This window comes from Sminthopsis crassicaudata, chromosome 3 (assembly GCF_048593235.1).
Source record: "Sminthopsis crassicaudata isolate SCR6 chromosome 3, ASM4859323v1, whole genome shotgun sequence".
Classification (NCBI taxonomy): domain Eukaryota; kingdom Metazoa; phylum Chordata; class Mammalia; order Dasyuromorphia; family Dasyuridae; genus Sminthopsis; species Sminthopsis crassicaudata.
In genome coordinates this window covers 529362682-529506860 of record NC_133619.1, presented here as the reverse complement: position 1 = coordinate 529506860, position 144179 = coordinate 529362682, and the positions used below count along the sequence as shown (strand labels likewise).

At 35.1% G+C, this 144179-nt stretch overlaps 2 protein-coding genes across 4 annotated transcripts; one reads left to right on the top strand and one right to left on the bottom strand.

Moving 5' to 3' along the window:
* Positions 1-33716: 33716 nt before the first annotated feature.
* SLC35F2 (solute carrier family 35 member F2) lies at positions 33717-117038 on the bottom strand. Of its 3 annotated transcripts, none has more exons than XM_074304340.1 (8): positions 116921-117038; positions 67264-67439; positions 66107-66234; positions 51266-51425; positions 49639-49795; positions 48075-48127; positions 44071-44225; positions 33717-35490 (listed from the first exon to the last, which is right to left on the bottom strand). In XM_074304340.1, exons 1-8 carry the CDS (start codon positions 116953-116955, stop codon positions 35305-35307), a joined length of 1050 nt encoding a protein of 349 aa, XP_074160441.1. In that variant the 5' UTR covers positions 116956-117038; the 3' UTR covers positions 33717-35304. The 3 variants fall into 3 exon arrangements, with proteins under 3 accessions (XP_074160441.1, XP_074160439.1, XP_074160440.1); XM_074304338.1 differs by lacking the exon at positions 116921-117038 and adding an exon at positions 97155-97426; XM_074304339.1 differs by lacking the exon at positions 116921-117038 and adding an exon at positions 97235-97425.
* Positions 117039-117301: 263 nt separating this feature from the next.
* RAB39A (RAB39A, member RAS oncogene family) lies at positions 117302-137456 on the top strand. Its single transcript, XM_074304341.1, has 2 exons — positions 117302-117934; positions 134134-137456. Exons 1-2 carry the CDS (start codon positions 117708-117710, stop codon positions 134558-134560), a joined length of 654 nt encoding a protein of 217 aa, XP_074160442.1. The 5' UTR covers positions 117302-117707; the 3' UTR covers positions 134561-137456.
* The last annotated feature ends 6723 nt before the right edge of the window (positions 137457-144179 follow it).

Below are 144179 nucleotides of genomic sequence, written 5' to 3'. Positions count from 1 at the left end.
TTGTGAATCTTGATGCAGCATATAAAAGAAGTTATTTATTTGTATTATGGGAAAGGCTTTACAGAATAAGTCCCATTTCAGGTGGGCTTTGAAAAGGATAGGAAGTTCTCTGCCATTCTGAAAAGCCAAGGTATAGACTATATGTAGAGGAATAATGGAAGGCAAATCTTAGAAAGAAGATTAGATTCTAGAACCCCACTGTTGATCTTGGTGATATTAACCATAAATTGATGTAGCAAGGGGTACATATATGCCAATTGGCAACCACCCATTTCTCCACCCTTCTCCCCAAATCACTGCCTAGCTGACTTGTTGGGTAGAAGGGAGGGACAGTAGGGATGGGGTGATGCTCTTGTTCCTTAGGGATGGCTCTAGCCACAGACTTTTTCCCCGGAGGTAAACTCAGCTGGCCATCCCACAGTGGAGCCTATTAGTCAAGAGATTTAGAATGGCTAAACTCAATTATTCCATTACCACGCCTGGAAAAGTGCTGAGGCTCCACTTCTACCAAAGGTGGAATGTCTCTGACAAAATGATCCATCATCATATGAGCCGGGAGCAGGGTTGTCACAGTTGTTGTGGAAACCTGACCTTTGGATTTCCTGATTACATGCAGCTAAATTCTTCACCATATTCCCCCACAGGCATGGTGGCAGGGTGCTAGCATTCTTCCCTGCTTCATGTTAATCTTTTATTTAGCCCTGATCATCTCCTCTCCTTTCACTGTGAGTTATATGTCAAGGGAAAAGACATAGCAGGTATTATGAGGGACAGGATAGTCCAGAACTACTGGGAGAGAATCTAGATTGTAGGCAGAAGTTGAAAATTTAACAGCCTTCACCTCAATTAATTAATAATTAGTCAGCGGCATACTACAGTGAACAGAAAATCCCCAATTTGTCCAGTCTTCAAATGTGAGGACCAACATAGACAATGAAAAGAACATGAAGACTTGGATTTCATTTAATCTCACATTTGCTTCTTTTTAGTTGTGTGACCTTGAGCTAGTCTAGAATGAATCAATGAATCTGATAGACTAGTGACCTCACTTCTCACTTGTAGAATGAGAAGGTATAGGCAAATGATTCTCTAACACTGATTTCATTACTCAGAAACTACCCTTATAATCACCATAAACCAAAATAACTACATAGTACATTTTGGGGAGCAATAGTAGGAAAAGAGGGATATGCCTGTTTTTGTCTTGAAACTGATCAGCAATTTGTCTGTCATGTGAGACTTTGAGAGATCCAGGAGTACCATATACATACAGATGAAATCAGAGATCTGGACTAGTCTCCTCCCACCCTCCAAAAAGGACAGAGTTATCTAGAGAAACTTACATTTAATTTGTGTCAAGAAAACTTGAACTCATATCTTCTTGACACCAAGGATCCTTTGGAATATTATAACATCCTCATCCATATGCTTCCTACAGCAATGAATTGTAGGTCCAGGCCTTAGTTATATAATAACAGGATGTTAAAGATACTTAAGCAACATGAATTACATGTGCTCCTGACAAAGCAGAATATGACATGTAATTCATGTTAAGTATCTTTATTACAAGAGATATCATAAATTATGTCAGTGGAAGATCTTAAAAAGTCTTTTAGTTCAGGGGCAGCTAGGTGGCACAGTGGATAGAGCACCAGCCTTGAATTCAGGAGGACCAGAGTTCACTTAACACTTCCTAGCTGTGTGACCCTGGGCAAGTCACTTAACCCCAGCCTCAGAAAAAAAAAAAAAAAAAAAAGTCTTTGAGTTCCAGCCTACAGGAGAGACCATCACACCAAACAGATCAGCAAATGAAGAGAGAGATTTAGCAACTCTTGACTCTTGATGTAGATTTTGAGTAAGTACTCAAAATAAGAGAAATTCCACATTCCAATTCCACACCCTCAAAGTGGAGAAAAGAGAGCCCAACATTCCCAATGAGAAGAAACTTCTTCATTCTCTGGACTAGTTTTGGATTTTGCTTTTTCCCCCCCCTCCATCAATATTCCTACCATTAGGGGTTCATAAATTTAGACTTGGAAGGGACATTGGAGGTCATCAAAAAGAGGAGTCTGCTTTACCAAAGTAGAAGGCATACATTAAATGAATACATTTAATGATAACCCAATTCAGGCAATCCCTGGACTATCATTACAGGCTTTTAAATTACATTGATCTCTGAAGTCATGAACAATTTGAGATAACACATTTATTTACCAAAGTAAAAAGTAACCCAGTGAAAATGATAGAACATACCTTGTCAAAGAAATCCACAGGTTTTTTTTTTTTTGGGGGGGGGAGGGTTGTTTAAAAAAATGACAATATTCTGATAGCAATAACAATAATAACTAACATGTAGTACTTTGCAGTTTGTAAAGTGTTTTATTTTTATTGTCTCCTCACAACAGCCCCATTGGATATATGCTATTATTACCCCCATTTTACAGAACTGGAAATAGGGTCTAAGAGAGATTAAGTGTCTTGCTCAGAGTCATAGTCAATAAGGATCTGGGATAAAGGATGAACCCAGTTTTATGTAATTTCAACATTCTAATTTACTATACCAACCTACCTCCCTAGAAACTAGTTTTATGATTTATTTGCAACCAAGCCTCCCTAAGAGAAAAAACTAACATGTTTATTTCCTGTACCTGTAGGATTGCTTTGGGCAAACAGACCTTGGTTTCAGAAATTGTTGGCTTTAATATCAACATCATGTTCTTGTGCTTTGAACATCCATCATGCTTACTTCTCCAACAAACTGAGTGGTTTCTAATGATCCATTTTCTTCCCCTTTGGTCTCTTCAGACTTAACAGAAACTTGTCCCTATGAACTTAAGCCAAGGACATTTCTGAAAGAAGAAAGAAGAAAGAGATTCAGAAATAAGGTATCTTTCAAGATAAGTGGTAGGAAATGAATGTAGGGTCAGAGCAATACAAGAACAAGCAAAAATAATAGACTGCAGAAGTTACTGATGTGGCAGTCAATGGTAGTTTTGTAAAAGCAAGGAAAAGATTCAGAGGAACTATAGGCAGAAGAAGAAAGAAAGAAGAGGAAGAAGAAGAGCAGGAGAAGGAGCAGAAGAAGAAAGAGAAGGAGGAGGAGGAAGAGGAGGAAGAGGAAGAGGAGGAAGAGAAGAAGGAGGAGAAGTAAAAGGGGAAGGGAGGGAGGAGGAAGAGATGACAACTTCAGAAGAAGGTACCAAAAATTCAGGGTGCCCAAAAGTCAGCTTGTTAACTTGCAAACTTAAAACTGCACTAAAGCTTTTGAGATAAATTGTATATCTATTCAAACAAGTATGATTAGTCATTCAGTAGGCAAAAAACTTTTTTTTTACATTAGTTAATATTTGTTATGTTTATTGAACATCTGCTTATAATAACAGTGTAAATAATAGGAGATAATGATGTGTAAGTTGTGGTTGTTCATTTCATTTGTGGCTAACTCTTCATGACCCTATTGCGGCTTTCTTGACAAAGACACTGGTTTGCTATTTCCTTCTTCAGTCCACTTTACAGGTGAGAAAACTGAGGGAAATAGGATAAATAACTTGCCCAGAGTCACACAGCTAGTAAGTGTCTGAGGCTAGATTTGGACTCACAAAAAAGAATCTTTCTGACACTAGGCCTGGAACTTTGTCTACTATGGCACCTAGCTGTCCAATGAGACATAATATTCTTTGTTAATTGATGGGTACTACAGAAAGCAGAAGGCAAAAAATACTGGCATTGTCAAGTAGTCAAGTCAACAAGCTTATGTTAAGTATCTATTGTGTGCCAGATACTGTGCTAAGCATTAACAACACACACACACACACACACAGAGAGAGGATCATCCTTGTTCTCAAGGAGTTCCCAATTAATGGAGGAGACAGCATGTAAACAACTCTGTACAGAGAGGCTATGGACAAGATAAGCCAGAGATAATTAACAGAGGGCAAGCACTAGAATTAAGAGGGATTGGGCAAGACTTCCTAGAGAAGGTGAGACTTTGGCTGGAACTTGAAACAAAACCAGAAATCCAGGAGCAAAAGTATGAAGGGAAACAAAAATGATCAGGAAAAGCATTCTGAAAATGGGGAAGAACAATATTTAATTCTGGAAACAAGAGGGACCCACTGGACTTTATTGAGTAGAGAAATAATATAGTAAGATCTTCCCTTTAGAAAAACTAGTTTGAAAGCTGAGTGGAAGATGGACTGAAATAGAAAGAAATTTATATCAAGGAGATTAACCTCAGGCTATATAGTTCAGACATAAGTGGCTAAGGGACTAAACAAGAGTGGTAGCCATGTCAGAAGAAAGAAAGAGGGTAAGAGAAGTACTGCAAAAAGATACTGCAATATTACAATGAGAATCTAGGATGACAGATTGAGAGCCTAGTTGACTTGAGAGTAATGGTACTCACAACTGTAGGAGAGAAGCTTAGAAGCAGGGAAGGCTTGGGGGGAAAGGTAATTAATTCAGTTTGCAACATGTTTATTTTACTATACCTGTATGATATCCTATTGAAATGTTTAATAGGAAATTGGAAAAGCAAGACTAGAAACCAATAGAAATGTTATGACTAGATTGCAGAATCAATACAGAGATGATCACACATGGGAGATGATGAGATCAGTAAGTGAAACAATATAGAAGAAAAGAAGAAGGTTTAGAATAGACACCTAGAGGACATAGTTGAAGATAAGCAGAGAAGACTGAGAAGGAGAGATCAGGTGAGCCAGGAAAGGGAAGTAACACCAAAAAAACTAAAGAGAAGAGAGTATCAAAAAGATTGACTGTGCTGGAGATAATTTACATTTTCCAAAAAGTGTTTTGGACAAATGAAATCTTGCCCTAGGAATTCTTAGCAATCTGAAAGTTCATCATGTCTACTTTTTCTTCCTTTCTTGTTCCCCTCTTTCATTGACTTCTCTCTTACAAAAGGTTAACAACTCTCATAAACCAGATTTTTGATCTCCATATGCTTTGTTTGAATAAATGAAACAGCATTATTGTTCTTTGTCTATTATTTCAGTTATGTCCAACTCCTTGTGACTCCATTTTGAATTTTCTTAATAAAGATACTGAAGTGGTTTGTTTGTCATTTTCTTCACCAGTTTATTCTATAAATGAGGAAACTGAGGCAAACATGATTAAGTCACTTGTCCAGAGTCACATAGCTAGTAAGTTTCTGATGCCAGATTTAGATTCAGGAACAGCCTTCCTGACTCCAGGCCCAGCACTCTTTCCACTGTGCCACATAGCTTCCTGAAAAAGCATTCATCAAGTATTTATTATATACCAGACAATGAAAAAAAAAATCATATAATTTCTGCCCTCAAGGAATTTACCTGCTAATAAGAAGAAACATTATACTTAGGGTAATGATGGCCAGGCAAGAGATTTTTGATCTGGTGAGTCACAAGGATGCAGAATTGATCACGAGGGCCATTTACTGGCATTCCCATTCTAGATCTGGTACTAGCAACAAAAAGTGAAATTTAAGGAAGTTTTGTGTTCACTCACCAAAAAAGCAAATACAGGGAATTGAGGAGAATTTCAAAGCTGAGTAGATTAACTTCACCAAGGATTTCCCCAAAATTACAGATAATAAATGCTCTGAAATAAAGGTAGTTCTCTTGGGAGGGAGACATAATAAGTTTCTGATGGCTCTTGGACCAATGAAGATTTTTTTTTCACTTGTAAGCATCTAAAAAGTCACTAGGGATCATTAGGTTTAAAGGGGTCCCTTTGTAAATGATTTATATTAACATGGGTGATGTAGAAAAGAGACCACACAACCATAATAATGTTGTGGCTATGACCTATTCAGTGGTAAATTTGGTGACACTGCTTCAAAAGAAACAATGCATCATACCACAAGAAGTCTGTCCAATTATGTACCACTAGGGGCCAGAAAAATCACTCTAGGCAAAGGACTATCAAGGAATAAGTCCTATGACCCTTGATGATAGCAAAAATCTCCTAATTCCCAATCCAATATGCTTTAACCAGGAAGCTGTAAATGATAAATAAACTGGGTCCAAAAAATTCTACAGGAAAATTGCATAATCAAAGCAATCTCCAGCTAGTGTCACAATTGGCTGATTTTCAAACCTCTAAGTCCTTGGAGGTTTGCAATTGATTAGTAGAGCTTAAATAAAAACCACAGCTCCAGTCATTTGGCTATTTCTTAAGCTAGTGTAATACTTTGCAAGCAAACATTCATTTTTTTCTGGAGATATGGACAATAGGTTGTGATTCATTTCTTTATTCAGAAGGAGCAATAGGGAAATGACAGAACCAGTAGAAAATACACACTGACTACAATAATGTTAATGAAAAACGATGATAAAATAAAAACAATCCCAGTCCTCTAAGCAGAAGGTCAGGGAACTATGAATATGTTGTAGTGGGTGTTGTTCTACTTTTCCTTTCTAACAAAGGAGATTTCTATGAGGTTGATGGAGATGTGGAAATATCATGAAGCAGAAAACAAAAACAAAATGTCAATAAGCAATTCAAAAAAGTCTGGTTTTGCCTTTCTTTGTATCACCAGCACTTGGTACAGAGCCTAGAAAATGTAAGGGTTTAACAAATAATGACTTAACTTTTTGAATGACAGCATTTTTCACAAAGTGGGTACTTTAATGACTGTTAACTTAAATTGAACTAACTTTTCTGACTTCTTCCTATTACCTGTAAATTTCCCTTATCTTAAAAATAATAATAATAATAACCCTACTACCTCTTCTAGATATCAACATAAATCTCTTCTCTTCTCACTGTTAAACTCATTAGCACATGGAACAATAAGAATTTCATAAATTCTTATCTACCTGAAATGAATGTGAAAGAGGGAGGGAACTCAATGGCATTAGCCAACAATTCATAATTAGGACCCTAAAAGAAAATTTTCTTATAATTATATTATTATATATTACATTACTTTGTAATCCTATATGTTTTATTTTACATGTTTAAATAGCAATATACTAGACTATCAAAGGAATCCATGATCCAAAAAAAGGTTATGAACCCTTATATTAACAGTCCCTATCTTTAAGGAACTCAGTCTAATGGGAGAGAAAGCACAGGAATAACAGTGCAAAACTGGAGATAATTTATAGGGAGAAAAATTAGTCCTGCCTTAGGCACTTACAAGCTGAATCAGAATTAAGGGGAATCAGGAAAGGCTTTTTGGAGAAAAATGGATTTTAAGTGACTAGAAAGAAGTCAGGGAAGCCAGGAAGCAAAACAGGCATAGTGATAGCTGAAAGTACTTTGCAAATTATAAAGTACTTGGACTGAAAGATAAGTGATGAGATACAAGTTATAATAAAGTACAAGTCATAAAGATAGAAAATCAATTGTCCAGAATGAATTCACAGGTTTAAACTATCTCCAGGTCAAGAGGCAAAGCTTTATTATAGCACCATAAGGCAAAACAAAGTTTCTAATGAGCTCATAATTAACAGAGAGTAGTAAGACTTTTTATGAGAAAGGACCCAAAACAAAGTGTGCTAACTATGTTAATTTCGTGCATCAGTAAGTCAACTGGTGACCTTAGTTGTCATGTTTATACTAGATAACCCCTGGAGTTGACATCTATAGATTAATCTCCAGATTGTATGAGGTAACAGTGTGTGTCAGTACAGGATAACTCTGTCTGTACAAGATAACTACAGGGTCAGCTTGCTCTTCACTGGAGCCCCCGTTATAATTAGGGACATAGTATTTTGCTGGAGTTTAATCACTGCATCAGTGGGGCACAGTGAAAAGGTTTAAACTCAGAGGCTCTAGGTTCAAAACCAGTCATTATTCAAGTATTAAGACAGTCATTTCACCTATCTTAGGTCTCAGCATCCCAAACTATAAGATAAAGGAGTTGGAATAGGTGACCTTTTAGGTACTTTCAGTTCTAAATTTATGATTTTTTTTTATCTTGTAAAATATTAAAGAACAATCTAAGCTACTCTAAGATCAAGTCTGGTATTTAAGAATAGAAATATGGCAAGAAAAAAAAAAGATGTTTTAAAATACAAAAGTTTCTCTTAACAAGTTCCTGCCTCTAAGGCAACTAGCTGGCAGAATGGATAGGGCACTGCCTGGAGTCAGAAAAATCTGAATTCTAATGTGACCCTATGCTTAGTCACTTCACCTGTTTGCCTCAGTTTCCTCATGTATAAAATGAGCTAGACAAGGAAATGGCAAACCTTTCCAGTATCTTAAAAAGTGGGACAAGACAAATCAACAATACAAGGAATCCAAGTCCAGTCTCAGACTTACTAGTTATATGACCTTGAACAACTCATATAATCTGTCTGCCCTCAGTTTCCTCCTCTGTAATAAAAATAGTACTATTTTAGAGGATTATGATAAGAATTAAATGAAATATTTGAGAAGTGCTTTGCAAACTTCATAGCAACATATAAATGCAAACCATTATTTTTATATTTTTATTTATATTATATTTATTTATATACATTTATATTATATTACCCTTAACAAGGAAACACCTTCCCTTTAATCTCTTTTAGGTCTAATGCTTTCTTCCTGGAAATTTACAAAGGACTAGAGTGAATACAATGTAACCTCTCTCTCCCATGATTGTAGAGTGTTAATGATTTGTGTTCCAAAATATGAAACTAGTTATCTAGACATAAAAGAAACAATAAAGATTGTTCAAAATTTCACTCCTCTACTACCCCAGGCTAGACCCCACCCAGCTCTGCAGTACATTTCTGAAAGAAAAAAAGCATTCCTCAAAGCAGCATCAGTGTGCCAAATGCAGAAACCAATTTTGTCCTTACTGATTTATGCTTCTTGGAAACAACCCATAGCTGAGCATCATATGTGGGGAGTGTGACCGCCATCTACTGTACATTTTCTGGCACTGGGAAAAAAAAAAAAAAAAGGAAACACCTGATGGAAGAACTATCTTTCCAGACTCACTCTATAGTCTCCTAAATTGGCTAAAAGGAGAAGTGAGCTAACTACATAACTGCCTTGACTAATCAATTCCATGTCAGCATTCACCTAGTTTGGAAGCACACATATGGCAATGCAGATGCCACGTAGTTTTAATAAAGATAAGATTGTGGGCCAGAAGAAGGGTGAAAGAAAATAACCTCCTCCTTCTGGAATAGCTGTTATTCCTGCCTGGTTTCATTTGCATGCCATAGGGGATCTTGGGCTTCAGCCTAGCTTCTGTAAGTTTCTGTCTTTATTAGATCTACCAGGAGCTACAGGGATAGCAACTAAAATACCCTGACTGTCGTATCAGGGTACTGATCAAGGCAAAAACCTGATTCCTCCCTACAGAGACATGATTATGCCAATAAAAATTATAAATCTACAGATCTTATTCCTATGGGCATGTGTGTGTAAATACAGAGGGACTACCCAATCTGGTAAGTCATGGAAGTCAATAGGAATGAGACACTAGAACCATACATAGATAGCTTTTCTATGGTGACACAACTAGAAAAGAAGAGGTATTTAGGACCCTTCCAATATCATAGTTATTAATACATTCATAACCTTCAGTCATTTGGGATAGACTCTTCCTTGACTATCCTTCTCCACGCCCCCCCAAATTCCAGTCAGAACAAAAACAGATAATAATTGAATTGCTGTCTGTGGTTAACTTTGGAGAGCCCTCTTTATTTAAAACTACCCTGTCCCTCAGACAGGAGTAGTACTTTAACTTTTCATAAAAATGGCAACCATGAGACCAGAAACTGGGTTCAGACTGTGAAAGTTATGTCAATAGAGGAAGGGGACTAGAAGAGTATAAAATTTCCATTAAGAATGAATGTCACAAATGGTCAATGACTATCACAATCTGCTGTTTGACAAACCCAAAGACCCCAGCTTTTGGGATAAGAATTCCCTATTTGACAAAAATTGCTGGGAAAATTGGAAACTAGTATGTCAGAAATGAGGCACTGACCCACATCTAACACCGTATACCAAGATAAAGTCAGAATGGGTTCATGAGCTAGACATAAAGAATGATATTATAAACAAATTAGAGGAACATAAAATAGTTTACCTCTTAGATTTGTGGAGGAGGCAGGAATTTGTGACCAAAGAAGAACTGGAGATAACTATTGATCACGAAATAGATACTTTTTGATTATATTAAGTTAAAAAGGTTTTGTACAGACAAAATTAGAAGGGAAACAACAAACTGAGAAAACATTATTACATTCAAAGTTTCTGATAAAGGCCTCATTTTCAAAATATATAGAGAACTGACTTAAATTTATAAGAATTCAAGCTATTCTCCAATTGATAAATAGTAAAAGGATATTAACAATTTTCAGATGAAGAAATTGAAACTATTTCTAGTCATATGAAAAAGTGCTCCAAATCACTATTGATGAGAGAAATACAAATTAAGACGACTCTGAGACACCACTACACACCTGTCAGATTGGCTAAGATGACAGGAACAAATAATGATGAGTGTTGGAGGGGATGTGGGAAAACTGGGACATTAATGCATTATTGGTGGAGTTGTGAAAGAATCCGGCCATTCTGGAGAACTACGCTCAAAAAGTTATCAAACTGTGCATACCCTTTGGCTCAGACATATTACAACTGGGCTTATATCCCAAAGAGATCTTAAAGGAGGGAAAGGGACCCACATGTGCAAAAATATTTGTGGCAGCCCTTTTTGTAGTGGTCAGAAACTGGAAATTGCCTATCAATTGGAGAATGGCTAAATAAATATGAATGTCATGGAATATTATTGAATTTTAATAATTCTTGGGAACTGGGAAAATTTGATTTTTTATTCCTAAAAATTACCTAATAATATTATTGTGTAAGAAATTCCCAACAGAATGATTTCAGAAAGGCCTAGAGAGACTTGAATTGATGCTAAGAGAAATGAGCAGAACCAGGAGATCATTATAAATGGAAACAACAAGACTATATGATAATCAATTCTGATGGACATGGCTCTCTTCAACAATGAGATGATTCAAACCAATTCCAATTGTTCAGTAATGAAGAGAGCCATCTACACCCAGAGAGAGGACTGTGAGAACTAAGTATGGAACACAACATAGCATTTCCACTCTTCCTGTCATTGTTTGCTTGCATTTTGTTTTCCTCTTCCAGTTGTTTTTCTTTCTAGATCCAGTTTTTCTTGTGCAGCAAGGTAACTGTATAAAATAGGTATACATATATTGGATTTAACATATATTTTTAACATGTTTATAATGTATTAGACTACTTGCCATCTAGGTGAAGGGATGGGGGAAAGGAGGGGAAAATAAGGAACAAAAGGTTTTGCAAGGGTCAATGTTGAAAAATTATCCATGCATATGTTTTGTAAATAAAAAGCTATAATAAAATAAAAAAAAAAAAAGAATGAATGTCACAGGGGCAGCTAGATGAAGCACCAGCCCTGGAATGAGAAAGACTTGAGTCAAATTTGATCTCAGACATTTAACACTTTCTGGCTCTGTGACCCTGGGCAAGTCACTTAACCCTGAATTGCCTCACACACACACACACACACACACACACACACACGAAGATAAAAAGCTATTAAATGAGTAAAGCAAAGGAGTCATTCATTTAAAAAAAAAAAAGAAGAAAGAAAGAAAAGAACAAATGTTGCTTTTGTTAGACTTTCTTAAAGGCCCCTGGAATTCACTGGAGAACCAGTTATGAAGAACAAATTTATTTGTTTGTTTGGGGTTTGTTTTTTTTTTGGGGGGGAGGGAGGATTTGAGAACCAATTGGAATTTTTTTCCTCCTTTTCTTTCTTTTTTATTTTTTATTTATTTTTTTTGTCAGGGGGAGAGAGTTTGGGGTAGGAGGAGGGGAAGGCAATCAAGGTTAACTGACTTGCTCAGGATCACACAACTAATAAGTGTGAAGCATCTGAGGGCACATTTGAACTAAAGTCCTCCTGACTCCAGTGCCAGGGCACCACCTAGCTGTCTTTTTACGCCTTACTCCCCTCTCAAAAATTTTGTGATATAGTTACAGTAACTGACTAACTGTCTTGTTCCCCAAACACAATACTCCATTTTCTGAATCCAAGCATTTTCATTGCCTCTTTCCACTCTTGGGATTCTCCCCCTCCCATCTTTACTTCCTAGATTTCCTGACTTCCTTCAATCCTCAACTAAATAACTAGCTTTTGCAAGAACCCTTTCTAATCCTCCTTATCTTTTGTGCTTTCTCTCTAAGACTATTCTCAATTTATACTGTATATATCTTATTTGCACATTGATGTTTGTATGTTATCTACCCCACTAGATTGTGAGCTCATTGAGAATAGAGGCTCTTTTTTAACCTTTCCTTATGTCTCTTGTACTTATTGCAGTACCTGGAATATTATGATGCTTAACAAATGCTAGGTGAGATGCAATACCATTGTGATATAAGATATGATGAGTAGGATGCTCTCAGAAAAACTGGATTTACACAAACTGATGCAAAATAAAATGAGTAGAACAAAGAAAATATTGTATACAGTAACAGCTATGTAGAAAGGAGATCAACTGTGAATGAAAACTATTCTCAGGAGTCCAATGATCCAAGAAAACTGAAGAATTTATGATGGAAGATGCTGTCCGTCCCCAGAGAAAATATTGATGGAGTCAGAAAAAATTATGATGGAGAGAAAATACAGATGGAAGCATACTTTTTTTTTAAACTTTCCTTATTTTTCTTGCATTTTTTGTCTTTTTTTTTTACAACATGACTAATATGGAAGTATGTTTTACATGACTATACATGTATAACTTATATCAGATTGTTTGCCTTCCCATTGAGGGGGACAGGGAGAGAAGAAAGAATTTGGAACTGAAAATTTAAAAAAACAAATGCTAAAAATTGCTGTTATTGGGGGAAAGTAAAATACTACATTTTTTAAAAATCTAGTTTAGGCCAAAACTAAATAGATAGATGGATAGAGAGGTAGACAGATAGATGCTACTTGACTGAGTGACTAATCATCACACTACCTCAGTCAAACCAAGCTGTTTACCCAGAGAAAGGCAAAGTTGGGGAGTCATAAAAATCAGGGTGGCAAAGGTGGAACCAGTTGCCACCTCATGGGAAGGAAGGAAGGAAGGAAGGAAGGAAGGAAGGAAGGAAGGAAGGAAGGAAGGAAGGAAGGAAGGAAGGAAGGAAGGAAGGAAGGAAGGAAGGAAGGAAGGAAGGAAGGAAGGAAGGAAGGAAGGAAGGAAGGAAGGAAGGAAGGAAGGAAGGGAGGGAGGGAGGGAGGGAGGGAGGAAGAGAGGGAGGAAAGAAGGAAGGGAGGGAGGGAGGGAGAGAGGGAGGGAGGGAGGGAGGGAAGAAAGTGGTGAGAGTGGTGGTAAATCTGGATCATTTATTTATTTCATCAACATAAATAGAGTAACTTCTGGTAAGAAAATTCCATTCACCAATGCAATTAGGCAATTCACCTGTTATTTCTAGTCTTAGAGTTACTTGGGACACTGAGAGGCTGATTTGTCCAGGATCCTGAAGATTATATATATATATATATATATATATATATATATATATATATATATATATATATATATATATATATATATATATATATATATTTGAACCCAGGTCTTCCTGACTACAAAGTTGGCCCTCTATCCATTATAGCATGATACTTTTTGCCTTTCACATTGTATGTACCTGATAAAGGCTTATTGTGTCATATTGGTTTGACTTGTAGAATCTCATAGGGACTGCTGTCTCTCATTCAACACACACAAGATTCTACTTGGAAAGCAGGGATCTGCAATATTTGTTGCTTGTCTTTTCTTTTAATAAAGCCTTATTAAGGCACTTTGTGGATTGTATTTGTACAATCAAGATTTTCCCAAGTTTATGGGTAGGACAAGTCCTACTTGGTTACTTCAGTTTCCTCATCTGTAAAATGGTTATGATGATAATAACATCTTCCCCTCAGGTTTGTTGTAAGGATGAATTAATTTAATGGTTATAAAGCACTTAGCATGGTGCCTGACACATAGTAGGCTTTATTATTGTTATTATTAGGGGCTTTAGCCAATAGAAGCCAAAAGTAGGACCCTTAAAAGTAAGACTAATAACTGATATTTATATACTATTTTATGGTTGACTGAGCACTAGACTATCTAATCTTATTTGCTGTCTCAATAATGCTGTTAAATGGGAACTATAACTATTGTTATCACTATTTTATTTCTTATTATAAAGAAAATGAGCCTCAAAGAAAATAATTGTTTTGATCTTATCGCATAGAAAATAAGTGTCAGAGGCAGTATTAGAGCCAGATATCCCCTAGTGCTTCCCAGTTCAGGATTCTGCCATGCCAGTATGTGCCCTGGGTATCTTTGACATAAAGCTAAAGGAACATATTTGAGAACTGATCATTTTTTTTCATCCTCCTCTCCTCCAGTAATTCAATTTAATGAGTTAATGTTTTGGTGTTCTGAATAATGTTACCTGAGTCCACTGAAAGGCAGGGTTTAAGAGGATCTCACCAATCAGCAGTGTCAAGAAGTTGAGTTCAGATCTGGCCTCCAGCACATACTAGCTGTGTGACTGAGAAAGTCACTTAACACTTTAGAACTCGTAGGCTATTCAAGACTGATTTTGGGGGTTGGGATTAAGCAATCATCATGATTTGGACATGAGTAGAAGCTGACCTAATTTATGCCAGAAACTTAAAGGGCATTTTATTATTTTTCCAAGCACTTATACAGGACAATGATACTATTTATGAAATAAGGAGATCAAGTAAAATCATCATTTTACAAGTGAGGAAACTGAGTCTATCTTGTGATCACAGGGACATCAGAAAACTTTGATGTGGCCTGATTTCTTCTGCAGTACTATGAGTGTCACAAGAAATAGGCATTAGTCCAGGGTCTTTGGGGAAAAGAATTATAACTTCAGATCTGGAACACCGAGTATGTAGAGGGTACAGGAGCAGATAAAAATCTAGGGGGAAAAGGTTACTAAGAGCAAGATGGGAAAATGTAGACGCTTGGGGGGATAAAAGGACAAGTTTCCACTCCTGCCAAGTTTCAGTAGAAGAGAGAGATAGCTCCAAATTTTAAATGCCACAAATGATTTCAACTCCTTCCCAGATTCCCATTTGAACAGAATAACTGCTATGTTCCACGCTGTCTAATGTTCCCAGAGCCCCTCAAAGCAATACATTCCTAGTCAGAGGAACAGTGCTTCACTGATCATTAATTTCCCAAGTCATCAGTCACTATATACCATAGAGTGAATTCCCAGAAGTCCCTTCTCGAATCTTCATTTGCATATTTACTTTATTTGGCTCAGATCCCAAGAGTGCTATCCAAGGCTAAGGTCACTGATAATAGCAGTCCCTCAGAGTGCTCAGATACTCTGAAAAACAGAAGGCTGACACTCTCTGTAATGATGCATTTTCCTCCTGGGCTAGGCTGGAGCCTTGTACCTACAACTATTCAAAAGCAGAATGGGCTGTCTGGGGAGTTAGTAGGTTCCCACTCCCTAAAGGTTTTTAAGCAAAACTTGGCCATTTATTTCTCAGGTATTTTGTAGAGAATATTCTTTTTCTGGAAAGGACAAGGTGAAATGGTTGACAAACATCCTTTCCGATCCTGAAATTATACAATGCTGCAATGTATTTATAGGGGAAAAAAGAAAGAGGCTCCTTCTGTTGTGTGAAATCCCTCATCAAGGTTCAGAATCCCATTATAGAATCCCACTCTATCAATCAGTCAAGTCATTCAACAAGCATTTATTAATCATTTACTACGAGCCAGGAACTGTACTTAACAATGAGCACACAAAGATGAAAAATACCATTTCTGCTCTAAAAGAATTATATATTAATGGGGCCTCATAGGTGCAACAGCTTCATTTTGCAGACAAGGAAACAGAATCAGGGAAATTAATTGACTTGTGCGAGGTCCTAGGATTTGGCGACATTAATTAAAATTATAGACTCACATCTTCCACTGTGAACCTTTTTAAAGAACTTTCTCTAGTCTACCTTCCCAAAAACATGTGTTCCTAGGAGGTCAATCCCCTCATTTTACATGCATTCATTCTAAGGCAAGTGAGGTTTAGAAGTAAGTGCAGGATACCATCAATTACCCAATAACCAAAACAAAAGCTCATCTTCAGATGTTATCTGGAAGATAAGCCAATGTCAAAAATCCCTAACTAGTTTAAAATCTGGTTACAAGTATAAAACAGGCAAATTCTACTCCAAAGTGAGAATTCATCCCATCGAAACTATTTTCTGAAAGGCATTTTGGAGGCCTTTAACTTTTCTTCCACATTACTCAGAACCCTTTCTAAAATACCTAAAATTAAATTACAAGATATTATGTACCTTCTCTAGATAGTCCTACGATGAAAAAAATGTTGGCTTCTAAGCTTAGCAATCCTTCAAAAAGCAATGAGTCAGCCCAAACAGATTCTGGCCTTCTCTGGCTTTTCTTGGATTTGTCTTCAGAACAGAAAAACAAACAAATTGCTAATAGATGCAACTACAAATTCATCTTGTACTTTGTGATATGAAAATTTTCCGTAAGGTTTCAGGGCCAAAAACAACAACAACAAAAAATGAAAGAACTCTAAACCTCGATTACACAAAGCATCCTAAAGCTTTATGGCAGCTTTCTGTGCAATCTGCCTTTGTGTTTTGTGCCCCTCAATGTCTGCTAGTGGAATTAGTGGGATTATAGGTGGCCTCTGGGTGGCATAACTGAAACTGCAAGATGAGGTTGTGGAAGCCTCAGTGTTGAAGATGAAGGTGAAGAATGGAAGAGGGGAGAGAGGCTGAGGGGAAGAGATGAGGTCTGCCCTCCTGAAACTTCATATGGCACAGTAGGAGGACAGGGGAAAGAGGGTTAAATTTGAAAGGAGAGAATCTGAATGCTCTACTCTCCTCTATACATTCCACCTGATAATCCAATCCCACTTCTCACCTTGTACCCCTATTCTCCTGATTAATGAAAGTTCAGCATATCACAACATTCTACCCTATTTCTGAGTCCCTTTTATCTTTCCACTTCTTTCTCTAGGAACAAATCAAGACTAACATTTCTATAAAGGTAAGGGCAACTGGGTGGTACCTGAAGTCAGGAAGCTCTGAATTCCAATCCAATCTCATATACTTATAAACTGGGTGACTCTGGGCAAGCCACTTAACTGTCTGCCTCAGTTTTCTCATCTATAAGATGAGCTGGAGAAGGAAATGCCAAACCGCTCCAGTATCTTTACCAAAAAAAACCCAAATGGAGTCACAAAGAGTCTGAAATGATTGAACAAAAGATGCATCAACTAATTGTTTGCCTCCATTCATTATCTGTATGACTACCCAGATTAAAACATCCTTCCATGACTCTCATTTCCCCAATATACATCAGCTTCCCCTTTCAGAATATAAACTCTCCAAGGTAGGATTGGTCTTGCTTTTTAATTTGTATGCCAATTTAGCCCAGTTCAGCCCAATGCCTGGCACAAAACAAGTACTTAGTAAAGGTAAGAGAAATGGGGGAAGGAAAGAATTAATTCATTTATTTAAGCAGCTTAATCTCTCTGGGCATCATTTTTTTTCCTGTAATAGCATTTTATTTTTCCAAATACATAGTTTTCAACATTTGCCTTTGGAAAATCTTGTTTCAAACTTTCCCTCTCTTCTTCTTTCCCCTCCCCTAGAAAGCAAGCAATCCAATACATGTTAAATATGTGCAATTCTTCTAACATATTTCCATATTTGTGATATTGCACAAGAAAAATCAGATCAAAGGGGGAAAAACACAACAAAGAAAAAAAAAGCAAACAATAACAACAAAAAAGGTGAAAATACTATGCTTTGATCTACATTCAGTCTCCATATCCAGTCTCTGGATGTAAATGTCTCTGCTTCATAAGTCTATTGGAATTGCCTTGAATCACCTCATTCTTGAGCTAAGTCCAACACATCACAATCTTGTTACGATGCACAATGTTCTCTTGGTTCTGTTCACTTCATTTAGCATCAGTTCATGTAGGTCTCTCCATGCTTTTCTGAAATCAACCTGCTCGTCATTTCTTAAAGAATAAAAATATTCCATTACAATCATATACCATAACTTATTCTACCATTCCCCAGCTGATGGACAACCACTCAATTTCCAGTTCCTTGAGACTACAAAAAAAGCTGCTGCAAACATTTTAAGCATCAATTTCTACATCTTCAAATCAAATTATTTTCCTAGATGACTTCTAAAGTCTCTTCTATTGCTGCAGTTATGATCCCAAATATACATTTCCCTCAAAGATATGAAGTCATAAAGCCTGTCTGTTCCTAATGCAAGAATTTGGAATGGAGTGAGGTGGAGAGATAAGCATTTATATAGCATCCACCATGTGACAAGCACTGTGCTATAAGCACTTCACAAATATTATCTCATTTGATGTTAACAACCCTGAGAGGCTAGTGTTATTATTATCCCCATTTTACAAATAAGGAAACTGAAACAGAGGTTAATTGACTTATCCAGGGTAACACAGCTAAGTATCTGAAATCATATTTTAACTCAGGTCTTCCTGAATCCAGCCTCCGCTCTCTATTCACACTGCATTACCTACATGTCTTCAAATAGGCAAGATTTGATAAGATTTCAAAATCTTGTTTGGATCTAGTATCGTTTAAGGTAAATTAAGAATAGTGAAGAGAAGGAATATTATTAAACCTTTCAATCAGTCTTCATCCCCCTCCTCTTTTTGAAATTTTTTCCTCTTTTGGCTATGTCATTTAACTGTCTGTATTTCCTCTCATATCTGCAATTGCTGCTTTCTCTTCTTTGTAGGTCTTTTTAATTCCTACCACCTCCTTGAGGTCAGCATTTCCCAAAGCTCTATCCTCAATTTGATTAATATAGAGAAGCCTTGGAAAGACAGATCAATTGATGGAAAAATGAAATAAATAGAGCCAAGAAAACATACACAATGACTATGACAATGCAAATAAGGAAACCAACAATCACAAAACAATTAGAACTGAATGCTAAAAAAATTTATAAATAACAAATATGACCCCAAAGAATATTAAATGACACCTTCCTTGCCTTCAAGGGGGTTAAGAGGTGAGAAACATTATATATAATATATATGTAATTAATTAAACATTGTATATAATTTATAATATAAACATTTATATGTGATATATAAACATTGTATATTATAAATATTAAAGATAATGAAAGATTATTTTTCAATGTGTTAGCTGGTTTTGCTGAATTTTTTCTTTTTTGTCTCTAAAAAATTCTTCTCTATGAGGGATGAGGATATGAAGGAAATGTGGGTGATATAAATAGAAAATATGTTAATTAGAAAAAAACTATTAAAAAAATAAAAACATTTAACCTCCCTCTTCTTTCTCTATATACTACTCTCCCCTTTAACAATTTCATCCATTCTCAAAGTTTTAACCATTCTTCTTAGATGATTCTCAAATATATATTTCCACTTGGATTTCTCTCCCAAATTCCAGACACACCTCTTTAAACATTCATATTTCAGACATTTCCATGTAAAGGATCCAATCCTGGGACTTAGGTCTTGCTTAGGTAACTTCCTTGGATTTCAATTCTTTCTTGGAAGCCTCGGGCAGAAATGTCAAACACTCAGGGCATTATGCCCCAATAATCTCAATGAAAAGGTAGCAGATTAAATTATAATTGGTTGTTCTATTTTTAATCTTTCCTTTCTCTAATCTATCAGACACACCACTGGCAAGTTAATTTTCCTAAATAAATCTGGGTCATATCATTCTCTTACCTTAAAATTCCAATAACTCCCTACTGAACAACAATTAAACCCCTTTAAAAAAAAAGCATTTAAAACTCTATATAATCTTTCTTTTCAGACTAATCTGCCCTAATATCATTTTTAGTGCATCTCTTCCTCCATCCAGACCTGATAACTCATAGTACAACATTCATTTTTCACCATCTCTTTAATCATTAGTTTTCCATGATACCTTCCCATCTCCATTTGTCAAAATAGGATCCTTCAAGGCCTGTTCAACTCTTCCATGAAGCTAATCCTAATCACCTCCAACCCAAACTCAGATGATGTCTTGCTTATGTCTTTCTTTATGTCACTTAAAATTAAATGCTATATCCTAGTGATTTTCCCTGATAGCTTTTAACATAGAGACATACCATGTCCTCTATGTATTCCCCATAATTCATGGCATAGTCTTTTACACTCAAAAGAAATAGCATAATGTTTGAAAGGATTGTATGTGATTAACTTTTATCAGCTTGCTTGCTATCTTGGGAAAAGGAGAGGTAGGACTTGGAGGGAGAATGATTTGAAGCATAAAATCTTACAAAAATGAATGTTGAAAACTATCATTATATATAGTTGGAAAAAACCAAAATACTATTGAGAAAAAAGAAGATAAATTCAATAATTGTTTGAATAGATGAATGAGCAAATGAATAAAATTTTAAATAAATGAATAAATAAATGAAGATATCTTGCATTTTTTCCTTAAATCTTATAGATGGAAGAATCAGTTAAAGTATTGAATGACTTACAATTCACAATGAAATGAGATGAGCTTGTTCAATGAATTTAAATTAACATTGATTTTTAAATTTAAATTGTTTTCTTTTTATCTTTGCATCTAACAAAATAAGTTGAAATCTAAATCTTTGTGATAGCTAATTAAAGTTTAATCATATTTATGTTCAAGTCAGCTTTGGATTTTTTTGGTTTGGTTTTTGGTTTAGTTTGGTTTTTTTGTGCAGAGCTTTAGTTCTGAACTCTCCATTATACTTTCCCCAAAATTCCTCTTCTGAATGTCCCCATTTTTGTTGAGAACACAATCATCCTTCTAGTCATCCATGTTTGCAACTCCACAGTCTTTGATACCTCACAACCACTTGTATGTATAAATTATTATTGTCTATTATTGCCAGAAAAAAAATGTGATCTTCTTTGGAATAAAGACCATATTTTTGCTTTTCTTTGTATCCCTATTTTTAGCAAAGTACCTGGAACATAGTAAGCACTTAATAAGTGCTTGTTGATTGACTGACTTACTTCATAGATTCAATCGGTTGCCACATCTTGTCATTTCAAAATGTCTCTCGCATCTGCCCCCTTTTTTCCTTTAAGCTCTCATCATCTCTTAGCTAGACTATTACAAGAGCATTTCAAATGATCTAGAACTAACTGATCTCCCTCCCTCCCTCCCCACTCAATCTAACTTTTATATAACTGCCAAAATGATTTTCCTTAAGCAGAGATTGAACTATATTCTTTGCCTGCTCAATAAACTTCAGTGACTTTCTATTGCCTCAAGGATCAAATATAAATACCACTTTTATCTCTTCTACCTCTCTCACCTACTTTCCCAGCCTAAGAGTAAATACAAATAGCAATTTGGTTTGGTTTTGACCAGAAGTCCTGAGAATCTTCCCTGTCCAGATTGATTTTTTTAAACTAGGTAAAACAGGCCATTTTTTTGCCTCATCTCTTACCAGGCTTAATCACTGAATGGGAGTTACCTCAAACTGAGACCTGAGAAAAATCTTAGCTTAAAAAGCCAAGGTCTCCCACTGCATCTGGGATATCTCCAGTTGTCCTGACGTCTTCTGCCACTGGATCCAGATGGCTCTAGAGGAGAGAGTGAGGCTTTTAACTTTGCACAGCCTTCCCTCATCTAAATTCTATTCACTCGCAAGTCATATCACCTTCCTTATGTCATGTCTTCTTAGAGGACAAAGGACAAACAATGAATATACTCCTCTCTTCCAGATACATTATGGTTCAGCCAAATTGGCTTTCTATCATTTCTCACACTCCTCCTTCCATTTCCTATCTCCATGTCTTAGTATTGGTTGTGACTCATACCTGAAAGTGCTCCCTCAATTCTGTCTCTTCAAGGGGCAATTCAAATGCTGCCTTCTACATGAAGCTTTTCCTGATTCTCCCAAATACTAACTCCTTGGTCATGGTCACACAACTAATATGTATGACAGGCAGAACTTAAAGTACTGTATCTTAAATTTAGTCATCAAGTCATTACATCCTGCAGCCTCTCAATGCTCAAAAAGCAAAAATGTTACTGGCAGCACCCCAGTTCTACAAGCAGTGCTGTAATGTTCACACACTCTCTTAATACCTCTGGCTATATCTATAGCACTCCAGTTTGTTAACACTTGGACAGAAGAAAGAGTTGAGAGATGACATTATTACTTTAATCTGTTAAAATACACAATCATTGACAGCTGTTGGAGTCCACAGAGGCTTTCTAAACTTTAAAAGTATTTAAAAGCACATATCCTAGGTTCCTGGTATATTCATATGAGTTTTTTGATAACTTTAGCAAATAATACACACTTACAATCTTAATTCACCTTCTCTGATAATAGATTCTAAATCTAAACTGTAAATACTCACTGTTACAACAGTGTGCCTGGTATCTCAAACAGCTGGGTTCCCACCAATGATAAACACCTGCTTTAAAATTAGCAAATCCTATTGTCACATCTCCAAGCTGAGAGTGTCTGGGGATAGCAGTTGATCAGAGGGCTTAGAAAGAAGCAGCTGCTGACTGAGGAATGCTGTCATAGATTAGGATTAAAATTACAATATGGCATTAACTATAATCACGAACCCACAGTCTTTATTTTGGATTAACTTGTTTTGATGAAGAAAAGGGCAAAGAAATATGAGAACCATCATTTCAGAGCTAGAGAGACCTTAGTGGTCATCCAGTCTTTCTTTATCTGATATGTAAAATTATATTTAGAAAGTTAAAAAAAAAAAAGACTCCTATCTTGTAATTCTGGATACTATAGCAAATTAATCTATTTTACTGTCATTTCCCTCTATTACAATATTCCTGAGGGCAATAACTTTGTATATTCCCCAATAACCTACCATATTCCTCTCTGTAGATGTTGAGTGATTAATAAATTAATTAATTACAGAATTTGAAAATTGAAAAAGGAATTCAGCAATCATTTAGTCTAATTCATGCCTAAAATGGAATTCTTCCTCAACATGATAATCATGCAGGCTGTTTGAAGACTTCCAGGAAAGATCATCTCTTTTCCTCTTCTGTTTAGCTATAACTGTTGTTTAGGGGTGTTTTGGCAGTGTCAACCTGGTAGTGGTGAAGAGTTTAAAACTAAATCCCTTCATCTCAATCAGGATACAAGTGCAGGAGCTACTCATGGACCTGATCCTACCACTGATCAGGATAAGAGCTTTGAATTTCTCCATTTTCTCCTGGACCAGCTCTCCATTCCCTAGGAAACTTCTCCCAGAAGCTTGGCACACTGATGTTGTACTTAATGCATGGGTATAGCACAGTGACATTCAGAACTTCTGCATTCAAGAGATCTGCCAACCTCAGCCTCTCCAGCAGCAGGGATCACAAGTACTAGTCTCTACTCTTAGTACAGCTGTAATTGATGAGAAGTGTTTCCTGACATCAACTCCCGATTAGTCCCTTTGCAATGTCTTTCTATTAGTCCTGATTCTGTCTCTTTGGGCCAAACAGAATCAATCTAATCGCTATTCTACATGGCAGCCCTTCAAAAACTTGAACATGGTGGTTCATACTATACCCCCTGAGTCTTCTCTTCTCCAAATTAAACATCCCCAGTTTTTACAACTTATCCTTAGGCCATGTCACGGATTGTAGTCCCCTGATCATCCTGATGCCATCTGAGTTTTTTTCTAGCTGATCAATGTTCTTTCTAAAATGTCACATTTAGGCAATATTCCAGATGTGGCCTGTCCAGGGCAGAGCACAGCAGGAATGGCTATCATACCCTTGTCACAATAGCATCTACTGCTGCCATAGTCAGGCCTTATTTCCATTAGAAGAGATGGCCTGTCAGGTCCAATCAGCTCCAATACATTTATGAACTCTAGTTCACCCATGTTAAAAAAAAAAAAAAAAAACTTTTATTGAAAGAAATGGATCACTCATAAGGCTTAACAGAGAACTCCTTTAGTTATACTTGATGGCCTATTTATTCATGTTCTGAATGGTAGAATGTCAGTTTGAACAATGGCCAGAACTTGACACTAAGAACCTAAATCATAGACAAAATATTATCTCACCATAATTGGACTGCTGAAGAGGTATAGCTAAACATAAACTTCTTTAAAAATGTACCAGGAGCCCAAACCAAAGTTTGCAACTTCCCTGGTGCCTAATTCAATTTAATTTAATTCAACTATCATTCAATAAGCCCCTTGTATGGTCTACAAGGCATTGTGATAAGCACCAGAAATTAAAAAAAAAAAAGAACAACTTCTATGCTTTCAAAAAGCTTATAATCAATTTTTTCCCTGAGGGAAAGGGGCAATCAATTGGGAAGGAATGTGTACACCAAAGCTGCAAAAGAAAATGTAATAAGGGCAAAAAAGAGCTATCCACACAAAATCCTCTAAAAAATTCAAAATGAGAACAGATTTTCTCTGAAGTATGTGAATTTTAAGGATGACAAAGGATTTTTTTAAAGCAAACTTTCAATAAAACATTTTTCATTTTTCTTATTTTCTTCTTGTGACCAGGATTTAAAATAGGTAGAGTAGATAATATTCCCATTTTATAGAAATAGCAATTTGAAGGATGACTGTCAAAAATCAATTAACTTATTAGTGGCAGAACCAAATCTCCTGACTTCAACATAAAATTAACCTTTTCTTAGGTTTATGCAGACTCCTACCCAGGCCTATTATACTCTTCCCTCTTACTATAGAGGGCAACTCCATCTTCCCAGTCTCAAGTTCACAACCTAGAAGCCAACTTGGATTCCTCACTATCTCTTTGTCCCCCTTTCTCCTATAATCAAGTTTTTTTTCCAATGACTATAAATTTCATTTTTACAACATCTCACCAGTAAATTCCCTTCTCTCCTCTGACATTGCCATCACTCTGGTGCAGACCCTTATCACCTCCTGCTTGGATTATTGCAATAGCCTATTGGTAAATTGACCTGCCTCAATTTGCTTCTAAAGTGATTATCCTAAAGTATAGGTCCAATCAAATTGTCTCCTTACTCAATGAATTCCAGTGGTTCACATTATCACCAGAAACAAATAGAAAATGTTCTGTTTGGCATTCAAATTCCTTCATAATTTAGCCCCCTCCTACCTTTCCAGTTTTCTTACACCTTGCTTACCACTGTGTATTCTTTAATGATTCTAAAAACAAAACAAAACAAAAAAATCTCTCAGCTCCAGTCATGTATTCTAGCTGTCTCCTATGCCTGGAATGTTTTCTCTCTACTCTGACTACTGACCTTTCTGGCTTTCTTTAAATCCCAACTAAAATTTCAACTTCTCCAGGAACCTTTCTCCAACTCCTCTTGCCTCTACTACCTTTCCTTTGTTAATTAGTTCCCATTTATCCTGTATATAGCTCGTTCCATATATTCTTGTTTACATGCTGTCTCCCCCATTAAATTGTAAGCTCCTTGAGAGCTTTTTATCTTCTTTTGTATCCCTTGTATTTAGTTCAATGCCTTATATATAGTAGATCCTTAATAAAAGTTTATTTGATGAAATAGCTCTTCCACTATAGTATAGTACATGATGCTGACATTTTTTACTTCACTACCTTGTGCTTCTTTTTATTTCTCATATCATTGTTCATATCGAAAAACAAATCAGAAGGCGTTTTTGTGAAGCACTGACTTTCTAAAATGCATAGATGATATTTTAGTCTAATGGAGCATGAATTTACTAGATTAGGTAAATAAGATATAATAGGGAGTTAGCTAAGGAATCTAGCCCTTATAAACATGAACAGAATGCTCAACTGATTTCATCCCCACATAGATTTTAGAGCAGAAACAGACAGTCTATAACTGGTTCTAGGTTGCTAAGTATGCAGTAAATAGGAACCTTTAGGTTGACTGTGTAACAGAAACTGGGGAACCTTATTCTTCTGTTGATTTGTCATTCTTCCTATCACATAATGTTCCAGTGAGAGAAAAAAAGATGAGGGGAAGAGCTTTGGACCCTAAGGCTGCCTGCCATATAACCTAGGAATACAGTCCTTAATTCTTTCCCTCAGAATTTGTTCTTTTATTTTAGATGAAGGAGATTAGAAACTATGACTTTGGCAGTTTTAAGGGATTAAGAGAAAAAACCACCAAGAAGACTGAGAATAGAGTCTATACCAGGTTCTGTGGCCAACCACCTTGATGTTCTGAGGTACAAGGAGGAATCATGAGATTTGGCCCAGTTGAAGCTGAGATAAGAGCTATGTATGAATGCTGCCTTTGTATTTGATAGGACCAATACCTTGTAAAAATGTCCGTAAGTCTAGGTCCTTCATTAAGTCTAGGTCTCTCAGAGACTTAGGCTGTATAAAGTGTGCCCATGAGGCATTTGGAGGAAATGTTTGGATTTCTATTCTTGGTATATTTATAAAGTAACATCCTTGTGTAAAAGCTAATTCCTGTTAGATCTAGGGAACTAGTAAAGAAAGGAGAAGGGGAGAGGAAACCATACCAAGTGAGGGTTTAATAGAATTAAATCCCCAAGGGTACCCTAAGAATCCTAGGAAATTTAGCTGGTCTAGCCCTGGGATATGAGGTCAGAATAATCATTACCCATATATATATCACATCACAGTTTAATTCAGTTGGTTATCTTTTAATACTAGTTTAATCCTTCCTGAACTATTTAGTTTTACTATAATAAAATGCAGTCTTACCTAGCTTAACCTACATCTAACCTTGGCCAGTTGTCATATAAACCCATATTATTGGTAACAAAACAAATTAGAACAAAGGCTTGGGCTGAAGAAGCACAAAATAGAGGATTGTAGATCTAGAAATAGAAAGGATCATTAAGGCCAATGAGGTTAAGAGACGACTTGATCACATGGGAAATAAATAATGGGAATAATCATTTGAATTAAGATTTTAATTTAGGTCTTCTGACTCCTTTGCTCTTTTCAGTGTACCATCACTTGCTTCTATCATGCTGACTGGAAAAATATCTCAAAGCATCTCATGCCCTTCTAATGATATGTTCATCCAACCATCTGTTTACACAAAGGATGCCACATTTAGGGATGCTAGAAATGTTCCCCTTTCTCTGAAAGTGCCTTGCGTTTACTGGTACCATTTTGTCTTGCCAGATTTCCCATATTACTTTTTTCCCTTCTGTCTATGTTATTCTCCAATAAAATTGGACTATTCTTTGCTCCCTGAACATATTCCTGCAAATCCCCTTGCTTTGGTATAGGTTGTGCCTGTGTATTCACTCTCCCTATTCACCTGCTGACTAATTACCTATCCTTCTATAGTAACTTAAATTTTCCTCCAGGAAACTTTCCCTAATTCCATTAATCCATATGAATAAATTGATTTTTAAAAAGAAAAAAAATTAGCATTTACTATGTGCCAGGCACCATCCTATACTTCTGCTTATGATGGGGCCTGCAAGATAACAGCAAATGAGAAAGACAAAGGTAAAAAAGGTCCTACCTCTGAGGGTATTCTTTATTTATTTTAAGACTACTTCAAGGAGTTGCTATGTCCTCCCATTAAATTCAATTCAAATTAAAAATTATTAAGCACCTGCAATGTATATGACACTATCCTGGATATGACAGAAGGAACATAGTCACTGACCCCAGAGAATTTAACAATATACTAGGGAGAGACAAGAAATGTACAAGGTAGAATGCAATGAAGTAAAAGAAAATGGAGAATACAAGGAAGCATTGAATTTGGAGTCAAAAAAACCTGAATTGGAATTACATCAGGTCCAGGTTGGAGAACAGAAGACTTAGGAGGATATAATTAGCTGGATTCCATTATTTCCATTCTATTATGTAGGGCTACCATGTAGAAAAAGAGCTTAGGTTTGTTCTACTAGGCATCAAAGGGCAAAACTAGGTACAAAGGTTAGAAATTGCAAAAAAGCAAAATTAGGCTGGATTTCAGGAAAAACTTCCTAACATTTAGAGCTGTGCAAAAGTGAAATAAGCCACCTCAGAGGTGAGTAAGTAGCTGTTTATTGAAGGTATTCAATCAAACGCCAGTTGACCATCCAACAAGTCTAGGTACAGAGACTTCTTGTTCAAGTACAGGTAGCAGTATTACAACTCAGCGAGCATCTATTTTAATCCATATATGAAAGGAGTCCTCACCACAACCTCCCTTACAAGCTGTAATCCAGACTCTTCTTGAAGACTTCCAAAAAGAGGAAACTTCTACATCTTTAGGAACCCAGACTGTTTTTTGGGGGGGGGAAGCTCAAATTGTTAGGTTTTTCCTGGCACCAAACCCAAGTTTGTCTCTCTATAACTTCTACCCATTGCTCCTGGCTATGGCTCTGGAGCCAAACAGAACAACTTTAACCCTTCCTCTTCATGACAGCCCTTGAAATGTTTGAAAACAACCATTCTAGAGTCTTCTTCTCTGGGCTATACATGCTTAGTTCCTTTATCTGATTCTCATATGACATATTGAGCCTTTGAAGACCCTTCACCATTCCACTATCTTCCTCTGGATACTCTCCAGCAAATTAAAAGGTCCTGCTACTTGCTTTTCATGCTATAATCCAATTGCTTCACCTAAGGATCTTCATACATAGAATGAGGGATATAGTTTATCTCTCAAGTTCCTTACTCTAGAATTTGTGAACATACATAGTAATGAAAGATATAGCTAGATAGGTTGCAGAAAAATCTCAAAAGGCCTTAAATCACAGAGAAAAGAGCATAGAATCTACATTCATTGAACTATTAGTCAAATCCCAGCTTCACCACTTAATATCTCTGTGATTTTGGACAACTCATCTAACCTCCCTTACTCTCAATTTCCACCTCTATAAAATGAGAAATTTAGACTTAGATGACCTCTATGATCCTTTTCAGCTCTAAATATGAGAACTTATAAATCTAAAAAAAGTAACATGGATTTTATCATGCAGGTAATAAATGACGCATAAAGATTTTTTAATGGAGGTGAAAACAATGTTAGGGGTTTAATATGTAGTTTCAAACTAAAAATTTGTAATAAAGAGAGGGCAAAAGAATTAATTTTCTAATGGTAAAAGAAATTCGGAGACAAATGACCTTCCTCGTGACCCTCAAATCATAGAAGGGAAGAAATAGCCTATTCTGCTTGAGCAATCTTATGTGAACAGGTAAAATTTTTGCACGCCTGAAGACTTGCCACCCCCATGCTATGCTATTTATATTTTTCCTCCCCACCCTCTGAGAAAACTTTAAATGTAAAATTAGAAAACTGCATGTTTCAGCATTTACACAATCTCCTCATAAATCCCTCAGCCTTTTAATCAGCTAAATGGCTATCCTCAGAATGTCCCTGATTTATTGATCTCTTTTGCTTCCTGAGCCAGAAACCAAATAAATAAATGGTTTTAACACTGGTGCAGATAGCACAAATTAACATAATGATGACAGAAAAGAGAAGTCAGCGAGCATGCATCAAAATATTTGAGAGGCTTACAGAAGAAATATCCAAAAATGCTGCCTGGGGAGCTTCCTCCCCTCTTTAGAGACTTTGGAAGTCTATAAGCAAAGGCTAGGTGGCCACTCATAAGGAATACAACTGAGGGGATTCTAGCTCTGGTGTAAATTGAATTAGATGATTTCTGAGATCCCTCCAACTGCATTCTTGAGAATGCATTATCTTAAAGGTGTAACTTTCCTAAAGGCATACTGTATACGTATTCTTAAAATACACATTTTTAAAATTTTAAATTCAATTTAAAAATTTTAATTTAAAATATACATTTTAAAATATACAATTTTAAGAATATATTATTTTGTTGATCAATCATCAAGGTGCCATCTCAAGCTTGGCAGCACCACCTAGTGTTGGTTTTTTTGAAACAATCTATTAAACTAGAAACCTAGAGACCCAGTGCTAGAGACTTTAATATAGTCACTGACTACATACTCAGGGATATTAGGAAAGCTGTTCTGCTTTCTCTGACCATAAAATTCCTCATTTGGATAACAATAATAATAATCTAACATTTATATAGCACTTCATTTTGTGAAGCACTTTATAAATCTTGTTTCATCTGATCATCACATCAGATATAAGATTATTCTCCTCATTTTATAGATGAGGAAGCTGAGGCTGAAAAGTTTAGTTGCCCAGGGTTCTATAACTAGTATCTGAGACAGGATTCACACTTAGATCCTCCTTACTGTAAGCCCAACATAGCTGCTGTTTATAACTATTATAGAACCTCCATAAAACTCATAGATTTGCTAGGAGGAATGTGCTCTGAGTACAGGAATATATAGCAGAATCAAATAAAATAATCCATGTTGGAACTACATAAGTGCTTAACATTTTATAGAAGCCCATTCATTGTCTGTTTTGCATGTTTCTATATCTTTTGTAATCTGATTGTTTCCAGTTGTACTTCAGGAATGCCACTCCATTGATAAAATATCAACCAAATTAAGTATCTAATACATGGCAAAGGAAACCTAAACTATTTAGAGAGTGCTCACATGACCAAGTCTAGTTTTAAAATGCAGATATACAGTGTGGATCACAACATAGCATTTTAACTCTTTTTGTTGTTTGCTTACATTTTCTATCTCATTTTTTTCTTTTTTTAATTTTTTAAAATTAATTTTATAATTATAACATTTTTTGACAGTATAGATGCATAGGTAATTGTTTACAACATTATCCCTTGTACTCCCTTCTGTTCCCAATTTTCCCCCCCTTCCCTCCACCCCCTCCCCTATATTGCAGGCATTCCCATACATATTAAATATGTTATAGTATATCCTAGGTACAATATATATGTGCAGAACCGAATTTTGTTGTTGTTGTTGTTGCAAAGGAAGAATTGTATTCGGAAGGTAAAAATAATCTGGGGAGAAAAATAAAAAATGCTAACAGTTTACATTCATTTCCCAGTGTTTCTTTTCTGGGTGTAGCTGATTCTGTCCATCATTGATCAATTGGAATTGGTTATATCTTCTCTATGTTGAAGATATCCACTTCCATCAGAATACATCCTCATACAGTATCATTGTTGAAGTGTATAATGATCTCCTAGTTCTGCTCGTTTTACTCAGCATCAGTTGATGTAAGTCTCTCCAAGCCTCTCTGTATTCATCTTGTTGGTCATTTCTTACAGAACAATAATATTCCATAACATTCATATACCATAATTTACCCAACCATTCTCCAATTGATGGACATTCGTTCATTATCCAGTTTCTAGCCACTACAAAAAGAGCTGCCACAAACATTTTGGCACATACAGGTCCCTTTCCCTTCTTTAGTATTTCCTTGGGATATAAGCCCAGGAGTAGCACTGCTGGATCAAAGGGTATGCACATTTTGATAACTTTTGGGGCATAATTCCAGACTGCTCTCCAGAATGGCCGGATTCTTTCACAACTCCACCAACAATGTATTAGTGTCCCAGTTTTTCCACATCCCCTCTAACATTCATCATTATTTGTTCCTGTCATCTTAGCCAATCTGACAGGTGTGTAGTGGTATCTCAGAGTTGTCTTAATTTGCATTTCTCTGATCAATAGTGATTTAGAACACTCTTTCATATGAGTGGAAATAGTTTCAATTTCATCATCTGAAAATTATCTGTTCATATCCTTTGACCATTTATCAATTGGAGAATGGTCTGATTTCTTATAAATTAGGGTCAGTTCTCTGTATATTTTGGAGATGAGACCTTTATCAGAACCTTTAACTGTAAAAATGTTTTCTCAATTTGTTACTTCCCTTCTAATCTTGCTTGCATTAGTTTTGTTTGAACAAAAGCTTTTTAATTTGATGTAATCAAAATTTTCTATTTTGTTATAAATAATGATCTCTAGTTCTCCTTTGGTCACAAATTCCTTCCTCCTCCACAAGTCTGAGAGGTAAACCATCCCATGTTCCTCCAATTTATTTATGATCTCGTTCTTTATGCCTAAATCATGGACCCATTTTGATCTTATCTTACTATGTGGTGTAAAATGTGGGTCCATGCTAGTTTCTGCCATATTAATTTCCAGTTTTCCCAGCAGTTTTTGTCAAATAATGAATTCTTATCCCAGAAGTTGGGATCTTTGGGTTTGTCAAACACTAGATCGCTATTTTTATTCACTATCTTGCCCTGTGAACCTTACCTATGCCACTGATCAACTAGTCTATTTCTTAGCCAATACCAAATGGTTTTGGTGACTGCTGCTTTATAATATAGTTCTAGATGAGATACAGCTAGACCACCTTCATTTGATTTTCTTCTCATTACTTCCCTTGAAATTCTCGACCTTTTGTTCTTCCATATGAATTTTGTTGTTATTTTTTCTAGGTCATTAAAATAGTTTCTTGGGAGTCTGATTGGTATAGCACTAAATAAATAGATTAGTTTGGGGAGTATTGTCATCTTTATTATATTCGCTCAGCCTATCCAAGAGCACTGAATGTCTTTCCAATTATTTAAATCTGACTTTATCTTTGTGGCAAGTGTTTTGTAATTTTGCTCATATAATTCCTGACTCTCCTTTGGTAGATATATTCCCAAATATTTTATACTATCGACAGTTATTCTGAATGGAATTTCTCTTTGTATTTCTTGCTGTTGGATTGTGTTGGTAATGTATAAAAATGCTGAGGATTTATGTGGATTTATTTTGTATCCTGCAACTTTGCTAAAGTTCTGAATTATTATTAGCTGGCGGTGGAGAGAGAGAGAGAGAAAGGAGATAGGGAGATTCCTATATCTAATCCCCTGATGGCGACCCCAAAAGACCAAGAATAAAGACTTTTGCTTATCCTGACTCTGGCTGATTCTAAGGTATCCAAGGTACTAAGGCAGTCATTACAGAAAAATGCTTTCTAAATTCTGACTTAAGCTGACAGAAATACATTTTCCCTCTCCTGTGACAGGTATCCCAAATGAAATGTTGGGGAAGGAAAGGAAGAGACCAGGGAGGAATTCCTGGGTGTCAATAACATTAATACTGTCAGTTGTCATCAGAAAACATTCAAACAAGCACTTAAATCTGCAAAAGCTAAGTCACTTTTAAAGATCACACATTCTTCAGATATTCAGAATTGAGAAATAAAGGAAGATTACCTCCATGGAGGGGTTTCCTGCTGTCTCTCCCAAATCTTGAGACTCAGACATAAAGGTTGTCTATTGCTATCTGGATCATTTAGATGTCATGTTTTCTTAAATTGGGATCTGTGTGTATGTATGTGTGTGTGTGTGTGTGTGTGTGTGTGTGTTACTGTGATTTGTCTTTATATTTCTAGTACTTAGGAGAGTTCCTAGAATACAGGAAGTACTTAATAAATGCTTGCTAATTTAAGAACTTTTTTTTTTTTTTTCATAATTGCTACCTTTCTACAAATTGACTATTTTTACATGGAGTTTTTCCCAACCAAGAATTATGTTACAATGATTCTATATTATATATATAGCTCAAGGAAATCTAAAATATCAGATCAACCAAAATTGCAGTTGATCCAAAGGGTACAGTGTTCTGTATCACATTAACATAGATATGTAAGAAATGGTCAAAAGTCTTTACTATAAACCAGAAAGAACTAGGAGTATAGGGAAAGTTCAGAATAAAAGATGGAGTATCTTGAGTATTGGATTATTATTTACACAGTATTCAAAGCAAACAAAAAAGTTCTCTAGCATATTAGATAAAAACATAGACAAGAATAGTATGAGATAATAAATGGGAAAAATGCATTCTGTATCAAGAAAGAATATATTCATATAGAAGATCCATCAAAATGACAAAGTAAAAAACCTGAAAATTAATGATCACATCTTTAGGCAAAATCATGGTTTCATATTATGGTAAATTGAAATGACAATCTACATTGGTTACCAAGAACTTTTAATGAACTATTATAATTGAGACACCATTACATTTTTTAAAAATTAAATGAAAAAACAATTTCCATAACTCAAAATATTAAAAATCTTTTCATTTCTCCCAAATAATCTCCAAACCAATTCTGATTTCTCTTGTTACATGAATAGTACTTCTATTTAAATATATCTCACTTTATAAAGTAGATGTATTCTTGGGAGGGCAGAGAAAGAAGGGAATGCAAAAAATAAAATTTTAGAGTATCACATTTTAAATGTAATAAAGAACCATACTTCCCTAAAAGAATTCAACAATGAATCATTTTGTAGAATGAAGAATTATTTTACAATGTAAATGTAATTTGTTGTTCAGTTGTGTCCAAGTCTTTGTGACGCCATGGACCATAGTGTTCATGGGATTTTCTTGTCAAAGAAACTAAAATGATTTGTCATTTCCTTCTCCAGTGGATTAAGATAAACAGAGGGTAAATGATTTGCCCAAGATCACACAGTTAATAAGTGTTTGGTGCCAGTTTTGAAGCCAAGTCTTCTTGACTTCATGTCTAACACTGTCCACCAAGCCACCTCTGACTCCTATAATGTAAATACTTTCCCCTTAATTTGTTTATCTTACTCATTAGAGTTTTTGGTATATTGGGTTTGTTTCAAATGGAACACACATTAATAATTTTATGATGACTACAGGAATTATATAACTTTCATAAATTAAAAAAATCTTATGGTACATTATAAATATTTGGTTAATAAGTCTTAACCTTTGTTTTTACAACAATAAAAAGAAAGCCAGGCTTTGCTGAATTCAATAAAGTATCTAGTTCAGTAAATGGTATGGTCAGGATCTGTCAATTATATCTCATTTACTATCCTTTCCAACCAAGTTCACTCATTTACCTGTTCTTACTTGCAGGTGATAAATCACCCTACATTAGGAGTAGATACTTTCTTTGTAAGAAATGTATCAGAAGTTGCTTGATCGAGGAAAAACTGGACTAATCTGGACTGCCTAACTTGCTCTAATCTCAGCTCTAATTCTGATTTCTAATTTAGAACTTGTTCCACAATTGCTCCTAATAACCATCCTTTATTCTTCATTTTTAGCTTCATGTCAGCTCTCTCAGATCCAATCCTCACCATCTACAATCTTGACACTGATGGGTTTTGATCATTACATGTGTTTTATCAGGTTCTGAACACTCAATTCTGCTATATATTAAGCCACTTCTGTTTTTTTAGAAAATGCTTTCTATTTTTTATACAATTTTATATCACATATACATCAAATGACAACATAATGTTCATGAACATTTTGACAAGTTCATTGAAATTTCAATGTTACTTCCAACAGTGAGTGAATTCCAGTTTATATGCGATGATGACACCCAGTTTATCCAATGGTTATCTAATCTGGATAACATCCCAGTTATCCAGAGGCCATGGTTTCTTTGGCTACATGGATGCAGAATTCATTTCCTGGATGTTCTCATCAATCTTTAGTCCTGGATTATCAAACCCAAAGCTGGTCAGTTGTGGCACGTTGCTTTCAGGGGGCTCTGCATTTCGAGTAGGGGTAGAACAATATAAGATGAAGCCCACCATGATGACACTGAAGGAGAGAATATACAGCCCTGAAAACTGAGAGGAAAAAAGAGACATTAGGCTTCTGACAGTGCTCACTGTCAACAGTCAGGGGGGACACTGTTACACTAAGGATAAAGCACTAGGCATAGAGGCTAAAGATCCAGGTTCAACTTCTACCTCAAACACTTATTAGCTAGGTGATACTGAACAAGGACATTTTTTGGTCTCAGATTCCAGTAAGAACACGATCCTATGGGGTGTTTGTGAAGATGAAAATAAGATGATGTGAAAAATGCTTTGTAAACCTTAAACTGATGTAGAATTGTGACATTATTATTAAACACATTCCTACATAGCCTTTTGTCAAAATACCATTTCACCCAAACTTTTCTTTTAACACTTTCAAATTTGCAAAGCTCTTTGGTTCTAGGATCTCATATGAGCTTCACAATACTCCATGAGGTGGGCAATATAGGCATCAGGAAACTGAGGTGCAGACAGATAAAGTGATTGGCCCATGGCCACACAGTTCATAAATAGCAGAGGCAGGATTTTAACCAGTATCTCTCTAATTTTCCAAATCTGTACTGATCTGCTTAGCATGATATATACCATCCCAGTGTTCACTGATGAATCTATAAGTTATAGAGACACTATATGGCAAATTTACTGTCCATTTGTATACATCAGAACTTTAGACTTGGAAGGGCTCCGATTTTCAGACAAGAAAACTGAGACCTAGCAAAATTAAATGAATTGCTGAAGGTCAAATGTAACCTAAGTGTTAAAGAAAGATTTTGAACCTAAAGTCCTCTGACTTTAGAATCCAGCATTCTTCCTTCTATACCCCACTGCCTATGTAGATCCTAACTAGAAGTAGAAATGCTCCATGCTTGGAAACAATTCACCCCAATCCAGAAACAACCATCTTTAAAACAGAAAAAAGGCAGTATCAGAATAGAACCCAAGAAATTCAGCCCAATTCAACTCTGTTCATGCTTGAGGTGGATGGGACATAATGTTTTTTGATATTTTATGAGATGGTAGATTTTGAATCTTATTTGTTCTCTTTAAATGGTCCAAGATTTGTTTGTTTTTTCACTATTCTCTCCCTTAAATAAAAAAACAAAACAAAACCACACAAACAAAAAAAAAAGTGTGAAGCACATATATAAAAGTGCGCAGCAATGTAGAAAATTATCATTACCAACAATTAATAATTATTGAACACTATTGTTCACTCACTTCAGTCATGTCCAATTATTCATCACCCCATTTGGCAAATATACTGGAGTGGTTTGCCGCTTCCTTCTCCAGTTCATTTTACAGATGAGGATACTGACACCATCAGAGTTTAGTGACTTGCCCAGAGTCATATAGCTAGGAAGTATCTGAAGCAAAATTTCAACTCAGTTTTCCTGATATTAGGCCAGCACTCCATCCATTTTGCTACCTACTTGCCCTAAATAGTCCTTTACCTATCTCTGTTTAAAAAAATATATATGTATATATATACACACATTTCTCTATATCTTTCTCTACCATCTTTTCAATGCATATGGGAGCCTAATTATTTCAAATCTGTGTTTGTATAAGTCCATTTTAGGCATTTCTTTCCAAAGTTCTTTTTCTTCCTATTTTTTTTCACTTTCCTTGGTCCATTTGTCTAAGTTGCATTGAGGATTTGTAGACTTACCAAATGTTAGTTTACTCCACCTAGTGACAGTCTTTATCATAGTTCTCTTGCAATGGATTTCCAAATCAGAATCAGAATCAGAAAAACTAAAGACCTTCCCATGATATTAAAGCAACCATCTTCTTTTTTGATTTTTATGAACATTGAAGCGCCTTTTCTCTTTTGAATAAGTATAGAAATTCCCAACTTTTTTCCAAACTATTTCTTCGCTTTCATTAAAACAAAAAGGTGGTTATGAAAAGATACTTTTCCCTATTCTTTTTTCAGAAGTAGAAGACAATGGTTATAGAACACTCCACATACAGACCTCTTCACTGTATTGGCTAGGTTTATCGAATTGAATTTTTTTTTTTTTTTTTTTTTTTTTTGTCATAAGGGATGACTGAGGAATCAGGAAGGAGACTGATACACTGAGAAATATAGGTGATGTAAAACAAAAAAAAAACAAAAACAAAACAAAAAAAAAGATCAAAATTGACACAGAAAAAGAAACCTAGAGAGAGTGGAACAGTTTTTACAGATCTAGACAGTTTACATTCTTGATCATTGATGGGAATGAGATTACATATATGAATGAGATTACAAATATACTGTAGTATTGGAGAATAATTTTTAGATTGCTGTTCAAATCTGAAAGCCTATGTTTCTCTCAAAAAATGTTTTAAAACAGAGGTTGGCAAAATAATACCCTTGGGGCAAATTTGGCCCAATAAATATTTTTGTTGAGTTGGTGATCTGAGAATATACATTTTTACATTTTTAAACATGATAAAACTTTATTTAAAACTATAAAAGCCCTCTTAGCCTACTTATGTTTCTATTGTTCATTTGCTTCAGTCTTATGTGACTCTTTGAAACCCTTTTTTGGAGTTTTCTGGCATAGATACTAGAGTGATTCACTATTTCCTTCCCCAATTCATTTTACAAATGAGGAAACTGAGGCAAGCGGGGTTAAGTGATTTGACCATAGTCACACAACTAGTACCTGAGTCCAGATTTAAACTCAGGAAGATGTCTTCCTGACTATAGGCCTGACATTCTACCCCCTGTGCCACCTAGCTGCCCTCTTAGCGCATAATCTATTCAGAAATAGGCAGTTGTTGTGCAATAATCTGTTTTAAAACAGTGTGATAAAGACAAAATTTTGCTCTGTTTCATCTCTGTTTAGAAAGAAAAGAGAGAATATCCTTTTACTCATGTGGAAAAGCATTTTGAACTGCTCAGAAAACTTATCCCAAGCCTAGCATGGAAGCATGATGTAGCTGTGGGAAAGGGTTACAATTATCTGGCCACCCACCAGAATTCTCTGATAAAACTAGAGCTGCTAAAATACTCAAGATTTTCCTTAATGATAATTTTTAATCCGCATCTGATTCTCAACATCTGGTAAACTGTTTGCTGAGTTGGAAATAGTGAGAACTTTGTAGGGAAATGATCATTCCAGCCTAGAGTTTGTGGTACAAGGAGAGAAAAACTGGAAACAAACCTAGATCTTGGAGAAGGGAATTCCAAAATGTTTCAGGAAGAAGAGGTAGGATTCCATGGATTAAAATGCTATAGAACAGGATTCTAGGAAAATGGCAGAGTAAGTTAGAAAATCCTAAGCTTTCCAGATCTTCCCCATAAACAAGACAAAATTGTGCCTCCGGGAGAATATAAAGTGGTAAAAATAAACAAGAGTTGGGGCAGAACAGTAGTCCTCTTGGGACAGTCTGAGAAGATCCAAAAAAAAGATACCAGGATGGTTTTGCCTGTGTAAAGCAGAAACTCCTCCAGGCTAACTCCACAGAAACTGCAAGTAAGCAGTAGAGCTATTTGGGTAAGGAGATAGACAAAGGAATCCTCACACTGGGGACAATGTAGGGAGTCAGGCATCTAAACGTGTGTGGGGGAAGAAAGGCCTGAGGGAACTTCTACTAAGGGACATGATCCTGGCTGAGAAGGGAACCAGCACACACCAGGAGAGTGCAGAAGCAGTGGGGCAGAGATGCTGCTAGCATCAGGCACTTATAGAAGGGCAGAGTTCTTGGCTTCATTCCAGGCCAGAGGCAGTGAGTAGAAGTAAAGCAGAAGAGTCAGGAGAGATAAGAAATAAGAGGCATATACAAACATAAAATAAAAATCAGGAGTAGAATTTATTAAGTTAAAAAAAAAAGGAAAAAAATCATGATCTTATTTAAAGTTAAAGCTAAAATAGATTTAGTCAAAAGAAAATAATGAGAAAACTACACTATATTTCAGTCATATTCATATATTGTTTTAAATTATTTAAAATAACTAGACAGTATAAGGTTGGAATATTTCTGGGGTGTAAGAAAAAAATGAGTTGTTAGATTTAGAAAAATATGGAAAGAGTTGAACATATGAAGGACGATGTTATCCACTTTCAGAGAAACAGAGGACAAACAAGTATAGGATGATTTTACAAAGATGTATGTATATATATAGCTATATGATTACAGATAACTATGTATATATATATATATATATATGTATATGTTTGTGTGCATGTGTGTATGTGTGTATTGTGTACCTGTGTGTGTATATCTGTACTTAATTGCCTTCTTGGAGGAGGGGAGAGAGGAAGAGGGAAAAAGAATAAAATAAAAAGTACTCAGAAGAGAACAAAAGAAAACCTACAAGGAAACAAAGAAAAGATGGATGGCTCTGAACACAATATATAGAATTTATTACAAAGGCTTTCTTGAGATGGAAATTTTTCGCTTTATATTTTGAATCCTCACTTATATTCTGCTGTGCAAATGAAAATTTTTTTTCTTTTCCTATTTTGTATTTAGGTTTAAAACAAATAAATGATTTTTTAAAATGCTAAAGAGAAAGGTAACTAAGGAGAGACAGGAAAGAAGCTCTTAAGAAATTATGAAGACCGAAAAAAGAAACAATTACAACGAAGAAGAATAGAAGTAGTATTCCAAAGAATGTACAGGAATCTCAACTTAGATTTTTTTAAAGAATGTTCAGAAAAATGGAAGGAGGATAGGGAATAGAGAGAAGCATAGATTAGGTGATTGATTGTTTTAAGAAACTTAGAGATAAGGAATCTTACATTATAATTGGAAATTTCCATCTTCTCTGCAAGGTCCAGTAAAGTCTTATTTATTGAAGATTTGCCTAAAGGACTGATAAGTTAAATGACTTGTTGAGAGTCATACCAGTAAGTGTCAAAGATGCGACTTGGACTCAGGTCTTCCTAGTTTCAAAACTGGGCATGACATCCTCTAAGATTGGTAGGTAAGCTAAGGATAGTTAGAAAAGTCAAAGAAAAGGTTGTGTTCTTTTGTTTTGTTTTTAATTTATAGTAAGGAAAAAAGGATGGCCCCTCAAAATAGGAATGCTGTGTGGGATAAAAGGAATTAATAATGACAAAAAAGAAGGAAGAAAATCTTTCTTCCTATTTTGCTTCCTTTTTCCTGCTGAGGAGAATAAATATTACTCTAAAAATAACAGAAAAAAAAAATGGCTAACAGGGAGTTGATGCTCAATGTAAGAAAGGAAATATTAAGCAAGTGCCTATATGTTCTGAAGAAATTCATAGTACATGGCCCAAAAGAGCTAATATTTTGGTTCTTAAAAGAAATAACCCATGTGATTGCTGACTGAGCCCCTTCTGGACCTTCAAAAGATTATGGAGAATGAGAAACATGAGGAGTATAACATGATTGAAGAAATTTTCTTAAATTTTTTTAAAGATAAAAGAATTAATTCTTTCTTCATACATAGGACAGTGAGCTTCACTTTAACCCCTGGCAAAATATTATTATAATATGTAACTGAAATGATGGCCAGTAAATATGTAGAAAGAAAACATTAATTACAAAGATCCTACTTAGCTTCATCAATCAAACAATAAACATTTATTAAATGCCTGTGTGTTGGGCATATTTTTAAAAAAAACAGATTTACACGCCAAGTATATCAGTGTAATTCTATCATTATGGTTTACACTTTTAGCATCTCATTAAGCAAAATCTTTATTCTTATGGAAAATATGAATAGATATGGACCAGACTATAAGACAATTAGATGGATTCAGTCTAGTTAAATGACCAGACTCAAGGATTCATAATTACTGGCTTAATATCAATTTGGAAGAAGTTCCTAATGAAGTAGCATAGAAATCTTTGGTCTTGTATGATTTAAAATTTGTATCATTGAGTTAGGGAAAAGCATTGAACAAATAACATTTCTGAATAACAAAGCTGGGAGAAATAACTGATACAATGACTAAGGAAGTCAGAATTCTGAAAGTCAGACTAGAATACTGAGTCAAACTGAATAAGATGAAATGAACAGGAAGAAATTAAAGCTAAAGGGAAATCTGATCAAAATCAAGCAAATCATTATAATATAAAATGAAGAGAATTGTTTATTAGATCCTGGAATATAAAAACTTCAGCATGCCTTTTCTATTGAACATGGGTTATCCTGAATTAAATGATCTTTTATGTAACTACATTAATAAAAAATAGAACTTCACTTTTTTCAGTAAGTAAATCTCAGCTACCCAAAATACAGATATAACTCTCTAAGGGAGTTAAAACACCCCCACAGGATTCACTTTGCATTCTCATTATCCAATTTTGGCAATGGAAGTCTTAAAGTACCATGTCAGAGATCAAAAACTGAACTGTGTGAATCACTGGTCTAATTCAATATGTTACATGAAATTTCTTGTGAACATAAGAAACTATAATTTAATAATAGATTATTATGCTATAGAGCAGCAATAAACATGTTTCAGCTTTAGAACATTAATCAATTATAACATAATAGCCAATTCTAATCAAATATAGGCCTTGCTAAGAAGCCAAGCTTTAAGTCTCTTGAGCAGTCTAACAATCTACTCATCTCAATGGTTAGCCCTTCAACTAGGAACATGGCTAGCTCCAAAGAAGAGCACTCACTATAAAATAAACTTACTTGTATGCATATATAGCATTATTGAACCCTGAAATCCTGCTCTGATCCTCCAAAATGACATGAAGGTAGCTCTGGGTTCTTAAAAGTCAAGCCACAAGAGCATTCATCTTGGCAGACCCAGAAGAGCTCAGCAATAGACTATGTGACTGACTGGCTGAGTTAAGTGTGAAGATGCTCATCCCCAGCTAAGTCAATGAGAAAAAGCAATCCATGAAGACTAAAGACTACAAGAAAGTGATTGGGGGGAGAAGAATCAGCAATTTGCAGTTAGAGAGAGAGGATCCATCCTGATTCTACCACAAAATCACAAATTCTTGAAATGTGAGGGTGACTTGAAAAGGACAAAGAAACAAAACTGCTACCAAAGGCTAGTTGTCAAGTAAAAGCCACCATTTCAGCAACAAACTCAAATGATTATGATTGTAAAGTTTGTCAGCCAATGAACATTCTTTATTACTTATGTATGTGTAGCATACTAAGCAAAGCACATGGGGCGGGGGGGGGGAGGGGGGAGTGGCTATGATTTCATCATTTTTGTCTTTGCATCCTTAGTTACTAGAAAATATAGATAGATAGATAGATAGATAGATAGTAGATAGATAGATAGATAGATAGATAGATAGATAGATAGATAGATAGATAGTAGATAGATAGATAGATAGAAGTGCTAAAAGAAATACTTGTTGACATTTCAATATGGAAAACTCCCAGTGTGACATTCTCTCCTCATATATACTGCAACTGTCACTGTCTAATATTAAAGAATTGCCATGGGACATTGAGAGGTTAAGTGATTGTGTGTCAGAGGAAAGACTTGAACCTAAAATTGCCTTTATCCATTGCAATACCCTGCCTCTCACTCAGCATCATAAGGGGATACAAAAGAAAAAAAAAAAAAGATAGTTTCTCAGGAGTTTGCAAACTAGTTGACCAATATGGCAAAGGCAAGAAAGTCATGTCTTGGTTTTTTTTTTTTCTTAAATGTGATATTTTAACATGATCAGTGTGAAATTTATCTTTATCGTCTGACGTATCAGAAAAATAATAGGGCTTGGAGAGAAAAGATTTGAGTTCTGGTTCCAACTCAAATGTGTGATATTAGGCAGGTCACTTTTACTTCTATTTCCTTATCTCAAAACTAAAGAAAGTGAACTAGACAATATCTAAAATTTCTCACTGCTCAAAAATTCTATAATTATGTTAATAGGAGAATTAACATCAGAAATGGAGTTATTCTAACTGCTGTTAGTGTACAAAACAAAAATATGTCTGTCTTCCTACTTTTCTCACCTTATACTTTTCATGTTCTGGTTTGTGAACAGAGGGCATGGAAGGTTAATTGTAAGGGGAGAAAATAATAGGATCTAAGACTCACACAGACCTAGCTATTTTCTCATGTACAGCTCTTAGTATCTTGGCTCCACTCCTGCTTATACAAATTTAGTCTCTCCAAAAGTTGCTGCCCTGTAGCCATAGCCTCCTCTGCCAAGCAAATTGGCTATGCTTCATTAATTTGAAAGTGCTCCACTGGAGCACTCTCAAATTCTCTGTAGTTCTCTAATTAGAAAATAGCAATAAGTGGAGCAAAAAGGAGTAACTCCTGACCTACTAAGGGCTATTACCCAAAGCTCATTCTAGGAAGTGATGAGATTTTATTTTAAGTATGAATTTTTCAAAAGAAAAAAAAAATACACTTAGTTCACATTTGCCAAGAAACTTTTTGGGAAGCATGCAAAGTATATATCCAAACATACTAGATCTACGTGCTATTGTTGTTCAGTCATTTTCAGTCATATTAACTCTTTGTGATCCTATTTGGGATTTTCTTGGCAAAGATACTAGCTTGCCATTTCCTTCTCCAACTCATTTTACAGATGAGGAAACTAAGGTAAATAGGATTAAGTGACCTAACATGGCCACACAAGTGTCTGAGGTCAGATTTTAACTCAGGAAGATGAGACTCAACATCGAATCTACTGCATTACCTAGCTGCTTACCTTATATCCAAAAAGAAAGAGTCCAAAAAAAAGGCTGTAGAGATCAGCAGTTAGGATGCCCAGGTTGACCGAGGTAGCACTCGTAACTTTGATGACTACTGGCATGAAGCTATACAGACAAAACATACACAGGGCAAAGGCCACAAATAGTAAGGCTGCAAAAAATAAATAAATTAATAAATTAATAAAATAACACATGACATCATAGGTGGAGAAAAATTCCATTTAGCATATTTAGCAAATATTTGTTAGATGTGGATTATATATATAGCGTAATAGCCTGAATGAAGAGGAGAATTTAAAAAATAAAGCTTAGATAAGCTACAGTGGATAGTCTGGTAGGGATATATGGCACATATGCAAAAACTGGACTAAAAAGTAATATAATATTAGTGTGTAATAGAGATGAGAGCAGGGTTATATGGAACAGGAGAGTCTAGTGTCTTGAAGTCATGTTAAAAGTACACATATGTTGGTAGCATATATTAGTATTCTTTCCTAGTAACATCCAGTCAGTAAAGTGGAGAAACCAAGGTTTCTAAAATTGGGGAGTGGGAAGAAGGTAAGGAAAGAGGAGAGAGAGGGCAAGAGAAGATAAACATATTTCTAGTTTAGGGGCAAGAAATCTCTGGGAAGAAGCCAAATGAGAAGGTTGGAACAGATGATCTCAAAGGTGCCCTTGAGCTTTAAAATTCACTTCTAGTGTGGTTAACAGACTTGGGAAGGTGGTTGTTTATTCTCCCCAGCTCAAATCAAAAGAAATCTGCTCCCTTTCTCTGCCTTTCCAAATCAGCAGAGCAACTTCTAATTATTTAGCTCATTAATTTGCTCGGACAACAGAGGTCATTTAATCATTACCAAAAAATTGGGCCTAGTCCGCAGCAGTCAACCCTTTTTCAAAGGTAATGATGAATATTCCCAAATGGGTCTCCGAACCTGAGATTTTGCCTATCTACAAATACTATTTGCTAGTAAAGCTTTAGAGAACATTCAGACTCTAGAAAAGGGAATCAATTAGATTCCAGAGAGGACTTTTTTCAGTCAAAGACTCTAAAGTTATATGACTGAATGGGATTTAATTTTTTTTTTTTTTTTTTTTTTTTTGCATGTGCTGTTCCCACTCTTCAATTAAACGTTAGCTACTTGAGGCCAGAATTGTTTCATTTCTGTTTTTGCATTCCCGATGCCCAATGCTATCATTGTTCAATCCCATCTGACTCTCTGTGACCCCATTTGGAGTTTTCTTGGCAAAAATAATGGAGTTTTTGCTATTTTCTTCTCCAGTTCATTTTATAGAGGGGAAAACTGAGGTAAATAGTACTTGATGACCAGAGTCACACAGCTGGTAAGTGTGTCTGAGACCAGATTTGAATTCCTTATGATGAATATTCTTGAATCTAGGCCAGCATGACTCTATCTACTATGCCACCTAGTTAATACTTGACATAGTTGGTTTTTAATAACTGTTTTCTAGAACTGCCTGAAGCGTTGAAAGAGCAGGAACTTATTCAGGATCATCCAGCCAATATGTATCCAATAGCAAGATCTAAACTCACATCTTCCTGTCTGAAAATAGTTCTCTATAAATTATGCTATGCACTTAAACTGTAACAACCTATTTTTTTGGTTTCTGATTGGCTCTGGCTCTGAATCAAGAATTTCTAGAATGTCAAAGGGGTTGGATAAATCCAAAGTCCCTTATCTCTACTGTCTGCTGCTAATGAAGTGCATGAGGCCAATACCTAGTTATAGAACAGGAGATAATGAAAGGGCAGTGATCCAGACTAGATCACTTAATCAAAAATTGGTTTTTTTGTGTGGTTTTTTTTTTTTTTTTTGCTGAATTATATGGATTCTGAAGGTGCATTGCTTTGAAATTCATTATTACAGGTAATTTCTCAGTAGCAATTTAGGTTGTTAGAAATTAATTCTCTGACCTACATCATGTATCTTAAAACAGGTCTCAATGTGAGTTATAGCTAGGGACTTTCTCAACAAAGTCAGTTCTTCACAAAGGATGTTCCATCGCACTAATAAGCAAAGTTGCATGGTATAGTCGTGGAAAGAAAACAGGACAGAATCCAACAAGATCTGAGTCCAAATACTGCCTCATGTCAGAGACATATATACTATATACTTGTATGACTAAAGGCAATTCACTTCATCTTTTTGATTCTTCATTTCTTTATCTGAAAATTGGGAACCCTAACCCTATAGTACCTCTCTATAAGATGATTATGAGGATCAAATGAGAGCATATATTTATGCAAACTTTAAAGTAGTATGTAAATATAAGTTTGCATATAATCACAAGAAAATTCATCTAATTCAATCCAATCTAACAAGTATTTATTCAGTACCTAGAATGCACAACACTTTGTACTAAAGACCATGGATACAAAGACAAAACCAAAACAGAGTTTTTGCCTTCAAGGAACTTACATTCAGGAATTCAACAGGAATATATACTACAATTTAGGAAGAAGGAGCAAGAGTTAGGATTAAAGAAGGAGAAGTATTTGAAAACTTTTCATCCATCTTTACAAAATCATGAGATGTTCACCATGATAATTAATCCTGAGGTTTCCTTGGACCATTGGTAATCAATACCCATAGAATCAAATTCCATTTGTTTTAATCAGGTGGAATATTCTAGCTTTTATTCAGGGCCAGACAAGGTTCAACTTTGGTCATACTCTGCCACATTTATGTCAGCAGAATGGCAGGATTAAAAAAGACTTCCCATAGTTAATGGCACATAAGGTGAGTTAAAGAAAGCTAGGGGACAGCTAGTTGGTACAGTGAATAGAGCACCAGCCCTGAAGTCAGGAGGATCTGAGTTCAAATCTGGCCTCAGACACTTAATACTTCCTAGCTGTGTGATCCTGGGCAAGTCACTTAACCCCAATTGCCTCAGGAAAGAAAAAAAAAGAAGGAAGGAAGGGAGGAAGGGAGGAAGGGAGGAAGGGAGGAAGGGAGGAAGGGAGGAAGGGAGGGTGGGGTCCAAGGAAATGTTGGATTAACTACCATGGCATTGTTTATTAAATACTTTATGATTTTGTAAAAGTCTTCCAATGCAGCTTTTTTCCTGAATGCATGTAGTTGATCAACAAGCATTTATTGAATACCTATTATGTGCTGAGCACTGTGCTAAACTTCCACTCACTGCTTTCCATCCCAATCCACATATATTCAATAACTCCTTATTACCTCAGGATTAGATACAAAAATTATCTCCCTGGCATTTAAAACCCTTTACAATTTAACCTGACCATTGCCTACTTTTATACTCTTCTTATACTTTACTTCCCTCCACATCCCTTATGACTAGCCACATTGGCCTCCTGGCTGGCTATTTCTTACACATAACTATCCCCTGACGGTACATTTGCACTGGCTATTCCCTTTGCCTGAAGTGCTCTCCTTCCTCACCTTCAAGTTCTAGATTCCTTGCCTTCCTTCAAGACTTAGCTCAAATCCCATCTTGTGGGGTTGAGTTCTTCCCCAGGTTCCCTCATCCCAATACTAGTCCCTTCACTCTGAGATTATCTTCTATTTATGATATAGAAATAGAAATAGATATAGATATCATCTATGTACATAGTTATTTACATATTATCTTCCCTCATATAATATGTGTACTTTGAGGACAGAGAAAATGTTTTTGCCTTTCTTTAGATCCCTAACACTTAACACAGTGCCTGATACATAGTAATTGTATAATATACACTGTTGATTAGTAAATTTAGATTTAGATATGTGGACTAACTAAGAATGAGAAGTCTTAAATGACTTGCAGAATGATAGTAAACTGGAAAGCAATAGGGAAATTCTGGAGAAAGGTGGGATTGGAGTATGTCTTCAAAACATTTCATTGGAAAATCCATTATACAACTAGTAATTCTGACCTATAGTCCAGGACAGAAACTAGAGTTGAAAATATAGACTCTAATGAGATAGGTGAAAGAATCATAATTGAAAGGGACCATTATTCATTAACATACCGATTTTCCAGTTCCAATGAATGGCAACAATATCATGATATTCTACAAGTACGCTGAATAAAAATTAAAAAATAAAGTTAGAATGTAAATTTCAAAGATTAATCTTAATACTTACTTTATATATACTTTAGATAAGGGATTAGTATCTTATATGGAAGTATGTATATGAGGAATTTCTTAAGAATATACAATAATTAGATATAACAAACATAACAGAGGAAATTAAAATGGGTTCCTAAAGAACTTTTACTCTCCTACATTTTATAATAGAATTATAATATATAATTCAAAAGGGGTGAAAAATCACACTCTCAAAGTCTGTTAGTGTAATGTTGATGTTAATGAAATGTTAATGTTCTAGAAATGATTAACAGAAGTAAAGCTCCATCATATGCACTATTATAGAATTAGAGGCAGGAGCCCTAAAGACCTCATATATTTCAAGCAAATGAAAGAAAGTACAAGATAGGTTTCAATGTTTCCCTATGAGAAAAACATAGGTAGTGATGCTATCTGAGCTCAGCAGAATCCACACAACATAAAAATGAGCTATATAACTAGACACAAAAAAGAAAAAAAACAAAGTAAATAGAACTTCAGATAAATTCAAAATGGGACAAAAAGCAAGTTATCATCTCTGTTGGCTTGTTTGATCTCAATGTGTTAAGATGTACAATATAATATTGATAATTTCTCATCAATGATTATTAGTATTAATTATAATACTTATATTTATGTAGATGACAACTAGTGGATAAAATATCTGACCTAAAATCAGGAAGACTCATCTTTATGAGATCAAATATGGTTTCAGATATTAACTACAGGACCTTGGACAAGTCACTTAATCCTGTTTGCTTCAGTTTCCTGATCTGCAAAATGAGCTGGAGAAATAAATGGCAAACCACTCCAGTGTCTTTGCCAAAACAATCCCAAATAGGATCCCAAAGAGTTAGTCACAACTGAAATGACTGACCAACAACAAAAATATTTATGTAGTATTTTCAGGTTCACAAAGTACTTTATTATATATTTGCTATATTGATATTCGATCAAAGTACATATATCATCAAATTTATTTCCCAAAAAGCCTTATGATGTAGGTACTATTATTATACCCATTTTACAAATGAGGAAATGTGGATAAGAAAAGTTAAAGGACATACCCAGGATTACACAACTAGAATGTATCTCAGATAACATTCAAACTCAGGTCTTCTTGACTCTTAAGTCCATTCTGATTCTATCCATTATACTAGCAAAAGTTCCTCTTTAAGTTGTAAATGGCTTAAAATTAGAATTTTGGCTAGAGATTTGCCCTATGTTTAATTCAATTATTAATTGGTGTTTCCTATAATTTTGAGTGTTTACTAATAATTAGTTCATTAACCTCCTAAATTAAATTTTGAAAGTTTTTAAAACCAAAAATGAAATAATTTTCTAATACAAGATTGATTATGAGTCAAATTAATTAATTTTTTTAGTAGTTTCAAATTAATAAATAACAATAGGAGGAGATTTTTTTTTCCTTATCGTTATATAAAGAAAAACAATAGAACCTTACAGCTGGAGGCCGCTGATAAATGTCCCAAACAAGCCTACCATTCCTAGGAACTCTACTCGACTCAGCTTTTTCACAATGTACTCTTCACACACATTAGAAATGGCATAGAGAGAAGCTCCAAGAAGTACTAAGACATCACCAATCAACACATTACTTCCTGCATGAGAAGGAAAAAATAATTAATCTACAATAAAAAGGGCCTCATTATTAATATTTCTACTTCCCTTGGATAAATCTTGGGTCAGAAAGAGAATGAGGATGGGCTAGTTACTTGTTGTTCATAGTCATGACTAGGGATAAGAAATGGGCTAGTGATTTTATTGACATAACTCCTTGATTAAGGTCAGCCAATTAAGGTCAGCACCTCAGAATCTTAGACTTTCTGGGCCACTAAGAGGTTAAATTACTTATACAAGGTCATATAAAAATTAAATATCAGAGGTAGGTATTAAACCCAGATTTTTTCATGAAGCCATTCTCTATCCCCTATGTCATGCTCCTTATTCATTACTATTATGAATACCATTAGACACTTTGGAAGATATGTCTCCAGTTTTTAAAAGCTAAAAATCTATCTATGTAAGGCCACATCTTGAAGGATCATATTATCTATAGAGATCTGGCTATGATAGTTTTCATAATTTTTTTTTTATCTCAGACTTTCTTTAGTCACCAAGAAGATGAGGCTCAACTTAGAATGCCCAGGAAGGTCAGGCCTTTCAAATAATAAAGGCACCACCAAACATAAATAGATTACATCAGTTTCAAAAATCTCAGAAAAGGAAAATATTTTCTCAATACTTTTCTCAGTTATAACCCCAAGGGAATATTATAGAGAGTTTTGCATATGTAATACATACTCTTGAGAGCTTCATTTTTCACCTGAATTTTATCTGCAATAGGATCTAAAGGAAGATCATCTCCAATACATATTATTTTTAAATTTTATTTTATTTTTAATTTATGAACTAAAACAAGTATTTTCATAATATAAATTTTAAAAGCTGCAAAAGAAATTGCAAAACTATTATGTATAATTTATAAATTTTTTATATTGACTTTTAAAATAAAAAAAATTTTTCATGTCAAATTCAAGATTTTGCCACCATTCGAGACATTAATTCAAATTTGGGAACTTCAAGAAGAAGAGAACTAATCAAGACAAATGAAGGGAAATAATGAAAGTTGGTTGTTCTTTCCCAAAGGAATAATACTTGTAATTTAAAAAAAAAAAAAAGTAATTTCTCAAAAAAGCTAGAGGGATGTCTATAGATACCTAAGCATTTATAATTTGTATAGATCTAGAAGCAATAGGAAACTTCTTCAAGATCTCAGATGGCTAATGACATGACAGGCATTCAGATCTCTTGATTTTTCCATATCAACACCCTATTAACCATATTCCTTTGTTTTTAAATTAAGAAAACTATGTACTTCTCTAATATCTTCCAAAAACAAGTTTGTAATACAAACTAGGAGAAAAATCAACTCAAAAACTCGATTTTAAGGTTACCCTGGAAGTCTATCTGGTGTCTTAGTGTGCTTTAACTATCGTTATTTTAAGTTAAAATATCTCCAAAAGTTTTTAGAAGGTTATTATGCTTTGGACTGAGAAAGAAAATCTTACCTGAAGTGTTATCTCTTCCAGCTAGTATGTCAGCACCAACCATTGTTCCTACTCCCAAAAGACAGATGGCCACAGCAATAAAATGGATCACTCTATATCTTGCATGAAGAATAAACCATGAAAGGGCCATCAAAACTGGAATCCCAAAGCAGTCCAAAAGCTGTTTATATGGAGAGGAACAATCTGCAGTTAAACTAGCCTGGATTAGTGCTAGGGGAGTGATGAAACAGATCTGATGCAAGGATGGCCAACACCAATCCATGAGCTTATACCTCCCAACAGGGTCCACAACAGCTAATAGTCTCATTGACTCTCTCCCATTCTATACTGACACTGGCAGATCAATGATCAGAACAACTCATATTTTTCCAGCCTTTTTGGGTTTTCTTTTTGAGATTTTGTTGATGTATTTTGTTTTTAAAGCATAATTATTTCCCAATATGCTACCTATACAAAGCTGCTGGGAGGTAACTAGGTGGTACATTGTATAAATCTCTAGGCTGGAGTCAAGAAGACTTCAATTCAAACCCAGCTTCAGGGACTCCAGACAAGTCAATTTAATTTGTTTACTCAGTTCCTCAATCATAAAAAGAATAAGATTTACTTCCCAGGACTATTGTGAAGCTCAAATTAGAAAATATAAAGCATCTCACCTGCTACTAATTATCTATGTAATCTGGATCAATTCACTTAATCTCTTTGCCTCAGTTTTCTTAACTATAAAATGAGGATAAGAACAGCACCTACCTATCACATAGGATTGTTATAAGAATTAAATGAGAAAATAATTGTAAAAGCATTGGTACCATACAAATGCTTATTCCCTTCCTCTTAACCCCTTAGCAAGTCCTAGCAACCACAATTAAGCAATGCCAAGTGACATAGTATATATGTCAAAAATATCACCAAAACTGTTGATTTTCCAAGGTAAAGAGGGAGGTGCATTTTTTTTCCAGTCTCTCCTCCAGTGCCAAGATTGGTCATTACTGTTGAACAACACTGATTTCATTTTTGTGTTCTTTTCCTTTACAAATTCAGTAATTCTTGTGAATGTTGATTTCTTGGTTCTGCTTACTCTACTCTGCATCAGTACATACAAGTATTCCCACATTTCTCTGATTTCCTCACATTCATCAATTCTTATAATTTATCTTTTAAGGTTTGTCAAGTACTTTATAACAACCCCCAAAATTAAATACTTAGAGAATTTTTTTTCCATTTTACAGATGAGGAAATTGAAGTATTGAGAGTTCAAGTGATTTGCTCATGTTTATATAAATTTATTAGTTATATAATAGGTCTTCTGGCTCTGAGTCATAGAATCATAAAGAGTTGAAAAACCATCTAGCCCATACTCTTTATCAAAGAGGAGAAAACTCAGACTCAGGGAAGTCAAATAATCCATCCAAAGTCACAGAAGTAAAAAGTTCCAGAGATGGGAGTTAAAGCCAGGTCTTTTGACTCTAAAGACAATGATCTCCTTCCAACACCCCACTCCCCTTTTGGTGGAAAAACTTTTAAAGAAAAATCTATTTTGAACTTAAAAATCAACTAAAATGAATTCTATATAAAAATCAGAATTTTAAAAGAAGGCATTGTACATAGAATTGCAAATTTCTATTATAAGCAGCTTGCTTTTCTTAATATAATTTTAATATGCTACTTCCAAAACTGTCTTCTTTGTGATTTTTTTATTTCCCTTCAGCCTTTGCCTTTAAAAAACATGTTTCAATGACACTTTTATTTATTTGAAGAGGTAATAACTTTATTCCTAGTATCCTTCCCCAATCTCTACCATCCTATTGAGAAAAAAGAAAACCAAAACCTTTGTAACAAATATGTATAGTCAAAAAACAAATTCAACTTATTCTGTACTGTACTGGTTCATATATATCTTTCTAGGTTGCTCTGACATCATCCCTTTTATCGTCTTTTATACTGCAATATTCCATCATATTAGGATACCCCAATTTGTTTAGTCATTCCTTAACTGATAGGCACCCCAGTTCTTTTCTATAACAGAGAAAACTGCTATGAATATGATTGTACATAGGTCCTTTTACACTTTCTTTGATCTCTTTAAGAGTATAGATAGGCCTAGTAGTGGTATCACAGTTTCAAGCTGCTTCCAGAATAGCTAGACCAAGTCACCATTATAAACTGGCTGGACCAATAATTTGTTAGTGTGCCTGTTTTCCAGTTCTTCTAACAATATATCATTGTCATATTTTGTAACATTTATCAATCTGGCAGATGTGAAGTAGTTATTTTAACTTGAATTTCTCTAATTATTAGTGATGTAGAGCACTCACTCATAAGAAATTTCCCCTTGTCATATCCCCCAATAATAATTAAATAGTTCAGACATAATATTCCTTGGCTGATATTGAAAGGAGTTATCTCTTTCACTGCCCCCAATTAAGGACTTTTGAACCAACCCAGTAGAAAGGTCAATGTAGCTCAGCAATGATAATATGTGGATGTAACCTAGTATTGACTTACAAGAGGCACATTTTTTAGGTCATTCCTAGGCCCTAGATATGCACTTATTTATGATTTACTTTTATATCTAGTTGCATATCAGTCTGTGCTTATATTCTTCTGTCTATAAATACTGAGATTCTGGCATGCTAATAATGGTACTAGAAAAATTATTAATGATAAAATCAGAATTTTCCAAGCATCAGCAATTTCCTTTCAACCTTCAAACCAACTGATGGTTGCCTTTGTTCATCCTATTCTCTAATTGATGAAGTTGGAAAGGTGTCAATATTTGTGGACAGCAGGTATATATAATTGCAAAGGGACAATATAGAGTGATTTTTTAATTTTTTTTTTTTTTTTTTTGGTGGTGCTGGTGGTGTGGACGTCTCCCCACCAAACTGGGAGTTAGGAAATCTGGGTTCTAATCTTGAATGGTACTCAATAACAATGTGACCTTGAGCAAATATTTTTGACTTTCTGGGCACACTTGCTTGTAATGATCCCACTGGCTTACTCCCTCTTTCTCTCCAAGTGGCATCTGGACCTTGTGTATCTTTAAATAAAGGGTCTGAATTAAATGATTTCTTAGCACCTTCTAGCTCCAAAATCTGATGATTCTATTCAACCAAAAAAAATGTTGATTAAGTGTAAGGTTCTTTGCCAGGTACTGGAAATACAAAGATGCAAAATGGTAAAGAACCCCCTTCAAAAAGCTTACATTCTATTGGAAGGAAATGTGACATATAAATGAATAAACCGTTTTTATATAAGGGAGAATGTGATGGAAGTTAAATAGAAATCCAAGCAAGGTATTCTAGAAAAGTTTGTGGAGGGAGAAAAGGAGATAGGAGTAGGCAGGGATGGGGAAAGTAGAACATGACATGACCTTAGAAGGATATCAAAAAATAATGAAGTGGAATATATCACAAACTTGAGAAAACCTGAATGTGCTATAAGGTAGCTCTTTCGTGATGATTCTTATTTAGCCAGACTAATTCTGATGTCTAATCTGAATCTTTCCTTCAAAGGCAGAGGTAATTAGGAAAAGGCTATAAGGAAATCTATGAAGTGGGGGAATTAAGGTTTATTTTAGCTAATGTTTGCAGAAAACTTCCATTATCATTTGAAAAAAGTTAAAAGAAAGCACTTTAGTTCTAGTTAAGGCTGAGAACAAATATCTTTACAAGTTGAAAAAAAAAATGTATTGCTCCAAATAGTATTATTTGTATTTATGTAGTATATTATAATTTTTATCATTTTTTCAAATACTCAAGAAATTTTTTCTTCTTTCAAGTTCTTGCCAGCTGATTATACTTTTTGAATTTCTTTATCAGCCATATCCATCAAACTTCAAATATTCATTTTTTTAATGACTGACATTTTGGCTTTATACTTTTCCATTTCTCATCTATCCCTTGCTATATAGACTTCATTTTAATATTCATACTGATGAAGCAACAAAAATACTCTGGTCTTTTCCCTTCTCAGCCATCTCACCTTCTATGACCTTCTCTCTTTCATCTTGGTCATATCTTAGACTTTACTGTTTCTCAAAACTTTTATACTCTCAAACTTGTGAACACTGAAATTTTCTGACTAGTTTTCTGAATATTTCCACTTTAATTGCTGTTATGTTCCTCCTATACCTGTTTTTCACTCTGTCTTTTCTTTGACTTTTATTCCTTAACTCTCTCTATTCTTGCTCTTTTCATTTCCCTTTCTTTCTTCCATAGTCTGAATCTACAATTCACTACGTTAGCAAAATACTCTTCCATACTTGAATCCTTGTCCTTTTTATTTCTTGGTCATTAAGTTCCTGTTTTAGATCTGTCTTCTTTTTTAAATCATGGTATCTCCATAGAAGAGGTCTCTCTGCCTTTCTATTGTCTTTCCTGCCTTCATCTTTGTTGCCATTTGAAACTTCTTACTTCATTCAAAGTTCAATATATATGCTACCTACTCCATGAAGCCTTCTCTGGTCTCTCTTTTCTCAAATTTATCACTGCATTTTTTTTTTTTTTTTTTGGATTGCTCATTTGAACATATCACAGCCTTCCTTATCATAAGTATTTGTATTTGTCTGATATTTTATCTGTATTGGAGTATAGGATGAATCTAGGGAAGGCTAATACTTCTGGTGTGAAGGCTGCTTTCCACCTTTGGTGTCTACTTGATCCACTTAACTCTCACCTGTGGCTCCGAAACTCAGTAACATCCACAATGGCCACACCCCAGTAAACCGTTTCACAGACAGGTTAAACAAGGTTGAATATATCAAACCTTGAGTGAGTTAGGAGGGTATCTACCACAAGCATGAAAGATTTCCCCTGGTGTAATGGGTGGATGAGAACACTTTGTTCCAACAGCCACTAAGGCAGTAAAACAGGTGATGTGGAGAACTTAGAGCTTGTTAGACATCAGAGACACCAAGGTCATCCACACTGAATTTCGAGTCATCACCAGGCATCTTGACTCTGTCATGTTCCTGGACAGTGGTAGCTTCAGAAGAGAGAGTGAGGCTGAGAACTTTGTGCAATTCAGGCTCACTTAAATCCAATTTATCTACAAATCAAAAGACCTTGCCATACCATTTGTCTATAATTCTTCTCTCTTTTATTAATTGGTAAACTGCTTGAGGGCACAGTCATACTTTTTAACTTATCTTTGTACTACATAAGTACTGGGAATTAAGTGCTTTGAATATATTAATAATTTATAAAATGTTTTTTGCATGGAAACAATTCCTATTTATTTTATTTGTATTAATATATTTTGTTTGATAAAATAGTTTCTTTATTCAATTTAAATATATATTAATTCTGACTGCTTCCTAATTTTAGGAATAGAGGCAGTTAGCTTTTTAAAAAACAATCTTAATTAAGCTCTTCATTTATTTAGCTATCTACTTATTAATAGATCCAAAAGTGATCTATTAAATAATAAATGTAAATCTGGCACGATGCTAAGCATTGCAGAAATAGAAAAATCCCTCAACACCACTTCCCCCCTCCCAAAAAAAAAAAAAAAAAACCTGAAAGAAAAATTAAAAAAAAAAAAAAAAAAACAAGCCACAGTATCTGGATTCAAAGAGCTTACATTAGAATGGGGAAAACAACTTGTTAATTAATACTTACAGACAAGATATAGAGAGAACAAGATATAGAGAGATTGGTTTAGATGAAGCCAATCCCAGAGAAAAAGCATTAACAGAAAGTGGGAGAGGGCACTCCCCCTCCAAGGCAAAGGAACTAGGAAAGGCCTCCTGAAGGAAATTGTGTTTGACCAAGAGGCTAAGGTGAGGATGGAAAGAATTCCAGGTATAAAGAACAATCAGCTAATGAAAAGGCACAGAGATGGGAGATGGGAAGCTATGTAATAAAAAAGTAAAATGTTGGAAGACTAGAAAGGTGATGATGGTAATGGAATACAGCTTCTAGAGGAGACAGCAATAATTTTAAGGTCCTTGACCTTAAGGTGCTTCTGTTCTAACAATCTCTCAGTGATTTTAAAGTCTTCTGGTTTTGTAATCTATAACCCTGAGGTTTCCCCTTTCCCCCCCTAACCTTGAAATACTATTGTTCTGGCAACCTGTCAATGATTGTAAAAGTTTTATGGCCTAGGAATAAAATAATATTTCTTCCCTTAGACTTTAGGGAAGATATATTAGTGACTCTCTAACCTTAGAAAATTATTGTTCTGACAATCTTGTCTGTCAATGATTCTAAAGTCTTCAGGCTTTCTAGGTCTGCTGGTCAGTGATAACCAAATTTCTGAGACCACCCCTCAGAACTGAGGGCCACAAAATTAGCATATCAATAACATGAAAAATTAGATAAATGTGTCTTCCAGCTTCTAGTTCTTTGCTAAATTCTTTGGACTTTAGCCGGCTTCAATTGAAATTACAATTAAATAAACTTTGCCCCTTGACTTGGATATGGGTTCAAAACTGCTGATTCTTTTGACACACCTTGCAGACACTGGTATGTGATCCCAACCTTTGGGGTCCCTTCCCAACCTGAACAATGAAGTGACTAAGACTCTAGCAAAAAGACCCCAAATCCTCAGTAGCTAGAGAGGCCATTATGAATAAAAATAGAATAGAATTAGTGCATACAACTGAGAGTTCTAGCTACTCCCAGAGCCAGGCAGGGAAGAGCTTTAACAGGATTATCTTGTCCTTAAGTGAGTCTTTGTTACAATGGGCCCCAGCTGAATGAATTCCTGGTAAAATTCCTATCTTTGCCAAAATTATCAAGACCCTACAGCTACTTCATCCAATCAGAAGGTCACACTATAGATATCAATGCCCCCAAGTTATTTTTCTTCCTATATTAGTACCCCACTTCTTTGCAAACTCCTTTTAGGAACTTGGGTCTGCTTACTAAGTGTCACAATGGTAGTTTCATTAGGAACTGCCCACTTTATGGCAGCAAAGGCTTCTTTCTCCAGGTAGTGTTGAGTTCATTAGAAGCTCTACTTGGATTACAGCAATTTATAATTACTGCATAATTATATAATTATAATTATAATTTGTAATTACAGTAATTACAGTTTCATTAGGAACTTAGCCTGCCTTATACTACCTTCCCCCTTGTTATGGCATCTTTCCCCTTGTTAATCACTAAACTCCCTTTTAAAACTTAGTCCACTGTCATCAGCATAATAAAGTCTTTGTTTATTGATTTGGAGATTATCTAACCCTGCAAATTCTTTTGAAACACCTTGTGACACTAGTTTGAAACCCCAAACTCCATCAGTGAAAAGAAATCAGATTGTGGAGAACCTTAAATGTCAAATAAAGGACTTGATAGGAAGATCATTTTGATAGCAATTCGAGAATACCTGTGAGTTATGGATAAAGATATATATATATGAGAGATGTTGTAGAGGTAGAAACAAAAGGATTTGGAAAGCATTTAGATATGTGAGATGAATTAGACTAAATAATTGAGGATGACACTTGATGAAATCCTGAATAACTGGGTATGGTTAGCAGAGAAAGAATGAAATATTTATGGAATTGCTCCCTGAAGCAAACAGGAAGGGTACCAACGGGGATCAGTTTAACCTTATGGCCCTACCTTGCTGTGTCCAGCCAAGAAATCCAAGTTATGTCAAACCCCCGAGGTTAAATTTCTCCTATAAATCTCTCCATGGTTCACACCATCTTTGCTGAATACCTCCTGAGGTTAGAGCCCACCACAGTACTCTGCCTCAAGGTGTTTTTCCTTTCACCTTTCCCCCATGCCACTTTGTATCTCTACTCTTATCCTGGCACTATACCCTATGGTATCTTTCTTCTTCTTAAAGCTAACTTCCTTTTTTTTTTTTTTTTTTTTTTTTTTTAACTGAGGCAACTGAGGTTAAGTGACTTGCCCAGGGTCACACAGCTAAGAAGTGTTAAGTGTCTGAGATCAGATTTGAACTCAGGTCCTCCTGACTTCAGAGCTGGTGATCACTGTGCCATCTAGCTACCCCAAAGCTAATTTCTTCTTTTTTTTTTTCCTCTTCCCTCCTTGAAAGGGTTCTTCCTTTTTTCAAATGATAGCTTTTTATTGACAAAATATATGCATGGGTAATTTTTCAACATTGACCCTTGCAAACACTTCTGTTCCAACTTTTCCCCTCCTTCGCTCCACCCCCTCTTCTAGATGGCAAGCAGTCCCATACACGTTAAACATATTAAAGTATATGTTAAATACAATATATATTATACATATTTATACAGTTATCTTGTTGCACAAGAAAACTCGGATTTAGAAAGAAGGTAAAAATAACCTGGTAAGAAAAACAAAAATGCAAGCAAAGAACAACAAAAAGAGTGCAAATGCTATGTTGTGGTCCACACTCATTTCCCAGTGTTCTTTCAATGGGTATAGCTGGTTCTGTTCATCACTGATCAGTTAGCTAACTTCTTAAAGCTAAGAGCATATTCCAACCTCATAGGGTGTTCCCTTTTTCCTGGCTAATGGTGAGTTCCACTAGAGAACTTGTCTTTTTCCATAATTATTAAAACCCCTTTCCTTGCTATGTGCTCTCTCAACTCTCTTTCATATTTACCACTTCTGGTATCTATTGTGTAATGTTCTCTCTAAAATGTTCTCTGTTGAAGTTTTCTTGTGGTCTCTGGAGGCAGCTTTCATTTCAGTTCAGAGTAATCACCACAAGTGCAGTCAGGTGTTAAAGTCCAAATCCTTTATTGTCTTCTTCAAAGTCCTATCTCCTTCACTTGGGGCTCAGCTAGTTTTCTGGAGGCCTTCTGAAGTCTTGATTTCAGTGGAGAAGTGAAGGAGGAGAGCCTACCACCAAGGTGGTGTGAGATGGGATGAATCTGAGTCCAAGGGCTTGGGCTTGTGCTCCAGCCTTCAGCCTCTAGCCTTCTGTCTGCTTGCTTCTGAATCTCCCTAGCTGAGGCTTCTAACTTATTTGCCCCACACTAAGCACAAACTAATCATTATATCACTAGGAAAATATTATTTGTTGTAGGATTAAATCAATGCTAAACTAGATTTTACCACTGTCTCCTCAATTCCACTTAGTACCTTGTTTCAAATTCTGGCCCATAACATCTCTTTGTGGGATTAAATCAGTTATACTGAACCATGCTAAATTAGGTAATTATTGTCTCTATCAATTCCACTGACTTAGTACTTTGTAAGAATCTTGTTTCAAGTTTAGAGTTCTGGCCCATAACACTATTCTAGGTCTTCATTTTATCTGTAACCTCTTAATTGGTGATTGTGAATTCTTCACATGACTGAATCCCAACATATGGTGTCTAAACCACATTAACATGGAGTTTGTGAATCTGGATTATTGGGAGGATGGTGCTAATATTTACATGAATAGGAAAGTTGGAAAGAGGGAAGAATTTGAGGGGAAAGATAATGAGTTATGTTTGGAACATGTTAATTTTAAGTTATCATGGGAATATCCAGTTAGAAATTTCCAATGGACAACTGAAAATACAAGTATCTCAGAAGAGAAACTTGGGCTTGATTTATAAATTATCTATGTAGATATAAATGAATCATGAGGGCTGACAATATCACCAGGAGGAAAGAAAAGAGGATCCAGTACAGAGCATTTAGGAAATGCTCAAGGTTAGTGGGCATGATCTAGATGATGATTTAGCAAAGGGGCCTGAGATATAGCCAGACAAGTAAGGAGAAAACCAAGTGCTACAAAAACTGAGAGAAAAGAGGAAAATCCCAAAGAGGGTTGAAAGAAAAGGTCATTAGATTGACTAATCTAATGGGATTAAGGGATCTTTAGTAATTTTGGAAAGAGCAGTTTAATGAAGTGGAAAGCCAGTTTACAGAAAGTTTAGAAGATAAGAAGAGGAATAATGGAGGTGTTAAGCATAGATATCCTTTTCAGGGAGTTTAGCTGAGATAGTAATAAATAGAGATAAAGTTCCCAGCACAGTCCATTCATTAGTAAAACTAGTTATTGGCAATAAATGGGGTGAGGGGCTTCTCTAGATAAAAAGAGAGAGATGATAGGATCCTTTAAAGTGATTAATAAGATGAGAGAGCAAACTATAGGGCAACATAAGTGCATCTTCTTATTGGCTAGATGATTCATTGAGGAGGTGGGATAAGTGTCACCTCACTCCTCCCCCACCGAGAGATAAGATTAATTTTATGGTAATGGGATTAGTCTGCAGTAACAGATATGAAATTGGAAATTGATTAATTCTATTTTAAGACTTAATAAAGCTAAATTTAATACTCCCCTTTACTATTTCTTAAACCTGTAATTTTACCTGCCATCCACATTCTACCCAGACTCTAGAAAAGAAAATGAGGCTGATGACTGTGCACGGCCTACCCTCACTTATATCCAATGTATTTGCATGGCATGGCATCATCTCTCTGATGTCATGGTTCTCTTCAAGAATGAAGAACAAACAACAACATTTATAAGTAGAGTTGCTGCACACCTTACTGGAATTGGTGAGTAAAATAAAACAGGTTTCTTTCTTTGATCTCTGAAGCCTCCCAAAATATCTTGGGGTTACAAGCCAAATTTCTTTTTCAATCCATAGTTTGGCCAATAATAGGTTCCAGTCCAAGCCTTTCCCCTTGTGTTTGAGCCTGAAAGACTGAAAGTGAATGTAAATAGCAATTGATTCTGTTTTGGCCAGAAACCCTAAGGGTCTTCTCCTCCCAGACTGATTTTTTTCTTTTTGTCCTAGCCTTAATCACTCAATGGGCATTGTCTTAGTCAAACTGAGACCTTAGCTTTTTAAGATTTCTAAGATCTCCCAAAGCACCTAGGGCCATCTCCAGTCATCCTGATTGATATCTTGCCTTTGAGAACAAGATGTTTCTGGAGGACAAAGTGAGACTATTGACTTGTCACAGTCCACTCTCACTTAATTTCAACTCAAGGCATCACCTCCCTGTTGTTATGATCTTCTTTGAGAATAAAGGACAAATGGGGACAGCTAGGTGGCGAAGTGGATAGAGCACCAGCCCTGAATTCAGAAGGACCCGAGTTCAAATGTGGTCTCAGACACTTAGCACTTCCTAGCTGTGTGACCCTGGGCAAGTCACTTAACCCCAGCCTCAGGGGAAAAAAAAAAAAAAGGAGAATAAAGGACAAACCATAAATCCAATTGTACTAAGAAAAGATATTAAATTCAATTAATTCTAAGCATCTTAAGAGCAGGGTTATGCCTTATATTTCTTTGATATTCATTAATTCATTCAATACCTCCTATTTACAGAGTATTATGCTAGTCTCTGTAGGAGATACAACTGTCCTTGCCTTACAGAATTAGTATTACAATAAATTCCAAGCTCTCTGCATCTGAACAACCCCAGAAGATGAGTTCAATAAATACTAGGTTGGTGGGTTTTGAGATCATTTGAATATCTCTATTCAGTTGTGAGCCAGAGAAAACCAGATAGCTAAAATAGATTTTTTGTTTTGTTTTGATGTTGCTTAGATTTCCCTTTGTATTCTTCTCTATCCTCATTTCCAGATAGCCATCCTTTATAACAAAGAATTTGTTGGAGAGAGAGAAAGAGAGAGAGAGAGAGAAATTCAGCAAAATCAATAAGTACATTTTTTAAAAAGGACATTATATGTAATGTTGCACATCAATGTATTCCAAACTCTTCAAAGGAGTCAGGAAAGATGTCTCTCCTATTTCTTCTTTGAGCCCAAGCTTCTTGTTTATAATTGTGACATTTATTTTAGATTTATTTTATGGTTGTTAATTCTACTTATACTCTTGTAATCATTGTGTAAAATGTTTTCTTATGTCTGACTCCTCAAGATCAGTTCTTACAGTCTTATCATGCTTCTCAGTATTCATTGTGCATATCATTTCTTAGAGTACAATAATATTCCTTTATGTTCATGTTCCACAATTTGCTTTGCTATTCCCTATCCCAAGCTATTCTTACTGTGAAAAATTTCTTCCCAGTTATACTGGTGTAGCTATCAATGTTGCATTGGCCATAGCATATGATTTATATGTAATTTTTAAAAATTATAAACCTTTCAAAAAGATATTCATAGGGGTTACCAAGTAATTTATTACAGATGAATCACAAGTAACTAATGACATATTTTTATATTTGGCTGGAACATACAACCATGTCCCTTTTTTTTTTTTTTTTTTTTACTCCCAAAGAAAATGGACTAATAATATAATATAGTTAATATAATAATACATCAATATTCCCAAATATGTATTGTAGAAAATATACTCAAGTCTACCAGTTTTCTAAATTTTACACCTAATTCCTTCCCATCTCTTTCCACAATCCTTATATCCAAAGACATTTGGTGCTGCAGTATATTGAATCCTAAATGCTTGAGATAATATATAATGAATTTGGCTCTAGAAAAAAGAAAAATAATTAAAAAGTAAATCTGCAAGTTGCATTTGAGTAGAGTTAATAAAATTTACATGATATTTTGATTTTATATTGAAGACCTAACTATTCCAAAATTAAATACTACCTTTGATAGCGGGGCAATATTGAATTGGTACCAATGAAAGATATTAAAATGTGAGAAAGAGTCTCTATTTTTTTTTTCCCCCTGAGGAAATTGGAGTTAAGTGATTTGCCCAGAATCATGTAGCTAGGAAGTGTTAAGTGTCTGAGACCATATTTGAACTCATAACCTCCTGGCTTCAGGGCTGGTGCTATATCCACTATATCAACTAGCTGCCTCTAGGAAAGAATCTCAAAAGTGAAATAGCACTGTTAGCACTGTCACTCAAAGGAAACAACAATACTATAGAAACATAGCAAATGAAACTTCTAAAATATTGGTCTTTGTCTTTTTGTTACTTAAAAATGATTTTTTTTCCCCCTCTGAATTCATCATTTCACTTCTAACTACCTAAACCAACTAGAAATGCTAATTTCCAAAAATCTCTGCACAAAGTAATAGGGATAGAAAAAGGGTTTAGGATTAGTTTAGGGGACTTCCAGAAGAGGAAATGTCTTTAACCAGTGCAAGTCAAGTAGTATCTTATTAGCAATTTGTATACAGAGGATTGCCTAAAGCAAAATAAAGATTTATATATTTATATATTTTGTGGCCTGCTCAGGGCCACAAAATGAATCAGATGATTAGGAGGAAGAGAAGAAGAATTAGGGAGGGAGGGAGGGAGGGAGGGAGGAAGGAAGGAAAGAAGGAAGGAAGGAAGGAAGGAAGGAAGGAAGGAAGGAAGGAAGGAAGGAAGGAAGGAAGGAAGGAAGGAAGGAAGGAAGGAAGGAAGGAAGGAAGGAAGGAAGGAAGGAAGGAAGGAAGGAAGGAAGGAAGGAAGGAAGGAAGGAAGGAAGGAAGGAAGGAAGGAAGGAAGGAAGGAAGGAAGGGGAAAGAAGGGGAGAGAGACAGAGAGAAGAGAGAGAAAGAAGGAATAAGGGAAAGAACAAAGGAAAGATTATAATAATCCTGGGCTTGAAATCAGGAACCTGTGAATTCAGATCTGGCCTCTGACAATTAATTAATAGGTACATGATCTTGGACAGACCACTTAGTATCTTTGTCTGAAAATATCCTAGCAGGTTGGGATCTGCTAGTGGTGAAAAAAAGTCTCCATATCAGTCATTCCCCAAATTCTGACTTTACAGAATCTTCTGGCATTTACAGATCCTTCTGGTATCTAAAATTAATAAAGCGCTTTAAAGGTTACATGATACATTATCTCATTTGAGCTTCATAACAAGCCTCCAGTGAACAGAAACCCAACACTGCCCAAGGCAACCCTCTTCATTTTTCACAGTTTTTACTGAGAGAAAAAAAGTATTTATTTTTTTTTCCTGACATCAAGCATGATTCTCCTCTTTACAATTTCTACCCATTGTTCCTAGATTTAAGCCCCTGGGACCTAACAGAACAATCTGATTCCCTTCTCAAATGACAATCCTTCAAATACTTGAAGAGAACAATCAGGTCTCCCCTTAGCTTTCTCTTCTCCAAGATAACAATTCCCAGTTCCTGCAACTAATCCTCAGATATCATGGCTTATTCAAGGCCTTTCATCACTCTGGTTGCTCTCCTCTGGACACTCTTTTAACTTATTTATGTCCTTTAAATTCCTTTGAAAAGTTCTACTAGACAAACAGTTTACAAATACCATCTCATTTGTGTCTGCTTCACTCTCTAGTACATTTAATCATACATAAACTCAAGAAACACTCAAATTCCAAAATAGGTCCTTTTCCAAGATGTCATTTCTAAATTAGTTATCTGAAACATGGAATGCATTTGCCCATAGAAGCAATGTTATAAATAATAGGTACCTTTCTAGACTGGTTCACATAGGTCTATTTTCTCACAATGGAAGATTAATCTTTGAAGACAAGAAATTTAGACAATTTTATTCCATCCAGGTTCTCTTATTCTTGTTCTCAAATAGATTTCCTTTATTTCCAAATCTCTATCCGGCCTGTAGCATAGTATGTATAGAATCTTTTCATTTTTTATATGTTGTATTTGAGCATTAAGTAAAACAGCTGTTCTTATCACCACAGCATTCCTCACTAATCAAATGTTTATGATTGTTTGAGTTGTAGATGCAGTAATGAGCTCTGGTGTTAACAGTTTTGTCATTGATTAACTTGAACACATTTTCACTAATTCCTGGAAACATTGCTCATGATAGCATATGCTCCATGAAAAACTGATAGTATTCACCTATATATTTATACACATACACACACACACACACACACACACACATATATAGGTTAATTTGATTTTGGTTGGGTTTTTTGTTTTTTTCTCAATGAACAGGATCCAAACCAGTCTGATCACTGACACTAAATATAATGATTCACTTAAAGTTACAAATTCTAAAATGGAAAAGGAGATTCATCTTACCTGGACACTTGTGAGGGTAGTATACTGGTAAGCTTTAACAATTATATAATTAGCCTCCACATCAGCTAGGCCCAAGAAGATGTACTTCCACCATTTTCCTTTCAGGATATGCAAAAGGTTCTCATTGCCTTGTCAGAGAAAGAGTTGACAAATACATACTAATCATGAATGAAATGTTACTTTTAATAGTTCCTGTTGTGGGAAAAGGGTGAAGAACTTACAGTACATATTGATCAGAGACGATTTACTAAAGTAGACCAAGCTTATTAGGCCTCAGTTTCGGCTTCTCCAGAATCACGTGATTTTAGATAAGGCCTAAACAACATTCCATTGTCCAACATGGCCGAAGAAGCTGTATATCACCTTGTCTACTACATTCCACTGACCAACTAGGGGTACAGTAGACTTATGTGACCAATCACAACATATAGAGGGCGGATTTTGGAGGTTCTTTGTCTGAAATGTATAAAACCTATAAGCATTTTCAAGGCTCTAGCTCTATCCTGCTGTGAAATTTGGCTCATAGACCAGGATGGGGTCCGCTTGTCAAGATTCTAATAAATAATTCTGCTTTCTATGAGTGATCTCTGAGTAGTCAATTTGGGTAGGTCTTCTTGTCCTAAACAGTTCCCCATTTTCTGCAGAAACTCCTTAGCACACAGCATTTAAGGTCCTCCACAATCTATCCCAGTCACTTTTCTAGCCTTTTTCTTTTTCATGCATCTTCCAACCCAGCCAAGCTTTAGGCTTTTTTTCTCCAAAATTCCCTTCCCTTTCATCTAAATATCACTTGAAATACTACCCACTATTTAATATCTAGATCCAATCCCAGATCTCCTATGGAAGTTTCCCTGATCTCACAGAAAGTACTCTTTTTTTCTTATTCTCGTAACAACTGAAAAGTTCAATACATGTAGATGAAACACAGAAAAATAAAGTTTTACTGATACATCAATATTTGAAGGTGAGTAGTAGTTGTTATGGCTGGAAAAGGAGTTGGGACTAGATTGTAAAAGGCCTTGAATATCACAGTAAAAGGAGTTTACACTTTAGGTGATGGGGAGCCATGAAAAGGATATGATAAGGCAAGGATAGAGGGGCATCAGCAAAATAGTCAAGGACATTGATATCAAAAAGATAGGATCTGTTTTACATACCTGGTCGAAATGCCAACATTGTTGTGTAAATAAAAAAGAGTAAGCAATAGTTGATAAAACTTTGAAGCATTGGAGTGTTCACTTTGTACTTGTCTGCCAAATACTGGCTGGTGATAGCTGTCCCACAGATACATAAGGACAGCATCTGGCCCAGAGCAATTGTTTTCAAGATGTTCCTGTAAATGAAAAAAATAAAACAATGTTAATCTGAAACAAACTAATAGTCTATGAACAGAAATCAAAAGGATGTCTATCAATTGAGGAATGTTTGAACAAGTTGTAGTGTATGATTGTGATAGAATTGGCTTTAAGAAATGATGAGAAGCCTGGTTTCAGAAAAACCTGGATAAACTTAATATGAATTGATACAAAGCAAAGTGAGCAGAACATTATACATTATAACAGAAATATTATAAGAATAATCATCTGTGAAAGATTTAGCTACTCTGACCTATATATGCAATGATCCAAGATAGTTCCAAAGAATTCCTGACAAATAAGGTTATTGACCTCCAGAGAGATAACTCTGAATGCAGATTGAAGCACACTTTTGTTTAAACTTTCTTTAGTAATATTGTTTTATGTGTACATATATTTATTTATTAATATATATATATTATACAATTATAACATATTATATATTCTCATTAGTATAAATATGTATTACATATATTTATATAATTTATTACATATATATGTATTGCAACATGGCTAATAGGTTTACCAAACTGCTTTCTCAAGAGCTAACGAAGAGGCCAGAGTGAAAGAATTTGGAATTCAAGATTTTTTAAAATGAGTGTTGAAAATTTCTTTACAGGTATTTGAGAAATATTTAATGATTTTTTTTTTTTTTTAATTTTAAGTGAATTAGTGAATTTAAAGAGATGGCATTTGAGCAAGGCCTGTCAGGCTTTGGAAGCTAGAAGTTGGAGTTGGAGTTGAAGTTGGAAGTTGGAGTTGGAGTTGGAATTAAGAAAGTTCAGCATTCCAAGCATGGAAACCAGTTAACCCTTTCATGCTCAAAAAAAAATCAGAAAATCTAAGATACTCTAAACAAAATGCTCAGCCTAAGTTATGAATCCAAGCTATGAGTCCAGACTCATAGAGATTAATAGGAGAGTCCAATCCAGAAAATCACTGAGAAAATTCATCAAATCCACAGCTATAAAAGAATATATTGGTGCAGATCAGGGCAGACTACTCTTAAGCAAGATATCTGAGAGTAGGGAAAAGATGAGTTTAGTGTTATTTCTGTTCAATTCTTACAACTAAAAGTTCCATTGACTCCTCTTAACCCTTCCATAGACAACAATTTATGTCTATGGGAGATTCTGGTCAGAGATTCTGATGCCGAAGAAAGCAAATCTATTTCTAAAATATTTGCTAATATAATTAAATCCATTCTATCACTTTCAGTAATGGAATTTGAATTGTAAGTGCCAAATGAGTGAGAAAGGCAAGTGTGTGAATATTTATTTCTCACTAAAACCTCACAAAATTCCTGCAGTAAAAACAGAATTTTGTCCTTTTAAGCACAATAGGGGGCTGTTTCAAGGCCATTAACTGTAATAGTCTTGAGCTCTGGTAATATGGATAGTCACAAATGTAGCATTTAGATGAAAGGATATAGGAATACTTTTTGGCTTCAAGTCATAATGACCTCATCGATAATGGAAGAGAGATATAGAAGCTATGAACTGAGAGAGAACTGAGAGAGAACTGAGGACAAAAGGAAAAAAGACTGACTCACCAAGGCATTAGGGGATTGCAAATAGATTTTGTGAAGTGCATTTGAACCAGGGCTATAGGTAAAAGCATTTTAGCATAGTTCATACTGTTTGTTTAACCTCTCAATCAGATGAAGATTGGTATAGTGCAACGCCTTTTCTTTTCAAAGGGCTGCTGGCTTAAATATTATGAAACTGCCCAGGGGGTACATCCTGGCATTTTCAAAAGGAACTTGCACTGAAAGCAAATCTCAATGGCAGGATATGGTCTCAAACTGATATGACAAGTCAGTTTCATGCTGCATACAGATCAAGAGTCAGGAATCTAAGAATTTAGGTAGAGGTGTAGAAATGAAGCCATATTAACTGTTTTACACATATATACATAGGCATGTTGATTATAGTCGTTAAATAAGAAATAATTAAATTAAATTAATTTTAAGTTACTTTATTTCACTTTTCTTTCCAAGCCAACCTAAAGCATATTTCTTAGCCTTTTCCTCCAAAAGCACCAAGGAATTATTTGGACTGAAAAATACAATTCCTTGGATCCTGTAAATTTCTATTATTTTCTTAAAATGCAGATCTAAATCTTCATTCAATAAATTCAAGTGACTCTATTAGCTCCACAATCAAATGCACAAACTTCTGTTTGACTTTTAAAGCTCTTTATAACTTGACTCCTTCCTATCTTTCCATTCTTTTTATTCCTTACTCCCTTCCACATACTCTGCAATCCAGTAATTTAAATATTATTGCTGCTCTTCCCACATGATACCAAATCTCTCAACTCTGTTGCAGGGCTGTTTGCCCTGCATAGAAGTGTTTTCCTCCTCAGCATTCCTTCCTGACTGCTTTTTGGCTTCCTTCCAGGCTCACCTAAAATTCAGTCTTCAGCAACAAGCCTTTCCCAATACTGCTTAACCTGAGTGCCTGCCTTCTGAGATTATTTCTTATTTATTTTACATGATTTTTTTGGACAAATTTGTTTACAGATGTCTCCTCCAAGAATTCCTTGATATCAGGGATTAGCTTTGTCTTTTCTGGGCAGTTAGTAAAGTGCCTAGCAAGTAACAGACCCTTAAAAGTTTGTTGGCATGACTTTTTGTTTCATTTAAAACTACAATTTCAACTAAAAATTAAAACAAAAAGCAAAAAACCTTATTATTTGCTTAATTTTTTTTTCTGATTTTTTCTCTTTTGATCTGATTTTCCTTGAGCAGCATGATAAATGTGAAAATATGTTTAGGATAATTACACATGTTTAACTTATATTGGGTTACTTGCTGTCTAGGGGAGGGGAGAGAAAAGACGGGAGGGAAAAATTTTTGGAACACAAAGTTTCATAAGGGTAAATGTTGAAAACTATCTTTGTATGTATTTTGAAAAATAAAAAGCTATTATTACTTTAAAAAAAAAAAAAAGCTCAATTATGAAGAAATAGATTTCATTCTTGGAACTTTTGACTCTTACTAATTCACATTCCTGATTCTTAAGAACTCCCAATTTAGGCCATCCTTACATTACAAAGTTGGTGTTAATGGTCTTACATAGAATGTAATTTCTTGGGAAAAAATCTTAAAAATCCACCACACCTACTAGGCAATTGAATGATTTTGAAATAAATTAACCATTTCAGCCCATTTAAAAAATATGGAAACCAAACTCAATTAGTCAAAATTTCTATATTTAGCAGCACAAAATGAATCTAATCTGGCTTGCCTAAGGCATATTACATTGGGCTGCAGAAAATGCTAAACAATAAAATTAGAAGAAATAGTTCTCTTATTGGGAAAGATCATGAATAATAATAAAATTTATTATATTTTTATATCCCTAAACTTTTAAAACATAAAAATTCAGTCATCATAGTGTCACAGCCTTCACAACTTTCAGGCTAAAAGAAAAGGGATCTTGGAAATCTCCACAGTAGAGAATGATGCTACTCACAGTAAAGAATTATGTCACCCAAGATTAAAAATGAACATTAGGTTTTAATTTGAGGCTGATAGTCTGTGAAGTAGATGATGTGAAAGCTAGTCCCTACATAGAGAATATTTGTGACATAGTGATATGTATATTAAAGTTTTGAGTGTGTGAAAAACAGGGGGCTTGTGGAAAAAGATGATTCATTAGTTAACCAGGGTATGAGCAAGGAGTAGAACCGGGAATAAGTATGCAGATCAATAATATGGGTTAGTCAAATATGGCTCCTCAGACTATATATATATATATATATATATTTGCTGAGGCAACTGGGATTAAGTGGCTTGCCCAGGGTCACACAGCTAGGAAATGTTAAGTGACTGAGGCCAAATTTGAACTCAGATCCTCCTAACTTCAGGGCTGGTGTTCTATCCACTGGGCCACCTAGCTGCCCCTCCTCAGACAATATTAATAAGATTGAAGTCCAGCACCAAATGATGGGGTTTGGCACTAAATGATGAGATTCAATAGCAATTCACATATGATTCTTCATATGCTTGCAGTACTGATAAGATTATAATTTTATATTTGCCACTCCTTATGCCTATTATATTCCTTCATTTTGTCCACAACCTCTTCTCATAAATAAAAGTACTTTTTGTTAATGAAAATCAACACTGGGAGTGGCAAATATGAAACAGATTTAGGAGAGCAATGAGGAAAGGGGTTTTAACAATTAACAAGGGAAAAGACAGGTTTCCCCGGTGGAACTCACAATTAACCAAGAGAAATGAAATATACTAAAAGGTGGGAGTGTACCAGTGACTGATAGGGTAAATCTATAGAGGAATTTAGCACCTTAAAAGTGTAGGTCAACTATAACCAGAAGAAAGACACCATGAGGTATGGAGAAGGGATAAGGAAAAAAAGATACCACAAGTCTGGGAGGGTTGACATCATAAGTGGTTTTCTGATTGGATACAGTGGAGTTTCCCAGATCAGTGCCCCAATGAGTATTATAATCTTATCAGTACTTCAGGCTTTCTTGGCCAACCCCACCCAGTTACCCAGGACCTCATCCTCAAGCAAACCTAAGAAATATGAGGGTGGCCAAAAACGCAATTCATAGATACAGGTGGTCTCAGCTGGTGAGATTTAAGTCACATTACTCTTATAATTATTAAATAAATGAAAAGGAAGAATTTGGATAGCCTGAGACAGTTTTCCATCTCAGAGCTGTTTCTATTATAAGCTGACCACGGACAGTCAAGATTTACAAAGCCAAGAAATATAGGCAAGCTGGAGCAATCCAGAAGACTTAATTATAGCCTAACTTGCCTTTCTAATAAGATTAATGACGATGAAAACCTAGGGGAAAAAAGGAAGCATCTTCTCCCCATTTCACACTAGCTACACTAACTTTGTACATCTTTGGATCTCACCATTATATTCTACTTCCCCAGGAAATTTAACACTGGGAAATCTCATTAAATTAAAAGTTAAATTTTAATTAAAATTTTAAAAAAATTTAAATCCACCTGACACATCTTATCAGTGTCTTCTAATTCTCTGACTGAACCCTTAAACTGGAGTGCAGCACTATGGGCTTTAGGATCTCTATTTAAGGAAAGGGGCTCAGTTTTTCTCCCCATCTCTCACCAGCTATTTTGCTTCTGGACATCTCTGGAATTCTCCATCATGATCCAAACTAAAGCACCTTCTCCTCATCCCTTTTCAGCTTCCCTTTTGAAGTATGAGGGCAGGGACTCTTCATTTTTATCTGCATATGTATCCCTGGCACATAATAAGTACTTACTAAATGTTTCATTAACTGACTGCCCATCAACTGGGGAAGACTAAACAAATTATGGCATATGACTGCAATGGAATGTTATTGCGCTGCAAGAAATGACAAAAGGGATATGTTTATAGAATCCTAGGAAGATTTGGACAAACTAATATGAGGTAAAGTAAGCAAAGGCAGTAGAATAATTTATACAATGCCTACAGCTCCATAAAGAAAAATAACTATGAAAAACTTTAAAACTTTGATCAATACAATAGCCAGGACTCCAAAGGACCCCATGAATGAATCATGATTTGCACTTTTTGACTAAGAGATGATTGATTAGAGCTGCAGAATGACTATGTGGATTTGTTTTGCAAAATTATGCTTATACTGATACTTAAGTTATACTATTGTATAACTATTGTACAAATTACAATATATAATCACTTATATATACATTAGTATAACTATAGTTATACTATGCTTACACTGGCAAAGGAGGCTTTTTTATTCTTTTTAGGGAGAAACATATAGTAGGAAAAGGAGGTAGTGATGGGAATTTCCAAAAAAAGAAAAGAAAAAACACCAGCAAAGCATTTTAAAAATATTCAGTAATTGGGGCAATGCTATATTTTTAAAAGAAACAAATTATGCATAATTGGGATTTACTTCTTTAAGTCTCACTTTACTATATTACAGAGAGTATCCTCTTTGAACAATAGACAATACAAGGTTGTTGTGATAAAAACATTTTAAAACATTATTTTAATATAAATGTTTCATATATATTTTTTTCTGTTTTTCATATATGGAAATGCTTGTGTTTGTTAATGTTTGTCAAGTTTATAACTATAAAAAAAAAGAAAAAGTAGAAAATACAAAAAAGTTACTTCATTTACACAAAGGATAGCCCAATTTTATTTAATAACTGAGCCAATGAAGCATTTTCCCCCAGTAATTATTCACATATATTTCAAGGCAAATTGAATGTTTCGCACATTTTCTATGAAATTGAAACCACTGAATTAACATGTTTTTCTCTCTACATATTTTACCAACATTTCATGCTGAATATTTTTTATCTAGATGAAAATTTTGCTTTCCACAATAAAATTACATCTCTTTTCTCTTCTCCTTATTCCTCTCCAACAAGTATCTGGATAACTGAAGTTCCTTATTACATTATCCCACTGTGCAGGCTTATAATTTCTTTCTCAAGTTTCTTGTTTATTTCTTCTCCCCATCCAATTGGTCTATAGTCTGATAAAAATATTGCTCTGTTTCTGCCCCTGTTAATCATCATCCAAATGCTCTCCATGATGCTCCCCACTTCTGAGTCACTGGGTTTTTAAAATAGATATAACTTTTTTTTTTATTTATGTCACTAAATATTTTCCAAGTACATGTAAAAGAAAATGGACATTCATTTTTATATTGAGTTCCAAATTTTCTCCCTCCCTTCTACTCCTCCCCTGCTCCTTGAAAAGGCAAGCAACATATCAATTATACATGTGAAGTCATGTAAAACATATTTCCATATTAGCCATGTTGCAAAAGAAAATGCATGTAAAAAAAAAAAAAAGCCCAAGAAAAACAAAGAAAAATTTTAAAAGTTTATTTCAATCTACACTCATTTCATCAGTTCTCTCTCTGAAGAAAAATATAGCATTTTTCATCATGGATCCTTTGGAATTTTTTATAAAAAGTAGAAGTGGCTACAGATGATAACATTTTTGTTGTTGAATAATTTAGTCATGTCTGACTCTTCATAATCCCATTTGGAATTTTCTTGACAAAAATACTAGAGTATTTTGCTTTTTCCTTCACCTTATTTTCATTTGAGGAAAAACTAGACAAACAGGGTTAAGTGACTTACACAGGGTCACACAGCTAGCAAGTGTTTGAAGCTGGATTTGAACTCATGACAATAAGTCTTCCTGATTCCAAGCCCAGTTTTCTATCTACTGTACCAATTTAGCTGTCCTATGATGTCACTTCCTTATTGTCATGGTCCTCTTCAAGAACAAAGGACAAAAAACAACAACCAATAACATAAAGACTTTACTGAACTTTAGCATATGCTTCCCCTTAAAAAGTTCCAGGTTACATTGGAAAAGGATAGGTGTAACAGAAGTACTTATTAAGAACTCCTTGAGAAATTATTCTACTACGTGAATTGTAAAAGAAGTACAGAAATACAAGAAGAGAGCATAAAAAAAACAAGAACATAGGAAGGAGAAATCATTATTTTTTTAGAATGAAGGTTTCATGAAATAAAAACAACTTTAATGAACTGAGTCTGGAAGAATGGGTAGGAGTTGATAGATAAATGATTAGAGGAATTTTTATTGGGATTGGAGAAAAATGATAATACCATAGATTTGTATGGAATCCTTCCTTGGAACCACAGAGAAAAGGTGTTCTTTGACTGCAGCAATATTAGAAAAAAGCCTTTTCTTCAGATGTAATGGTAGTACTAAAACTAAAGATGCTGCCCATTTTCTCTTTTGTATTCCCCACTTTTTTCTATCCTGGGAACATCCACTGATAGGTCAGAGTTTCAATATTGTTTGCATAACAATGACAGATTTTGCATAAATCTCAGTTGATAGGACACTGATTATCATCCAATACCAAGAAAATTGTCTGCCTGATTATTTATCTATATGTCTATCAGATTTATGATCATAAACCTATCCAAATTAGTTTCTCTATTAAAATAAGATCATAAATATAGGGATTTCAGAGTTCATTTAATATATATGGAAATATTTTCTCTCTTTTTTAATTGTGTAATTGATAAAGTAGAAAATGACAACTTTAAAGGAAAGAAATAATTTGCCAGGTCTAGCCTTAAAATTGCTTCACTTACAGGGGCAGCTAGAGCACCAGCCCTGAATTCAGGAGGACCAAAGTTCAAATGTGGTCTCAGACACCTAACACTTCCTAGCCGTGTGACCCTGGGCAAATCACTTAACCCCAGCCTCAGGGAAAAAAAATTGCTTCACTTATACTCAGATCTGGGCATTCAAGACACACTCTCCTTTTGTCTGAGCATTTTAAAATATAATAATTTCTTTAAATAATTGGCTTGTTAGACAATGCATTATTATATGATTATCTTGCATTTGCAGAATTTTTCATTCAAATAAATATGGTTTGGTGATTTCAATTGTGTCTCTTTATAATCCAATGTGGGGTTTTCTTGGCAAAGATACTAGAATGTTTGCCATTTTCTTCCCCAGTTCATTTTACATGAGAAAACTAAGGTAAATAAAGATTAGGTGACTTGCCCAGAGTGACACAATTAATCAGTGTCAGGTTACAGTTGAACTCAAGTCTTCCTGGATTTATATCAGAGCTCTGATGTATTGTGCCATATCTCTAACACATCGCTTGTTAATAAATATTTTCCATTCTACTGAACTATATCATCTTATATAAAACACAGCAATTTTAGAACAAAGTCATTGACAGCTATTTAAAATATTAGAAATGATTAAGTGGTAGAGAGATTTGAGCCAATGAAAGATAATTACCCGTATAGAATTTTGTCAGGGCACTAAATTTTCATATTCCTAGACTTTCATAAAGAAGCCTTTGAGAACTTATAATTTGTGTAATAAACTGCCTGTAGAGGTAGCCCAGCCCAAGCATTTTATATTTTTCCAATTGCAAGAAAGAGTAACCATATGCTCTACCTAAAAACTGCTTCCAGGCTTTGTCAACATGAGAATCTTCCCAGACAATTTAGCATAAGTATTCTATCTTTGCTTACTGCATGCTTTCAGCAAAATATTAACCAAAAGTCTAACCGTGTAAGTCTAGCTTTTATTCAAATGACATAGATATTCCTTACAGTTTTCAAAGTATTTTGTAAAATATTTTATGCTATTCATGTAGAAAGACATAAAGAGGCAGCATAGACAATCATTCAATTAGATCGAACTGCTTGAATGGCCACACTGGTAGATAAAAAAGTAAACTGTTGAATGAAATTTCAACATTACATCGGAAGGAAGTCCCTAATGCAATGGTCCAAGGATCTGTATTGGACCCAATGATGTTTAACCTTTTTATCAGTGACTTAGATAAAGATGAAATGTCACGCTGATCAAATTTGCATTAGGTACAGTTGGAAGGGATAACTAATACATTGAATGCCAGAGTCAGAATCCAATGATATCTCAATAGATCAGAATAAAGAAATAAAGCTAATAAAATAAAATTTAGCAAAATCTTATATTTGGGGGTCAAAAAATCAACTAAACATGTACAAGATAGAAGATGTATGGATAGTAATTTGTCTGGAAAAGATCTGGGGTTTAATGGACTGTAATAAAAGTCAGCAGGGTAATGAAAGCACTGTACAATAGAGAAAATACTGGTTTTGGAATCAGACAACTGAATTTAAATCCCGCCTCTGTTGCTTACTACCCATGTGACTTTGGACAAGTAACTTACCTCTCTGGATCTCAGTTCCTCATGTGTAAAATAAACAGGGAAGGGGAAAGGGTGTTGGAGGAGATGACTTTTAAGTTCTAAATTTTCAGCTCAAAAACTGTGATCCTATTTATTATGTGGAAGTCCAAACAAACAAAAACAGTAAATGCAATGTTATACCAAAACATTAGAGAAACAACTTAGAAGAATAAGAAAGAGATAAGGAAACTATATTCTGCCCTGGTTGGATCATATATGGAGTACTAAGTTTAGTTCTGAATATCACCCTTAGGAAGATCTTTGATAATCTGGAGAGCATCTGGTTGAAATGAATAAGCTTGAGAGCTGTCCTCTACAAGGGTTGATTTAAGGAATTGGGAGAAGAGAAGATTTAAAGATGATAGTTATGTTCAAGTATTTGAAGACCCACCATTTTGGAAATGAGATTAGTTTGTTTTATTTGGTCCTAAAAGGAACAGTGGAAATAGCAAAGAAATTCAGGCCTCATAGCTGGTAAAACTTCCTAATTATTAAAAAATGAAAAGGTACTACCTATGTGACCCTGGAAAATTCCTTACCCCTAATTGCCTTGTAAAAGAAATAAAATAAAAAGTGAACCAGGCTTTGGAAAAGAAGATAATTTCCATCCCTAACTGGCCTGTCAACTTCTTCATGATTAAAAAATACATATTGATATAGTACAAAAAACTGATGATTTTATATATATAAGGAACTCCTGATGTTGAAACTCACTCTACCAATGCAGGTTGGTGTTAGTCATATTCTAACACACTTGCCTGAAACATTGAGATATTAATTTATTCAGGGTCATCAGTAGGGATGTATTGGCTAATATAATCTCATTGTAACATCCCATTCTCACTCCAGAAGGGTAGGGTGGTTCCTTCAAGGATATTCCATAGATTTTGAAAGCTATATATCAGAGGAAACCCTGGCTACTGATTGACTAAGACACATTTATACCTGTGACATCACATATACATGGAGAGTGAGCAAAGAGAAGTGATGTTTGAGATGAGGGTGAAAGAGCAGCCTCAAATATTTGAACAGCTAATAGAATCCATGGACATGTGTAGAATCTCTTGAGTTTCCATCCCTACAAGCCAAGGAGTGCTAGGAGCTAACTCCTGTGGTAAAATCCTTTTCTCCTTGGTTGAACAGATTTTATATTGCTATTAAGTTGAAGAGGTCACATACTCTTGTGTATACTATTTTTTACCCTAATCTATATAACTCCCCTAATTTTTATTTAATTATTCACTTTGAAAATTATATTGCTTACTTTTCTTGATTGTCTTTTGTATAATAAACTACTGTTGGGAAGGAGATAAGTTTCAATCATAAGCTAATTCTTACTCTCCTCTTAGAGTTATTATTCTGAACCCCTAAAAAGAGTATAATCACCATAGACTATCAATATTTGATATTTGATATTTAGACATAATTCTAGTCCAATATACTTCTAGAAGGTAGGACAGTAAAATTGTTAGTGAACAGCAATGTCCCTTTTCTTGCCCATCACAAAGTTGGAAATTGAAGTAAACTAGATCTCAGAAAAAATATTTATCTTTTGGTGCCACTTATGGTTAGCTATTACATATATACATATATATATATATGTATATATACACACACCATGTCATATCACTTCTCTTTTGACTTCAAAAATCAAATCGACAAATTTTTATTGAGCTAATGTTTTGTGTTAGACACTGGATATAGAAGATATAGATATATAGAGATATAGAAGTAATAGATGTAGTCCCTGATATCAAAGAGATTACATTTGAATTCAAATACTCTTTCTCTGTGTGTCTCTGTCTCTGTATGTCTGCTTCTGTGTCTCTGTGTGTGTCTCTATCTCTGTTGCTGTCTCTATATGTGTCTATTTCTCTTTGCCTCTCTCTCTCTGCCTCTTTCTCTGTCTCTGTCTTTTTCTGTCTCTCTGCCTCTACCTCTGCCTCCATCTCTGTTTCTTTGTCTCTCTTTCTCTATGTGTTAATGGGTTAATTTCTTTTTTTAATTATAGCTTTTTATTTTCAAAATATATCCATAGATAATTTTTTGACATTCACCCCTACAAAACCCTGTGTTCTAATTTTTCCCTCCCTTCCCCCTCCCCCAGTCAGCAAGTGATTCAATATGTTAAATGTGTGTAATTCCTCTATACATATTTCCACAAATATCACACTGTACAAGAAAAATCAGATCAAAAAGGGAAAAAAGAGAAAGAAAACAAAATGCAAGCAAACAATAACAAAAAGAATGAAAATACTATGTTGTGTCCCACATTCAGTTCCCACTGTCCTCTCTCTGGGTGCAGATGAGTTTCTTCATCACAAGACCATTGGAATTGGTCTGAATCATCTCATAGTTGAAGAGAGCCTCCTCTATCAGAATTGATCATCTTATAATCTTCTTGTTGCGGTATATAATGATCTCCTGGTTTTGCTCATTTCACTTAGCATCAATTCATGTAAGTCTCTACAGGCCTCTTTGAAATCATCTTGCTGATTGTTTCTTATAGAACAATAATATTCCATAACATTTTTATACCATTACTTGTTCAGCCATTCTCCAGTTGATGGGTATCCACTCAATTTCTACTTTCTGGCCACTACAAAAAGGGCTGCCACAAACATATTTGCACATGTAGATCCCTTTCTCTCCTTTATGATTTCTTTAGGATACAGTCCAAATAGAGATACTGCTGGATCAAAGAGTATGCACAGTTTGATAGCCCTTTGGGCATAATACAAATTTGCTCTCCAGAATGATTGAATTAGTTCACAATTTCACCAAGAATGTATTGTGTCCCACAATTGGCTAATTTCTAGGGCTTTCATATTTTTATTTATATCACATCATTACTAATATCTCATTGATTTCTCAGTTTTTCAAATAATTTCCTTTTGAGTGTTTCCCCCCCTTTATTTTGCTACTGAACTAACGTCAATGATTCCTTTTAAAAAATGGTTGGCTCAATCATGAAGCAATAGACAGTATTTATATTGAATTCACTAAAGTACCTTGGCAGTAACATAGTTACATTAAGAAAACAGAGTTTGAAACAATAGTAAATTCATCTGAGTTAATGCCACTTTATATCAAATGTTCTACAAGGGGGAAAAAAGAGCAGTGAACCTCAAGGCAGGAAATGCCAATCTTGTATATTGCAATGATTGAAAGAAAAATGAAAACTACATGCTCCCAGTTATTCCTTTTTACATTCTATAGGGAAAAAGAATAGTATAGCAGAATAAATTGTAAGAAGACCAAGATCCAAATCACAACTCTTCCACCTATGGAAACTGAAGCAAGTCACTTTAGCCTGAATTTCCTCATCCCTAAAATAAGGAAGTGACTAGATGACTTCTGAGCTCTTGTCCAGGTCAATGAAACCCTGCATATCAAAAAGAGTTGCACAGAATGGGTAATCACGGATAATTGCATCCTGTTTCATTAGGAGGGATGAGATGAGACAAGAGAATCATTGGACTATTTACATATATAGTATATACATATATAGTATATCCCACACACTGAGATTAGTCATATAAAAATAAATGGGAACATTTTTAGGCTGTTTGTATGCTCTCACTCAACATAGATAATGAGAAAGGAAGACTCTACCATTCTGATTTTTTGCTAGTTTGGAATAAAAACTTGTGTTCATTAAGTAAATTTGTGCATATATTTCTAAAAGGTTAGGTTCTTAGTCCAAAGCAGTATTTTCCCAAATAAGAGCCATTAACTCTAAAGAAAACATGGGCAGATAGGTCTGCTCACAAATGAATGAAATGGGCCCAAACCTATGGCAAATCACCAACTATTGTCTTGTTCATCATATCCTGATTTTGTACTCTCTGGGCCTCAACATCCATCTAGTCAGGGAGCTCTCTGAATTTCTAAGATTTGTCATTAACTTTGATGCTGCTACTCTGAACACCTGAGGGTAGTGTCAATCCCATGCTCCCCTCCCACATAAGTGTTCTTCCACCCCCACCCCCCACTTCATTGTGCATCAACAAAATTTTGTGATAATCAACTGTGATGGATGACTTGGCTCTTCTCAACAATGTGGTAATTCAAGACAATTTCAATAGACTTGGGATGGAAAATGCCAGTCACATCCAGGGGTAGATCACACTAAGGAGACTGAATGTAGATCAGTGAAGCATAGTACTGTCATCTTTTTGTTTGTTTCTTTGTTTTTTCTTTTTTTCCCTTTTGGTCTTATTTTTCTTGTGTACCATGATAAATATAGAAATATATTTAAAAGTATTACACATAATCAACCTCTATCAGATTACTTGCTGTCTTTAGGAGGAGGAATATAAGGGAGAGAGGGAGAAAAATTTAGAACACAAAGTCTTGCAAAAATGAATGTTGAAAACTATATATGTATTTGGAAAAATAAAATACTATTGTGATAGTATTTTATTTTTCCAAATACATATAAAGATAGTTTTTGCTTACTGGCAATAAATAAATAAGTAAACAAATAGATAAATAAATAAATTTATTTGTTCATTCACCAAATTTGGAGCTTTTTGATGTTGTAATGGCAAACTGAGAATAAGTCAAACTGTATATATTCAATACCCTTCTCCCTTCCAGCTTTCCTTAAACTTAACAGTTTGGAAAACTTCCTCCTGACTAACCTCTGTGTATTCCACTCCCAAATCCCTACAGCAATAGCAATGACAACTACTGCTATGATAAGATGCTTCACTGGAAACTGAATTGAAACAAAGTTCCTGGCATGGGCAACTTTCTAGAGTCTAATTCCCAAAAGAATTATCCATCAGTTCAGACCTCCCAAAGTTATTTCATGAAAGTGGAGAATATGTCAGGTCCCCCTCATCCTTCAAGACCAGGCAAGATGCCATATCCCATTAAATCTGAGATAAATCTAGCACAGCCAGTAATTTGTGTTAAAATTTTGGGAAACTATTATTTTTTGTCAAAAACTACATTAATTTCTGTGTAGATTATCAAAACAAAAGCCTGACTTTAAAACTGCCTTGAATCTCTCTAGAGAACCAATTTTGTTCAGCCATTTAAAAAATCATGTCTAACTTTTCAAGACTCCATTTTTTCTGGCAAAGATACTGGAGTTCTTTGCCATGTTCTTCCTCAGCTCATTTTATAGATGAGGAAATTGAGATAAACAGGGTTAAGTGATTTGTCCAGAGTAACATAGCTAGCAAATGTCTGAGGCTAGACTTGAAGTCAGAAAAAGGAATATTCTTGACTCCAGGTCCAGGGTTCTATCCACTAGACCACCTAGCTGCTCTTGGGGTACCAAAGTGAACAAAACTCTTATTCTCACCAATTATTTCTTTCTTCTCTCATTCCCCAAACTAGACTTTCTGCCATGCATCCATTTTACTCAGCAAAACAAAACAAAAAAAAAACAAACAAAAAAAAAAAACCAAAAAAACAAATGGAATCACAAAAAGTTGAACACAACTGAAAAACAACTCACAAACATTTATAAGTATTCACAGAACTCCAGAAGTGATTCTGCACATGAAAGTGAGATGAAAAAATATAATTAGCATTTCTCCATGAGTCATCCCATACCCTCCAGATTTTCATCAAGTAGGTCTAAACTTTCAAACCAGAAAAGCAAAAATCAACTTTCAAATTGTTAGTCTTCATTAGCCTTAATTGTTCATCCTCATAATAGAATCATAAAACTATAATAATTAATTTTGTAATTTAATTTTTAATTTAATATAATTTAATTAGTAATAATTAAATTTGTCTATGGATTACCTAACATCTTTATTTCATCTCTTTCTCATTTCTGTTCCCTAATTTTGGGCTGAGAGAGTTATAAAATTATAGGACCATAGATTTAGAGTCAAAATTAATTTAACCTTCAAATCTAAATCCTTCATTTTAGAGATGAGAAACTAAGGCACAGAAAGGTCTTATTGATTATTAATAGCATAAGATCTATGGTATTATTTTATTATATTCATGTTGTATTAATAAGATAAAGGTATTAATATAATAATAATGGTTAACATTTATAAAGTACTTATTATGTTCCAGACACTGTGCTAAGTGCTCTACAACTACTATTATAACTACTAATCATTTGATACTCACAGAATCTCTGGGAGGTAGGTGCTATCATTGCCTTTATTTTACAGACAGGGAAACTGAGACAGAGATTAGAAGATTTGCCCAGGGTCACACAGCTAGTAAGTATCTGAAGCTGAATTTTAACTATCTCCCCAACTTAAGTAACTTACTTGTTCAAGATCACAGAGATAGTAGTTGGTTAACAGATTTGAATCCATGTACTCTGACTGCAACACCTCTTTCCTCTTCCTTGATAAAGGGATAAAAATAGCACTTATCTTCCGGACTTGTTATGAGAATCAAAATAAGATAATATATGTAAAGTGTTTTGCAAACTCAAATCTCTATATCAGTGCTAGTTATTATTATCATACCAAGTCAACAAAATATAAAGATAAGTAAGACATAATCTCTGTACTCAATGAACTAACAATCTGTAGATAGTCTCTGATCATTGATATAATAAAGGTCCTTTTTATGGAGGCTAAGAATTGGAATTTGAGAGGATGCCCATTAATTAGGGAATGGCTGAACAAGTTGTGGTTAATGAATGTAATGGAACACTGTAGTGCTATCAGAAATGGCTAGCAGGTGGATTTCAGGAAAATCTGAAAAAGACTTGAATGAACTGTTTGGAGACTGAGTTTAAATTCTTTCACAGGTGACACCATGACACATGCTTGATACCTCAATACTAGCACTTTTAAGATTTGCAAAACATTTTTTTCTATCACAACCCTGCCTGAAACAGTATTATTATCCCTATTTTACAGATAAAGAAACTGAGAGTTAAGTTGCTTGCCCAGAATCATAAAGTTTATAAGGCTCAGGGGCTGCATTTGAAATCAGGTCTTGGGTACAAATCCAACCCTAAACCAAGGGAAAAAAAATTGACAAGAGAACATGGCAAGTGGGTTAACTTAAGTATTATACTATAACTATAGTGTCCAATTTTTTGTGACCCCATAACCCAACAGTCTATGGGAGTGTTGTTTGGTTTTTTGGCAAAAAATAATGAAGTTGTTGGCTATAGCCTTCTCCAGAGAATCTTTTTGTGAGGCTATCAGAGATTAGGTAACTTGGCATTATACAACTAGGAAGTATCTGAGGTCATATTTGAACTTAAATCTTTCTGACTCCAGACCTGATGTTTGTGCCACTGAGATGCAGCTACACTCTACCTCTAATCAGCTTCATTTTCCAGTTTTACATGATTCCTTATGTGGCATTGTTGCCACTCTTCATGTACATCATTGTTAAGGATATGCTGCATTCATTTACTTTTCTATCATCCTCTGTCATCATCTTCAGAATTTTTTAGTCTTCTGAGATCACTGTGTTCTATGCTTCACTGGCAACCTCCAGGATGTCAGGATAGATTAGGAGACACAGATAAACAGATGGAGATGAAGATAGGGAAATGGGGAGATGGGGGGGGAGGGAGGAAGGAAAGGAGGAAGGGGAAAAGAAAGAAAGACAGAGAAAGAAGTAGAGAGAGGGAAGAAAGGGAAAGGGGGGAAAGAAAGGGAGAGAGAGAGAGAGAGAGACAGAGACACAGAGAGAGAGAGAGAGAGAGAGACAGAGAGAGACAGAGAGAGAGAGAGAGAGAGAGAGAGAGAGAGAGAGACAGAGAGACAGAGAGACAGAGAGAGAGAGAGAGAGAGAGAGAGAGAGAGAGAGAGAGAGAGAGAGAGAGAGAGAGAGGTGGGTCGGTATGACTCTAGGCAATTTGAGTTGTTGAAAGTGCTGCCCAGCCAGCTTTCCTCCAATTCAGTCTTGAACTTAGTTCAGTTGGTGTCCATCTACATTGCTTTACCAATACAGAAATATTAGTAGACTAACTCAATAACTAGTTGTATTTCATAAACTGAACAAGACTCTCCTTGATTTTACATTTAAAGCTTCACTTTCCTTTATCAATGGTTTTGGTGGATAAGGGTAGCAAAAAAGAATTAATAGTCAAAATGAAAAATCAGATTCTTTATCTCTTTTAATTATGTGTCAAGGTGTGGTCTTTTGTACAAAATTGACTTTGAAAGTCTGTTTCCTTATGATGTTTTTATAAAGAATATCCTTCCCCCAAAAAAGAATATCCTTCAACATTATTCTCATAGATTTTAGCTAGAAATTTAAAGTAGCCCTAAGGATTGGTAGTTGCTGATGTCTTTGTGATTGCTTTTTACTGGTAGTAATCTGTGATTCTTTTAGAATCTGCCCCACTGAAATTTCTATTTTCTTTCTTTTTATCTTTCTTTCCTTCTTTCTTTTCTTTTTTTTTCTTTTTTTTTTTTTTTTTGCTGAGGCAATTGGGGTCAAGTGACTTGCCCAGAGTCACACAGCCAGGAAGTGTTAAGTGTCCGAGAACAAATTTGAACTCAGGTTCTCCTGACTTCAGGGCTGGTGCTCTCTCAAATGGGCCACCTAGCTGCCCCTGAAATATCTATTTTCAAGATAACAAATGCTTGGCTGATTTATTGAACATAGACTCTAAAATAGAATCCCAGATCTAGAGCTGAAAGGAACTTCAGAGGTGAAGCCACCCAGTCCAACTATTTTGTTTTATCAAACAGGCTCAATGAGATTGACTGACTGATCTGCCTAAGACTACACTAGTAAAGAGATTTGTGAATGAGGCCCTGTGTGTACAGAATGTTATACTCTGTCCATTCTGCTGTTCTTAGGCCATTTTCTTTTCACAAATGAGAATACTGAGGCTAAAAGGAGTGAAATGACTAGCATAAGGATTGGTTAAGGTCTGAACTGGATCTAGGATGCAGGTCTCTTGATTTCTATTTATGTCAACGATTTTTTCAGTGTGGTGATTTTAATTTTGAGGAGGAAAAGCCCAAACTTACAAATAGTGATGTTCCCCTTTCACTGGTGCATAAATGATGCTTCTAATTTATGTAATTTAAATGCAGCATGTAATTATAATGGTACTTGGTAATGTTTGTGTGATCACTTCTACAATAAAGATTTACTTTGAATATTTATTTTTAAAAAATAAATTTAATAAAGAAAATAAATATCTAGATACCTTAAAAAAAAAAAAGTATAAGTAGACCTGCTATTATTTACTTGCTATCTTCTGAAAATCTGATTTCCTAATTGTCATGATAAGACAAAGTGAATGAAGTCATGATTAGAAAACAGAGAGAAGTCTTTAACTTCATTTCTAAAATCAAAGAAGGAAATTACCTGAAGATACATGCACAAAATGTGTGAGTGCCTTTTCTCTTACCTTTACATTTTACTTCCCTCTATACAGTAGGGCATATTTGCCATCTTCCAACCTTTAACCTAGACATCCCTCCTGCCTGCAATGTTCCTCCTTCTGATTCCCAGACACTCTGATTTCTTTCAAAACTCAACTCAAATCTCACCTTGTACAGGAGACATTTCCCATTTCTCTTACCATTCATTCAGAAATTACTATTACCTCTGTTTATATGTTGAATATATCTATTTGTTTTCACCATTAGAATGTGATTTCCTAGAGAATAGGTCCCAGTGCTGCCTTTCTTTGTATTCCCATTGCTTAATATGGCACATACAAGTGCTTAATAAAAGGTTTTTGAAACTTGGTGACTAACTTACCATCTGTCCTCTCTCCCCCACAATCACAGATCTAGTGAATAACAAACTTCTTCTCTGTCTCCAATTCTTACCTACTAAACATGATGTTTCTGATTTTAAATGGCAGGAAGACTTTATAATGGTTACAATCACTCCCTTTCCATATCTGTGTCCTTAACATTCTTGGTATTTCCTGACTTGGGCTGAAACACATCTACATTGGAAGTAAGGAATCTAAGTATAATAAATTCTGAAATTCTGGAAGATTATCAGAGACTATGTGAGGGAGAACAGGAAGAAGGAGATAATAAGAAGGAACTGAAAACAAACTTGCAACTGAACAGTCTGCAGTGAAGACCCACCAATGGCTATCATATGGCCAAATCTTATCAAGGAAAAATGCCCTAAAAAGGAAAGCAAGTGCACTTAAGTCAGGATTCTTAGTTTGCATGTCACTAAAGAAAAGAGATCTGACACAGCTAGGCAGCCTTAATTTTTGGCATAATCTTTGGCCCCTTGGAAATGCAAGTCACTGATTCTTTACTCTGATTTGGACTACTCTAGATTCTACTCATTAGCAATCCTTTATAACACCACTGGGTCCCTCACTTCCCCAACAGAAACTGAAAAGGAGAGTGAGAAACAAGAAATCATCCAATTCAATTCATTTCAATTCTATTATTAAGTCCCAATGTATATAGCCTCTCCAGCTGATCATCATCAAACTGTTCAATGATTACTACCAAGTGGATATTCCACACAATCATTTCAAATTCAACACATCCAAGATTTGTCAACTTTTCTTCTAAATTCTGATTAACTGCTCTTCTTTCTTTTAAAAGCACTAACCATCCCTCTTCTCATTAAGGAGTCATCTTAACACTTTGTTTTTCACTGTCTGCAGCCAACCAATGGCTAAATCTTATCAAGTTCTATTACTTCAGAATCTCCAGTTGTCATCTCTCTGCTTACACAGCCATCATCCTAGTCCAAGTCTTCATTACCTCTCTCCAGGACTTTCAGCAGAGCCTCCCAGTAGGACTCCCTACATCTAGTCTTTCCTTTTTCCAACCCATCCTTCACACAGATGCCAAATTGATATGCCCAAAACATGGACCCACCATGTCATCCTCCTGCTCAAAAAACTTTTATGACTCTCTACTGCCTTAAGAATAAAATACACCTGAGTTTGGCACATAACACAGATTTAGCCTCTTTTCAAGATCACCAAACATTTATTATGTCTATTTGATGTTCTGTGTAGATCTAATATTCTAGTTCCCACTTCTATGCCTGGAATACAGGTCCTCCTCACCTTTGCATTTTAGAATCTCTAGTTTCCCCAAAGCTCAACTTAAATGCCACTTCTTACACAAGGTTTTGAAAACCCCTCTAATTCAAGAGTTTTCATCCTGATGATGAGGGACTTCCAAATTATCTATGAATAGATTTCAATGAGTCTTTCTATGTTTTATATATATTTATCTAGGTAAGTGTACTCAATATAATTGATCTCCTTTGTAATTCTATTTTATGCCTTTAAAAACATTATTTTTCGATGAGGTATATAGGGTTCATGAAAGGCACCAAAGGCAAAATACCAAAGGTATTTATGACAAAAGAAGATTAGGGACTTCTACTCTAATCTTTTGGCCCATCCTCCCCCCCTCCAACATTATTTCTTATAGAATCTCTATATATTTTGCATTAGGGCAGCTAAAAACACTGAGCTGGGGTCAGGAAGACCTGACTAGCAGTATAACCCTGGGCAAGTCACTTAATCACATTTGCCTCAATTTCCTCATCTGTAAAATGAGCTAGAAAAGGAAATGCTAAATGACTCCAGTATCTTTGCCCAGAAAACATCAAATGAGATCAACGAAGAATTGAATATGAACGAACAACAAAACTACTGGGCTTATATCCCAAAGAAATACTAAAGAAGGGAAAAGGACCTGTATGTGCCAAAATGTTTGTGGCAGCCTTTTTGTAGTGGCTAGAAATTGGAAGATGAATGGATGTCCATCAATTGGAGAATGGTTGGGTAAATTGTGGTATATGAATGTTATGGAATATTATTGTTCTGTAAGAAATGACCAGCAGGATGAATACAGAGAGGCTTGGAGAGACTTACATGAACTGATGCTGTGAAATGACCAGATAAACACTTCAACAACGATACTGTATGAGGATATATTCTGATGGAAGTGAATAATTTCGACAAAGAGAAGATCTAATTCAGTTCCAATTGAGCAATGATGGACAGAATCAGCCACACTCAGAAAAGGAACACTGGGAAATGAGTGTAAACTGTTTGCATTTTTGTTTTTCTTCCCAGGTTATTTTTATCTTCTAAATCCAATTCTCCCTGTGCAACAAGAGAACTGTTCAGCTCTGCACATATATATTGTATGTAGGATATTCTATAACATAATTAACTTGTATAAGACTGCTTGCCATCTAGAGGAGGGGGTGGAGGGAGGGAAGGGAAAAGTCGAAACAGAAGTGAGTGCAAGGGATAATGTTGTAAAAAATTATCCAAGCATATGTGCTGTCGATAAAAAATTATAATTTTTTTTTTAAATTGTAAGCGCATTGAGAACAAAGATTGTTTGTCTTCATATTCAGGCCTAACACAGTACCTAATACAAAAGAGAATTTTTTTTTTTTAATTTTTTTTTTTTGCTGAGGCACTTGGGGTTAAGTGACTTGCCCATGTTCACACAGCTAGGAAGTATTAAGTGTCTGAGATCAGATTTGAAATCAGGTCCTCCTGACTTCAGGGCTGGTGCTCTATCTACTGCACCTAACTGCCCCACAAAAGAGATTCTTAATAAATACTTTTTTTTATTGTTGTAGAGCATTGAATTGGGTATTGGGGGAGATATAAAGTTGGCAGGGGAGAGAGGGATTCCAATCCAATCCAATAAAATCTTTATTTTTTCTTAAATTTTAAATTTCTTTTTAAAACATTTATTATTTATTTTTTAATCATTTTCTTCTTTTTAAATTTTGAGTTCCAGATTTTCTCCCTCCCTCCAACCCCCTTCCCTATCTGCTTCAGCTGAAGCATAATAGATTCTGCTCCAGCCCTCAATCTCTGAGAGCTTCTTCCTATCCCAAGCACAGTTTTTATATATACCATATTGTTGGAATCAGGTTTCCAATTAATCTATCTTCTTCCTTTCTATGGATCAGCTCATCCCATTTACACTGACACTTATGATCATTAATTGTGCATTTCCCTCATTTTCATCTGTCTTCTCTCTCTTTTTATCTTGTATTTCCTCAAAAATCTGTTTTACTTCCAATCACTACTTTTCCCAATGTGTCCTTCCTCTTAAAATCCTCCTCTCGTACCTCTTAGCCCCTTTCCTTCCCCTCTCCCTATTAGGTAAAAGAAAGATTGTGTGTGTGTGTGTGTGTGTGTGTGTGTGTAGATATGTATCCTCTCTGAATCAATTCTAATGAAAATGAGGTTCAAGCACTGCCACTACCCACCATTTTTCCTTCAGCTATAAAAGCTCTTCCTTGCACTTCTACTTTATGTGAGAAAATCTGCCCCATTCTGCCTTTCCTTTTCCATTTTCCATGTATCCCTCTTTCTTACAACTGCATCCTTTTTTCAGAGATCATCCCAACATAATCAACTTACATCCATGCCCTCAATATATGACAGGGAAACTGAGGTCGGAGACTCCAGACGTTACCAGGAATCTTATCTCTACCGAGAAGCCAGCCTGACCCTACCTCTGTTAAGTACCACTAATTAACCTTTCTATAGAGTTCAGCTGACACTACCCAAGTTTTCTATAGAACTGAACTAAAGCTAAGTACTCCTACTTAACTTTCATAGAACTGAATTAATGTTAAGTACCACTACTTAAGCTTTCTATAGATTTGAACTATCACTAATCAAATCTTCTATAACTTTATTGAAGCCTATTCAAACCTAAAACCTCTCTATTGTCTCAAAAGCCCTCAAGACTTAACTTTGATCATATAACTAAGTACTCTGACTGTATTAAGGTGGGCAGAACAGACAGAACTCTCTAATCCCATAAGGGAGTTCCTGACCACTGAGATCTCTTGGTGATTTAAAATAAATTTTTACTTTTTAATTGAGTAAATTCTTTTACTTCACCCCCGCCTGGTCTCACACACCATAAGCCTGGAAATCCCCAACATATAGACTCCTAAATAGTTTAATAAAGATAAAATTCTCACATTGCATAATTATATTATCATCTTCTCATATAGGAATGTAAGCAGTTTAACTCTATTGAATCCTTTATGATCCTTCTTTCATGTTTACTTTTTTATGCTTCTCTTGAGTCTTGTATTTGAAGGTCAAATTTTCTATTCAGCTCTGGTCTTTTCCTCAGGAATGTTTTAAAGTCATCTCTTTTACTAAATATCAATTTGTCCATCTATATAATTATATGCAGTTGTATTATATAGGTTATTCTTAGTTGTAATCCTACTTTTTTGCCTTCAGGAATATCATATTCCAAGTCCTCTGTTTTGTTTTTGGTTTTTTTTTGGTTTTTTTTTTTTTTAACGTGGAAGCTGCTAAATCTTGGGTGATCTTAACTGTGACTGCACAATATTTGAATTGTATCTTTTTAGCTGTTTACAATATTTTCTTTTTCACCTGGGAGTTCTAGAATTTGACAACATTCTTCCTGGATGCTTTCATTTTGGGATCTCTTTTAGAAGGTGATTGGTGGATTCTTTCAATTTCTATTTTACCCCATGGTTCTAGGATATTGGAATCATTCTCCTTGGTAGTTTCTTGAAATGTCTAATCTTTTTTCTTTTAATCATGGCTTTCAGGTAGTCTAATAACTCTTAAAATATCTCTCAGTCTATTTTCTAGATCAGCTATTTTTCTAATAAGATATTTCACATTTTCTTCCATTTTTTTTTCATTTCATTGTTTTATTTCTTGAAATTTCATGGAAATTTCATTAGCTTCCACTCAGCCAATTCTAATTTTTATGGAATTGTTTTCTTCAGCTAAGCTTTTATAACTTTATTAGTTAAATTGACTAATTAGTCATTTTTGATTAGTCAAATTGACTAATTCTGCTTTTTAGAGAATTTTTTTCTTTGGGGAATTTTTGTTTCTTCTTTTCCATTTGGCCTATTCTGCTTTTAAAGGCATTCTTTTCTTCAGTGAGTTTTTGTGACTCTTTCACCATTTGTTCAGTCATTTCAGTCATGTCCAACTTCTTCTCCAGATCATTTTACAAATGAGGAAACTGAGTCAAACAGGGTTAAGTGACTTGCCCAGGATCACACAGCAAGTGAGTGTCTGAGGCCAGATTTGAACTCAGGAAGATGTTTACCTTTTTCCCAGCTTAGCACTCTATCTACTACCTATCTACTCCATCTTTTACCTTCAAACCAATTCTGAATTTTATGGTGATGTTTTCTACAGTATTTTTTGTGCTGCTTTTACCAAACTGTTAATTTTCTTTTCATAATTTTTTTGTGTCACTCATTTTTCCCCCCTATTTTTCCTCAATCATTCTTCTCTCTTTCTTTAACTCATGGAATTCTTGCTGGGTTTGGATCCAATTAGAATTTTCCTGGGCGAAGAGAGTTTTCTTACAATTGTTTTCACATTGTGGTCTTCACATTAGTTCTTGGTCTTTCCTGCCATAATAGCTTTTTATGGTCAAGTTCTTTTTGTTGTTGTTTGCACAATTTCTCAGCTCATGTGTCACTTTGAACTCTATGTTAAAGTTGGGCTGGATCACCTGATGGTTCAAAGGTAATATCCCAAACTGCAGGCTTTGTTGTACTTCTGTTTTCTCAGAGTCAGTTCTGAGGTCTGAAAGTTTTTGGTGCTCCCAAGGTGGTATTATACTGGAAGAGGTGTGGTCACAGTTCTCTTGGCCTGTACTTAGTTGTTGCTCCCCTGAAGCCACAGAGGAGCTAGTGCTCCTCTTGACTCTATAACTTTGACCCAAAACTACTTATAGGCAATAGAGTTGACAATCAGTACCAGCTGATTCAGTGCCAGCAAAGGGTCCCCTGTATCCTTTTCTGACTAGTTTTCCCAATCCCTTACTAGCTCTGGGGCTGAGAGTTCCCAAAGCTGCTGTTGCTGCTTTCAGACACCTCCAAAGGTCCTCTGCTGGTGCTCCTATTGAATTCAGGGTCTATACCCATCTGGGTATTACAGACCTCTCCTGGTGACCTCTAAAATTGTCTTAGACTGGTGGTATAATGCATGGAGTGCTGAGCCTAACATCAAGAAGACCTGAGTTTAAATTCAGTCTCAGAAACTTACTAGCTATGTGATCCTAGCCAAATCATTTAACCCTCATTGAAAGCCTTTCACAAGTTAGCTCTGACTCCCTAAACTAATCTATTTATTTAGTGCTATACCAATCAGACTCCCAAGAAACTATTTTAATGACTTAGAAAAAATAACAACAAAATTCATATGGAAGAACAAAAGGTCGAGAACTTCAAGGGAAGTAATAAAAAAAAAAAATTAAATGAAGGTGGTCTAGCTGTACCTGATCTAGAACTGTATTATAAAGCAACAGTCACCAAAACCATTTGGTATTGGCTAAGAAATAGACTAGTTGATCAGTGGCATAGGTTAGGTTCACAGGGCAAGATAGGGAATAAAAATAGCAATCTAGTGTTTGACAAACCCAAAGATCCCAAATTTTGGGATAAGAATTCATTATTTGACAAAAACTGCTGGGAAAACTGGAAATTAGAATGGCAGAAACTAGGCATGGACCCACATTTAACACCACATACTAAGATAAGATCAAAATGGGTCCAAGATTTAGGCATAAAGAACGAAATCATAAATAAATTGGAGGAACATGGGATGGTTTACCTTTCAGACTTGTGGAGGAGGAAGGAGTTTGTGTCCAAGGGAGAACTAGAGACCATTATTGATCACAAAATAGAAAATTTTGATTACACCAAATTAAAAAGTTTCTACACAAACAAAACTAATACAAACAAGATTAGAAGGGAAGTAACAAATTGGGAAAACATTTTTACACTTAAAGGTTCTGATAAAGGCCTCATCTCCAAAATATACAGAGAATTGACTTTAATTTATAAGAAATCAAGCCATTCTCCAATTGATAAATGGTCAAAGGATATGAACAGACAATTTTCAGATGATGAAATTGAAACTATTTCCACTCATATGAAAGAGTGTTCCAAATCACTATTGATAAGAGAAATGCAAATTAAGACAACTCTGAAATACCACTACACACCTGTCAGATTGGCTAAGATGACAGGAACACATAATGATGAATGTTAGAGGGGATGTGGAAAAACTGGGACACTAATACATTGTTGGTGGAGTTGTGAAATAATTCAACCATTCTGGAAAGCAATCTGGAATTATGCCCAAAAAGTTATCAAAATGTGCATACCCTTTGACCCAGCAGGGCTACTACTGGGTTTATATCCCAAGGAAATACTAAAGAAGGGAAAGGGACCTGTATGTGCCAAAATGTTTGTGGCACCCTTTACGTAGTGGCTAGAAACTGGAAGATGAATGGATGTCCATCAATTGGAGAATGGTTGGGTAAATTATGGTATATGAAGGTTATGGAATGTTATTGCTCTGTAAGAAATGACCAGCAGGAGGAATACAGAGAGTCTTGGAGAGACTTACATGAACTGATGCTGAGTGAAATGAACAAAACCAGAAGATTATTTTTACCTTTCGAATACAATCCTTCCTTTGCAACAACAACAACAAAATTCGGTTCTGCACATATATATTGTACCTAGGATATACTATAAGATATTTAATATGTATGGGAATGCCTGCCATCTAGGGGAGGGGGTGGAGGAGAGGAGAGGAGAGGAAAAACTCGGAAGAGAAGGGAGTACAAGGGATAATGTTGTATTAAAAAAAAAAAAAATTACCTATGCATATGTACTGTCAAAGAAAATGTTATAATAAAAAACAACAACAACAAAAAAATGTTTAGTAACACACACACAAAAAAAAAAACAAAAACAAAAACAAGTTAGCTCTAGCTCACTTTTCCAGCTTATTTATCCATGTCTACTTTTCATATTCTACTTTCCAACTAGACTGGCCAACTTGGGTTCTCTATGGAAATTATGCCATTCTTTCCCTACGCTTACAGTGTATTTCACAACCCTTAGGTTCCTATAATGTTAAGTTCATCTCTCTGCTTTTGTGCTGGCATTGCTCCATACCTGGAAAGTACTCTCTGTCTACTTCGATCCGATCTCACAGAATCTTTCATTTTCTTGTCAAGCTTTTCAGATAGTTGGGGGTTGAGAAAATCCAAGCCAGCTCAGATAGCCCAAACTGGTTTGACAAGATCTTGTAATCAAAGATCAGTCCCAAAGGAAGTTGTAGATCAGACAAGGAATATCAAAGGGTCTGTCGCCCCCATCAGCCTCAGATACATACTAGTTTTGTGACCCTGAGCACATCACTTAACCCTGTTTGCCTCAGTTTTTTCATCAGTAAAATAGAAGAAGAAAGAGAGAAGAAAATGATAAACCACTCTAGTATCTCTGCCAAGAAAACCCCAAATGGGATTCCAAACAAATCAGACACGACTGAACAAAAATACATATGATTAGAGGAAGCATGGAGTTGTATTATTGGTTTATAGAAGTAGCCTTGGGTTGGAGTCAGGTACTGCCTCTGCTACATATTGGTGGTATAACCATAAGCAAGTCAAATTGATCTCTTTAACACTGAAGGGTAACTATGAATGTAAATTGCAGTTGAATTGCTTATGTTCCTTACACCAAAGGATATAAGAATCAATTGTAGATTGGAAGGGCTATTAAAGACCATCCAATTCAACACCATTTTACAGATAAGGAAACTGAGGCCCAAGGAAGCAGTGATTTGTCCAGAAGTGAGTTGGGGGTGTAATACTCCATCCTCTAAAACTGAGACATTTTGAAATTTAGAGATTTTTTTTTTTCATTTCAAAACCACAGTCTATCTTTGAAAAATAGTCTAATAACTTCTTTTGTTCAGTAGTTGATAAATTCTCCCGGTGAAATGTCAACTCTCCTCATTGACCAAATCAAAATCTAATAATCCGGAGCTAAATAATTCAGGACCTTCACACCTATAAAACCTAACAACCATTATGCATATTTTCCTCCTCTTAAATGCATCTTCTTAGGTTAATCAATACAATATATTGTCACTTCGGTTGCTTGCCCGCTCGAGGTATCTGTCTGTGCCTCTTGCAAATAACAGAAGCCATGTAAAACACCTTCCACTTTTCTAAAGCTCGCCCAGACAGTCAACCCCATTCTCTGAGTCAGGGCACAGTGCTAGGAGAAGACACAAAGATAGGGAAGACTGGAGTCCTATCTTTGCCTCAGTTGATTTAGGGGACCGCCCTTCCCATCATGCCCACGCATATTCTGAAGGAATAGTCGGATGTAGTGTGAGCTGCAGACAGTTAAAGGCACATTTTTTTTCCCCCTTAGAACCCGTCAATTGGCTCCCTAGTAGAGAATCAAGGAATCAAACAGGAATTTAATAGCATGTCAGCGGCAGGCAGTAATCTATCTCACCTGGCTCACCTCCTTAGCATATCAGCACTCCTTGGGCGAGACACAAATTCCCATTTTACCCCTCAGTCCCTGTCCCCAATTAAGCAAACCTTCAACAAGTAGTTCAGAAGCAACCACAAACTTAAACATCACATTTGAGAAGCTGCCTGCGGTAGTGAAAAGAACCCTAAACTAGAGGTCAGGGCACCTGGGTACTTCAGGACCTATTACTTCCACTTCAATATGTCAGAATTGCTTTATTGACATAAAAGTAAGATATTATTTGTTAGTATCTGCTCTCAAAAAACTTATATTCTTTTTTCCCTCACAAGAAATCAAAGAGGGACCAGCCTTATAAGCTTCAACAGGATGGATGTCTCACAAATCATCCAGAATATATATATACACTTTTTAAGGTGTGCGAGCGAAATACAGAGACAAAGAAGACAGTGGAATGACAGACAAGAAGGACTAAGTGGAAAGGGAAATTCCGAAAATGTTGCACCCCCCCCTCCACACACACACACACACACACACACACACACACACACACACACACACACACACACACACTTCAAGAAACCTGATGACGTTAAACATCCATTTTTGACCGGACCTCCCAAAACAGGTTTGGGGTCACTCCAAGCTCGAGCTTTTGCATCCCCTGCTTCTTTACCAGAAATTCAGCTCGGGGGAGTTTGTAGCTTTGGCGACACGTGTGTGGTTCCTCTAGTAACTAAACAACTTACCTACCAAGGTATTTCGCCTTTTTTTTCGTCCCTGCCCGCCTTCTTCCAGAGCTGGTGAACCCTCTGCTCTTTGTACTCACCAGGTGAAGAGTTTTTCTTTGATCCTGAGTAAGAGATTCATGAAATTGTTGAGAAGTCCCGGTGCTTCCGAGGAGCATGGGGCTTGTGGACTAGGCGCCTCCATGTGCAAGATCTGCGTCTGCCTCGCTCTAGACTAGCACTATGGGATCTCCACCAAAATATGCCTGCTGGCCCGAGAAGGGAAGAGGCGGTGCTTGTGTGAAGCTGGATCAGACTCCTCTCCAACCGCGGAATTCTCCTCTTTCTGACTCTCCTCTGCCTTGCTCCTTCTGCAGCAAATCATTAACAGTCGGGAGAGGAGAGCCAGACAATCCATTTGCAAATTATAACACTGGCAGCTTTGGGGTGCAAAGAACACAAGACAGAGAGAAGGGAAATTGCTTTCGTGGGCAGTTAGTTCTGACAACTTATGTGCATTTCATGTTTTTATGACTCCTATTTAATGCCAATAAATGAGATGTTAATTTTTTTATTGTTGTTATTACCAGGTTGCTTTCAGCAGAGTACAGAAAGAGAGCTAAACGATAACTAAACATTCTTTTAAAGAATCTTGTCCCTCCCGGTATCTCTTAAACTTCCTTCTGATTTATTTAACTTTCCTTAAGGGGAAAAAGAAAAGAAAAGAAAACTAAACCGCCTCTGGTCCTGTGTCATTTTCTTTTAAAAATACTGTTGAAACTATAAAATGAAAGCGAAAACATACTCTGTTGTGTGAAGCATGGTGTATTTCCTTCCTTCTCAGACCTAGTTTAGCTAGCCCTTTGTTATTCAGAGTTGCAGCAAGCTGTGACAGCATAAAACAAAATAAGTTTGCCAGCTCTGCTAGTTGGCACCAATTCTGGGATGCCCTGTCCCGGTGCCACTCCATTAGCTGAGCTCATGTGCTGAGGAGAAATTGAAAGCAGTATCAAATCTCTTGGAACTGGTTCCTGGAGCATCTAGATCAACCTATGTCTTTCATATTATTTCAAAGCATTATGTACCCTGAGAAGGAAGCATGACCTCCCTTTGCTTCTATAAGTGGAAAAACATTTGGGAGAGATAAAGATCTGACCTGTTTTCTTTTTTCTTTACTATTTCTTTGCCCCCTGGCATGACCCAAGCTATGATGAACTCAAAGCACTTTGCCAAGAATTAAAGGGTTGGCAACTCCAAAGAGACTTCCAGTAAGAAATTATATTTTAACGAAGCCTTAAAAAAAGATCTTCCTTATTGATAACGAAATATACCTCACTTTTCTGTGGTAGACCACAGCTATGGTATGGGCAGACATGGTCAACATATCAAATATATATATATATATATATATATATATATATATATATATATTTAGGGGAGCATTATTTTTGATGGGGAAGAGCTATTGAAAGTGACATTGTTAGTTGTTCAATCAATTTTTAAAAAGAAAACAAAAGAAAGAGCTTATCAATTTAACATCCCTTCCAAAAAAAATCAAGTGGAATAAAAAAATTGTATTTACATGACTTTCTAATGTGAGACAAGAATATACAGAAACTATTACATGTTTAAATTGACATAAAAGAAATGATTCCAATAGTTGATGATTGAAAGTCTATGGGCTTATCTGCATCCAGAAAGAGGACTAGGGGGACTAAATGTGGATCATAGCATAGTATTTTCACCTTTTTTTTGTGGTTGTTTGCTTGCTTTTTTTCTTTCTCATTTTTTCCCCTTTTGATCTGGTTTTCCTTGTGCAACATGAAAAATGTGGAAATATGTTTAGAAGATTGCACATTTTTAACCTATATATTGGATTATTTGCTGTCTAGGGAAATGATGAGAGGAAGGGAGGGGGAAAAAAACTCGAACGCAAGGTTTTGCAAGGTGAATGTTGAAAACTACCTTTGAATGTATTTTGAAAATAAAAAAAAACTTTTTAAAAAAAGACTATGAGCTTGAAAGGAGCTAACTTCATGTCTTAATATATACTAACTTACATTTATTTATGATTATAAAGCAATTTTGACGCATCAAAGTAGACGAAACAGAACTTGAACTTCGGTTCTCTGACTTCTGGTTTAAGCATCTTTCTACTACAAGAGATTCTCAAAAGTGAAATTTACTATAATGGAAGGAAATAGCAATAAATGTATGCAGATTCTTTAAAACTCTATGCAATATTGTTTTGATGATTGTTGTGTTTTCTTTTAAAATATAGTCCTTTAAAAACAATGATAATAACAGTTTACACTTATTAATATTTCCAAAGCCTTTTCCTCACAACTTTGTGGGATAAATAGTATAATAAGTATTATCTCATCATTATACATGGCAACAAGAAGATTATATGATGATCAATTCTGATGGATGTAGCTCTCTTCAACAATGAGATGATTCAAAGTAGTTCTAATTGTTCAGTGATAAAAAGAGCCATATACACCTGGAGAGAGTACTGTGACAATTGAGTGTGGACCACAACATAGCATTTTCACTCTTTTGGTTATTGTTTGCTTACATTTTGTTTTCCTTCTCAGTTTTTTTTTTTCTTTCTAGATCCAATTTTTCTTGTGTAGCAAGATGCCTGTATAAATATGTATACATGTATTGGATTTAACATATATTTTAACATATTTAACATGTATTAGACTACCTGCCATCTAGGGGAGAGGGTGGGGGAGAAGGAGGGGAAAATTTGGAACAGAAGGTTTTGCAAGGGTCAATGTTGAAAAAATTCCCCATGTATATGTTTTGTGAATAAAGAGCTATAATAAAAAAGAAAACTTAAAATATTATTATTATTATTATCTCAGTTTATTGATTACAAATCTGAGGTTTTGTGACTTTTTCAAGATTATCAAGCTATTAAGTGACACAGCTAGATGTTGATCCCAGCCAGATCTTCTGATTCCAAGTTCCATGTTCTTCTGTTACACCAAACTTCCTAACAATAACTTAACTATCGGCAATAACTTTAACACTGCCCCAGCATTACTCCAAAATGAGATCATTCTCTACAGATGAATATTGATCGGCTTGCATTATTTTAGTATCAAGATTAAAATACTTAGAGTGGGTTTCTGGGCATCTATCCATGATCTTTTATCGAAAGAAAATGCTGCAAAATATAATTTAGGCTTTAATGTTACAAAAAGAAAAGTTTTATCAGTCAGCTGATATAACAAAGCTTTGTATGAGTTATAACAAAGCTTTGGGAAAGATTCTGTGGAAATTCCTTTCATATTCATTATTTGTAACAGATTTCAAAAAGAGAAAAAAATTCTAGAACTAAAGTTATTAATAAGCATAAATCTGTATCTCTGATATGACATGGAATGATAAAAGATATGTGCATCCATTAAGAATATATTGCAATTTTTCAAGGCATTAATTGAGAAAGTCAAGGTTATAATTTTAATGATGCATAATTTTGACAAGTCGGAAAGATTATGATTGCTATGTGAGTTATATCTTAATACTATGATAAGAATATGTTAATTAAATTGCATCTTTTTAATTGAAAAAATTAAATTGCAAGAGGAAGAAAAATGACAAGGGGAAATAAGGGAAGATATAGTTAGAAATATTCATAACTTCTTTATCCAATTATTAATGGTCAAGCTAATTAAATTATAGATATAAAGATATAATGATAATCATTATGAATGTGAACTTTTAAAGTATAATCTATACTTGGTTTTTTGGTGGGGTTTTTTTTTAAGTGACTACTGAAAATCCATGTTAAAAAAAAATTCTATTGCTATCATTCTGGTAAATATGCCTGTCACCACTAGAGGCTCACCATGATTCATAAATGTCTTGTTATAGCTGTGCTTTAAGTATTAGCTCTTATAAGAGTGTTTGAAGAATCCTACTCAAAATCAACCTGGGTTTTTGGTGGATAGGGGTGTGTGTGTGTCTGTGTGTCTGTGTGTGTGTGTGTTTTTAATCTGAATTGCCCTAAGTACATAAGATAGTAATCAACCATAAAAAATTTTAAAAGACCAATTATTTAAGATTTTTAGGAAAATGATGCAAATGACCAAGAAGAAAAACAAATCAATAATATTCTGTGCTTACATAGCATTTTTGCTTGGAGAAATTCATTTGATTAGTTCTTTTATTAGGGGAATGCCTATTTTCTAGGATATGCTATATTATTAGATGGATATACCAAATAGCTTGCCCATCAATAAATATGTCTTCAATAGAGGCATCAAATGCACAATGAAAGTGCCTTAGTTAAATAGAATGAGAATAGATTGGATTGTCTTTGAAAAACTGTGCTTTCCCTTTATTGACTATAGAGAGACAAAACTATATAATCTAAGTGCTAGAGTTAGAACTAGGAAGATTTACATTCAAATTCTTTCTCTGACATTAGCTGTGTAATCCAAAGAAAATCATTTAAATTCTCTGAGTTACATACAACTGACTTGTTTTCATCTACTAAGTTATAGGTGGTATGAAACCTTCATTGTTATGGGAATACCCAACAGACAAAATTCACATAATAATTACTGACATTTTAAGGACCCTTAAGATTCCCCCTAGGAAAGAAAATATTTTTTCTGATGCTGCTGCACAGTTGTTAGTCATGGAATATCACAATCTCTAAAGAATTAAAGTTAAAGTTCACTGAAATGGTAAAGGGAGGCATGTGGTGGGCACATCTAAGTTGTATCATTGCCAAGAATCGTGCAAGAGATATGGCATCAGATGATGAAATTGAAATTATATCCACTCATATGAAAAAGTGTTCCAAATCACCACTGATCAGAGAAATGTAAATTAAGACAACTCTGAGATACCACTACATACCTGTCAGATTGGCTAAGGAACAAATAATGATGAATGTTGGAGGGGATGTGGGAAAACTGGGATATTAATACATTGTTGGTGGAGCTGTCAAAGAATCTGGCCATTCTGGAGAGCAATCTGGAACTATGCCCAAAAAGTTATCAAACTGTGCATTCCCTTTGATCCAGCATTGCTGTTATTGGGCTTATATCCCAAAGAAATACTAAAAAGGGGAAAGGGATCCATATGTGCCAAAATGTTTGTGGCATACTTTATGTAGTGGCTAGAAACTGGAAGATGAATGGATGTCCATCAGTTGGAGAATGGTTGGGTAAATTATGGTATATGAAGGTTATGGAATATTATTGCTCTGTAAGAAATGACCAGCAGGAGGAATACAGAGAGACTTGGAGAGACTTACATGAACTGATGCTGAGTGAAATGAACAGAACCAGAAGATCACTGTACACTTCAACAACAATGCTGTATGAAGGGGTATTCTGATGGAAGTGGATATCTTCAACATAAAGAAGATCCAACTCACTTCCAGTTGATCAATGATGGACAGAAATAACTACACCCAGAGAAGGAACACTGGGAAGTGAATGTAAAATATTAGCACTACTGTCTATCTACCCAGGTTACTTATACCTTTGGAATCTAATATTTAATGTGCAACAAGAAAATTGGATTTACACACATATCTAGGTTATATTGTAACACATGTAAAATGTATGGGATTGCCTGTCATCTAGGGGAGAGAGTAGAGGGAGGGAGGGGAAAATTTGGAAAAATGAATACAAGGGATAATGTTATAAAAAAAATTACTCATGCAAAAAAAAAAAAAAGATGGCATAACAAGTGTCATTTAAATAACTATCAGGAAAGAATGTGGACTGTGTGATAAGAGTCAGGGACAATCAGTGGACAACTTATATGGTCCACCAATACCGTATAAAAAGTGTCCCCCAGCACTTTGGGTTGACCCCATTGGAAGAACTAACAGAAAGACAAGAAAAATCTTCATAGACTGAGAAGGCATGAATGAATTGGATAATTGAAGGAGAAACCAGATTGATATTACAAATCTTTCAGAATAGCAGAGAAATCTTTCATGGCTTTAGTGGAGGAAGGACTTGAATGAAAATCAGACAAGAGTGTAATGAAGAGACTGTAGTCTGTATCATCTGAAGGAAAAAACTCACACTAATAAAAATCAGACCCTTGAAAATATCTCACTGTAGTAAAGATAAGTTATAACATAAGCTAATCAATCAACCAATCATTTATTGAGCATAAATACATGCCATAAAAGTATAGTACTAAATGCTATAAGATGTATCAAAGAAGAATGATGGGTTGTCTATATATCTGTTCCTTTTGTATATGCATTATTCAAGAAAAACTAGCACCTCATTTGTGAGAACTTTGCTAAATCCTATTCATCCATCTTTGGTGTCTAAACTAGCTCTTTGCTCTAACTTGTTACTCCAAAAAGCTGTAGCATTTGTAGCAGCCACATTCCTGTAAATTGTCTCAACAGACAGACTAAACCAGATTGAAGGTAACTGACTTTATACTCATTGGTGAGTTAACAGGGCATTTAGTCCCAAGCATGAAGACTTCCTTTGTCTAAATGGGCAGATGAGAGCAATTTGTTCTAACAGCCATGAAGGCAGCCAATGCCTTGTAGAGAACTTAGATTTTGGTCAGACATGGAAGATGCCAAGGTCATTCACTGCATCTTGGACCAAAGCAGACACCTTTTGTCCTGCTATTGGATTTCAATGTCTCTGAAAGAAAGAGGCTGATAACTTTTTGCAACTCTGTCTCGATTAAATCCAACTCATGCATGAATAAAGATATCCACCATTACATAATGTCATTAGCCCTCTTACAAAATGAAGGACAAATAACATGCAAAAAAAAAAAAAAAAAAAAAAAAAAAAAAAAGGCCCTTCTAGGTGACAGGTTTTTGGTTATGTCTTGTCTTTTTATGACTTCTTGGACTATGGGTTTTCTCGGCAAAGATAGAGGGGTTTGCAATTTCCTTCTCCAGTGGATTAAGGCAAACAGAGATTAAGAGAGTCACCCAGATAACAAAGTTAATTAGTGTCCAAGGCCACATTTTTTTTTAGGGGGGAGCTGAGGCAATTGGGGTCAAGTGACTTGCCCAGGGTCACACAGCTAGGAAGTGTTAAGTTAAGGTCCTCCTGACTTCCTGGCTGGTGCTCTATCCACTGCCCCACCTAGCTACCCCCAGGCCACCTTTGAACTCAGGTCTTCATGACTCCAGGCTCAGTGTGCCATCCACTGAGCCACCTACCTGCTTCGTGTGAAATATGACCACATATTCTTATTTGATTCAAAAAAGAAATGATATTCCCCTTAGCTACAATAAGATTTAGAGATGTCTACCATAAAAAAGACACAGTATATCACATTCTAACAGAAAGGATAGTTTTCTACAGCTCTGCTCCAAAGAACAAAAAAACTTAACACCTTCCTGATTCCCTCAGCCTCTCTCTCTCCTCTAATTGCAAAGCTAGAAGGTGGAACTCCTCCCAAAGCTTCCCTTTATTTCTAAGACATACTACCTCCTACCTTAAATCTCAGGGCTGTTATATGACCTCAGGACTTTAAACTATCAAAGTCATAATATTTTAATTTTACTGTATGTTTGTTGTTGTTCCGTCCTCTCAGTCATGGTTGATACTTTGTGACCCTGCTGGGGATTTTCTAGGCAGAGATAATGGGGTGGAATTGTCATTTCCTTTTCCAGGTTATTTTATAAACAATACTTCACTTGTGACTAAAATAATAAACAGGTGGTGAAGTGAAAGGGCATCAGTCTGGAGTCAAGACTCATTTTTGTGAGCTCAAATCTTTGTGAGCCTCCCACTCTGCTTTTCTTTCTTTCTTTCTTTCTTTCTTTTTTTTTTTCCTGAGGCTGGGGTTAAGTGACTTGCCCAGGGTCACACAGCTAGGAAGTGTTAAATGTCTGAGATCAGATTTGAACTCAGGTCCTCCTGAATTCAAGGCTGGTGCTCTATCCACTGTGCCACCTAGCTAGCCCCTCCCATTTTGCTTTTCAGCTTTTAAGGGTAAGCGCCTTGAAAATAAGGACTATTTGCATAATTATGAGGACATTGAGGCAAACAAGGTTAAGTGACTTGCCCAAACTCACACAGCTAATAAGTACCTGATTGCATAGGAACACATGACCATTATGTGATCATCAGTATTGAGGGTAAGTTACTTCTTTCATGATAATCTTGGTACTTATCTCCATCCTATCAAAAGTATCTTCCTTATGCCTAAATTTGGCACAAAATATCAATAATCTACACTAAAGAAAAGTTGTGAAGGATTTTGATGTCTTGATGGCTTAAAGTTCTGGGATCATATAATAGTCCTGAAATTTAAGGTAGGATGTAGTAGATTTTAGAAGGTGTTATTCTGACTCAGTTTCTCTGCTTCAGCTCAAAGCTCAGTCCTGCAAACCTCCCCTCCCTCTTATCAGAATATTTGATAAGGATAAAAGATCTTATGTTTTAGAATATCAGAATATCTCCCCATTTCAAGCTACCGGAATGTCAGATATGGGCTTATCAAGATGCCTTTCCCCATGTCTGGGGTGCCTCTCCCTATTATGTCATCCCCCTCTCCGAAGGCTCACCCCACCCTTCAGAGTCTCATTACCAATCTCCGGACCCTGACTTCAACCCCGCCTCAGTCTACCCCCCTGAGTCTGAGCCATGTGTATATTGGTCATTGAGAACTTTCATTATTTGCAGCATTCTTGGAGACGATACTCTCATTCAGCCCTGGGACCAAACCATGGATCCATTTGGTCCCAGTAAATCTCTCCCATTTAATAAATTATTAAATACTCTCTAATTTCTATCTTGCCTCAGTTTCTCCAGCATTACAAAGGAAACATTTAAATCAAATCCTAGAGATAAAATCAGGATCTTTTTGCAAAGATTTGCAAAAGTTAAATGAACCTGGAATGCAGACAATAAATAAAAGTAAAATGATACAAGTTTGATGATGTTTCTATAATGATCTAAATTCATCATTAATGAAAATGAAACTATATAGTCAAACTCTGACATCATGGTATATAATATATAACACATGACCCAAGGATTCCCAATCTCTGGTCTTTTATCAACTAGACCCAGTCTCATGGACTGACCTAAAAAGATAATTTTCTCTTTTTTTTATGTACTCATCTAGAAATATACTTCAGGAGATTTCTAAATACCTCCTTGTCTGTTTTCACAAATTTATGTAACAAGATCCCCAATTCCTAAATAAGTACTCAAAGTAATAAGTACATATTGAGTAGAAGAGAGTATTTCACCCTACAGAATATACAAAAGATTAATTAATTTGTTCAATGTTTAAACAAATATATATATTATAATTAATTTGTTTAATGTTTAAACAAATATATACATCAAATATAGTAACCCATAAGCTCTCCTTAGAAAGGTATTGAATTTGAGGTTGGTTGAAAGATAATTCTGTAGCATTCTAGTGAAATCCCTTTTTCTCACAGGGAAGGTATGTATGAAAGTAAGAATATTTTGGAATTATTAAGAAAGCAATCCTTTTTCCATCAAATTTGTACCATTAAGAATATTGCTTAGTACAAATAAATAAATAAATGAAATTTTTTAAAAAGAGCATTTACTGTAACAGTGGATGAGGAAGTGATTAGAAGAATAGCAAAAATTATCTTTGCTTCTCTTTGCTATGACTTTTTTTTACTCTTCATTCTGGATCCATATGATCAATATTCTTCATTCTCCAAAAGGCACACTGCTCAAAAACTGCCTTTCTCTTTTTAAGATGATTTTTTAAATTAAATATTTTTATTTTTTAAAACATTTGGATGGATAAGTTCTTCAATATTAATCCTTGCAAAATCTTGGGTTCCACTTCCCCCTCTTTCCCCAAACCCCTCCCCTAGATGGCAAGTAGTCCAATATATGTTAAACATGGTAGAAATGTATGTTAAATCCAATATATGTATACATATTTATACAATTATCTTACTGCACAAGAAAAATAAAATCAAACCAGAAAAAATGAGAAAGAAAATAAAATGCAAGCAAACAACAACAAAAAGAGTAAAAATGCTGTGTTATGAACCACATTCAGTTCCCACAGTCCTCTCTCTGGGTGTAGATGGCTCTCTTTATCACAAGATCATTGGAACTGGGTCTGAATCATAAAATGATTTATCTATTCATTTATTAAGTACAAAATATTTTTTATTCTTTTATCAGTTCCAAATACTCTCCCCCCATGTCTCCATCTCCACCCAATGAGAAGAGAAGAAAACAAAACCTATTACAAATCTATATAGTCATGCTAAACAAATTTCCCCATTAGTCTTATTCCAAATGTTTTATCATGAGTCTTTTGGAATTGAGATAGGTCACAATTGAACCAATTTCTAACTTGTGGATGGCAGGAGAGTCAAAAATAAAGCAGAATTTTATTTTTTTGTGAGAGAAATGGTTGCAAAGGGATTTGTCCTTCCTAAAAAAGGAAGAAAACTAGACACATGTGCCACATCCCAAGCCCACTCCATTGGGGGACCAACTTTAGTATGAGCAAATCTAAATACATATTTTAATAGGTATGAAGATGTAACTCTAAAATTGAAGAGTAACAAAAAAAGAGACAAGTTTGATGCATAGGGCTTTATGAACAGAATATGTTCAAGTTCAGAGAATACCTGGTGCTAGTGTGAAACAATTCTAGGATTTTGCTATAACTAAAATCATCCAGAGGATGAACACAAAGGATCATTCTTATGCCAAGCTCAGGGCAAAGTCTAGCTGCTTCTTAACTTTGGAAAACAGGTTGTCTCCTAATAGAGAAGTAAAAAGAGGAGTGTGATCTTGACAAGGGTTACTGAGTCTTTCACAATTGATTATCATTATAATATTGCTCTACTTCCTTTACTTTGCATCAGTTCATACAGGTCTTCCCAGATTTTTCTGAAAACAATCCTTTCATCACTCCTTATAAAACAATAGCATCCCATCACATTCATATACATCAACTTAGTAGCAGTATTGCTGGTCCAGAGGGTATGCACAGTTTAGTAGTCTTTGGATTTCAGATTCAAATTGCTTTTCAGACACATTGGATTAGTTCACAATTCCACCAACAGTGTATTAATGTGTCTTCCCCACATACACAAACATCTTTTCTAGCACTTACCATTTTTCTTTTCTTTTTTATTTCTGTTATCTTAGTTAATATGATGGCTATGAGGTGGTACTTTAGAATCATTTTTATTTGCACTTCTCTAATCATTAATGATTTAATGCATTTTTTTCATGTGGCTATTGATAGCTTTGATTTCCTCCTCTGAAAGTAGCTTATTCATAGCACTGTCAATTGGGAAATTATCCTTATTCTTGGAAATTTGATCAGTTTCCTAGATATTTTAGACAGGAGATTTATCAGAGAAACATGCTGCAGAGATTTCTTCCCTTTCCCCCCCCCTCAGTTTCCTGCTTTTCTTTTGCTTTTGAGTTGTTAGTTCACAAACATTAAAATTTTATGCAATCAAATTTATCCACTTAGCTTTCTGTGAACTTCCCTTTTTTCTGTTAGATCAAGACCTTTTCTCCTGTCCCTAGATCTAATAGATCCTAATTTCTTCTCTTCTCTACTGATTTGCTTGAAATCCTTTATATCTAAATTATTTACCTATTTTTAGCTTATCTTGGTAAATACAATAAAATATTGTTCTATACCAACTTTCAGTCAAATTGCTTTCCAGCTTTCCCAATCACTTTTGTCAAATAGTGAATTTTTGCTTCAATAGCTGGGATCTTCAGACTTATCAAACATTGTGACTTTATTCATTTAGTTTGGTATATTATATTTCTAATCTGTTTCATGGATCAACCTTGCTATTTCTTATTGCTCAATCATTTCAATGTCCAATTATTTGTGAATTCTCTGAGGTTTTCTTGGCAAAGATACTGGAATGGTTTATTATTTTCTTTTCCATCTCAATATACAGATAAGGAAACTGAGGTAAACATGCTTCTAGCTTATTGCTTTTATAGGAATGCTTGCTCTTAATAATCCTTAATTTTGAATTTAGGGTTACTCTTAGGCTACTTCTTAGCAGATTCTAAATTCACACTACCTGAAGAATTAAAATAAACTTTTCTTTACATAGAACATTAGTTCTAGGATTCTATGTTCTATGAACATTAGTTTAGGATAATTGTTCAGAAATAGTTATCCGAAATTGTATACACATATCAATCAGCCTTTGCCATGTGTTTCTATAAGGACTTATTTCACAATTTGGTTTAGCTGAGTTTACACATTTTAAAAAAAATCTCCAAGTGGGATGAGTGGAAAAGAAGGCTACTGGTGAATATATAAAATTCCAAGAGGAATTATATATACTCTATTTTCTAAGGGATGCAGGATACTCTGTTTCTTTTTTTGTTTATTCCAAAAAATACCCAAGTCTGGCTCGTTCTTTAAAAAAAAAAAAAAAAAGTCTCACTTGGCAATAGCTTCAAGCTATTGTTGCATCTCTCATTTCTTTTTTACTACAGAACTGTTGGAAAAAGCATTCTATACTCATTGCCTCTACTTCTCCCCATTTAATTTTTAACCCCTTGCTAGTTGCCTTTAGCACTTTATATTTAACTTGAGGCCATAGTCAAGTGAATTTATCTTTTAGAATGTAGAGTATATATAATTCCTCTTGGAAGAAAGTAGAAGAAAGGGAAACCATGGATAATTTAAAGAGGTATGAAAAGATTTGGAAGAACTATGGTAAAGAGTAGGATTGATTTGAAATGGGAGATATGATAACATTTTTTAGCAGTAGTGAGGGCCTAGTATACAACATAAATGTGTAGTAGGCCATTCATAATGGTTGCATGTTTTTCTTCATTTCATTAAGCAGAATATGTGTAGGAATGAGGGTGACAAATGGTGGGAAATATCCAATCTGGAAAGATTCAAGAGAAAAAGACAGTGTAGAGTTGAATTGGTCAAAGTGGAAAGAAGAGAAGAGAGTGACTAGTGCAGGGAAAATGGCTTGGGAAGTGTGAAGTAAAATTCAAAGTTGTTTTGATTTATATTTTTCTCATATTAGTAATTTGAAGGACTCTTTAATGTTATTGCTAATAGTTTACAATTACAAAAAAAAAATACTTATCCTTATCCATTGGGGAATAGCTCTTGGTCCTATATATCTATATAAGTTATATATCTGTATTAATCATTTAATTTACCAATAATCACTTAATTGCCAAATCTAATAACTTTCTCAAGTTTTCTTACTTTTTGACCTTTCTATAGAATCTGACATTGTTGACCGCCTTCTTCTCCTGGGTACTTTCTCTTTTTATGACATACCGTTTTTTCCTTGGGTCTCTCCATGTCTGACGGCTCCTTCTCAATTTCCTTTACTAGAACAATATTCTGTTCCCAACTGTCAGTGTTCCCAGGACTCTGTCCTTGACATTCTTCTCTCATCTCCCTGGATTCTCTCAGAAAATTCATCAACAAGATCAACTGAATTATTATCTCTAAGCAATTGATTCCTAGATCTATTAATCAAATCCTAATTTCTTTGTTGAACTCCAGTCCAGTGATGCAGGTGAGTCCTGATGATAGCCAATTATCAGGTTATCACCTGATAGCTCATTACCTTTTCCCCTTCAAAACCTTTCCCCCTTCTGAATTTCCTTGTTACTATTGAGGGGAATACCATGCTTTCAGTTACCCCAGTTTACCATCTCAGTATCATGCTTGATTAATTTCTATTACTTCTCCAATATATCTAAATAATTGTTAATTCTTGTATTTCTTTTCTTTGTATGTTTTCTTTCTATTCTAAATTTAAGTACAAAAAATATAGTATTTCCATATGTAGAACATATATAGGCCAATGTATATGAAACAATGAATCATTTCATATCATTTGCTTTTTTAAAAAAAGTTTGTAATAACTTCTACATGTTACTTTCAAAATTATTCTACTTGTCTGTGCTTCTGTAATAGTTTTCTTCTGTTAAGGTTTGGATTGACCACAAAGACCAGGAGATTTGTATTCCTTTTCAGCTTTGCAAAAGAGGAAGATATGGGAGATCAAAAAAAAGAGGGTAGAGTTCCCCCTACCCCAAAATAGCAGGAGTTTTATGGATCTCTTAAGAAGAAGAGAACGGAGGCAAAGAATAGAAAAAGGAGATGGGATTCTTCATCAAAGCAGCAGGACAATTGGGGCCAGTGGAGGCAGGGATATCTTACAGAATTTTAGCATTGTATCATCATACTCACATGAGTTTCAGAAAGTTTAGAAAATATTTCTTAAAAGATTTCTCCTCGATCTGTTCTCCAAATCAGTTGAATCCCATCGGACAGTTTACATTTTCTTGTTTTTTTTCTTTTTTATTTTTTGCTCTAATATTTTAGAACACAGATTCATTTCCATGCTCCAGTGAAAGATTCAGAGGAAGAAAGGGAAAGAGAGAGGGAGAGAAAGAAGGAAGAAGAGAACAGAGAGAGAGGGAAAAAAGAAGGGAGGGAGGAAGGAAACAAGCATTTATTAAGCACCTACTATGCACCAGGCACTGTGCTGAATGGAGGTAAGTACTATTAGTAATATCATTTTACAATTGAGGAAACTGAGGTAGACAGGGGTTAGGTCACCTACCTAGTAAATGTCTAAGGCCAGAATAGAGTTCCAGTAGCAGTACATCACCTCACAGGAATAATAAAGTGTACTGTTATTAATGTCAAAGAAAAAAATGAAATAAATGGAAGAGAACAAGTTCAACAATATATGAAAAGTGAAAGTAACAAATCATGATATTAATTTTCCTGTATGATCTAAGAAAATCAGTCTTATTACTTTTTAGGCACAGTAAGTAGATACCATTAATGCTGGAACAGTGGAGTGCTTTTGAAACTTTGCCAAGAAGTACAAAGGAAAGAGGTCTGGACATTTAGGAAGTAAAGAAGCATCTTTAAAAAGTGCTCTTATCAAAAAGTAAGGAGGTAAGCACTTGAGAATTTTAGGTAGGCAGAATTGAGTGCACATAGAAATGATACTTTAGGCCAGATAATGAACTAACTATATTATTAAACTGCTGACAGCTTTGAAAAGTATTGGAAAACCATAGTGGAACAATGCATTGAAAATGCAAATAAGAACTGGCTTGTATCAATTTAAGCCTATTGCATGAAAACGGTTCCTAATGATTTTCATAAATACCTTCTTCCCTCACCCCTCCCATCTCATCCCACTTGTCAGCAAAAATTAAATGGTATGGTTATGGTGATCTTATTACTCAGATGCTTCTACATTTACAAAATATGCTCCAAGACATTTACTAATGCACTACATGATATTGTCATAAATAATTAAAATGATATAAATTCAGAATAACTAAATAATTGAAACACTCATCAAAATAAATCAGCTAAGTAGTCTCTGAGCTTGAATATCTTTGATTTTTATGTTACTTGTTTTCTCATTAAATCAGGTCTAATAAAAAGCAGTTAGTCCTTCAAATCATTAGTTCCAAATAGCTTGTTCTAAGGTAATACCATGTAAAAGAAAGAAAAACTGAATTGCTTCTATGAAAAAGGTTCTAAATTAGACATGAAATTTTGGGGCTGTTAAGGCAAATGTAACCAATCCTTTATCAATCACTTAAATATTTCTTGAACTCCTGTGCTACTACAGACCTACCATTGTGAACTATTCTAGCACTAAGGGTTACAAATATAGCAATCAGTTCACACCACCAGGGAATTCTATGATGGAGTCCAAGAGCTACATTGTGGATTTGACCATCTATAACAGGAAAACCAAATACTATAACTCCTGAGTCAGGTATCTACAAAATATTGAACATAGAAAAATACAAAAAATGACTGGTCATACAAATAACTCAATGTCACAAAACAACAAGAGTTTTTCCTGAGCTCTCTTCTCTATATATTTGCTCACAACATTCCCTATGTCTGGAATGAACTTCATCTTTTGTTCTCTTTATATTGATACCCCTTTTCCTCATCGCTTACAAAGCTACTAATATGCTGCTTCTTTTATAAAGCTTTCTTGGACTAATTCCCAGGTAAAAATGATATTTTCCTCAAATTTCTTGTACTTGCACACGTTTCCCTTTTCCTTGAATTATCATTCATTTGTATATTTGTCCTGCCTTACCTTTAAATTTTAGCTTCTTGGGAAAAGTCAGTGTCAAACCTATTTTTGCTCTTCTAGCACTTAGCATATAGAAGCATTTAATAAATGCTAAATAAATTAGAATGTCAGTATATTTGCACTGTGTCTTGGTATTTATTATATTAAAAAGCCTCATTCAAATTCACCATTTATATAAGCTGGGCTTATGCCAAAAAAGCTATTAAGCTTTGCCTCTGATCCAGTGATACTGCTACTAAGTCTATACTCCAAAGAGATCAAATAAAGAGAAAAACATTCAGAGCCATTCCTTTTGCAGTAGCAAAGATTTAAAAACTGAGAGAATGCCTATAAATTGGGAAATAGATGAACAAATTATACTATATTTATAAAATGGAAAACTAGTGTGTTATAAGAAATGATGATGGAGATGGCTTCAGAAAAACCTGGGAAGACTTGTATGAATTGATGTGAAGTGAAGTGATCAGAACTAATAGAACAATTTATATGATGAAAGTATTGTAAATATAATCAACTTTGAAAGACTTAGGAATTCTGATCCATACAATGACTAAGCACAGTTCCTAAGGACTAATGACAAAACATGCTATCTACCTCCAGCTAGAGTGAAGTATATTGAATTTTATATACATATACATGAATATACATATACACACTGAGACACAGACATATTTTAATAGCAATAACAAAAACTCACCAAACCCCCATTTCTAACACTTCATCCGGAGCCAGAAATCATGAATGGCTCCTGTAAATCCAAAGATAATTCTAAGAGTTGTGTTTTTAAGGAAAAGGGATTAGAGGGAAAGAATATGTTAGGAGGGAAGATGATAAATTCAATTTGGGGTTTTATTTTTAAAATTTTTACAAGATAGAAGGGCACGAAGGAGACAACTTTATTTGAATTACCATAATTGGGCAGTTGTCACTGGGTTTAACAAATCTTAAAAAATTCTCTATATTGGACACAAGTCATCAAAAAATAGGGATTATTTAATACCCCTTAGCATGGAGTCACCAATCACTACAATTCATCTTTTCTTCTTCTGGCTCTTAATGGGTAACAATTGCTCGATTTTTATGTTAATAAAAGATTTTGAACCATTCTTCTATACCATACTGCCTGCTTCCTGAGAACACAATAATATTAGCTCACATTTATACAGCATATTAGATGCATTATCTCATTTAATTTTTTTTTTTTTTTTGAGGCTGGGGTTAAGTGACTTGCCCAGGGTCACACAGCTAGGAAGAGTTAAGTGTGTGAGACCAGATTTGAACTCAGGTCCTCCTGAATTCAGGGCTGGTGCTCTATCCACTTCGACACCTAGCTGCCCCCATATCTCATTTAATTTTGACAATAAACCAACAAAATAGCTGCTAATGTTATTCCTGTTCTGTTATTGTTGTTTAATTGCTTCAGTCATGTCCAACTCTTCATGACTCCATCTAGAGTTTTCTTGGCAAAAATACTAGAATACTTTGCCATTTCCTTCTCCAGCTTATTTTCTAGATGAGAAAACAGAGGCAAATAGTGTTAAGTACTTGTCCAGGGTCAAATAGCTAGTAAGTATCTGAGATTAGATTTGAATCCTAGAAGCATCTAAATCATCTACCAGTGGTGACCCATCATGAGGATGACCTGAAGGAGCTGCAGTGCTGGAGGAAGGAAGGACAAATAGGAAACTATTGTTTAATCCAGGTATAAGGAAATAAGGACCTAAATAAGAGTTGCTGGAATGGAAATAGATAAAGATAAAAACAACTGTGATGAATGAAAAACCCCAAAGACAGAGTTTCTGTATAATTAATATATCAATTTATCAATTTATTTATTAATTAGGCTAGCTAATAATATACACATCTAGACCATTCTGGTTGGTTTTCTCTTTCATTAGCTGGGTCACCCTAAATTCCAATGGAAGGGTACAAGGATTGGGGCCCATTTCCTCAGGATAAGAACTGCTTAAACTAGTATCTGTTTACACTTTAAATAGAAATAAAACCTACTGGTTGATTGGAGTCTGGTCCAAGATCAAGAGGCATGTATCCCCAGGTTACAGCCATTACAATACATTACATATGTAATCATAAGAAGTTACAGACAAAATGAAGAAGTAAATAGACAACAGGAGTCATAAATATTCTGGGAAAAGCAATAGAAAGAATATCATAGTTGGCTAGGAAAGGGATATTTAACAATTTATAATGGAAAAAAAATAAGTTCTCTAATGGAACTCACAATTAACCAGGAGAAAGGGAATATGCTGTTAGCTGGCAGGCAAAATCCTTATAGTTTAGCAGACTAACTTGGGTTAATCCTAAAAGGGATTTTAGCACCCTAAAATAGGTAGATATAACAAAGAGAAAAACACCATGAGGCAAAGGGGGTGAGGGTGAGAAAAAAAGACACCATGAGGCAGGATGCATGGTGGGCTAAAAGGGATTTTAACAAAGATAGAGTAGTCCATGGGCACATTTAGAGGGGAAATTTAATTTTGGGGGGGTTGACATTATAACTTGGCTTTCTGATTGGACACAGTAAGGTGGGATTTCCAAAGACCTTTACCTGGGTAGGACTGTAAAGTAGAGCCTCACCCATGCCCTTCCCTGCTTGCTTCAGAGAGTATTATAATTATTTTATATTTATATAATTATAAATTATGCATAATTTTATATTTAAACATAATATAATATCAATATAATATTTGAATATGCATTATGTATACTTATACATAAAGTATATAATTGTAACTATAAGAGAGTATTATAATCTTACCAGGGCTTCAGTCTTTCTCTGCTAAAAGCAATCCATTGCCCAGGACCACATCAGATGGATTAGGGTTACTGACAATGGAGATCAGATGGGCTGATTCTGGCTCTACCGCACAATCCCATACCACATCTATGTTTTTGTATATGTGTGCCTGTGTCTGTGCACAATATACATACATATGTACATATGTATATGTCTGGGTCTGTTTCTCCCCCACAGAAGATGGAGTTTCTTGAGAACAAGCCCTTCATTTTGTATTTATGTACCCAATTCCTAGCATGATGTCTGGCTCATAGAAGGTGTTGAATGAATGCTTTTCAATTGGTTGATTGGTTGACTTAAGGAAGGCATGGCTAGAAATCAGCTCATATGAAAAAAGACCTAAGGGTTTTAATAGTTTAGCAAATTTAATAGTTTAGCGCAGCTATGTAGCCGATAAAAAAAGCCAATGGGAGAGCAGGCTGCATTTAGTAGAACGATCATGGACAGAATAAGGGACTACTCCATCGTCCTGTCCTTTTCTAGCTCACTCTCCCGACTTGTGGGCGCTGCATTTTACCAGCATCTCTGATAGTGGAGCACACTCAGAGAACGAAGAATAGAGTGGTCAGGGGACCTTTCCATACCAGGATCAGTTGAAAGATCTGGAGTAAACAGTTTAAAGAGGACTCGATATTTGATCTCAAACCCTGGTTCTGGAAGAGGATGTAGACTCATTCTTCTTGACCCCAACTCTTTCTCTCTTTTACTTGAACCTCGGTGAGAAAGACTTCAAGTGAGAAGGAAGGAAGGAAAGTGGGTCAAGAAGATATGAAAAAAGGGGGAACGAAATGAAGCCGGAGTTAGAGCATTGGTTGGGTACGCTTGCTCAGTGGTTTATGCAGCATTTTTGTGCTTTGTTTGACGTACCTTGATCCAAGTTCCCCAAAGATTGTAAGTTCCATGAGGGCAAAGTGTGCCCTAGGCTGAGAGAGGACAAATGGCTGGCACAGGAGCCTAGGGCCTGATTAGTATCTGTGGTAGGATCCGAACTGGGGTCATCATGTCCAGGGTTCTATCTACTGGGTTTCGTGGTGCGAAACTTAGTAAACTTCCCCTCCTCAACACCAGCTCAGCGAATAACAGCCCGGAACAAACCTTGGTCAAACTCAACTGGGTCCAGCGGCTACTCATAGCCAAGGACTCCTAGAAGCCTTACTTTCCATTGGCTGGGATCTTCCTGGCGCGGCCTCCTCTTTGGTTGTCTCTGCTGTCAATCTCTCCCGCTGTCCAATTCCCCGCCCCGGGCTCCTCCCGCTTCTCTCTTCCCGAAAGGGACAGCCCGGTCTCCGGGATGGCGCGAGGTGAGCAGTCTGTCGCCTGAGGCGTTTCCCTTCCAGCTCCCCCTCTCCGCGCTGCGCCCCGCCCCGAGAGGGTGTCCTCGAGCCTCGGCCGGAGGGAGCTCGAGCCCCGGGTGCCCGCCCCGCCCTCGCCCCACCCTCGCCTCGCCCAGGGCCCCATCCCCGGTCTCCAGGGTGGAGACCCAGGCTGCCGAGGTGGGAGGAAAGTGCTGGAAGGCGAGGACCGCGGAGCAGTGAGGCGGTGCTGAAGGGACAGTTCCCTCCGCCTTCCGCCCCTGGCCCGGGTGCACCAGCCGCACCAGGCAGCAACCTTCAGCCCCGGAGCTCGAGAGACTGGCGCGAGCGGGATGTGAGCCATGGAGGCCATCTGGATCTACCAGTTCCGGCTGATCGTGATCGGCGACTCCACGGTGGGCAAGTCCTGCCTCCTGCACCGCTTCACGCAGGGCCGCTTCCCGGGGATGCTGTCCCCAGCCTGCGACCCCACGGTTGGCGTGGACTTCTTCTCCCGCCTGCTGGAGATCGAACCCGGCAAAAGGATCAAACTGCAGCTCTGGGACACGGCCGGGCAGGAGAGGTTCAGGTACGGTTGCCCATGCCCGGGCTGCCCGGGCCCCTCTTTCGCTTCCCCAATCTTCCTCTGCCTAGCTGCCCGGCCCTGCCCCTGCCGCGGCCCGGCCACCCGAAGGCTTCTTCCCTTTGCCCCATTCTCACTTCCCTCTCCAGTGTCCTTGCCTTTGCAATACGACCCGCCCCCAGATTCACTTCTTTCTCCCAGACACAACTTCCCCCCCACTCTCCCACCTACCCAGGCTTACTTTTTTCCTTTGCTCACCTTCCTAGCTTTCTCGTCTCTCCCCACACCCCGAAGCACTCCTGCCCACGAACCCCGGCCCTCACTTGACCTCTGTGACACTTCATCCCCTGTCCCCTTTTTTCCTTCTCCCATATTGTCGTAGACCTTGAGTCATTTGCCTGTCCCCTTCATAGACATCATAGTTAGGTTTCGTGGAGCCCAGTCTCTTGAGTATGGCAGGCTCTTAATTATCGTTTGTTGGATTTACAGCAAAAGCTGTTCCAGCCCAATTTGATTGTATGAGATCATTGAGCACCGTCAGGAGGGAGATGAATGGGATGGTGCTTACTAGAGCCACTCAGTACTTCAGAAGGAAGCGTGCTGTGGTGTCAGACAGAGGAAAAAGGTGGATTCAAATCTTTCTTCGGGATAGGTACAGGTCACATAAAAATCACCACGTGATTTTGGGTCAATTCACTTAACTTCCCTGGGTCTTAGTTTTGTCATCTCTGAGAGGAGGGGGGTTGAACCAAATGGCCTCTTGAGGTCTCTACCGGCTCTGGATCTCTAACTCTGTTGGAAGCACAGGTATAGAATTATGTGCCTTCTTCCACAAAATTGGGCAAAACATGAGAGACCGAGCAGCATAGCTGAGAGTTTTTTTGTTAAGGAGAGAATTCCCTTCAAAAGTTTTCAAGCACTGAGGTGAGGTGCTTGCTTTTTAGGAAAAGGAGACATCCACATATTTAACATGTATTGATCAACCTGCCATGGGGGGACAAAACAAACAAAAGGTTTGGCAATTGTCAATGTTGTAAAATTACCCATGCATATATCTGGTAAATAAAAACTATTAATAAAGAAAAAGGAGACATCCAGAGATGTCTTAGGAGTTTTGTTTTACCTTTCTTGAATGTTGTACATTTAAATTTCTTGGGTAAAGGGCAGTTTATCCTCACTTAACATATTATATAAAAGAAAGGATGAAGGGGAAGAAAACTTATTTTTCAAACTTAAAATGAATTTTTTAAAAATAGCTAACATTTATATAATAACTACTACGTGCTAGACATTGTGCTAAGTACTTTACAATTATCTCATTTGAGCCTCACAACAACCCTGGGAGATAGGTGTTATTATTATTCTCATTTTACAGATAAAGAAACTGAGGCAAACAAAGATTGTGTGATTTGTCCAGAGCCATACAACTAAAATTCTCAGGAATTAAGAAATAAAATTTTATTTCTTTTTTAAATAAATTATTTTTTGCTTTTTTAAATAATAAGATTTTAGAACTAGAAGAGACTTTAGAATTGATCTAGCCTAACCGCCTTACTTTATGCACATTGTTCAAAAAGATTGTCTAGGACTGCAGCTAGGAAAGGTCCTGGAATCAGGAAAATCTGACTTTAAATCTGTCCTCACATACTTATTAAGTGTGTGATCCTGGTTAACACACTTAACCCTATCTGCTGTAGTCGACTCATCTGTAAAATGAGTTGGAGAAGTAAATGTCAAACTGCTCCCTCTAGTATCTTTGCCAAGAAAACCTCAAATAGGTTACAAAGAGTCAAACGATACTGAATAACAACTAGTTTGGCAGAATTATAAACCAAATCTCTTCATATACCTAAAATAAGCCACTACCTCTAGGATTCACTGAAAGACTATAGGGCATGGAGGATTCTTATAAGGGAGAGATACCTTAATGTTGCTCTTTATAAATTTACTTTTTTGAGGCAATTGGAGTTAAGTGACTTCCTAGCTAGTATGAGTTGTCTCTGAGAGGCAGGATTTTAACTCAGGTCCTCCTAACTTCAGAGCTAGTGCTCTATCCACTGTGCCATTAAATTTACTTTTTTAATGTCAGAAATTCCATTCATTGTGGCAGAGGTGCAGCATGGCATAGTAGAAAAAGTATATATGGAGTAAGACATCCTGGGTTTGAATCCTAGTTCTGCTACTTAATATCTGTATGACTTTAGGCAAGTTATTTCAGCCTATGTGGGTCTTAGTTTCCTCATCTATACAATACAGAGTTTGGACTAAATAATTTATAAGTTGCTTGCATTTCAAATATTCTTTATTACATCGAAGATTCAAAACCTCTGGTAGAAAGCAACAAACTAAAAATGTAATTTTAAAAACCTGCCTACGGCTTTCTTCTAGCCCTGCTTATTGAGTCCTAACCCATTGCTCCTTCTTTGCATTATACCATTTTACCACTTTAAGTAAATGGATCAACATTTTTAACATGATTAGGATAAGGTATATTTTGGGAGAGAAGTAAATTAGGAGAAATGACTAGACAATTTGGGAGAGCATCAATGATTGAATTCATACAAATAGATGCTTTGTCATGTGTACCATATATTCAACAACGTGATAGAGTTGTTGGAGTGGAATTTTCCAATGATGACTTTTTTTTAATCTCCCAGTAGACCATCATCCTCTATGGAGTTTTAAATGATGTCTTTTTTTTTTTTTTTAAACCTCTCTAGACCATCATCCTCTATGGATGAGATCATCTTCCACATAAGCACGTGAGTCAAGGTCTTAGTTTATATTCTTACTTTTGAGGCTGAAATATAGAATATATATACATTATACCTTTTCATATTCCACACAGTAGCCAAATTGGCTATTTGTTGTTTTCCAAAGTTTGCATTTCATCTCTCACGTCCATGCCTTTGCATAGGCTGTCACATGCCCAGGATGCACTCTCTCCTCATTGTTGCCTCTTTGAATACTTAGTTTCTTCAAAGTTTAACTCAGGTAATCTACAGGGTACCTTTTCTGATTCCCAGCCTCCCAACCCTACTCCCCTTTTTCAAACTCCTTATATTTTATATTTACATGTTGAATCCATTAGTACATTGCAAACTCCTTTAAGGTAGAGAATATTTTTATTTTTGTATCCACAATGTCTTGTATTTGGGAAGTGCTGTTGAACTGAAATGAATGTATGTGAGCTGCTTAAGTCTCATTGTCTGTTGTTCACACATTTGTCCAACTTTTTGTGGTCCTTTGGGGTTTTCTTGCCAAAGATACTAGAGTAGTTTATCATTTCCTTCTCCAGCTCATTTGACAGGTAAGGAACTAAGCTAAAGAGGATTAAATGACTTACCCAAACTCACATAGTTGGTAAGTATCTGAAGCTGGATTTGAACTCAGAGAGATGAGTCTCTGATTCGATGCCCAGTTCTCTATCCACTGAGCCACCTAACAGCATTTCTCCTGTACGAATGCCAGGTTTTTGATAAGACAGTAAATAAAGAATACTGACCTAGGTAGCAGAAGAGCTACAGTCTAATTCTTGATCTGAAGCAAGTGGCTTTACCATTCTGTGCCTCAATATAGAATCTTTAATGTTTCTTTTACTTCTAATATGCTATGATTTATCAGAAGTTATTTATGCAGCCTTAATAATTCATTGGAAAAAATGTATCATTCTTTTCAGGAACTCAAACTTGATTAAACTAACTTCTCTAAATCTGAGGATCTTCATTTTAGAATTAGTGTAGATAATTTGACTCTAAAATTCTATGCTTCTTATCTTGTTTACTAGATTTCTTCATTTGTATTCTAAACCAAATTTAAATCAATATATTGGATGATGACTATGTATTTATTTAGCTGTTCTTGCATCAACTTCTCTTGCATCAACTACTAGTTAACATGGTAATTAAAAAAAAAATTCTCCTTGAAATCAGCTGCTTGACATGAAGACAAAAGAGTTGTTAAATGCTTTGATTTGATTTCTTTGATTTCTCAGTGACTATGGCTACCTTTTCCCAAGAGGATAACTGGTTGAGAAGATGAGTTTATTAACATATTTTATTAATTTGATATTTATTATAGATATTCTGTGTCTTCTTAGAAATGCAATACATACCTATTTGAAGAAGTACTTTCTAATATTTCATCAACTAGAATGCTTTAGTTGTTTTCATACTAAGAAGGAAAAATGAAAACAATTACTATGAAAACATTTTCTGTTCTGTCAAAGAAATGAGAGACATTTGTTCTTAAATTATAGATAGGAGTGTGAATTTTATTCTAAGGGAAGGTGTTAGTGAGAAATGGATTCCTGCCATTACCCATAAACAGATTCTTGGAGGTTTGAAGGCTTATTAGCAGTTTCAATCGATTTTAAAGTCAATCTAACATTAACAATCTAACATTAACAAAGGCCTTTAAAAAAGAAAAGAAAGTTCATGATGTGAAAATAACTTACTTTTATATAGTGCTAAAAAGCATTTAAAAACAACCCTATAAGGTAGTGATTGAAGTCTTTTATTATTCACATTTTGCCCAAGGCTCAGAAAAGAGTTTTAGGGTGGCAAGAGATTATTTAATTTCACTTGACCAAGGAAATATTAAGTTTAATGTTCACCCCTGGGAACAGGGTCATCAGGACCTCGAAGTTCCAGAGTTTAGATATGATAAAAAATTCTGTACACCATACACCGTGGAAATAAAACAATGAACTCATTTATATATCCTTGGCTTATTCTAATTAAACAACATATAATGTTCCTTAGCTTGTTGATCCTTAATTAGAATGAGATACTTATGTCTTTGGCTCCTCATACATGATTTTACAATTCTCTCAGCAAGGTCTTCTGTGTCCTGGGTTAACATAAAGTATGAGCCTTCCACAGGGAAAGGTTGTACGCAGTGGCTCAATCTTTATGTCTTCGTTCCTCAGGGATACTGTTTCAAGGATACTCTCTCTGCTTCTTAATCTCTACTTAGAACTTTCCAACATTTTAATTTATGAGAAGAACAGGGAACAACAATTTATTAAGTGCCCATTATGTGCCAGACACTATGTTGTACACTTTACAAATAGTATCTCATTTCATCCTTATAACCCTGGAAAATAGGTGCATTTTATAGATGAGGAAACTGAGGCAGTAGAGTGTAAGGGACTTGCCTTCGTAGCTAGTAAGTGTCTTAGGTGAAATTTCTTAAGTCTTTCCAACTACAGGTCCAGCATTCTATCCACTACACTACTTAGCTGCCTCTAAGGCATATACTGTCTTGCCTCCATTACAAGAAATTATGACATACTCAAGATCATACAGCTAAAAAGAGTTAGAGCTAGTATTCAACCCCAGAGTGACAATATTTCAGACTCAGATCTTTTCCCACTATACTATATTGTATCTTTCACAGAAGGATGCAGAAATAAACCAAATAATTATACTAACCATAAAATGATTTTTAATTAAAATAGAAACCTTTTACTTATCTATTTTAAGTTTAAATTAATATTATTGAAAACAAAATTTTCATAAAAGAAAAATTCAGATGTGAGAAAAACTAAAAAAAAAAAAAAAAAAAAACTGAGGAAAGAGAACAATTAACGTCTTTTAATATAATACAAGCAATCATGTAGTAAGGCCCAGAAGTATGAAGATTATCAAAGGTAATAATATAGTACTTAAATTTTTTTCATATATAAGGCTAGGGGAAAATGTAGATATTAAGGAAATACTAAAGATAAAGTGAGACAAAAAACAAAAACAAAAACAAAATTGTTACCAGGGACTTGATTACTTGATTGAAGAATTTGGGAGCCATGTGGAGTCCTGAAATTATAATGCCCTAGTCTACTAGTTCCTCCTTTTAACCCTTAGAAGAATACCTATGCCTGGAAGACTGGTGATTTCATTGGTCTTAATGCATACTATTAGAAAGTTGTTTGAAGTTTAAAGAAATTAAATGGCTTGATTGTGGTCACACAATGTCAAAAGGAGAATTTGCACAGAACTATAACAGGTGCTACAAAGAATACATTTATCTTACTAAACTACTTTGGTTAACTTCTGAGTAGAGCCTCCAAATTACTAAACATTAGAGCAGTTAAAGATGTATGGATTCTGGTTAATCAACTTTTCAAAGAGTAATAAGTAATAAATGATAACAGACTGAAGTTTTAACCTAATTAAAACAAGATATGACCTGAAATAACATTCACCTTAAAACCTGATTTTTTTTTTCTCTCTGAGATCTACACATTTTTCTCCTTTTTCTTTCCCTCTGTTTTTTTTTTTCTTTATCTCTTTATGGATCTCTCTCCTTCTGTGTCTTTGCTACCATTTTTCTCATTGTGTCTCATGTCTTGGCCACTGTTTTTCTTGTTATATCCCATGTCCTCTTTTTACTTTCTAGTCTTCATTTTTTTATTCCCATTATTTTTATCTATCTCATCTACCTGTTTCTTCAGTTCTTTCATATTCTATATAAAATATACCTCTATCTGCCTCATTTATTGTTATATTTATTATTATATATTATTTATTATATTTATTATTATATTCCACCTGAGAGTGGAATATAAGCTTCTTGAGGACAGACACTGTCAAATTTTTGTATTTCTACTCCTATTGATTACCACAAAGCCTGGCCCAGTATTTAGATACTTAATAAATGCTTGTTAATTTATTCATTTATCTCTATTTGCTGATTTATTAAGTATCTACTTTGTGAATTGTGCAAATACAGATATTCAAGTATAGTTCAGATATAAAGTGTTTCTGATTATAAGCCATAGAACTCAATGAATCTTTTTAAATTAAAAGAGCTCTTTTTAAAAGGGAAAAATAAATATATACATTCAATATATACAAGGATGTGCTATTTTCTACTTTAGTGACTTTAAACAAGTCATTCAGCTTTCTCATCTATAAAACAAACAAACAAACAAACAACAAGATGAACTAGATAGCCTCTAAAGTTTTTTCCCAGTCTAAATCTACAATATGTGATTTCATTGGTGTAGATTAGCCCTTGTAGATTATAACTGATTCTGCCTTTTTTTTTTTTTTAAACTGTCTTCTTGAGTTGCTGTGCTTATAAAAATTTTCACACCACTCCCAACTCTTTGATGAAGAACCTCCATCCAAATTTAGGCTTATCCTCCAACTAAAATTTATAGTCTGTTATAGTGAAAGCCCTTCTAACTAAATAGAACCTTCTAGAACTTGTACTTCTTGTGCAGCTTTTGAAAATTCTTAATGAGTCATTGTTTTAAGATTTTAGTAGAAGATGAAGGTATATATGTTGAAATTTTTTATCCTAGTTTAGATATACGATACTTAGAAATCCAAGAGAATGTTGTCGCTTAGGAGAAAACTAATACCAGTAGCTCGTTTTCTCTCTCACAGCTTCTCCTTCTTTCTCTTTTCTTAGGATAGATAGCATTTTGCTCATTTGCAAAACTTTGTCTATCTATCTGGGTTTTTTTTTTCACTCTCCTGCCTATTTGTCCACCACATCAGCATTTTACAAGAAGTTGAGATCCCAAATCAAAGATTAAAATTGCAAATTCTTTGGAGAAGTGTCCCAAGGGTCTCTCCCCATCTTCCATTCCAACCTAGGAAGACTTCACAAGATCTTTGTTTCTGAGCTACTAAAGGTAGAAATTCCATTAGTCCCCCAACCCAAATAAAGACAAAAATAGATAGGTGTCCCTTACCTTTCAGCATGAGCAGCCAGAGTGTTTGACACAGGCTTCCCAAGCTAATGGGAGCTGCTGCTGAGGAAGTAGTTGCTATGGTTTCCACTGCTGCTGGGAAACCAAGAAGGATTAAGTTGTATCTTCAGTTCTAAAAGCTTAATTATAGGCTACACTCAAGTTTTCTAAGTACCAGATTAAATACAAAAGCACAGCCTAGATTTGGAACTGTTTTAAGGCTAATGTAATGAGAAGCAATGTTATATTCCTTGATCTAAAGTAATTTTATTATATTACTACTAGTTATAATAATAACTCAATCTAATAAATATTTACTAAGTACTTCATTTGTGCAACCCTCTACTATAATTTTAATTTATTAAAACCTTCAAAGGGTTTTTGAGTTTCATCTCTTCCTATCTGGATTTTTTTAACCCAAATATAAGATTCTGTATTTATCCCTATGTAATGTCCTCTTACTCAATTCAAGCCAGTGTTCTCTCAAGTTACTTTTGGATCCTGATTTTCTCATCTAATGTGTTAGTTATACTTCCTGGCATTGTGTAATCTGCAAATTTGAGAAGTTTGTCATCTAGATCTTTGTCCAAATCTATTAAAATATAAGGCAGAGCACAGATACTTGACCTACTCCGCCAGAGACCTTAAAAACTGATGTCAAACCATTAATGATTATTATTTGGCTCCAGTCATGCAACTAATTCCAAATTTCCCTATCTATACTATTAACTAATCTTTCTATTTAATCCACAAAAATAGCATGAATGCTATGTTTAAGTATCATTTTGAAATTTAAGCATACTATGCATATAGCATCCCCCTAACTACCTAGTCCAATAACTATTTTAACTTATAAGACCTCTTATCACATGCACTGAAAAGTAACAAACATTCTTCCTTGGAATTCTTCCTTTTGGACAACTATCTTAGCTGGGCAATTTGAGCAAAGTCTGAAGTTGGATTCCAGTCTTATCCACCATCTATAGAATACATAAAAGAAATTATAAAGGTACCCAGTGGAAATGTCATTTCCTCCCTTTATTTCTATGGTTTTCTTGTAGGTTCAAGAAAGGAGAAAACAACTTATTGGATGCCATCTTTAATTATGTATATGCTTTGCTCCGCAAAGAAGATCATAGGATCATGTATTAAAAGATAGAAGGGATCTTAGAACCTGACTGTAATCCCTTTACTTTACAAGTGAGGAAGATGAGGCACAAAGAGATTAAATCACTTGGGACACACAGCTGATGCATGTTCAGGATTTGAACTCAGGTCCTCCTGACTTCAAGTTACATGATTTTTAATAGAAAGAATCTCAAGCTATAGCTTCCTCCCCAGCCCCAGCCCCTTTCCCTCATCAAAAAATAAAATAAAATAAAGCTCCTGATGCTTGCCCAGAGAAAGAATAGTTTGTGAGGAGAGAAATAATTAAATGGGCTCTGAATTGAGCTGTCATCTGAATCTGAGGCAGTTAATAACAAAAATTAGTCCTCAGATGGGAGAAATGAAAGTGGGAGAAAAGAGGATTTGTATCCAATTTGAATCTTCTCCCAATAACAATCTAAAGGAAAGAATATCAGCCAATAGAATAACCATTCATGATTTTAAAAGACTGATAATGACATTTATCTCAAATCAAAAAGTTGAGTTGTAGAATGTGATACCCCATTTTTGGACATGACTGATAAGGAAACATGTTTTTTCTTGGCTATGAATATTTTTACAGAGGTTTTTTTTTTCTTTTCTTTTTTTTTTTCCTGTATTGAGAATGCATGAAGAATAGTGGGTAGTGAGGAGGAATAGGTTAGATTTGAGTTACACCTGTCAAAAAGAAAGAAAACAGGGTCATTGAAATATGCTTTTGAAATACACAGAAAACAGAAAAAAGGCCAGAGAGAGGTAACTGGAAAGTACTGTATTTAATTAGTTACAACCAAATCCTGACTTTGGCTATAAGACACATTTAACTTTTCAACTAGCTTTTATTCTCTATTAATACTAGAGAAGAAAGCAAGAAAGAATTCAGGAAATGGCATTTTGAGTCAGTATTAAATCTAAAAAGCCCAAATCATAAGATATGTTAGATATGCAATAGTTTCTTTGCTAAACCATATCTTTCAACCCAAGACCTATTTATTCTGATATCATTCAACTTCATCTTCCATCTCAAAAGTCTTTCTTTTTGAAACTCAGAACATTAAAGCTTCTGATTAAAAACTTCCCTCTTCCTTAGTGATTGTTTTGAGAAATAAGACAAGTCCACATAAACCATGTGTTTGTTCTCTCACTCCATTTCATTATAGACCATACAGACAAAACTGCTTGAGGAAAATATATTTAAGCATATTAAATTTTGTAGTTTTGTAGTATGTTTCCCTAAGCATAGTATAAGATTCTTTGCCTTACTCATTTTTTTAAGGTACGATAATAAATCATACACTAACTAGCAAAGAAGACAATAGCAATTTTAGCTATCCTTCAAGATGAAGATGATTTTTAAAATTTGATCAAAGATTTTTTCTGACAATGGAAATATGATTGTTGATAATAACTGAATTGATACTGGTATCGTCTTTATGGTCCTGGTCTAGTATCTGCTGGTGGCAAAATTCCCTCAGAACTTGGCAGTCCATTTAAATATAAAGCTAAATTAATTGTTTACTTTTAAGATTTAGGGAATTGAAGGGCTGTTCTGCTTCTGGAATTCAGAGTACCAGGATCTTTTGGCTTTTTTTTTTTTTTTTTTTTTTTTTTTTTAAGAGGCAATTGAGGTTAAGTGACTTGCCCAGAGGCTGGATTTGAACTCAGGTCCTCCTGACTTCAGGGCTGGTGCTCTATCAATTATACCATCTAGCTAACCCAAGGATCACTTGCTAAAGAGAGAAAGAGTCAAAAAATGAATTTTATAAGGTATTCTAATAGTTTTTGGTTGGACTCAATTGTACCTAATTATGAAATTATTCATTATTAATTTGGTATAATTTACTTATGCAGGATCATGGCAGTATTGGAAGATCATGGCAAAATATAGTTGCCCATATGATTGTATGTCATTTTCTTGAAGACATGTTTGCATAGATTCTGGATAATGGACAATGCTTTTGTGCTTTCCCAGTCAACAATGGAGTGAAGCAGGGCTCTATGCTTGCTCCCATGATTATGTTTTCAGTGATGTAGAATGTCTTCAAAGAAGATGAAATCTTTAAGCTCAGCTACCACACTGATGATAAATTACTTAACCCGAAAGGCAACAAGCCAATACTAAAGTTGAGAGAGAGTTGGTTTATAGATAATTGTGCATTCATTGCAGCTTCTGAGGATGAGATACAAAAAATATATAGGTTGATTCTCTGCTGCTTTGCTAATATTGGCGTGGCAATTAATACTAAGAAAACAGATTCTTCATCAGTCCAATACCACACCATCCATACATGAAACCATCATTTATAGCAAGTGGATTTAAGTTCAGTGTTTTAAGTTCACTTACCTTGGAATGTACTTTCTGGAGATGTAGACAAAGGTGAGGTTGATACACACATTGCCAAATCTAGCTTAGTGTTTGGGAGACTATGGAGGAAAGTATAAGAGGGTAAGGTTTTAGCCAATGTACCAAAAATTAGTCTACAGAGCTGATGTGCTGATCTCATTGCTATATACCTGTGAAACCTAGACAGTCTATCAGCACCATGCCAGGAAACTGAATCATTACCATTTAAATTGACTTAAAAATATTCTGAAGATCACCTGGCAAGATCTGGCACCAGACACCAAGGTTCTTTTTCAAGTTGAACTGCCAAACATTTAAAGTCTACTGCAGGGAGTTAAGTTCTGATAGACTGGTTTGTTTGAAGGTCAAATGTATATTTACATAAAAGATCATAGATCTCAACCAAACCAAATGCTCTCTGGGAGGTCAGAGGAAGTAATATAAGGACACTCTCAAGATTTTTCTGAAGAACAAGGGCAAACATGGTAGACACTGGCACAGGACAGCCCACATCAAAAAAGGCTCTGTGCTCTATGAGTAAAATAGAATTGCAGTAGCTTAATAGAAACATGAAGTGCTCAATTTTAGAGATATCTCCACTCCAAATGTTCATGTGGACTATTTGTATCTGTGGTAGAGCTCATGTTTGGTCTGATCACAGTCAAATACACTACACTTTGACACCAACAATGATGAGAAGTGAGTGCATTCCTTTCATGAAGACGTCATGAGCAAAAATACCACATTTGGAGATGAAATGCGAGTGTTCAGGAAATGTCAAGTAGAACAGCTTTTCTGGATTGTAGAGGGCACAAAAGGGAGTAAAACAAAATAAGTCTAGAAAAATAAATAGGAGCCAGGTTCTGGGAAGTTTTAAAGGCCAATGTGAGGAGTTTATATTTTATCCTGGAAGTAATAGGGACCATTAAAAATTTTTGATTAGTGGGGTGATAAGATCAAGCCTGGATCTTAGGGAAATTATTTTGTCAGATTTATAGAGAATGACTATGTTGCCTTTGAAAATTAAGGTAAACTGAGAGATAATCAATTTATTAGCTAGGTTAGCAGTAGTTAGGTGGCATAGTAGATAGTGCTCCAGGCCTAGAATCAGAGAGGATCTGAGTTCAAATCCAGCTTCATACACTTACTAGCTATAATCCTGAGCCAGTCACTTACCTCTGTTTGCCTTAGTTTTTTCATCTGTAAAATAAACTGGAAAACCACTCTCAAATTGAGTCATGAAGATTAGTCATATAGTGGGTTGTTACAAAAGTTACTACAGGAGTGGAGATTCAATAACACCCTTTTGGGCTGTTTCCCTAACTTATCACTCACTTGTTTACAGGTTGGTTCCCCAAGGGACAACTGCTGTTTATTTGGATTGAAAGAATATCCTATGGGTCCATACTCCTAAAACTACAGTTCAAGAATTCCCACCAATGAGCTTACCATTAATAAACTACTAATTGGGTATAATTAGCTCAAAACAAAGGCATTTATTAAAATGGCATAGAAAAATAGAGTATTCCACCATCACCATCCTCTAAATTTGAAGCTTACTTCACAAAGGATAACAGGGTCTATAGACTGATTTTTTCCCTTAGATTAACATATTAAAACGTCTTTGTTTTTGTCATCTTTCTCTTTCTTTCTGTGATTACATAAAGTGAGTGGCAGGGTAACCAAATACCTCCATAAATACCTTGGAGAAAACAATTTCAGATAAGTTAGACTGTAAGAAGTTATCAAGAAGTGAGGAAGTAGAGGCAGCAAAACATAGACCAATCTTTTGAGTTAATTTGTCAGGGAAAGAGAAAAGAAATATAAGGATGACAGTTCAGTGAAGCTTTTGGGGGTTTTTTAAACAGGAAAGAACTGGACATGTTGGTAGGGAGCACATAAAGACCTTACCTAAAAAGAACAGAGAAATTAAAGGTGAGGGAATAGTTTAAGAGGTAAACTCCAGGAAGAAGATGGAAGGGGTTTGAAATAAAGGGAAAAAGTAAAGCGACTTAACAAAGAGGAATAGATGGATGAAGAGGTAGAGAAATATATGGCCTGTGCTATGAATTGATTATTTCTATTCCCCAAACATTCTCCAGAATATTATGTAGATATTAGCTCTACTTTGGCTGGGTGCTTTATCTATGTTTTTTTCTGAATTATTTGTATTATTATGCTAAGATTTATCATTCCATTTTGTTCCTGAAGCTATCCTAACAAATAGAAACCAAGGAGAGAACCCAGTGTCCTGATTATTGTATCTATGCATTTAGCCACAATGACTTCCCCCATCTCCAACTCCACTACACGCAGGATTGATTACTCAATTCACGTTAAGTTTCCAACAATGTAAAGACATATTGTTAGGGACTCAGAGGGTTCCTTCTTACCCTGTTTCAGCTTCCCTGTTGTTGCTAGTCTTCCTACAAATTCTTTCTCCCATAATTGTCCATCTTTTCCTTTTGCTTCTTTTCATTATGTTCAAATAAACCACATAAATATCCTTTGAATATAGGGTTATACAAATTACTCTCAGGGCTATATCCTATCCCAGTCCCAATACGTGGAGTATTTCCAGAGTAGGAAAATTGTTTTTTGGTAAATGATATTTCATTTTTTCCAATTACATTTACATGTATATTCTAAATTTTAGTATTCACATTTTATAAAATTTTGAGTTTCAAACTTTTTCTCCCTCCTTCCCATTTTCTCTCTCCCAGATGGTAAGCAATCTAATACAGGTTATATATGTGCAATCATGTAAACATATTTCCACATTAGTCATGTTGTAAAAGAAAAAAAACAGAACAAAATAGAAAAGCCACATACACAAAAAAGTGATGTTTTGATCTTCATTCTACTCCATAGTTCTTTCTATGGATGTGGATAGCATTTACCATCATAAGTCCTTTGGAATTGTTTTGGATCATTGATTTATTGAGAAGAGCTAAGTCTATCATAGTTGATCATTTCATAACGTTGCTGTTATCATGTGCAATGTTCTTCTAGTTCTGCTGACTTCACTCAGTATCTGTTCATGTAAGTCTTTCATAGTTTTTCTGAAATCCACAAGCTCATCATTTCTTATAGCATAATAGTATTCCATTGCATTCATATACCACAGTATGTTTAACCATTCTCTAATTGATGGGCATTCTCTCACAAAAGCACTGCTAAAAATATTTTTGCACCCTTTTTATATTCTCTTTGGGATACAGTCCTGGTAGTGGTATTGCTGGATCATTAACTGGTTTTTCCAGAAAACTACAAATCTGCCTAAGTTTATATAAAAATGTCTTACAATACAAAATATCATTATATTTTAATACAAAATTAAAATACTAATGTCTTATTCACAGACTGTTCAAAAGAATGAAAAGATCTTGATTATGGATGGGTACAATGGTTTAACAATTCTTGATCTCTCCCTCCCTCTAAAAAAAGCTAACCCTTTAACTTTGATTTTGCCTTTCTACAGACATTTTGAAATATAAATGTGGATTAAAAGGAAGCAGGAGTAATGATGAGAAGCTAGAATATTTTTTCCCTACATTGCAGAAAAAAGGATCCAAGAGCTTTGACAGAGAAATCTCAGGGAATACATTAAAATTTATTTTTTTCAAAGAGTTCTACATGCCTAATATCAAAATTTTGGCAGTTTGAAGATGCAATCAACCCCTATCTTTATAGTGACAAATTAATTTTAACTTTTATCTCAGCGATCTGAGGGTAATGAGAAACTGAGACCACTAGCATGGAGTCCCTTTGTTCATTTTTACTCATCCCCTTCTAAGAAAATAGAACCCTTCTTGGTCATTCCTGTTATTATCTTGTTTTGACTAAAGGAATATGTAAGGGATTGGAATCAAATTATGTTCCAGTTTCTCTATATGTCACCCTCTGATACCTATGTTTAACTTTACACTAATGGAGAAGTGTTCAGGAAATTAAAAAAAAAAAGACTTGGTGGTTTTGAAGTCCATCATTCAGTCAGTTAACATTTATTAAATGCCTATTACATGCCAGGCATTGTGCTAAAGTGCATTAGATGCAAAGGTAGCTAAAAAGATAGTCCTTGATTTCAAGGAGCTCACAGTCTAAGAGAGAGAACATGAAAAGAACACACAGACATACACACACACACACACACACACACACACACACACACACACACACACATTCCCAAAGAAAGTGGGATTTTTATCTGGGACTTGAAAGAGTCGGGGAAACCAAAAAATGGTGATGAGGAGAGAGAACATTCCAGTGATTGGAGATAGCAAAATAAATTATCTAAAGCCCAGAGATGGAATGTCTTGTTTGAGGAGCAGCAGAGGTCAACGTTATTGAATTGCAAGGTAATAGGAGGGTGAAAAATGGAAGAAGACTGGAAAGATAAGGCAGAGAGTGCACTATATGAAGAGCTTTGAATGTCAAATAGACTTTATATTTAATCCTGGAAATTATAGGAGCCACTGGAGTTTATTGAAATTAGGAAAACATGTTCAGATCTGAGCTTTAAGATCTCTTTGACAGCTGAGTGAATAGAATGAAGTCAGGAAAGACTTGAGGCAGAGAAAGCCATTTGCAGGCTATCATTAGTCCAGAAGTGAGGAATAAGGGCCTGCGCTAGGGTGGTGGCACCTTGTCAAAGGAAAAGTGAATTTGGAATATTCATTTTGGTCTTTTTAATTCAAGTTAAGAAACATGGTTAAGAGGTAATCTAAAGTGAAATTACTATGCAAGTACTTATTAATAAGAATTTGTCTTACCAGTTACTACTCATTCAAAATTCTGTCACTGTTTGCAACTAACTCACCTGTTTCTTTACTTCAAAGAATGTTCTTTATTTGAATTGATGCATCTTTGATGACTAAATTCTCACCCACCCTGATTGTACCTTTTTCCAGCTTTGACATCAATGCTATGTTTCTTCACACAAACACATTACCCTTTTGGAGAATGCAAAGGAAAAAAAAAAGTTTTATTTACAAATTTCTATTCATTTTTCAGATCAATAACTCGATCTTATTACCGCAATTCAGTTGGTGGATTTCTAGTATTTGACATCACAAACCGGAGATCTTTTGAACATGTTCGAGATTGGTTAGAAGAAGCCAAAATGTACGTGCAGCCATTTCGGATTGTATTTCTATTAGTGGGACATAAATGTGATCTTGTGTCACAGCGTCAAGTTTCAAGGGAAGAAGCTGAAAAAATGTCAGCAGCCTGTGGCATGAAGTATATAGAAACCTCAGCAAAAGATGCTACAAATGTTGAAGAATCTTTCACAATCCTGACAAGAGATATATATGAACTTATTAAAAAAGGAGAAATTTGCATTCAAGATGGTTGGGAAGGGGTTAAAAGTGGCTTTGTTCCAAATATTGTGCATTCTTCAGAAGAAGCAGTAAAGCCTATGAAACAATGTTTTTGCTGAATTCATAAGCAGCTCCAAAATGGATATGAGTAGATCAAGTGTTTATTTTAAAACAAATACCAAATTAAGAGCAAATTGATAGTTATGGAAGCATAAAAATAATTGATTTGCCTAAGTGACTAAGCATTGTTTTTGCGTCCATTTATAAGATATTTAATTTAAAGAATTAAGACAGTAATATATTAACAGTTAAGGAAAAAAAATATCATTTTGAAGACTTCAATATTTGTAAACAGAAATGCAATATTTACCTAGCAACTTAACATATCAAAGATTTTGACTAGGATTAAAACAAAAGTCCATTTTCAAAGGACCAGATTTTTCATGCATTCCTATGTTTTAACAAGTATTGAATGTGAAGAAATTACATATTATATTAATATTATTTTCCTTTAATGGTTCATCGTTTCTGAAATATAGTTTTTGTTTTATAGAGACAGCTAAGTCAAAATATTTTATTCTCAGTAACTTTAAAGGAAATTAAAGAATTGTTCATAAGCATACATTTGATATGATTATAATAATATATTTTAAAATTCCTTACACTCATGAAATCATAGATATACCTGATAATTTCAAAGAGAGGAAATTCAATTAATCCACATCCAGTTTGTGCCTGACTTGTCAGTGTAAGCAAATCTGAGAGGTGGTATGTGGCAGAATGGTTCAAGAGTTAGCCTGGGACTGAGTAACACTTACAAATCAAGTCTTGCCTCTGACATATATTGTCTGTGTGATCCTGAGCAAGTCATTTAATTTCTTAGTGTACTAAATAACCAAAAACTAAAAGTTAGTTTCCAAACCTAAAAACCATAGAGAATGTATCAATCTACATTGAGAGAGGAGGTTCTTTACCAGGAAGTAATTTCCTGTGCTGGTGAAGTACAATTAAAAACAAAAAGAAAGAAAATATAAAATATTTTGGTCAGCAGTTCTAGTTGAGTATATTTTTAAGCTTAAAAAAAATTTATTATTAGATCCAAGAAAGTTCTTCAATGAGGATGTAGAAGGGAGAATTCTAATAAAATTGTATTATATCAACATTGCAAACTAATTTATAGAAAAGGAAGGTGTTTAAAATATTTAAACCTTTCAATATCATTAGTGAAAGTTAGAGGAATGTTTATGAGGGGACGCACATACACACACACCCCATAGTAATTTAGTTGTCTTCTTGTAGCCCTTTTCTAAGAAGTACATTTTAATCTTAGAAATTTTTTTTACTTTACTGCATTTTTATACCATTTCCATAATTAAGTAGAAAGCAGTGACAAGTAAAAATTATTTCTTCTAGCAATCCTAATTGCATTATTATTAAATCACTAATTATTTTGTGTATTAAGTACTTATGAATGTATCATCAAAAAAGGTGGAGAATCATGTTTTCTCCAGTCCCTTTATCCTCTGCTTTCCCTTTCCTCTAGAAATTCCTTATTAGTAACCCTTATTGGGTTTCAAATATTTAGGGAATTCCTTTTTGCTGAGGCTTCCCCTCTTACTCCGTTTTTCCATACTGAAAAACTACTTCTTAGTAATAGAAATGATTGGCAGAAAATCCCAAGAAAATTTCAGGTTAATAAGAAGCCATGGTTGGGACAGGGTATTTAAATCATTGAAACCCTTGACTAAATTATTGGGAGTCTTCATCTTTAAAAGTTTTCTTAAGACCACAACAGGGTTGTTTTTTTTTTTGATAAAATTTTTTTCAGAACAACTCCACTAGGTTTCCCCAACTAATTTCCATCTTATCAGTATATCTGTTAAGAAAGCCAGACGCCCTTGGGCAGACTCTTTATCATGCTGAATTATCAAGCAAAAGATAGCAGTTATAGTAGGTCAAATTGTCTGGATAATTGCCTCAATTATCTATTCTTCTTTGCTAGGTAATATAGAAATGTATTAATGCTAATTCATTTTTCTTTGGAAATTTAAAGTTTTTTTTCTTTTCTTCAAGATTTGTTTTTAAATATTTGTACATTTTTTAGGCCTATTTAAGTACTCTTTTTATAAGGGCTTATAGAGAGAAATGAACATGAATTAAAATAGAACAAAATTTTTTGAAAATCTGTCTATATTCCACTGACCCATAAATTATTATTGAAGATACATTTTAAATAAAATTGACCATTTATGAAAAATACCAAACCAGAAAAATGGGAAGTAAAAATAGTTCAATCTATTTTGAATATTATGTGATTTTAATTATATATTCAATTAATATATTTGGTATGAGTTCATATATTGAATATCAACATTTAAAATTAATGGTGTCAAATCAATGTATACCACAGAGGTCTAAGTCTCTTTAGATGAGCAGTCAAAATTCCAAAGTGCTTTTATTATATAGTAGAAAATATATATATTGCTTACTTAGAACTGGATTAATGGCTATGATGTAGGATTACATTTAGAACAGAATTCTAAGCTCCAATCTTTGAGATCATCTAATCCAACAAATAAAGAAACTGAAGCCTTGACAAAACAAGTGCCTTGTCCAAGTTTACACATGGTTGTTAGTAGCAAAGCCTGGACAAAAATTCAGGAGTCAAAAGTACCTTTTTGATTCTATCATACTGCTTTTCATGAGAGTCGGACTTGGCACATAATATAACTGCAACTATGCAATGAGAAATAGGATAGAATGGGGTCAAGTTATATGATGATAAAATAGGGGAACATTGCTATGCAATAAAATCTAAAGAACTGAGAATTCCATTTCAATTCACTTCTATATGAGATAAACTCAGTTGTGTGGGAAATTCTCTTTTCTTAAATAGCATTAGTGTGGATATGGTCAGTAGGGTCATGCCAGTAAATCTTTCTGGTTCTATTGAGGCCAATGGTTTCCTGGAAGTCAATTAGCCATTTCATTAAAAAAAAAAAAAAAAATTTTTTTTTAAATGATAATGTCTTGATTACTAAATGTCATAGATCAACCAGGAAAGAAGGAAACAGAAGGAAAAAAGAAAAAGATAGATATCCTGGTATTACCTATGTAGTAATAATACATTCCTTGAGAGATACCTACCTATATGGGGGTGTATTAATTCAGACCACTAAGGTTGCATTTAATGAATGATGTAACAATTCATTAAATGGAATACTTGAGCCAAAATGGTTACACATTACTATATAGATTTGTAAATATAGTCCTTTAAAAAATCTATATGCATACTTAGCAAAAAAAGTTTTCTTAAACATCTAAAAATAATCTTAACACTTCAAAATTTCTTATAAACATATTGTATGGATTCAAAAAACTCTTTACCTCAAGTGTGCCCTGAATGGACTTCATTTTAGGAGGTGGGAAGTGAGTACTTTTCTATTTGGTTCTTTTCCATTTCTTTTCTATTTAATTTCTTGAAACAAAAACTTCACCTAATAGACCTTTGAATAATTATTAAATCAAAGGTTTGAATTTACAAAAGTAGCATTTTCACAAGAGGTTTGGGATTTTTTGTTTGTTTTAGTTTATTTATTCTAGTGCTTTTGAAACACATTTAACTTCCCATTTATTTCTAAGTATGCACTGTATTGAGCTGATACTCTGAGGGTATGAAGTAAGATATTATAGGCCTATAACAGTCATATATCAATACATATCCTGGCTTTTTATTAACAGAGAACTGTGCCTTTAACTGTTTAGTCATACAGAGGGTATATGAAAGTTTGGGGGGAGGGGAGAAGGAAAGCTATTTGCCACTATAGAATTAGGCCCTACTATTTTAAAATAATGGAATGCAATACCAAATGTAAGTCCATTGACTTGAAACTTCACATATGCAAGCTGTGTCCTTTGCTTCCAAAATGTCCTCAAAATTTAGTTCAATATAGAAACCTTCATTTAGCAAGTTGAAATGAGCTACCATTCTCTTTTGGACCCTAAAATAACTAGCAAACCACACCTCTGAGCCTAAAAGAATAAACTGTATCATTTTTATTTCAACAAGCTTAATAATTTCTACAGATCAACATGATCGATTCAGCTATGACAATCATACTGACAATGAACAGGACAGAAAAGAATAAATTACTCACATGAAAGTAAAGAAAACTAGAATACAGAATAATTAAAAATATTGCTATTCTTGTTTGTTTGATCTCTGTTAGATTATAAGGAGAATTCATGTCTTCTCTTGAATAGTGCCTAGGATAGTGTCTTACATGCATAGACACTGAGTTAATGTTTGATTATATAATGACTTTGAATCAACACTATTAAATTTATTTTCCACAGATTCAGTTTTTCATTGCAGATATGCTGTAATAAAAGATGTTTTGCTATAAATAAATTTTAGCATTTTTGGAAAATGATAGTGACTAAAGAAAATTGCTAAGAAAATATATGGTATTAAACCTCTTCAAAATGTGTTGTAAATGTTATTTGTTAAAAAAAAATCAAAGTAAAATCAAAGTTAATAAAAAGAATGTGAAGAAATCTTGTCAAAAGACTATTTTATGTTATTTATGGTGGCATATGTAGATGGCAGATTTTTTTAATGGAAGCATAATGGAATGACTGAAAATATTATGTAATCTAATTCAGGAAATATTTATTAAAAGTCATTCACATGCTAACTACTGTGCCAGGCACTAGGTGTAAAAAGATGTAAAATACCACAGTTACTGCCTTCTAGGAGCTTACAATACAGTAAATAAAAACAGAAATTAAGTATCATAAAAAGTAAAATAAAATGAAAACAAAGGAAAGATGCAGATAATTTTTTAAAAATCAGGAACAGCAGATCATGTTGATTTGGGGGGAGTGGTAGAGGGAAAAGGCATAGAGGAAGGGAGTCAGAACCAGAAAAGACTTCAGGCCATTAGTCTGCAAATAGTGCCAGACACTAAGTGCTGGGAATAAAAAGAAAGGCAAAATTCTATCTCCATCTTTGAGTTCCTATTCTAATAGGAGAGACAATATGGAAACAGTTATATTTACCTACAAGAAATATTCTGGATAAATGGAAGATAATCTTAGGGAAGGCATTGTAAAGAGGAAGCAGGAAGAAGGGAGAAGGAAAATTCATCTTCCTCAACATGTTATTTCAGTTGAATCTCTACTGAAGAGGCAAAAGAAACCAGGAGGTGACAAGGAGAAGGGGGAGTGTTCCAGGGATAGGAAATAGTGAAAAAGCATTCTGGAACTTGTGGATATCATATTTGAAAAAACAACAAAAAGGCCGGTATTACTTTATTGTATTGTACCAGAAGGGGGAGTAAAGTGTAAAAAGGGATCTAGAAAAGGAAACCACTAGAATTTACTGAGTAGGGGTATGACCCAATGAGACCTGATTTTTAGGAAGATAATGTGGTTGAATGGAAAATAGACTGGAGTGAGTAAAGCCTGGAGGAGAGATCAGAAGAATATAAAATGCAATCATAGAATATTATAAGGGCTTGCACTAGGGTGGCAACTATGTGACTGGAGTCAAAGAGAGTTATGCTACTTCACAACTATATGTTGTGAAGGAACAAATGTTAAGAACTGGAAACAAATTGCATATGTGGAGTGGGTGAAAGTGAGGAATTGAGTATGACACCAGTATTGTAAGTCTGGAATTCCAGAAGGATGGTGGTACCCTCAATAGTAAAAGGGCAGTTCTGAAGAAGGGAGGGTTTTAGCAGAAAGATAATGAGTTACATTTTAGAAATGTTGATTTTGAGATGCCTATGGATTATCCAGTTTGAGAAGAAGAAATTATGAAGCTCAGGAGATGTTAAGGCTGAATAATATATATGAATATAAAAATATAAATATATTTATATAAATATGTAAATATATTTATATAAATATAAATAAATAAATCATCTACATGGAGATAATTGAATCTATGAAAGCAGATGAAATAACCAAGTTAGTGTTAAAGAAAAAGAGGATCTAGACTTGTGAGACACTCAAAATTAGTAGGTATGACCTAGAGAAAATTCAGCAAAGGAGACTAAGAAATAGGCTGAAAGGAAAGAGCAGTGTCTAGAAAACTTAAAGACAAACTATTCAGGGGAAGAAGGTAATAAACAATGTCAAAGCTTTCAAAGAAATCGAAAAGGATGAGGACCAAGAAAAAGTCATTAGATGTGATAATTTAGCAGTTTTGATTGAATTATGATATTGGAAACCAGAATAAAGAAGCTTTAGGAGAGAATAGAATCAGTTAACAAGCATTTGTTAAATGTTATATATATATATATATATATATATATATATATATATATGCATTCCAAGAATGAGGCAACATCCATATAAATACAGGTATAGAAGAAAGCAAGATTGGAGAATGATTAATAGTTTTTCTTTATCCAGAATACAGAATAAATTGAAATATATAGTGAGTATAAAGTAGAAGGAAAACTGGATTAGTAGTTTGGAATGAAATTATTGAAAGCCTTAAATGCCTACCTAAGGAATATAAGGAGTTCGTATTTTATGTAATAGGCAATGGAAAATCATCAAAAGTTTTCAAGCAAGGGAGTAATAACTATAAGAAGAATGGATTTGTCAAGGGAAGAATGAAAATAGGGAAAACAGCTAAATAGAGGACTTTTAAAAAATATAATATTTTATGGTACCCTCATTTCAAGTAAAAACATTTTTAACATTCTTTTTTTTTGTTTTGATTTCCAAATTTTATCCCTTCCTCCCTCATTTCCTCTCTCCCTGAAATGTTAAGCAGTCAGATGTAGGTTATATGCAATCATATAAAATATTTACATAGTCATTTTTGTGCAAAAAATGAATTTTAAAAAAAGAAAAGGTGAAAAATATTATGTTTTTGGTATTTTTTCAGACAATATCAGTTCTTTCTCTGAAGGCAAAAAGCATTTTTTTCATCATAAATCCTTTGGGATTGTCTTGGATCAATATATTACTAAGTCAGTCATCATACAATATTGCTCTTATTGGGTATTACATCCTCTTAATTCTGCTCATTTCACTTTGTATCAGTTCATGTATCAGTTTTTCCAAAATTGGCCTGCTCATGATTTCTTGTAGCATAATAATATTTCATTACATTAACCACAACTTGAAAGAAGGTTATTTCACTTGTCCTTTTGATGAGCTATTGAACCAAGGTGACAACGATATAAGTGGGGTTGTGGCAATGTTAGTAGTTATAACAGATACTATGGAGATAGAAATGATGACTTGGCAATTGCTTGGATGTGGAAGGTTAAGAGAGAGAGAGATTTAAGAGAGAGAATTTTGAGCTTAAGTGACTGAAAAGGAGGTGATAATAACAATGGGAAGATGAGACAAAGGACAGAATATATGGGATGATGAGGCATAGTTTTGGAAACATCTTTACTGTGTAACTAGTAGCTGGAAACATGGGGAAAATCATAGATGAGGAAATCATCTGCACAGACATGATCTTTGAAGGCATAGAACTGGATAAAGTCCCAGAGAGGCTAAAATGTGGAGAGAGAAGCAAACCCCTCTATATTTAAAGGTTAAATTGAGAAGTAAGATATATATGAGTAGAAAGAAGTAATGTCATAGAAACCAATGGAAAAGAGAGTATTATCAAGAAGTATAGAACAGGATCAATAATAACAATTGCTGCAGAAAGATCAAGGAAAATAAGGATTGAGAAAAAGCTTTTTAATTTGGTATGTAAGAGATCATTGGTGACCTTGGTAAGAGCAGTTTGGCAGAGATGAGAGTAAGTTTGTAATCAGAGCTGAAGAGTTTGATAAGGAGATATCAAGATGAAAGAGATTAAGGGAGCAAGGTTCTAGAAAAATCAGGAGAGATTATCTTGGGAAAGAACCACCTCACCCTTTAGGACTACAGAGGAGAAAAGAATGGGTGAAAAAAACAGGTTTTGAAGTGTGTATGAGAGGACATAAGGGAATTCACAGCCAGAAGAAAATCAATTAGAGTATTATGACTTCAGAGTGATTTCATAACTTTATTGTGGCATTCTGTTTTAAGTGTTTTTTTTTTTTTTCAGTCCAAATTCAGTCCATCATATAACTGCTTGGGTGTAGCATTGTCAAATATTTCCCTTATATATCCAGTTCACCCAGTGTAATCCAGAAGCCTGAATCCCAAATTTACTGACGTCACTGCTGTGAACTATCAATACACAAAAGAATTATCTTTAATATACAATAGAAGTGGAGCAGTATTGTGTGTAAAAAAAGTAAAAATGAAAATAGTGATGTGTTCCTGCAAATCAAAGAACAATCATTCCATGTATGTGGTCCAATAACAACTGCTTTTCAGTATAGTTGTTCTTTTCAATCACAGCTACACACATAATCACATTTTGCACAAGCTCTCCTAGTCAGAAAAATTTGTATTAGATTTTTGTTTATATTTATGATTTTAAATTCCTCAAAGCCTCAGTTTTGTCTTATTTATTTTTGTTTCTTCTATAAAGTCTAGCTCATGTTAGGGACTCATTCACTGGTTTTGATTATTTAATTGAATCCAGATTTCATTTATTTCTGACTTGAATTTTTTGTCTTTGTCCTATAAGACAGTCATTCACCTTGTTTCATTCATTTTATTATAATGACTATACTAATCACCCAGATTTGTTGGAGCTTCCTTATTTTTCAGGAGACCTTAACTTGGAAGCTGAGTCTGAAACTGAAATAATAAATCAGGGTCCTTCATCTGTTTAATATACTAAAATTCCCCTCCCTTCTAATAAATAATCAAGTGATCCAAATCAGGTGCTGCAATGTTATACAAGAATGGAAAGTCCTGGCCATGCTAACTGCTTCTGAGCTTCACTGAAAAACCACAAGATTCAATAATTCCAAGAACATCTGTGATTTCTCAGTTTCTAGTTTTCATGCTTAAATATCCTTCTCTTGCTTGCTGTTGTTCATTAACCAACTAGTCTTTGCTACTCTATTTGGCTCTAGCCTCCACAGATCTGGTGCGGTTTGGTATGTATATATGTGTATATGTGAGTGCTAGAGTAGCTAATGCTGGTATTTACAAGTTAAAATCTTGCAAAATATGGCCATATATATTGTTATACTTATGTAGGCACAACTGCCACTGAGAATATTTGAATATATAATGGATCTATGATTTTGTCCCTATCATGAAGTTCTATGTTGGGAATTTCTTCTACCAAAACAGATTTCAAGCAGTTTATAATTTAGATAAATCTTAGGAAGCTTGCTGAGGCACTTAAAAATTCAGTATATTGCTCAGAATCACATAGCTAATAATTATTAGAAATTAGATTTGAACTTTTTTTCTTCAAATTTCCCCTAAGTAATAGCATCTTATTTTTTCCAATTACATGTAAAGATAGTTTTCAACATTCATTTTTATAAGATTTTGAATTCCAAATTTCTCTCTCTCTCTCTCTCTCTCTCTCTCTCTCTCTCTCTCTCTCTCTCTCTCTCTCTCTCTCTCTCTCTCTCTCTCTCTCTCTTTCTCACCCCTTTACTTATCCCTTCTCCAAGACAGCAAACAATCTGATATAACTTATACATGTATAGTCATGTTAAACATATTTCCACATTAGTCATGTTGTGAAAGAAAAGAACAAAAGGGAAAAATCATGAGAAAGAAAAAAAAAGTACTTCCAGTCTCCATAATTTTTAAAATGGATGTGGATAGCATTTGCTATAATGAGTCTCTTGAAAT

Excerpts from the sequence above, each read along its gene's own strand:
- SLC35F2 (XM_074304338.1), bottom strand. The coding sequence starts at position 97,312 with ATGCTCCTCGGAAGCACCGGGACTTCTCAACAATTTCATGAATCTCTT. Across the intron at positions 51,426-66,106 it reads CTACCCTCACAAGTGTCCAG|CTTTTGGACTGCTTTGGGAT; the intron begins GTAAGATGAATC and ends CCATATAAACAG. Across the intron at positions 48,128-49,638 it reads TTTATCAGCGGCCTCCAGCT|CGTACTTGTAGAATATCATG; the intron begins GTAAGGTTCTAT and ends ATTTTTATTCAG.
- RAB39A (XM_074304341.1), top strand. The coding sequence starts at position 117,708 with ATGGAGGCCATCTGGATCTACCAGTTCCGGCTGATCGTGATCGGCGAC. Across the intron at positions 117,935-134,133 it reads GCCGGGCAGGAGAGGTTCAG|ATCAATAACTCGATCTTATT; the intron begins GTACGGTTGCCC and ends TTCATTTTTCAG.